The sequence below is a fragment of the Scomber scombrus genome, chromosome 2, assembly GCF_963691925.1.
Source record: "Scomber scombrus chromosome 2, fScoSco1.1, whole genome shotgun sequence".
NCBI lineage: Eukaryota > Metazoa > Chordata > Actinopteri > Scombriformes > Scombridae > Scomber > Scomber scombrus.
Window position 1 is genome coordinate 28,598,769 of NC_084971.1, and position 143,485 is coordinate 28,742,253.

Here is a 143,485-nt window from a genome sequence, read left to right on the forward strand (position 1 = left end):
AATGAGAAGTAAATTAATGGCATATCCTGACTTTTTCTGATATGTATTCATATAGAGTTCCAGACCAATTGATAAAAGGCCCTTCTCCAAAGAGGAATAATACAGTTCCCCTCTTGTAACTCCTCTTGTGATACGATATGACAACATCTGGTTTTTCCAGCTTAGTGGGTTTTATTTCATTAGAAAATCTTTAGTCTATATTTAGACACCCTGAACTTAACTTTTATTGTCCACTGGTCCACTAGTGAGTGTTCAAACCTTACCACCCATTCAATAGATTGCCACTGTGCTTTTGGCTGGTGAGTGAAACAAATCTTCCAGCCACTTGCATATTTTATCACCATTTGGCTGGTGCTAATTTTGTGCTCTGTCTATATAAGAAAAAAAAAACCCTCCAGCACTAGTTTTGTTTTTATATATCTGAATCGGATAGCTTTTATCCTGTTTTCTCCGTTCCCTTGTTGTAAATGTTGTACTGTCGGTTTTTAAAAAACAATAAAAAACCTCATTCCTCTGGTGTCGAGCCAACACCAACACGCAACTACAATCTGTCAATCTGCTCTTTCTACCTAAATGTCCTGTTAGTAAATAACACACGATGTCCCTGAACATGACGTACTCATCACATTATGTTACCTCAGCTCAGCAGCATTCATAAACTGAGATGCAGTTTATTTTGTTTGTAGATGACTACAAAAAATAGGAAATCCAACATTTCTTTGCCTCCATAATTTCGACTATTTATCTAATTGTGTCCTTATTGCTCACTCTTGTCATTCAATCCAAGGTGCGAGATCCACCTCATCACTTCCTGCAATGTGTGGGAATATCACCGAATGACACAGGGAAAGACCACATGCAGAGGCTGAAAGGAATGCTTGAGGGGACAATGGACCTGTACACCTTCATGGTACGCCGTAAGATTTAACCACAGCAAAGGAATCTCCTTCAGTAGACTCACAGCAGAAGGAATGCTGGCACCATTTACACCCTGACAAGTTGTTTTTGTTTTTTTTGTGTGTGTCATGGAGAGACTCCAGAGTGATGTGGATCAGCAATACAATGCCTTCTGCTATTTTTGGGCTGGATGTTGAAAGATGGCTTCACAGTTTTCAAAGCCAATGTCATAAAACAATAACTGTGTGCCCAAACTAACATTGACATGTTTTCCATGTTGTAATCATTCCTCCTGTTCATACTGATCATTAAAAGGACCACTTCACTTACACTTACAATAATGGGGAATAAGATCCAGCTTCATTAGCTTTGTAGTGAAACACTCATCCACATTGCAGTACATTTCCACTGACACCTCTCCTCCTCCTCCTCCTTTTCCTCCTTCTCCTATTCTACCACAGAAATCCAGCATGACAGGGGTGCCACTTCTCAGTTTGCAGGGGGCGCTGGATTTCAAGCCCGGAGCAGACCCCCTCCAGAATGAAGCCCTGGTCCAGATGTGGCTTGAGGTCAAGATGAAACCGCTGCTAAGATCTGTCACCAGACACTTCCTGTCCTGCCTGAGCACCAAAAACTTCAGCTGCTCCACCTACCAGACTGTGTAAGCCTGTCTCTGTCCTCCTGTGTGTCTCTGTCACAATGGCTTTCATGTTAACAGTGTTCTCACCCTCCTCTTCCTCCTTTTGCAGGGTGAGGGAGTTAAGCCACCATTTCTCTGAGATGAATCCAGTCAGACAAAAGTGGATCTATACATTCTTCATGTATCCCTTCCTGTCTGGAGACAGAGTAGCTGGTAAAGGCTTTATGTTAATAATAATTATAACTTCTAATTAACTAGAAATGACTTAGAGAGTTCACAACCCCACTAAGGCTGCTCAATTTGAACTTGTTATTAATAATAGAAAATGTTTAGTATAAACATATAGTCTTTATGTGGTTCCAATTCTGAATCAAACTACAAACATTCAGACAGTAATATGTGAAAACATTTTTAAACTAAATGCAGAACCATTGAATTATGATCATTTAAATTTATAATGTTGCCATACAGTCATTGGTTGATTTGTGCATGTGTCATCAAAATGTAGTTTTAGCTACACAGTGCATTTAAAGGAATGGTTCACAATTTTTCAATAATAATAACTTCCTACTAATCTCAAAGTGCTTTACAGCAAATAAATTGCATGCACCAAGAGCCTCACATAAAAAGGACATAAAAGCAAGTAACAAGCATTAATGTAACATAAGATGCACTTTATAACATTAATAGAATAAAGATCAAATAAAGTGAAAATGCAAGTATAAAACCAGCTGACACAAAATAGAGTAGTAAATAAAATATAGTGACATAAAATAACATAAAACATAGTTAAAACATAGAATACATAGAATGTATAAAATCATGATTTTTCTATACACAGACTGGTGACCTCTGCCTTTTTAAACGACAGTCATGTGCCCGAATGATCATTAAAACAGGTTTTTCTTCCTGTAATCCCTTCATAATCAAGATCCCTTCATGATGCACTTACAATGTAAGTGACGTGGAATGAAATTTACAGTCATCGTTTTGAGAAAGACAATGGATAGTGCTTCCCTAGAAGTATAGAAACAAAAGAGGGACTTTGACACTAAAATGACTGTAATGTTGAAAGATAACTGCTTTATTTGACACATTTGGACAGCTGAGGCTTCAGATAAAATTTTAAATATATTATTGCATGGAAGAAGGACTGAGGATTTTGTCCCCCATCACTACCATTATAGGCATCTTTTAATAGTCAGTATGAACAGGAAGAATTACAACAAGAAAAATATATGTGTGTTCATTTCGGGGCCTGATGGTTGTTTTAAGACAGACTTGAAACATTTTAACATTTAACAATTAGGATGTTCAGCTTTGATAACATACATGTAGGATTGATAATCTGCTTTAATTTGTGAACATGTATAGTGTATATGTGTTGAATCAGTGTGTGTATTTCTGTACAGGTTGTGTGAAGCCGGACGAGAGCAGCGAAGATTGGCTGATCAAGAATTTTGGTGCTTTCAGAGCCATGGCCCGAATGGAGGACTTCTCAAAACTCAACATGGTCTTCAGTGGAGTGAGTTTGACTTTGTTTTAAGGTTTAGATGATGGTTTACAGTTTTGAGACACCAATCAGCCAATCTGACCTCTCCTCCCCCTTCCTCTATCTTGTTCTCTTTCTCCTTTGATATTTTTCTCCACCACAGCTGGAAGTCCTTCAACTGCTCTCCCCAGCACAGAAGGCCGAGCTGCTGTTGAGGCCCGAAGTTGCAAGTTTAGACAATGGCACCTTAACCCTGGTCTTCCACAGTTTGTTGACAGGAGATACTAGACCTCCACCCACCATGAGCCCTGGAGGGGGCCACAACTGGACGACCCCTGGACACCCAACTATCTACTCAACACCGGCCCCACACGACGGCCTCAGAGAGGTACTGTAGCAAGAATCTTTAGATGTTACTTATCAAGTGTAAAAAATATTTTTTTCACCATTTATTTGAAATGATTTGTTTATCTCAATAAAGGTGAATGTGCAACTGACAAGCGAACTATAACACAGACACCCAAGAGATCTATCTTATACCAAGAGATCTGGTATAAAACAAATTCATCCTCATCATCTATCTACCAATGGATCCATGTGTGCAAATTAATGTAGTACTGCTAAGTTTTCTTCACACCTGAAAAGCATTTTTTTTTTTTTTTAAACATCTACAGTAAAACAGTATAGTCAGGTTGCATTTTGGGCCAATGTCTATAAAGTAAATTTGGGACCATCTGGAAATTACTGTTAGTATAAAAAAGTTGCAGCCATGATATTATCATTTTGAGTATTTCAAGCTACTATAGTATAACTTCAGTGAACAGATATAATGATAAAATGTATGTTTTCTTAAAGTAACTATAATAAATATTCTTTAATAATGAACAATTGGTCAAATGACATTTACAGTTATGTGAAAGGGGATGAACTCACATTTTGACACGACTGAGCAGTTTTCCTCAGCTGTATGGACTCTTCTAGCATCTTTTGGCTCATGTTTTGGTTTTCTGAGCTGCAAGTTTACAGTAAGAAAGTTTGCTGTACTCTTCCGGCGTCGCACCAAATACCGCAGATAGAAACATTTTATTATCTCTTTTGTCACACTCTCAGGTTGTAAATGGGTTCATGATGGCTCTCAGACCTGTTGGAAGCTTCGTTCATGACTTTGTGTCTTTCACACATCAGGTACAAGCACTCACACACCAACACACACATAGATTAAAAACTGTTATGCATATTATACATCATATATTTCTATGTATTTGAGCCAAGTAAAATGACTCCTGATCTTCTGTGTTTCCAGACAAACATGTCAGAAATAAGAAGCGCCACTCTGACCCAGTTTCTGCTCAACTGGACTCTGTCTGAGCTGGCAGACTTGTACCAGCCGCAGAACACATCTGTAGTTCCAGAAATGTCAGAGTTTGATGTGACGAATGTGGAGGACTGGTATCAGCACATTGTGATGCCGGTGCTACGCAGGTTCTTGCCAAACGACCAGGCCCTGATGCATAGAAACATCACACTCGCCTTCCACGAAGTTTTGTATGTCAAACTAATTCCTTTTTATTTGCATTCTTGATCCCTACATTTTTTTTCAACATGTTTTGTTTATTAAGTGTTGAAAATTAGATTAAGTCAAATTACAAGTTCAAAGTTATAATGCTGCAGCACTTACTTAATTGAATCTAGCAATTAGCTTATTAGCCAACTCTGTAGCTCGATGTACCTTTTAGACTCTTTTAGGTTACTATTTTGGTTTTACTGTGCTATTGTAGCTCTTTCTAACACATCAAACCCACTGTACACCACTACTGTACCTGTACCTGTACTAGGGAATAGTCATGTGGCTCTTCTAGACTTGCGGGTGTGCCTTCTTTTTTTAGACTTTCACAATGTTATCTCACCGGATGGATCGAAAATTCTGATCAACGTAGTCATTTTGCGGGGGTTGTGGCGATCCAAAAAATGTATCTGCTGATTTAAAGATGTCTCCTTCACAGTCTAAGAGTTTGGCCATTATGTCAAATTGGCTTCACAACCTGTTGCCCATGATTAATAGGCAACAGTTACTATGTCAGCTGTAAGATAAATAAAGCAAAAATATGCAAAAGTGGGTTTGTTATGGAGTGCTTCTGCCCCCTAGTGACAAAAAACTAAAATGCAGCTTTAAGAAATCAGCCACAGGTCGGCTAATATTTTTCTGTGTTATAACATCTGTTGTGTATGTTTGTGTCTCATTTCTCTGCAGCTATTTGAATCATGGTATGAAAAATGAAAATGAAACAGATATCGAGGACGTCTGTAGCATCACCCTTGACAAGTCACCTTGCGGGGTAGGATTTGTTTTAGATTTTTTAATTTTTTAAATATATATATATATATATATATATGAAGTTTGAATGTTTGAAGTATATTTAAACTTACATGAATATCCATCTCCTTTTATCTTCTTGCGCCTCTTTAAACCCCTTCACCCATCTTTATTTTCTTGCTACCAGTTGACTGATACAGTGGAAAATGTGGCCCATATTTTGCACTGTGCTGCTCGTACCAACCTGTCAATGTCCGACACAACGGCCATGATACTAATTGAAGAGCTGATGATGCGTCTGAACTCGCTGATCAAAGAGCTGTCCACAGCGGTGAGTATTGACCATTCAATAAACCCATCTATCTATCTATCTATCTATCTATCTATCTATCTATCTATCTATCTATCTATCTATCTATCTATCTATCTATCTATCTATCTATCTATCTATCTATCTATCTATCTATCTATCTATCTATCTATCTATCTATCTATCTATCTATCTATCTATCTATCTATCTATCTATCTATCTATCTATCTATCTATCTATCTATCTATCTATCTATCTATCTATTTATCTATCTATTTATCTATCGATCTAATAATTTATATTGTTAGGACTAATTTTACTATGCTTCCTACAATGAGTGCATCTCCATTTTTTTCCCCTCCTGCAGAACTTCAAGGAGGTGGCGGCCGAGTTTCAGGAGATCTTTGGAAAGCCAGACTCTCCGTCTCTGACTCAGAGCCACCTGGACGACCCAGACTTCATCAAGCTCTGGTTTAAGGTGAAGCTGATGCCCCTCCTGCCTGATGTTCCCATTGAGCTCCTCTCCTGCCTCAGCACCAAGAACTTCTCCTGCCCCGTCTACCAAACCATGTGAGTTCACTGTTTTCAGGTTTTCTTTTTTATTTTACATACAAACATTATGGTGTAGTTACAATAATTTTCTTTTTCTTTTTTTGTTCTTGTACATGTGCAGTGTTAGAGAACTTAGTGAACACATGAGATTCATGCATGCTGACCCGAAGCACAGTCATAACATCTACAATCACTTCATCTTTTCCTTCCTGCTGCATCACAACACATCTGGTGAGTAAACTGACAGCGGACATAGCAAATGTATGGAGGTAAAAAGATAATCACAAATATGAAATTATTTTACAGGCAGTGGTAAAAGAAGTATTCATATCCTTTACCTGAGAAATTACAAGAAAAAGTCCTGCATGAATAATCCTACTAAAAGTATATGACATCATTAGATTATTGTTACTGAAGCATCAGTGTTAGAGCAGCATGTTACTGTTGTAGCTGCTGGAGGTGGAGCTAGTTTACACTACTTTATATACAGTTAACTACTTTACACTACTTTATATACAGTTAGCTAGTTTACACTACTTTATATACAGTTAACTACTTTACACTACTTTATATACAGTCAATTACTTTACACTACTTTATATACAGTTAGATAGTTTAGTCCAGTGGTACTCAACCTAGGGGTCAGGGCCCCTTCAAAGGATCACCCGATAAATCTGAAGGGTTGTGAGATGATTCATTTGGAGAGGAAAGAAGAAAAAAAATATTTCTGATACGCATATCTTTTGCAGTTTTTTGACTTTTTCAAAATGTTTTAATTTTTTGTACATGTGTTTCAGACCCTCAGTGTCTCTCAACAACCAATCATAGCGCAGAATGGCTGAAGAGGAACTTTGGTTTGTTCTCAACATTCGCCCCCATCACAGACTTCTACAGGCTCAACAGAAACTTCTCTGCAGTAAGTCAGAAAAACCCAAACATGCTTCATATAAAACTAAATTAACCGAAGTCTCGACTTAAAATATTGATATTATTAATAAGAATTAAAATAATTTCTTCTCTTTTCTCTCCTCTCCAGATGGAGGCTCTTCCCGTACTGTCACCGAAGCAGATAGCAGAGCTGCTGCTGTTGCCTCTTCCGACTCCTTCAGATGTTGTTATCAACCAAGTGTTTGACTTCCTGATGGAGTCCCCTGGAGACGGGAAGCTTGTGGAGGTCCTGCACTTCCTGGCAAAGCTTGCTGAAGAGGTAACTGCTTTTACTATGATGACTTAATAATGTAATGTTTATCAATTTTGTATCTGTCCTGGATGACCAATTGTAAAATATTTGACTTCTTAGGTCACTCCACCCTGCCATGTCTACAGACAAATGTGAGTACTTTCAGATGTTTTTATAACTTACTGTTCACCAAATTTTGTGATATTTTGAATCGTCAAACACAATCACAAGTAATGTTAGAAATACAGTCCGATAGGGTTAATTTTCAGGAACATTATTTGAGAAACTTTATGTATAAAATAAATAGACAGGGATATTTTCACATTGATGCAAACCTAAATAAAATTCAATGTTAAATGTCTTTGGGCTTCCAAAGATGTGAATGACAGAAGATGTTCAGAAAGTAGTGCATAAAACAAATATAATCAGATTTAATTAATTACGAAACAACCCTGTCCTTCTCTATTTGTTTGTTAGAAGCAGGACAGTTTCAGTTTTCTTTAGGATATTTGATACAAAATTCAGCAGATTTTGTACATTTTAAGTAGTACAGTATAAATGGTCAGATCTGTAGTTTCATGGGAGTTTTGTTTATTTGTTTTGTCAGTTTTGAGCGACTGTACAGAGCCGTATCATCTGTGCCTGCAGACATGGAACCAGTCATCTGGGCTGGCATAGACAACCTGATCAATGTTGCACCAGAAGGTTCGTCTCTCTCTCTCTTTTTCTCTCATACTCACACATACCCACAAAATTTATGCTATTACCTCTTGTGTACAAAACTCAACATTTGGTGTAGGAGCAAATATAATATAATTTAATAAGATTTTTTTTGTTATCATGTGCACACTGTGGTTGACTGAATGTTTTCTAATTTTTTGCCCCAATTGTTTCCATTCAAACAGAGTGTCTACCAGAAAACGTCACGGTGAGATTTCTTTATCTCAGCTTATTTATATATTCAGATTGAATGTATTCAACTGTATTTTGTAGCTCTGTTTCATTATTTTTCATTAAATTTATTAAACCTTTCATTTCCAGTGCCCAGTAACCATGTTCAATGGTAAGAGCTTTTCATGCTTGTCTCATTTCTTTTACTCATTACATGATTATAAATGCTTTTAGAGGTATTATTATTTAACATTTTTTTATTCTGTGCTATTTGACAGCAACTAACATCTGCAGAGGAATCAACAGGTATCTCATTCATTATGAACTGAAGTCACAATAGTCCATGTTGCTCAAGTTGCAGCACTAACATGTGTTTAACATGTATTCACAGCTCTGATTTACACGCTCACTTGAACACATCGATGCACGTTCCCTGTCACTTTACCTTGGAGGAATATGCTTGTGCACAGGTGACTGCCTAAACTTTGTCAATTTTTACTGTATTTATACATTTTAATTCATGTTTAAACCATTTGTTGCTTAATTGATTAGTTAATCGACAAACCTGCAACTATATTTATAATTGATTATCCAAATGGAATAATTGGAAATAATATCCCCCAGTTCCAGCTTCCTCCTTTGAGGGAATTTGCTGTTTTCTTGGTCTTATGTGATAGGAAAATATGACACTTCTTCAGATGTTTTATAGACCAAACAAGTCAATTTATGGAGAAAATAATCCGAAAATTAATTGATCAGGAAAATAATCATTAGTCGCAGCTCTAAATTATCTTGAGTCAAAGTCAGATTGGAAATAGAAAACAACAAACTGTTTAGTTTTTATTCTGGAAATAGCTTCTATACAACCTGATGTCTGTTTGAGTAACTAACATGTGACCTGTCTCCCATCCAGCTGGACAACTTCAGCGCCCATCAGCTGGTGTCTCTCCTGAAGTGTAATCTGCCCGGAAACAGCAGCCACTCCAAAATGTTGTGGAAGATGCTAATTACTAAGGTCTCGTCTGTCTTGGATCCAGCTCTGGACATCCTGGCTAACATGGTCAGTAGTTTCACGTACAACTACATCATATCCTCATTTATCCTCAGTAAAAAAGTGTGAGTTTTAAAAAGTAAAGTAAATGAAGGAGGAGAGCTCCAATTGATATATTCAATCAAATCTTATTGATTGATTGATTGATGATACTTTATCGTCAGACAGGTCTGAACATTTTCTTTCGTCCATCAGCAGTTCCATTGCGAACAAAAAACATGCAACACTAATACACAAAAACAGTGACAACAGACAAATTAGTGACAAATCAGCAGACAAAAACAGTGACACATCAAACTCTACAAACAATATACATAGCACATTAGTGTCCCTTCACCTGGTCCTTGATCTTGACTTAGATTCAGTGTTTAGCGTAAGGATCGATGGATGTACAAAGGAATCCTTAAGCCTGATCTTATTGAATGAGGGTACTATGAATCTATAGTTTGATGGTAACAGTTGAAATTCTTTGTTTAAAACATGGTTATGATGGTTAGAGATGATATTGTTAGCCAACCTTAGCATGTTGTTGTGATAGGCTGTTTCATAGAGTTTCTGGAAGGGTTGGCACACAATCTTTGAGCAGATGTTTAATTGCTGTAACAGTTTGGCTTTTCTTAAGGTTGTAGACAGACTCTTGAACCATATAATGTTGCAGTATTGTAAGATGCTCATTATGACTGAGGTGAAGAAAAGGAGAAGAATTTTGTCTGCTTGCCCCGAAGGATCTGAGGCAGCGAAGAAAGTATATCCTCTGCTTTGTTCTTTTGCAGACATAATCTATATGATATTTCCAGTTTAACAGGTTATCTATCCATACTCCCAAATATTAATGTCAGTGTGAATTAGACAAGGAGTTCTGTGGGAGTCGGGTGGTGACCCAAACACAATTTCCTCTGTTTTCTGTTTGTTGATCCTCAGTTGTGATGATATTGGGTTGATCTCTCCTACAGTCCATGCCTCCTCCATCAGCGTCACAGATTTTGGATGTGATCGGAGAAATCAGGGTGTTGATGCTGACCGATGAGCAGCTGAGGAACAGCAGCGTCGTCGCAAAGTGGTTCTCCGGCCGCCTGAGAGGGTTCCTGCCGTCTGCGTCGGGACGGTTCCTGCACTGTCTGAGCCGCAGGAACATCAGCTGTCAGTCCTACCAGCAAATGTATGTGATCATCTACAAATATACAGTTCTACTTTTATAACATCATGCATATATATCATGTTTTAATGTCTGTATGTCCATCTGATATTTTAAAAGCTCAGTTTCCTTGACACATGTTCACACTTACTGTTTTCATGGTGGTCTGTTGGACAATCAATCGTTCTTTTGGTCCAACATTTGGGTACATTAATTTGAATATTGAATGGATTGCCATTTGTACTTGGTACAAACATTGATGCCTTCCAGTGGGTTAATCCTAATGACCCGATGAATGATCCTAATTACTTTTAATCCACTGACTTCAATTTAGTGCCACCAGCAGGTCAAAATTTCTCCTAAACAACACTTTTATAGGTTTTCTGTCATTTAAATTTGATGCTAATACAACATGCAAACTTTATCCAAGTTTACAGGCTTACATGATGCTAAATGTTAACACAGGCTAGTGTTAGCATAAATTCTTAAAAGTAAACTGAACACAAATGCAGATAACAGCAAAGGTGGACAGGTTTATCTTAGGCTGGCAGATGTTTAGCAAATCAATCTGAAACTGAGTTTAAATCTTAAATCTTAAGCCAGTTTACGACTTTTGAGCGTTCACATCATCAAACAACTCAAGATGGTTGTTTGATTACAGAGTTGGTCGAGTGATGGTTAAAAACACTGCACAGACAACATAACACCATATCCATTAAATGTGTGTTATTTGTGTGTAATATAACTCCAATATGACCGACATGAACCTCCAGTATGGAGTCAACAACAGGTGTGCTTACAAAAATCCATTTAATGATGTTTTCTGTGTCTAAAAAGCTTTTATTTTTTCAGGAGACTTCTAACAAGATAATCAACTTACATATAAATAAGTATTAAATGACATAATAAAATGATTGTAACCACAGCTCCCAGCTTCTCTGTAGGGATCTAAGAACAGCAAAGTTGTATCTCACATTTTTCATAGACTACAAAGAAGTTCAGCCACAAATGGAGCAACTTACTTTAGACTATTAGATAACCCTGAGAGATATGAAAATATGACTAATTATTGTCGTTAATTGTGGCTTTGACTTAATTTTCAGACTGCAGGTATTCAGCCATCAGTTTGACAACATGACCTTACATCAGCAGCACGTGGTCTTCAAGAGCTTCGTCCTGCGTTTCTTGTCTCATCCACTCTCAGGTACTAATGATGATGACTATTTAAAACTATATTTTTTAGTTTTCACATCTGTATGATTAGAAAGTTAAAAGGGTGTTAGCATTCACTGATTTCTCTCCATCTCCTCAACATGGTCCAGGTCCAGGCTGTGTGTCAGGATCCAACAGCAGTGCAGAGTGGCTGAAGAAGAATTTGGGTCCATTTTCAGTGTTTTTGCCCCTCAAAGAGCTTCTGCTTCTCAACCCACAATTCAACCCTGTAAGATTTAACTTTCCCAAATAACAAGGAATCTAACAAATTGGTCAATGTCTTTTTTACATTGTTATTCCCAAATAACAGCCACATTTGCTTTCCCTTTCTTCCTTATTTTTAGCTGGAGGTCCTCCAGTTGCTGTCTCCAAAGCAGAGTGCAGAGCTGCTGGTGTTGACTCTTAAAACTCTTCCAGAGAAAGAAGACATCATTAATCTGCTGTTTGATTCCCTGACTCAGCCGTCCCAGGAGAAGAAACTTCCTGAGTTCCTGTCGAGCCTCGTCATGTTCCTTCCGAGGGTAAAAAGATGTTCCCTCTTCAATCATGATTTACTTCATCGTTAACTGCTGTTTCAAAGTAATCATTGTTCTTTTCTGCATTTACAGGGAAATCTTTCCTGTTCAGCATACAAAACACTGTGAGTTCATGTCTAAATATATTCAGTTTCTTGGAGGTTACATACATATTTATATATATGACTTCACTGTGATGTTAACACCACATGTTGCTGTGTTACAGGTTTGCCAGACTGGACTTGGCCATGACTACAGTTTCTCCTGATATAGCATCATCCATCACCTACAACAAGATTGACTTATCCAAGCACATACCTCCTGGTGAGAGACACCATCATCAAAATAAATGCAAACATACAGAGAGTATATGAGAATAAGCTTTGATGTAGAAAACCTTTTGCCACAAGGCACTTAAAGTCAAAGTGAAATGAAAGTTTGAGTCTTTAAAAATATTCTATGAAGTAATTTGTATTTATTTGTGCTTTCGTTACAGGTTGCATCATATACAATGGAGAGGTAACTATGTTTTTTTGTCTTTTAGTCTGTTATTATTAGTATTGGTCTTATGACAGCAGACTAATAACTATATTAATTTCTTTCTCCCCAAAGTGCAAAGTCACCATGATTAATGGTAAGTCTTCTTATTATCTACACTAATCCATTTATAAAATAATGTAACATTATAATCTGACTAATCACAATTAATTCATTTATTGCTGTTTTTCACAGAAACCGACATTTGCATTGGAGTCAACAGGTGAGATTTGTAAAGCAAAATTAAAACCACATAATTTTGAGTTAAACAAAAACCTGTTTTGCTATGAGATTAACATTTGTGATCACATTTATAGCACAATGCTGCAGCGCCACCTTGACAGCGGGAAGATGAATGGAAATTTCTGTCACTTTGGTGTTGAGGAATTCGCCTGTGCTGAGGTAAAACACAGAAACATCTTGGATCAACTTGCCATCTTAAAACTACCACTCTATATGTGACCTTCACTATATGTTATGATCTTCCTCCATCACTTACATGATGTCATTCTTCTCTTCATTACAGCTGTCAGCTTTAAAAGCAGAGGATCTGGCAGCGATTTTAAAATGTAATCGCACCTTCGACTCCAGTGGCTCCAGACCCGTCTGGAAGCTTGTCCTCTCTAAAGCCTCTCATGTGCTGGATGAATCTCTCGATCTTCTATCCAACATGGTATGAATCACAAATACTCCTCACTTTCTTTTCTCCTGATCAGAACAAGACACCAGATGTTTTTTATTTATTTTGTAGACACTGGACCCCAGAAATCCTGCACTGTCGATGATTTTGGACTCAATACGAGAAATCCGACTGGACACCTTCAACATGGCTCACTTCAACGATCCTGCCTTCATCCAGCTGTGGTTCATTCACAGACTTCGCCCGTTCCTGCATGCTGTTTCCCCTGACTTTCTGTCATGTCTCACCACGAGAGGTTTGAGCTGCAGAACCTACCAACACATGTAAGCAGCTCATACATCCATCTTCAACCAGACTGCTTTGATTTCAGAGCAGATCTGAATCTCATTTTGTTACGTTGAAATATCATCACACACTGCATTAATCAGATGACCCTTCAACTCATTTTTAACCCAGTGTGCAGATTTTGAGCCATCTTAAGCCGCACATGACGGCCCCCATGCAGATGACTGTCTACACACACTTCATGAAGGTTTTCCTGACCAGGAACAACACAGCTGGTACGTTCTTGCATTGTTATCTTAAAGATGTTGGTGGTTGAAGTTACAATGGTTTTGTTTCATTTGTATTGTGCAAGTATCAAAGAACAAGTCTGTAGTCTCACTAGCACACACCAGAAAATAAAACTGCAGGATGGATGAAAAAAATGTAGAAATAACTATTTTTAGGTTCTTCCCACTACAGAGGTAAAAAAATGTAAATTTGGCCAAACACATGTTCACTACAACTCAGCCTCATCTGTGCTAATGATGCATTCAAGACATATTTGCAGAGTGTGAAAATGTAGAAAATAAACCAAATCAGAAATACTCTTGAATTATATATATATATGATTATCCACATTGCTTATATACAGCATAGACTGTATATAAAATGGACGTAACATCCGTGACGTCACCCATTAGTTTGTGGACTGTTGCTTTGAAGCGAATAGTTTCGGATCTGGGCAGCGCCATCTTGAAAATTTCTGGTGCATGCCGGGTAAAAAAAAACATGGATTCTACTTATATGGGCATCAGGAGGAGCAAGAGACGCCCTCCTGAACCTGTGAACCAATCAACCTTTCAATCACGACGTAGCCACGCCCTTAGGCATACCCAGCTTTATCGTCAAATATAAAATCAGGGAGGCCAACATTTTACAAATGAACATCATACTGCATTGAAGAAGGCTTTAAACTAGCGATTGAGACCATAAACACATTTTGAAACCGTTTACTGAGGTTATAAATCAAGTGAGAAGTTGGTGAATTCTCCATTGACTTGTATAGAGACGGAAGTCCTTTTGACACCAAAACGGTCGCCCCCTGGTGGCCGTTTGATAGAATGCAGTTTTAAGTTATTTCCGCGTTGGCATCATTTCAGAGGACCGGAACTCCCCGCCAGATATACAGTTAGCTAGTGTAGTCCAATGGTTCTCAACCTAGGGGTCATGCCCCTTCAAAGGGTCACCAGATAAATGTGAAGCGCCATGAGTTGATTAATTTGGAGAGGAAAGAAGAAAAAAACTGGTTTTGGATACACATATCTACGGAAGAGGATTAGGGCCACTGTGGTGAAAAAAAGTGAGTTCTCTTTTTTCTCAGAATTCTGAATTTTTCAGAATTCTGACTTTTTTAGAATTCTGACTTATTCAGAATTCTGACTTTAATCTCAGAATTCTGACTTTGTTGTCAGAATTCTGACTTTGTTCTTTTTTCTCAGAATTCTGACTTTTTTTCTCAGAATTCAGATTTTTTTTTTGAATTCTGAGAAAAAAGTCAGAATCCTGAGAAAAAAGTCAGAACTCACTTTTTTTCCCACAGTGTCCCTAATCCTCTTCTGTACATATCTTTTGCAGTTTTGGGACTTTTTCTCTAATCTTTGATGATCATTTGAACATTTATTGAAATGCAACTATGTGAGAAGTTTAGAGGGAAAAATCACTATTTGGTGGAGCTGTTAACAACTCATAGACATCCGAAATGTGAGCCGACTACACACTGCTTTTTGTAAGACGTCAAAAGACAAAAAGGTTGTAAACCACTGGTTTCATCTTTAACAATGTGATGTATTTTGAATGCTTGTTATATTATATATTGTGTCAAATATTCATCCGAAAAGTAACTAAAGCTGTCAAATCAATGTAGTGGAGTAGAAAGTACATAGTGGGAGCTTAATGGAAATAGCATCAAATGGAAATACTCAAGTAAAGTATAAGTACCTCAGAATTGTTCTTAATGAATACATGTGCTTAGTGACTTTCTATCACTTTCAAAACTACATGCTCTCTCTGTATCATAAGGAAACTATAATGTTCATACGTTTTTTGTACATGTGTTTCAGACCCTCAGTGTCTCTCAACAACCAATCATAGCGCAGAATGGCTGAAGAGGAACTTTGGTTTGTTCTCAACATTTGCCCCCATCACAGACTTCTACAGGCTCAACAGAAACTTCTCTGCAGTAAGTCAGAAAAACTAAATTAACCGAAGTCTTGACTTAAAATATTGATATTATTAATAAGAATTAAAATAATTTCTTCTCTTTTCTCTCCTCTCCAGCTGGAAGCTCTTCCCGTACTGTCACCGAAGCAGATAGCAGAGCTGCTGCTGTTGCCTCTTCCGACTCCTTCAGATGTTGTTATCAACCAAGTGTTTGACTTCCTGATGGAGTCCCCTGGAGACGGGAAGCTTGTGGAGGTCCTGCACTTCCTGGCAAAGCTTGCTGAAGAGGTAACTGCTTTTACTATGATAACTTAATAATGTTTACCAATTTTGTATCTGTCCTGGATGACCAATTGTAAAATACTTGATTTCTTAGGTCACTCCACCCTGCCATGTCTACAGACAAATGTGAGTACTTCAGATGTTTTTATAACTTACTGTTCGCCAAATTTTGTGATATTTTGAATCGTCAAACACAATCACAATTAATTACTGCATTGCATTGCAATACTTGCCAAAAAATGTTAGAAATACAGTCCAATAGGGTTAATTTTCAGGAACATTATTTGAGAAACTTTATGTATAAAATAAATAGACAGGGATGTTTTCACATTGATGCAAACCTAAATAAAATTCAATGCTAAATGTCTTTGGGCTTCCAAAGATGTGAATGACAGAAGATGTTTAGAAAGTAGTGCATAAAACAAATATAATCAGATTTAATTAATTAACGTAACAACCCTGTCCTTCTCTATTTGTTTGTTAGAAGCAGGACAGTTTCAGTTTTCATTAGGATATTTGATACCAAATTCAGCAGATTTTGTAAATTTTAAGTAGTACAGTATAAACGGTCAGATCTGTAGTTTCATGGGAGTTTTGTTTATTTGTTTTGTCAGTTTTGAGCGACTGTACAGAGCCGTACCATCTGTGCCTGCGGACATGGAACCAGTCATCTGGGCTGGCATAGACAACCTGATCAATGTTGCACCAGAAGGTTTGTCTCTTTTTCTCTCATACTCACACATACCCACAAAATATATGCTGATACCTCTTGTGTACAAAACTCAAAATTTGGCATAGGAGCTAAGATCATTTAATTTAATAAGATTTTTTTGTTATCATGTGCACACTGTGGTTGACTGAATGTTTTCTCTTTTTTCCCCCTCATTGTTTCCATTCGAACAGAGTGTCTGCCAGAAAACGTCACGGTGAGATTTCTTTATCTCAGCTTATTTATATATTCACATTGAATGTATTCAACTGTATTTTGTAGCTCTGTTTCATTATTTTTCATTAAATTTATTAAACCTTTCATTTCCAGTGCCCAGTAACCATGTTCAATGGTAAGAGCTTTTCATGCTTGTCTCATTTCTTTTACTCATTACATGATTATAAATGCTTTTAGAGGTATTATTACTTAACATTTTTTAATTCTGTGCTATTTGACAGGTACTAACATCTGCAGAGGAATCAACAGGTATCTCATTCATTATGAACTGAAGTCACAATAGTCCATGTTGCTCAAGTTGCAGCACTAACATGTGTTACACATGTATTCACAGCTCTGATTTACACGCTCACTTGAACACATCGATGCACGTTCCCTGTCACTTTACCTTGGAGGAATATGCTTGTGCACAGGTGACTGTCTAAACTTTGTCAATTTTTACTGTATTTATACATTTTAAATCATGTTTAAACCATTTGTTTCTCGCCCTTCTAATTGTCCTCATCATTATCCTACATTGTAAAAAAAAAAAAAAGTTGTTTTGAATTATATTTGGTGAAGCCATTTAAAAAAAACATGGTCAATCACATTTTTAACTAATTAACCTAGAACTCCAATGATTTGTTGCTTAATTGATAAAAATAACCTAGGACTATATTAATAATCAAATTTCAAATCGAATCATTGGAAATAAGAGCAAATATCCCCCAGTTCCAGCTTCCTCATTTGAGGGAATTTGCTGTTTTCTTGGTCTTATGTGATAGGAAAATATGACACTTTTTCAGATGTTTTATAGACCAAACAAGTCAATTTATGGAGAAAATAATCCGATAATTAATCGATAAGGTAAATAATCATTAGTCGCAGCTCTAAACTATTTTGAGTCAAAGTCAGATTGGAAATCCAAAAACAAAAACTGTTTAGGTTTTATTCTGGAAATAGCTTCTATACAACCTGACGTCTGTTTGAGTAACTAACATGTGACCTGTCTCACATCCAGCTGGACAACTTCAGCGCCCATCAGCTGGTGTCTCTCCTGAAGTGTAATCTGCCCGGAAACAGCAGCCACTCTAAAATGTTGTGGAAGATGCTGCTCACTAAGGTCTCGTCTGTCTTGGATCCAGCTCTGGACATCCTGGCTAACATGGTCAGTAGTTTCATGTACAACTACATCATATCCTCATTTATCTTCAAGTAAAAACGGGTGAATCAGTTTTAAAAGTAAAGTAAATGAAGGAGGAGAGCTCCAATTGATATTAATCAATCAATCTTATATTGGGTTGATCTCTCCTGCAGTCCATGCCTCCTCCATCAGCGTCACAGATTTTGGATGTGATCGGAGAGATCAGGGTGTCGATGCTGACCGATGAGCAGCTGAGGAACAGCAGCGTTGTCGCAAAGTGGTTCTCCGGCCGCCTGAGAGGGTTCCTGCCATCTGCGTCGGGAAGTTTCCTGCACTGTCTGAGCCGCAGGAACATCAGCTGTCAGTCATACCAGCAAATGTATGTGATCATCTACAGACTTACAGCTCTACTTTTATAACATCATGCATATATCTCATGTTTGTCCATCTGATATTTTAAAAGCTCTGTTGGACAATCAATTGTTCTTTTGGTCCAACATAGGGGTACATTTAATTGAATATTGGATAGATTGCCATTTAACTTGGTACAAACATTGATGCCTCCCAGTGGGTTAATCCTAATTACCTAATCAATGATCTTAATGACTTTTAATCCACTGACTTCAATTTAGTGCCACCAGCAGGTCAAAATCTCTCCTAAACAACACGTTCACATCATCAAACAACTCAAGACGTTTGTTTGATTACAGAGTTGGTCGAGTGATGGTTAAAAACACTGCACAGACAACATAACACCATATCCATTAAATTTGTGTTTAATCAGCATAAATGAGCCATAATCTCATAATTTATTAAAATACGACCGACATGAGGCATGAACTTTCAGTATGGGGTCGACAGCAGGTGTGTTTTCAAAAGTTAATTTTATGATGTTTCCTGTGTCTTTTCAGGAGACTTCTAACAAGATAATTAACTTACATATATAAATAAGTTAAAAATTACATAAAATAAAATGATTGTAACCACAGCTCCCAGCTTCTCTGTAGGGATCTAAGAACAGCAAAGTTTTATCTCAAATTTTTCATCGTCTCCAAAGAAGTTTAATTAATTAATTGTTGTCGTTAATTGTGGCTTTGACTTCATTTTCAGACTGCAGGTATTCAGCCATCAGTTTGACAACATGACCTTACATCAGCAGCACGTCGTCTTCAAGAGCTTCGTCCTGCGTTTCTTGTCTCATCCACTCTCAGGTACTCATGATAATGACTATTTAAAAATATATTTTTTAGTTTTCACATTTGTATGATTAGAAAGTAAAAAGCGTGTTAGCGTTCATTGATTTCTCTCCATCTCCTCAACATGGTCCAGGTCCAGGCTGTGTGTCGGGATCCAACAGCAGTGCAGAGTGGCTGAAGAAGAATTTGGGTCCATTTTCAGTGTTTTTGCCCCTCAAAGAGCTTCTGCTTCTCAACCCACAATTCAACCCTGTAAGATTTAACTTCTTCAAATAACAAGGGATCTTACAAATTGGTCAATGTCTTTTTATTTTTTTACATTGTTATTCCCAAATAACAGCCACATTCTCTTTCCCTCTCTTCCTTCTTTTTAGCTGGAGGTCCTCCACTTGCTGTCTCCAAAGCAGAGTGCAGAGCTGCTGGTGTTGACTCTTAAAACTCTTCCAGAGAAAGAAGACATCATTAATCTGCTGTTTGATTCCCTGACTCAGCCGTCCCAGGAGAAGAAACTTCCTGAGTTCCTGTCGAGCCTCGTCATGTTCTTTCCGAGGGTAAAAAGATGTTCCCTCTTCAATCATGATTTACTTCATCGTTAACTGCTGTTTCAAAGTAATCATTGTTCTTTTCTGCATTTACAGGGAAATCTTTCCTGTTCAGCATACAAAACACTGTGAGTTCATGTCTAAATATATTCAGTTTCTTGGAGGTTACATAAATCATTATATAAATTACTTCACTGTGATGTTAACACCACATGTTGCTGTGTTACAGGTTTGCCAGACTGGACTTGGCCATGACTACAGTTTCTCCTGATATAGCATCATCCATCACCTACAACAAGATGGACTTATCCAAGCACATACCACCTGGTGAGAGACACCATCCTCAAAATAAATGCAAACATACAAAGAGTATATAAGAATAATCTTTAGTGTAGAAAAACTTTTTGCCACAAGGCACTTAAAGTCAAAGTGAAATGAAAGTTCGAACCTTTTAAAATTCTAAAAGTAATTTGTATTTATTTGTGCTTTCGTTACAGGTTGCATCATATACAATGGAGAGGTAACTATGTTTTTTTGTCTTTTAGTCTGTTATTATTAGTATTGTGTTATGACAACAGACTAATAACTATGTTAATCTCTTTCTCCCCTAAGTGCAAAGTCACCATGATTAATGGTAAGTCTTCTTATTATCTACACTAATCCATTCATAAAATAATGTAACATTATAATCTGACTAATCACAATTAATTCATTTATTGCTGTTTTTCACAGAAACCGACATTTGCATTGGAGTGAACAGGTGAGATTTGTAAAGCAAAATTAAAACCACATGATTTTGAGTTAAACAAAAACCTGTTTTGCTATGAGATTAACATTTGTGATCACATTTACAGCACAATGCTGCAGCGCCACCTTGACAGCGGGAAGATGAATGTACATTTCTGTCACTTTGGTGTTGAGGAATTCGCCTGTGCTGAGGTAAAACACAAAAACATTTTGGATCAACTTACCATCTTAAAACTATCACTCCATATGTGGACCTTCAGTATATTTTCTGATCTTTTTCCATAATTTTCTTGATGTCATTCTTCTCTTCATTACAGCTGTCAGCTTTAAAAGCCGAGGATCTGGCAGAGATTTTAAAGTGTAATCGCACCTTCAACTCCAGCGGCTCCAGACCCGTCTGGAAGCTTCTCCTCTCTAAAGCCTCTCATGTGCTGGATGAATCTCTCGATCTTCTATCCAACATGGTATGAATCACAAATACTCCTCACTTTCTTTTCTCCTGATCAGAACAAGACACCAGATGTTTTTTATTTATTTTGTAGACACTGGACCCCAGAAATCCTGCACTGTCGATGGTTTTGGACTCAATACGAGAAATCAGACTGGACACCTTCAACATGGCCCTCCTCAACGATCCTGCCTTCATCCAGCTGTGGTTCATCCACAGACTTCGCCCGTTCCTTCCTGCTGTTTCCCCCGACTTTCTGTCATGTCTCATCACGAGAGGTTTGAGCTGCAGAACCTACCAACACATGTAAGCAGCTCATACATCCATCTTCAACCAGACTGCTTTGATTTCAGAGCAGATCTGAATCTCACTTTTGTTATGTTGAAATATCATCACACACTGCATTAATCAGATGACCCTTCGACTCATTTTTAACCCCAGTGTGCAGATTTTGAGCCTTTTTAAGCCGCACATGACGGTCCCCATGCAGATGACTGTCTACACACACTTCATGAAGGTTTTCCTGACCAGGAACAACACAGCTGGTACGTTCTTGCATTGTTATCTTAAAGATGTTGGTGGTTGAAGTTACAATGGTTTTGTTTCATTTGTTTTGTGCAAGTATCAAAGTACAAGTTTTCTATTTATTAAATATCAGTTTCTTGCAGGTTTTTTTAAAGCTTACATTGCATATTTTGGTAAAGTTGTGTTTGTTCTGTGTGTCGACGTGTTTCAGACCCGAGCTGCAGCTTACACAGTAACAACAGTGGAATATGGCTGCAGAAGAACTTGGGAGCTTTCTCTGATCTGGTGTCCTTCCACGACATACTGAAGCTCTACTCCGACTTTTCAGCGGTATTCTTTTCGGCGTTGTGTCTCCTGTCGTCATATTTTTTTGTTTATATGATTTTGGTTTACACTCTGTTTTGACTGTTCCTGTTTTTTTGTGTATATTTGTGTGTGTGTGTGTGTGTGTGTGTGTGTGTGTGTGTAGATGGAAGCATTACCACAGCTGACAGTCAGACAGCTGGCTGAGGTGTCCTCCACACCAGGTCAGCTCACCTATGCTGACCAGGTTGACATGGTGACGAAGCACGTCCCCGACAGACTCCTGTCCGCCTTCTTTGATGACTTCTCACCTGCTATCATGGTGAGTGTGCGTCATATTGAACATACAACGACCAAACTTCCTGTTCAAGCCTGGTGTCTCGAGTCCCGATAAATATCTGTAAAACACTAAAATGTGATTTTCAACATTCATGACCAAATTGTCCCCATTTTCACCACAATTGAGATCATGATTATGATAATATACTTGTTTTCAGCACTTGCACTGATGTTTATCATGTTCTGTCCAACTCGTTTTTACCTATAACAATAAAAAAAACAGTAATTGTCCTCCATCCTGATGAAAACAGGTGCGTGCATAAGAGCATACTTGTTTCTGTGTGTGTGTTTGTGTGCATGAACATGTGTTGGGTACTGTTTTGGAGTTCTCAGACAAAATTTGGTATTAGGTTGGTACCAAGAAATTAAATTATAGACAAAGAACATTTATCTACTAATTACTTTTCCTGCAGGTGATTTAACATTTAATGGTGGATGGTGACATGATTGACAGTCACAAAGTCGTTGCATTTATTAATCTCATGTTGTAATCTCTCGTTTTCTGCAGGGTCATGAAAATATGTTCCCCTCTGTGGTGAGGTCAGCCATGTTACAAGTCGTGTTTGATCGTGCCAACCTGTCAGATCACTCTGTGGGTGATTCAGATGTTCTGAGGTGGCTCCACAACCGGCTGCGCCCCCTGCTGGTCGAACTGTCATCAGACCACGTTACGCCGTTCTTCAATATACTGGCAGGAAGAAACTGCAGCATCGAGAAGCAGGGGTATGCTAAAAACTGCTTAAACAGAATCATTGATTACATGTTACTGGAATGAAACCACATCAGTTTTATTTTGATATTCATATCCAATGTTTTTTGGTGTGAGAAGCTTTTTTTGGCTCACATCGAAATCAACCTCCAGGCAATATCACAATAGATGCACTGCTCCATCAAGGTGCAAAAGTTAAAATGATAGAAAATTTAAATAATTAATTAAAAGAAAATTGGGGTTGAGGGAGAGAGAGAGAGAGAGAAGGAGAGAGAGGCACAGTGAAAATCAAGCAACATGTAGCCACTATAATAGAGGATGTTTAACTTGGAGAAACAGTGTGCCTTGACTTTTTTTAGGGGAATATATTCAACCTTTTTTGTACACATTGATTGCTCAACTGTACATCATTGATTGCTTTATTGTGCTTTATCTATTTCAGTGTGGATGACCTGAATGGGACGATCTCAACTCTCAGTTTAAGAACACAGAAAGAAATCCACAATCACATCGTTGAGTCTCTCAAAGGTAAATAAATCACAACAAAAGCAGTAACAAAAACAGTGAACTGCTGTAGTTTTTGTGGAGTGACACTTTACCAAATTATGCATTATTTTAGTCACATCTCTCACGTATCTCTGTAACAAGTACAAGAAGCCATCAGACTATTTAATCCAGTCATATTAATCACATGACAGTTACTGATCTAACAGAGAGGTTTAAAAGTGTCCTATGAAGGTTTTGACCACTAGTAGCCAGATAGTTTTGTTTTTTTTACTCATGAAATAAAAGCTAATTCAGTAAAGTACAGTAAGTTTGGAGCTTACACAGCAGCCTAAAGAGTTTGAATCTTCACTGAGCAATTTATTAGGAACATCTGTGCACTAATGCAATCCTAATGCAATGCTACTCTAATATATCAGCTCTGCCATAAATTTCTACTTTTACAAAGCTTAAATATTTTCATTTCTTTTTGACATTGCCAGAAAGGTGATAATTGTGTAAAAGTGTATTACATACTTACATTTTTAGCATTTTCTTATTTCATTACAAACTCCTCTTTGCCGTTAGAGACTCGGGGGAAGGAGTAACTTAACATAAATACCATGTTTATACCTGTAACACAAATGAAACTAAGGCTTTTTTTTGGTATAATCTTGTACAGACAATTATTTTTTAACATGCATGATAACAGTTAACTGCAAGAAAATGTGCATTGTTTAAATTAACAATAACCCATAACTTCTTATTTACCATCTTTGAAACCAAATCTACCCCTGATGCCAACCTCTTTCATATTCTCCTATCCTAGGACCATCGCCTCTCCGTTGCTATGGTGACAACTTCAACCACAGTTTCTACGGATACCTGAAGAGTTCATTCTTGGGTTTTGAATTCCCAAGACTGACCACCTTCCTGTCCCTCATGCCTCACAACAAAACGCATCAGGTGTGTGTCCAGAAATAAAGCAGACAGCATTGGAAGGTTTCAGTTACTAAGATGTAGGATATGAAGAGTAAATACAAATGCAGCGGAAGAGAATGACTGATCTGATGTTTGCTGTGATTCTAGTTGGTGAACTCCATGCCTCCATCCGATCTTGGGGATTTCCTCCGTCGTCCTGACATTGTCGACAACGATGAACAGCTCTGCGTGATTTACAAAAACTACATGAAGACACAAGTGTTCCTGGAGATGGTATGTCCTGCACAAACTGACACATGCACAGAAATACAAACTTTTTAGTGATGATAATGTATAATCACATGACTGTAAACTACAGGAGGCTCTTCCGGCAGCGGTGCAGCGGCCAACGCTGCCTTGTGTCTGGCCCATCGCGCTCAGTAAATCCAAGAGGTCAGAGGTCAATGCCTGGTTTGACAAAAGCCTCAAAAACTACATGGTCTTCCTCACAAAGAGTCTGCTCAGCTCCAATGCCACACAAGGCGCCTCCTGCGTGGCCTTCCAAAAGCTGTATGTATGCTCTATACACCACTCATGTGAAAAATTGTGTGGTTTTTCTGTAAAGGACGAGTTCCCAATTTTTAATCCGTCTTAAAACAACAGTCAGGTGTCCATATGAGCACTGAAAGAGGTTTTCCTTGCTGTAATCATTCATACTGGCTATTAAAAGATCTCCTTCAAATGTGCTTTCAATGGAAGTGATGGGGGCCAAAATCAACAGTGTGTCAACAGTTATTTTGTGAAAAAATGCATTTAAAAGTTGATGTGAAGTATATGAGGCTTAAGCAGTCTGAGTTAGTCATAACAAGTAGATATCTGACACATTTACAGTCTTTTTTTATCATCAAATTCCCTCTTTGTGTTTCTCTGTTGTGCTGTGGTGGAAGTATAGTAACAAAATGAGGGACTTTGGCACTAAAAAGTCTGTCACGTTGAAATCTGTCTTATTGATTTGGGTCATTTGGTAGATTGAGCTTCATATTAGCTTCACATAAACATTTAAATACATTTTTGCACAGTACGAGGCTTGTGGATTTTGGCTCCCATCACTTATATTAATAATGCCGTATGAAGGAACTCTTGACTTGAACATTTGTGAAAGGGTCTTGTAAGATGTTTGCAAATGTTCTGATTTCACCCTGTTTTGTTTCAGCGTCTTAGTTCTTGGTGTGTACAACTACACTGCTGCAGACTTTGAGAAGCCAGATGTGTTCAACACCAGCATCAGGTCCTACCTCACCTCAGGTCAGACTTCAGACTATAATAACATCTCCAAATTCATGTAATATTTAAAAGATTATGTCTTAATTCAGAAATTCACAGCTGTCAGGAGAACAAAAGGGTGCACCCTGAGAAGAAAACTTTTGAGTCTTAATTGTATTTTTATTTAATCTCAAAGCAAAAAACCTCTACTTTAATAACTTTTGTTTGTCATTGTAGTGACGGTGCCAAAATGCTACAATGAAAGCGTCCCAGAACTAAACTCAACGGCCTGGTTTGTTGAATACATCGGCCCTTTCATGCCTTACCTCACTCTGGAGGATCTTCAGTCATTTGGATCTTCAGAGGTGCGGAATTTAACTACAACTCTGGCATATAAATGAACAAAGAAGCAGTGGAAGATAGTTGAATTCATGATTTACAGACCAACTCGTCAGTGTTAATAACTCCTCTCTTTCCTCTCTTTAGGTTATCCAGGTGTTCACCGTTAACCCCCTGAACATCGCCCTCCTCAACCACAGCGTCTTACCTCTCGACCTCACCAACTACTACACAGAGCTTATATATCGAGAGAACAGCAATTTCAACCCCTTACTGTGAGTCTAAACCTTGAAAGAACTGAGAGTAGGAGCTTATTAAGAAGTTAATATGCATTTTAAAGTTTTTTAAGCCCTTGTTGTTTCTCACCACTTTGTATTAAATTAAATCTGGGACTATTTATTCATATCTTGCATTGCACTGCAGCTGCACTGTAAATTACATCGTCTTTTTCTATTTTACTCTTTTAAATCTTTATATATATTTTTTTCTTTTATCTTCTGTTTCTTTTGTTCCATCTTTATGTTGTTTAAATAAAGCACTTTGAATTGAAATTTGCTATACAAAAGAAACTTGCCTTGCCATATTTGTGTGCTGAACGACTCCCAACTCTCTTGTTCTCTCTTTCTGCAGTCTTCCTCTGTTGTGTCGGTGTGTTGCTCTCGGACCAGCCTTCACTCAGCTGACTCAAGAAGAGAGTATGGTCGTTCTGTACAACCTGACCAATGTCTGCACAGACCTGGACCCACAGGTAATAAACACACTCAAAAACACTTGCCACAGACACATAATTGGCTCCCATTAGCCCAGAAGTGAACATTTTAACAAGTGTCTGATAGTCAAAGGTACACGTTTGCACTAATTCATGAACTAAAGGACCTGCAGCATTTTTTCTTTAATCGTATACTGCAACTGACTTTTTTCTTTTGCGTCTAGATTTCTGCTGCTTTGGCGGGTAACCTTGGTGAAAACATTGATTCCACGGCCATTACTGCCCTCGGCAACGAAAGCACCGGCATTTCCACTGGCCAGCTCAAGGACATCAATCCTCAGGACTTAATTGATTCCCTCGCCACCCTTAGCAATGTGATGGGCTGGAATTACGGTCAGGCCAATGCCATCATCCAGATTCTGATGTCTTCAGGGATGATGCAGGTAGCTTCCGTCTGCCTGTCAGTGTTATTGAATTCATAATTGTCCAAGGTTGTGTCACTGACCACTGACTGGTGGAAGAACTCAGACCCTTTACTTCAGTATAAGTACCAATACAGCAATGCAAAAATACTAAATTACAAGTAAAATTCCTGCATGAAAAATCCCATGTAAGGAAGTACATAAGAATTAACAGCAAAACATACTCAGAGTATTTAATTACTCATTTCTTCCCTCTGACTGATATATTATTATATATGACATCATTAAATTATTAATAGAGCAGCATGTTACTGTTGTAGCTGCTGGAGGTGGAGCTAGTTTACACTACTTTATATACAGGTAGCTAGTTTAGTCCAGTGGTTCCCAACCTAGGGGTGGGGGCCCTCCAAAGGGTCACTAGATAAATCTGAGAGGTTGTGAGAACAAAAGATCACAGTTCTGATACACAAATGTGTTTCCAGTTTTTGGATTTTTTTCATCTAATGTTTCATTTTTGCTGAAATATTGGATCATTTGAACATTTATTGAAATGAAACCATGTGAGAAGTTTAGAGGGAAAAATCACTATTTGGTGGAGCTGTTAACAACTCATAGACATCTGAAATGTGAGTCAGACTACACACTGCTTTTTGTAAGATGTCAAAAGATAAAAAGGTTGGAAACCACTGATTTCAACATTAACAATGTATTTCAAAAGTGTGTTATATTATCACATTGTGTCAAATCTTTATCTGAAAAGTAACTAAAGCTGTCAAATAAACAAAGTGGAGTAGAAAGTATAATATATCCCTCTGAAATGTAGTGTAGCGGAGTAGCATCACATGGAAAGTACAAGTACCTCAACATTGTACTGCGGTACAGCACTTGGGTGAATGTACTTAATTAATACTTTCCACCACAAAAATGAAATTGATCTCATTTGTGTGCTGCTTCCACCATCTTCCTCTCACCAGTTCAACAGCGCGTCATCATTGTTTACGCTGGGCTCTCTTGTTACGGGCGTACCAACGACAACGTTCACCAGCATCAACAGCAGCCAGCTGATTCTCGCAGGCAAAAACCCATCGTTCCTGTTGTACATGGTTACCGCTCCGGTGGTTGTCCAGCAGACCTTTGTTACTCAGGTATGAGTTACATGTATTCTGTTAACAGGATTAGTAGGATAAATGAATGTAAAGTCTTGTTATTTATGAAAGCCCAAAAGTCATAAATGTCTTTCAGAGGGCTTAAAAAAATGTTTTTTTTTAAACATAAAGCAGCCTCTCTGCTTAGAACGGCGATGAATAAAGAAGCTAAATCTTTTAAAGGTTGTACACAGAGAGAAAGTACAGGCAGAGCAACAGTTAACAAAAGTAAAATTAAACCAACATAAGCTCTGTCAAATATAGAAAGCAGATATTCAGATTCTGTAAAGAGAAAATGTGAAAATGAAACAGGTATCTGTCTGCATATGTATGCATTGTATAAAAACCTGTCAAACTGTTTAATGTGAAAGAAACAAACTTGACAGCTGTTTGGTGGATGCTACAGTATCCCATGCCTCAAACACAACAGTCACGTAACACATCAGCTTGTTGGACTGTCCAATTTGTGCAAAACTGGTGAGTTCACATAATTTCCTTTCATCTTCTCTCAGATCGTAGCCACGAACACTAACAGTGAGGTGATCATAGACAACGTTCCTGATGAAATGGCCACTGAGATCCCCCGTTCTCGCCTGCTTGGCTTCTCAAGTAGTACCACCATTATTAAAAAACTCAACAAGAAGAAATGGAAACGGCAGCAGGTAGCGAATCCAGCACTGAAACACACACTTTTGTTCTCAACACACCCGCTGCTTCACTGTATGTCATTACACACTATTTATTTATTCATTTTTATTTTAGGTTTCACTGTTCTTTAATGTGATCGCTGGGCAAAGTGCCACCAAACCAGACGAGTGAGTTTCAAAATTACTTTTCAATGAAGCAACAAAGCAAGAGTTTACACCAAATAACGTGTGTGTGTATGTGTGTGTGTGTGTGTGTTTGCAGATTGTCATCCTCTTTGCTGCAAGGGTTCACCTGTATTGGAGTAAGGACTATAGAAACGGTGCAGATCAAGAAGCTGATCAAAGCTTGTCGGAGGAAACGCACGAGGAAGGTCACACTGGTGGAGACTCAGGTGAGAGTAGGGGAGTGTGTGTGTGTGTGTGTGTGTGTGTGTGTGTGTGTGTGTGTGTGTGTGTGTGTGTGTATACCTGACAGAGAGATGTAGACCAGCAAGCGTTAATTAAGCGTTTTTTTAAGTAAAATCCTGTCAAAGGTTTCCAGGTGTCTAGTTTACATGTAACCATGATTTTTACAGCATTCAAAAGATTATTTTTCAATGTAGTGATGGCCATAACAACACGTTTTCATACAGCTGTTCAAGTGCTGTTAAAACAAGACTTTTAGGTTGTATTTAACATCGCTTTCCAACCAAATAAAGGCGAGTTTTTTTACGTAAACTTTAAGATATCTTTTCACTTACAAATCACCAAATAACCGCTCACTGCAACAGTAAAGGAAACGCTGTATGTTGATTAACGCTTCATGCTTTTTTTACCAACAGCTGACCTGCATGTACAACTACATCAAAAACGATACAAACACCACCAACTTTGAGCTCTACCCTCCAGACATGCTGATGTATTATGAGTGAGTTCAGAATTGATCAGATTCATTTCTGTTGGCTTCAGGTTAAAAACAGGCCGGTATGTAATAGGGTCAGTGAAAAATAAGGGTTGGCAAGATGAGCAATTCAAAAATATCTGAAATAATTGTTTTAAAAGCAGCATCAGATTTGTTAAAATGTAAATTTTGTATTTTTGTTGATTTCGTGTCATTTGAAATTACATTTGCATCATTTTTTTTAAACAAAAGTAAGACTGAATGCTCCTGGAAATGTCAAATGGTGTAACCACAAAATAATTATAAATATTAATTATTTTATCCACCTACAGTGTATTTAAGTGGACTTATACAAAAATATGTACTTTTCCATTTACTTTGATTTACATGATACCCCAGATTAATTTTAATATTTAGAACAATTGTTTCCCATTACCTTTATTTAATATAAAACGTTATAATGTAAGATCATACCAAACTAGTTGATAAGGTGTTTTATTGAGAATTTAGTGTTTTAAAGCAAGTTTACAAATCTTTTATGGTTAAACCACTTAGACATTTTTGCCATAATCCTCCAGATCACTTTTCATTAGTTACTGTCTCTTTCTCTCTACAGTTACTCCTTGGTGCCGCAGGCCAGCTGCAGGTCCTACTTTGAACAGCTGGCAGATGCAGACTTCTGGATCTTCTCTTCTGCTCTCAGATACAAACTGACTGCTCTGTTTGCGAACGCCAGGAGCTGTCTGGTGAGTCTATGAACAATAATCAACAATGTTGAAGTTGAGATTAAATGAAAAATGCTTTTTTTTAACCGTTTAGATCACATCCCTGATTATAGTGTGCACCTCTTCAGCAATATATGCCAAAATAATACATTTCTTTGTATTATTATATAAATAACCAGCGATTTCTTCATGTAAAACAAAATAATAATATCATGAAATCCACCCAATCAATCAATCTTCAGTTTTTAGCAGCACAGAGTTGAGATTCATTATGACATGCCCACTTTTTAACATTCAAATAAAAAACTCTCCCAACATTATGTCCAGCTTGTCTGCCCTGTTTCACTCAGAAATATGTCACAGTATGGAAGTTAGATACTCTCCACATGTTTCATCTGGACTTTAATCCATCCAAGATTAGTCTTGGATCTAGACTACAGTGGGCTAATAAACTAAATTTAAACTGGGTTTCTCAGACATGGTTTGGAATAGTAAGAATATACTGCAATTTGGCCTAGTGTTGACACATGAACTGTTTTTGTAATTGTTAAGTTTCTCCAGGACTGCACATTTGTTACACAACAGTGTAAATCTAATCCAAGTCAGATACTTTGTATTTCTCTTTTAATGTTCTGATGTGTAATTCATCTGTTTTCCATTCTTTATCTTTCTAAGGGTATCACCACCACGAGTTTGACTGAGGATAATATATCGGTTTTGGGAAACATGTGCTGTACTCTGGATGGGTCCTACATCGAGAACTCTGACCCGTCCATCTTGGAAAAACTCAAGAACTGCCCAGACCTCAATAATGATCAGGGTACTGCTGTTCAGTCTCTGCTGCTGAGCGGGAAAACACAGTACGGGTACGTCCACAGCTGCAATACAGTCCTCTACTAAATCAAATAAAACTTTATTTATATATATATATATATATGTACTGTATGTGTACTGTACTGTACTGAAATAAATCCCCCATTTTTCTCTTTTTATTTTATATTTTTCTTTCCAAAAGTCATTCACTGACCAGCAGAAATATAGGTTCTTGTCTAAGATTGATCATTTATTAACATCTTATACTTTGTGTTTTTCCGTCATCAGAGTCTCATCAACATGGACTTTGCAAACTTTGAAGGACCTCGATATGTTACCGATGTATTTGAAAACAGCCTTCTATGATGAATTCGACAAAGTGAGTAACAAAGGAACGTGTGCATGTCTTCATTTAATGGACGAGGTGACGTCATCTGTAGGTGTTTGACTCATTTTTGTTTCTTCTTTAAACGTTACGCAGAGAACGAAGCGGACATTCATGAGGTACTTCATGAAGGTTCTCAGGAGGAACAGAGTGAGCAGATACAAGAAGAGGCGGTTGAGACGTCAAATTAGAGCATCAATTAAAAAGAAGTCAAAGCGATCTATAGGTTAGTCTCTCTCGCTCTCTTTCTCTGTTATTATCTCTGCTCATTTAGTAATTTCCACAGGTGTAAAGTATGTTTTCATCAACCACTAGTCCCTCGCTGTAACTCGTAACTCCTCTCTATGACTCTTCTCTCTGTTTTAGTAAACGAGTGCACCGTAGGAAATATCACCCAGGTGACAGTCAGTGATGAGGCGTTCCCCTTCGACTACGACGAAGTCAACCAGTTTGACTACTGCCTGAGTGCCACGGTCGTTAAAGATAACTTGGCTTCCATCACTGAGAAGGTGGACGAGGAGGAGTATCTAAAGATTGTTCTCACCAAGCTGCAAGAGGTGGGTGAAAGCAGCCTGTGTGTTTGGTTTGTAGGAGCTTTTTTAAACTGTGCTTACTCACTAAGTTTAAAAATAATAATTAAAATCAATAAATAAATGAATAATGGAAATAGAATGAGTACCTTGGATAAAAGCATAAAGACAAAAAATGAAACAATAATCTGGTTGAGTATAGTTTTGAAAAATATCTGCGATTTTGAGTGGCTAATTCGCATTTTTTCTCCTTTTCTATGGAATCTTTAATAAATTAACTGACTCTAGATTTAGATTTTCTGGCCTTTTCTGGTCTTCTCACTGATTCTCACATATTTACAGGCGTACTCAGGCAGCTCAGTCCCAGAGGATCAGGTTCAACTCTTAGGAGCAGCGTCCCGCCAGGCCACCGTCAATGACATCAATCTGTGGACTATCACCAAGATCGACACGCTCTCTGCTTTGATGGACTCGTCCAATGGAGAGTGGGACCCGAGCCTGGTATGGAAAACAAGTGAAGTGTGTTGAGCGTGTTGTAAGTTCTGTATACTCTTGTTTGTTCTCATCAAAGCACGTTTCTCCTCATCCAGGCAAAGGCCGTCATCTCCAAGTATCTGAGTACAGAAGGGAACAAACTAGGCAGCGCAGAGATCAACACCATCGGAGGAGTCAACCTGTGTTCCCTGGACGCCGACGTCCTGAAGAATATTTCCCAAGAAAGCCTGAAGTAAGAAGATTGTGTTTGTGTGTGTGTCCAAACAGTGTTTAATGCCTGCTGACATTTCAACTGACTGTTCATATACTGAAGTTATAAGGGCTTCATGTAGGTTACGCCATTGCATATGTTGATGTGGGTGAAGTCGGGCTTGTTTAACCAAAAAAACCTAACAAATAACAAATTATGATTAAACTGGTTATGCTTTGTTAACAATACTACAAAGCAATTACAATTCTATGAAAACTGCTACATGATTAATGCATTTGTGAACTATTCCTACAGTTATAACCCGACCAATACTGAATTAGTGTTTTTTTCCAACATAAAACTCATATCATAGACAATCAATCTTGATCATTTCTAAATTATTTCAAATCTATTTTGGCATTTCTGATTTCCCTGTTACTAATTTATTTATTGTTGCTTATTTCTTATTTCTTTTTACTTATTAGCCAGCATATTATTAGCTGCTCAGCTCTGTGTTGAAGTTTCAAAAAGTGCACTTGTCTTTTCACTTGTTGGAGTGTTTGGTCTTCCCATCTCATACCTGGATGTGTTTTTGTAACTCCTGCAGAGATGCCGATGCCCTGACAGTGTCCAACTGCACCCTGGAGAAAAAGAAAGAACTGTTCAGCATCGCCCAACTAGCATTTGCCGACGACACCCGCTCAACTGTCTCCCAGTCCTCCTACCAGCTCACAGAACCGTACCTCGGTAGGCAAACAGACACAAACATGAATACATTTACACTGCATGCAGATAAACTTCAGCTTAACTCACTGTTTTTTTTACCGCTTGCAGGGGGCGCAACAAATGACTATGTCAGAAGTTTGGTGGCCTCCGACGTCAACATGGAAATGGATACTTTCACCAGTCTAGATGAGACTGTTGTACAGGTCAGTGGAGCACGTGTGTCAAATTAAAACCTCCAGTTGATGCTGTCTCACTATTTAGATGGGAGGCAGGAGTTGATTTAAGAATTAAATTACTTATAAACTACTATAATACTTATCGATTACAGGTATCATTTGATTTTTCGATATTACTTGACATCGATTTATTTTGGTCGAGACCTTAAAGGTATCGAGTACCGATACCCAGCTCTACTTATAAAGTGCTCTGTTTCTGTAGCTAGTGGCAGACAAAACGCTGCTACCTGTATGCTTAGTTAGGGCTGTGTCTCACTGGTGTTGATCAGTTTTTATGTTGTGTTTGATTTTTTCTTTTAATGTGTTTTTATTCGCACATGAGTGTAATATTTATTTGCTCTGCTCTCTCTAGAGCCTCAGTGTTAGTGAGGTTAAAAATCTTCTTGGCACCAATCTGCCAGAGTTGAAGTCCTATGAAAACGAAACAGTGGTACAGAACTGGATCACCAGCAGGTTACAGACAGACCTTAACGACCTGGGGCTGGGGCTGACAGGGGGCAGGGATGGCACGGCCTCCACCAGCGCTCCTGCCTCTACCAAGGCTCCTGCCTCTCCTGCCTCCACCAAGGCTCCTGCCTCTCCTGCCTCCACCAAGGTTCCTGCCTCTCCTGCCTCCACCAAGGTTCCTGCCTCTCCTGCCTCCACCAAGGCTCCTGCCTCTCCTGCCTCTACCAAGGCTCCTGCCTCTCCTGCCTCTACCAAGGCTCCTGCCTCTCCTGCCTCTACCAAGGCTCCTGCCTCTCCTGCCTCTACCAAGGTTCCTGCCTCTCCTGCCTCCACCAAGGCTCCTGCTTCCACCAAGGCTCCTGCCTCCACCGCCGCTCCTGCCTCCACAGCCGCTCCTAAAACCACTGGCTCCTCAAAATCAACAGCAGCGGGATCTACTACCACCAAGGGTGAGTACTGGAAAAGTTTTGTGACAAAATAACTTAAGAAACAATTGACAGTCTGCTATAACCCTCCCCCGAACAGTCATTGTCCAATCATAGCTCAGCAATTCATAACTCAACACATCAGGCCTGTCAAACTTTGGATTTTGCAGCATATTGAAGTGGTGTGCAGAAACATTATTTTAAAAAGTTGTAAATCTGTCGCCAGTATCATTGTAAATTAAGTGTCTGGTTAACATGGAAAGACAGGTGTTGCAACCATAACTAAGGAGGATGGTTTTCTTAATAGCCACTAGATGGCAGAAATGTTCACACATTGGGAAGCAGCTTTCACGCATTAGCTTCAGAATAACATCTCACTCTTCCAGTAAAGACACTCCAATCCTACTCGGACATTAGATCAATACATTGTAAATTTGATAAGTTATTCTCAATCAAGGGAAAATACAGTGTTCCTCATCTCTAATGTAAATTTTTCTGTTTCAGGTAACAATGGCGCCCGCCTCCGAGCGGACCAGGCAGGCTTGTCCTTCCTCGTTGTCCTCGCATTCCTCGTCACCTCTCAGCACTTTGTAGTCCTGTAGGAACAGGACTCTGCTGCACATGGCTGATAATTTAATTGGTTACAAACTACACTGTATTGCTTACTTCTACATGTACACCATATTTCATGTGCAATAATAACATTAGATGTAAATAATGTATTTTGGATTACTTAGTCCTTAAAGTCAGAAATGTGTACACACAGACGCCTACTCATTTTAAACTGCATTTATTTTGCTTTACTTTTTCTTTTTGTCTTGATGGTTTGATTAACTGATTTGTTAAAAGATTTATTTTATTAGTTTATTGAAAAATGAAGGTTTAATTGAAGAATGAAGGTGAAAGTTCATATCTATTTTTATGATGCTGTAAATTCTTTGTATCCCTATGAAGCACTTATTGTATTTAAGTACCCATAATCATCAGTTGATCCATATTAAATGGTGTGCAGGGGCCACTTCATTTCATCTATGAAGTAACACATTATAAATGGAAATTATTGCTATATGTTGGAGTAAGTCTGATATTTAAACTACATTACGTAACACCTTATGTCTCTAGTCCAGGGTGTCGAACTCATTTTTGTTCAAGGGCCATGTACAGCCCAATTTGATCTCAAGTGGGCCAGAAAAGTAAAACCATTAACCTATAAATAATATATATGTAATGTATTTTTACTATAATAAACCATCTATTTACAAAGCAGATGAACAGCCTGAGATGCCTTAAGAAAAATTAATAATAGGTCTTTTACAGATTATTTTGCACAAAAACTGCTGATTGACAACATTTTGCACAATGTTAAATATATGAATGGTTTAAATATGACCATGATATGTATTCATTGATTTTTTTCAGACATTTGTATTCTGGTCAGGGTGGAAAAACCTCTAGCAGTATTTTACATGAAATATGCTCTGAAATATACAGTTTAACTTGCTCCTGAAAACTGACATCATACTTTGCAAAGTTATCCAATGGGCCAGATTAGACCCCTTTGCAGGCTGGTTCTGGCCTACGGGCCGTATGTTGCTCTAGTCTAACTTTGTGAATAAGACACAGTACAAAAGTGACAACATTTATTAATGTAAAATGTTGGCCCTTGTCACCCCAATAGAAGAAAACCCTGCAATTTAAATATTTCCAGTAAATGCTACTTTATAGCTGTCTACCCCACTTCATTTATTTGACAGCTTTACTTATTTTTCTCAGCTGAAGATTTGACACAATGGATAATATGACAAGCTTTTAAAATACAACACATGAAACCAGCGGCTTCCAAACTTTTTGTCCTTTGATGTCTTACAAAAAGCAGTGTGTAGTCGGGGTCACATTACAGATGTCTATGAGTTGTTAACAGCTCCACCAAATAGTGATTTTTTTCCCTCCTTAACTTTTCACATGGTTTCATTTCAATACGTTTTCAAATTATCCCATTAATTACCCCTCAGATTTATCTGGTGGCCCTTTGGAGGGGCCCCACTCCTTAGTTGGGAACCACTGGACTAAACTAGCTACATCAAGCTGCTGAATACTTTTACTTTAGTAGGAGTTTTCATGCAGGACTTTTACTTGTAATGGAGTACTTTTACATTGCTGTGGTAGTATTTTTTCCACAATTGGTAGCATTTTAGCTTTTAGCTTTGTAATGAATCTGGTTCAAACTCAGGCCGCTGCAGTGAGCCTTGATGCGTTTTATATTCAACCAGTTGAGCCACTGGGTTGCCCCCAGCAGCAGTTATGTGAGTCCAGTCAAAAACTGCCTTTAATGTTCTTCAGACAAATCTGCATAAATTCAAGCTTGTACTGAATAGTGAATGCTGCACAAATACAGTCTTACCTTGAACAAGAACAACATGAGATCAATAGCAAATGCATATTATAAATCATTGCACACTGATCAAAGCTCATCCACTACTTGGTCAGTTTATTCATGTTTTTAAGGGTGTTAAGGGAGAACACTTTAAGGAGGTTACAGTATTTATTCTTTACATTAACATCAACAACTAATTTAAGTCAATATAATCATCAGGAATGTAAAAGTAGGTTTAAGCTTTAACTTTCTCCAGTATAACTTTGTGAAGCTCTTGCAACTGAATAAGAGACACAAGCTGGTATATAACAGTGTCAGTGAATACTTCTATTACTTCTATTACTCTCAGATTCAATATAACTAAGTTTAGCAATTTTTCCAGATTCAACACTGGTTAATTCATTCTCCTGGAGGCGGAAACGCTGTTGTCTGCAGTGTGGTGAACTGATGAACCCTGGGAAGGACACCATATCAATTACAAGCGTTTATACACGCCAAGTACAGTCTTGCAGGTAGGACAGGTGTGCTTTGCATCTTTCAGTCGGTTCACACAGAATGGGATGAGACAGCAACCTAAAACAAAGCTGGAGAGGAGAGCAACGAAAGTCAGGAGCTCATCTATAATGTTAAATATTATATTCTTTCATCAATTATCAAAGCATTTTTTTAAATTAAAAAAATTGTTATGCCTTTCACACGCCAATTTCTTATGGTCACACAAGCATTTATAACCAAACACAATTGAATCAGTTACCTATTGTTAGTTTCAGATATTTTTTTAAAACCACACTAGGATCTATATATCTACTGAGCTGTTCCTACTTATTGGTCCAAAGTGAAATATCTAGACAGTTATTGAATTTACCGCCATAAAATCTGTTAACCGATATTCACATTCAGATATTGTTAATTTGTACTTTAACCAGTACAATGGTTTGTATTTTAACTTGCACTTTATTAGGCCTTATAGAATCTTATAACATATTCTATCTATCTATCTATCTATCTATCTATCTATCTATCTATCTATCTATCTATCTATCTATCTATCTATCTATCTATCTATCTATCCATCTACCTACAAGAGGATGATTAATATCTTTGGGGTGGTCGCCCCCTGAAGCCACTGACAGGTCAAAAATGTCACTTGTCAGATAGTTAAAAACAGATAACCAAAATCCTGTCAACGTCACATAGTGTGCCAACATGCTAATGCTGGAAAACCCCCAGTTAGGCTATTCTGTCCTGTTCACACATTATTTCCATAGATTTCAAGATATCAACAATACTACACTTGTAGTCACACCAGAAAAACAGAAATCAAATCTATATTACCTGTTTTAAATGTGTTACATATGTATTATGTGTTGGTGCACTACAGTGTATGGGAAGTTTCATGGGGGATTATTGTCATTGCAAAAATGCCATTATCAGCCAGCAGGGGGCCCCCTTTCCCAAGTTTTCTTTGGGGGCTCCAAACATTTGTTTGGTTTGTCTGTCCTGTCGGAGGGACCGTGGCTCTGACCTATAGATCCAATCTAACATTTTTGATAAGTTTGAACAACTTTAATAATTTTGTCTCTTTTTCATCCACTCAACAAAGTGTTCAAGAATATTAAAATGGGGTAAATAAGGCTTCATTTCATACCCGCAGAAGAAAAGGCCTCCACAGAAAAGGTAGGTGATTAAACCAGAGGAGTAATCCACCTTGGAGAGGACTGTCTGATGGCATTTAGGACAGGCGATCTGAACCGGATTGTCTCCTAACGGGCCGACTGTCACTAGACCACATGAGGATGGAGAGACGACAGAGAGGTGAATAGCATTAGATTACCAGTAATGTGACAGGAAATTAAAGTGATGTTACTTTAACAGAGAAGTCCACGGGTCTAAATGTTTTCTGATGTGACTGAGCTGCTCCAAATCACAAACACACAGTACAGACTCACCAACAGTTGCTTGTGCAGTTGCCATCGTTCCTGTAAACAATTCATAGCAGGTCAAATATTAGTAAAACATTTCATATTAGTATCAAATCATTCATGATCATTACATGATACACAAAAACTACATTTATACTTATACTTTACTTTTTTATGGTAACTTTTGACATATTTTGGTGATCACAAATCTTATCCAGTGAAATGTTGATTTTTTATTATTTAGCAACCTGACCCCTCTTTACACCTTAATATATGTAAAATACATCATATTTATTGTAGTTAGGTTGTTTTATGTATAAAATAGTTTGAAGTTGTATAAGTAACCCTTATGTATTCAATTTTAATCATCACTCATCACAATCAATCAGGAAACACACAGTTTGTCTCTGGCATTGATATTTACGGATATATAAGGTAATGCACTTAAATTCACAACGTGACAACAAATCTAAAAAAAAAACCCTCTAAATGAACAGTAACTTATCTAAATGATTTAAATGAGTACTCACAGTTGTAGAAGAAAATTAATACTGCAGTTGGTACAGTTTTCACACAGCTTTCTGCAGCGATACACCTTCCCCTGCCAACCTCGTTTTTCTTCCCACAGCAGTCATGAGATTCGTCTCACTGACCCAACCCTCTCACAAAACCCTCTGATTGAGAAAATAGTCTAACACGAACAACCGCCCTACTATTTCCCAGATTTGTGCATGAGAGAAACTCGCAGCTGGATTTTTCCCCAGATGTTAACCCAACCTTTTAATGTCCTTTTTTGTGGGAGATGCAGTGGAAAAAAATGAATGGGGATTTGCATTGTATAGTCTACATTGTTAAAATCTAGGTGCATATTTGTTGATTTTAACTCTGGTGTTTCTACTTTAACACCTCTTTTTGTGTACCATGGCCTACTAGAGTAATGTGATTTCAGTGCACATTTGTAGATTTACATAAATGTGATAACAGATGATGCTCAAATGAAAAAAATAACCTACTTTCTTGAATGGGAATGATTTTATTCTTAAAATCACCATCAGAACCACCACATGTATCATCAAAGGAAATAATTACAGCTGTTGTCTTCTGTCTTCTGTGCTGCCTCAGATTAAGGCAGATAATCCCACACCCCCCCCACAAAAAAATCACATTTTTTTAATTAAAAGAAACGAGTAAAGAAGAGCATAATGTGGACCGTGTGTTTTTTAAGGTGTAAAATGACCTGGTTTACTGCAAAACATCTCTGTTGCTAGGAGACGTGCAGTGTATGAAACTAACTAAAGACAAATAAGCGTCCATTCAGACTGAAATTAATAGCACATGCTCCCGCTGCTGCAAATTAGATTAAATTAAGTTTAACTCTTTGGTACCTCACACAGTGCCAGTCTGTTATCAGCCTGCATTATCCTAAACGTATTTAAAAAAATAAAAATAAAAAAATCTGGGTTTTTTTGGGGGGTGTTATGTTGGGCTAGTGGTCTAAAAAGACATACCACATAATGATAAATCCCCCAGGTCTGAATATGGATGAGGAGTTTCCCTCTTTACTACATTTCCTGTCCCTCTCTTTTTTCTGTGTTGCATCTAAAAGTAAAATATTGGTACAACTTTACAATAGAGCACGACTGATATATATCGGTATCGGCATCAGCCCCAAGAGTCCAGTATCAGTCAGGCCCTACTTTACAATAAGGGTCCCTTTGTAAAATAGTTATTAATGAGATTGTAAACACTTTATAAACCATTAATTAACAGTTGTAAATTAGTTATAACCTAAATACCCCACCTCAATGTGGGGTCATTATCTGCATTTTTATCCATCTGGGTTAAATAAACTGACTGATCTTTGTCAGTCAGCTAGGGATGTGACGAGATCTTGTGTCACGAGCGCTGTCTCGTGAAACGGTATTCAGTGGGCGGTATGGAGCGCGCGCACATGTTGATGATTACAAAGGGGGTTACATCTGAAGTCAAACCTTTATGATTTTACTCAGGAGTAGGGTTTTTTACTCATTTTTTAATATTTAACATGTTACTAAATACATATATTGATATGGTTTGGGTTAAATAGATTCTGTTTTTGACCAGATATCATGACACAAAGTGACCTCTACCAAACGGTTGAGCAGACCTACAGCCCAGACTTGTAACTTATAATTCATGTCAGTATCCATGAAAAACACTTAAACTTAGATTTTGGTGCTTAATGGGTACACTTATCCTAACAGCTGAAAACATTTGTTAGAATTTATTTATTTTTTAAGTAATCAAAAAGTGATCAGATACATTTTAAATAAGGTAACTAATAATCTGTAACCTTTTTACATTTCCAAAGTAACCTTCCCAACCCTGGTTATTATTTATTTATCTATTTATTTATTCACCTCCCTCCCGCTGTCTCCACAGTTCAGTTTATGTTAAACATCCTAAATATCATCACTCTTATCGACACAGCACGGGACCCGGCTAATTCCTGACACCACGCTACACATGCGCATTGCATGGGACCCGGCTAATACCTGACACTGACAGATCCTCTTTAAAGCGCCATTTATTCTAGGAGGGATGATTGTTGTAAGAGTCAAACTGCTTGTTTTTTCTTAATTAAAGTATACATTAAAAAATATAAAGTATACATAATACTGTAATGTTATCTTAGCCTCCACCACAGCTGTCTTAAACCACCCTTCGATCAAAGTAACAGTAATTTATATTTTTTTATGACTTATTTATAAATATAGATTAGTTTAAATGTTTAATAAGTGCAATCATTCACCTTATTTCTGCTCCTGAACCAGATAAAAACCCCCGCGGTTTTACCGCCAAATAGTGAAACAGAGATGAAATGATAGTGAAGGTATTCATCCGCGTGTCTTGTTCACTGTGCTTCAATCTGCTTAATCGATCTCTCTCCTCTTCTGTTAATGGGGAACAGAGATTAAATAGCAGTGTTACAAGGATTTTACATCATTCTTCCCAGTTCCTTTATCAGATCAACACCAAATTTCCAGGACTATTTTCAGCGCGCATTAATATTTCCGCCACACCAGAGGCCAGACATTAGAGGTATGGGATCACTAACTACTAAGCAGCTAGTCACGGTTTCTGTTTTTAGCAAATAAATTATAACAGCATATTAATGATATAGAAAGGGTTCATAACTAAATTAACAAGCCAATAATAAACCATTTATAAAGCCTTTATATGAGGACCCTTATTGTAAAGTGGTAGTGGTCTTACTCGGAGACAATGCAAGAAATCTGGATCAGTTAAGTGATGTGAGCATTTCAACATCTGCACTGATGTAAATCAACCATAAAACACAGGAGAACACTTATGATGAAAGATTTTTTATTTTAATCAGTAAAAACCGGTGCAATATTTCACATGTAAACAATTGCAGCATCTCATTCTTAATACCTGAATAGTTACGTAGAAATTATATTTTAGTGATTCAAGGATTCCTGTAAAAATAGATCAGTTTAACAAAACAACTATATCCCCTTCAAAAAAAAAAAGAAAAGAAAATTCTTGCTGATTATTTCAAGTGATCAAAGGCTTCTCCTACAGATCAGCGCCTCAGCTTCATTAGTAGCCCTCGCAGCCGTCCTGCAGCCAAATTCTACATCACTGACCTGTGTTAATGCGCCTGCTTTCTGCTGTGCATTGATATAAAAGTAGACGGTGGTAGAGAAGACATCATTACTGACTCACAGCTTGTAGGGCAGCAGGTTAGCGCCTACGTCAGGGATGGGAGAGAATTTGGCTGCAGGGTCAGTCGCTGTATAGAAAGTTTCAGGATTCTCCTTCACCATTAACAGAAATTACATTTTTGCAAGCGCAGCATCAGAAGAGAGTAGTTTAAATCAGGCGTTTGGCACTGATTTCTCATCCTAGTGTGTTCCTAAGTGTGGATGAGCCCCACAATCATTACAGTGTTACTTGTCTCTGAGAAACACTGCAGCTTCACTCGCTCCACCTTTTTTTTCTTTTGAGTGCTTCCTACTTCTGTTCTGACTTAGCAGCAGTCTTAAATTTTCATCACAACTGCTATTTCGTCCTCATGACAAAATGTAGCATGTCGTGTCCTCCTCACTTCAGCTTCTTCAAAGTTCCTTCCTGTTTCTCCACATCTCAGGTCTACTCAGCTTTTTCCTCTTCCATTTCAGTCCTCTCTTCATTTCCAGGCCCTGCTGCCTCTGCTTTTTTCCTCACAGGAATCCCCCGCAGACTTAAGTTCAGGAGGCCATGTGGCTTCTTTTCTGTTCTGCCTCTTTTCTCTCCACCTCCGCCTCCGTCCTGTCTTTCAGCGCCCTCAGCAGGATCCTGAGCAGTGTGTTTTCATTCAGCAGGTTTTCGGAGGTGTCCGCCAGCTCTTGCAGCCGTCTCACCGCCTCCCCGAGCTGTCGGCTTTTCTCCCGGTGCTGCTCCTCTAAGCTGTTCCTTTCTCGCTGCAGCTCTGTGTTCTGGGCCCCTAAGCTATTCGTATAAAATGTCAGTCGTCGGTTTTCGCGCCACAGCTGCGCCAGCTGTTGGGAGAGGCGCTCACGGGCGTGATGGAGCGCCTGAACCTCTCGCTGGAGCACCAAAAACTCTGCGCGGAGGATAGAGCTGGCTCCTGACCCGTCTGGCTCGGCTGAGGACGTCACTGGTTTGTCTGCGTAGGTCGGAGAACCACAGTGCTGCAGGATGAAGTGGAGGAGGTTGGGTAACGTGATGGGCAGGTCTTCTGGAAACTTCACGCTGAGGTTTTTTCTTAAAATGAAGCAGAAACAGAAATGAGTGAAAACAATTCTGCTGAAATTAATTGATATTTTAGTTAAATATTTGTATTTTTCCCTGTTTTCTTTTTGTGCCCACACAGAAAATCAATTTCCCTGTGTGGTAAGTATAACTAATCAATCAAGACTGTATTCAGCGCAGTGTTGAGGTTACATTAATTACAGAGTACTATATAATACATCTACTCTTGTCACTGCCAGCTGACGTCTGGGTATAAATATAAAATGCAAACTGAAATCTCCAAATGTGTGTTTAACAATGATTATTCTCACCTGTATTTGGGAAACAGAAGAATGGTGGGGACATGATCCACCATGAACTCCCAAGGAAGATCATTACGGGCAACATTCACCCTACAAAGAGGAAAAATTAAAGCTGTAATTCAACTAAAAACTCATATTAAAACACACATTACTGCCACAATACCTTCATGAAAAGTCAAACATACCGGGCCACAGTGATGGTGCTGTTTCCTTGTAGTAATCTGGCCAACTGGATGATTACGTGGTTGAGAACGGAGCAGAAGCCGCACCACTGAGTGTAGTAGAACAGCAGCACGTCCTACAGGAGAACAAACACACTCATTTATATTTTCATGAAATTGACACAAATTCATCTTTAGACCCAATTGTGAGACTCCTGCAGCTGTGATGGAGGGTCAACGTGAGGAGGGAAATATTGGACATCGTGGATAATTAACAGAGTCATTGACTTCCTGGCTGGTGTGTTGCCTGTAAATGCAAAACATCTGTAAAACAATGAGCATGTGTATGTGTGTTTTGAGAAAAGACTATTTTGAAGATATAACACAGTTACACACTCATACTGTTGGCAAAGTTTCATTAAGGAAACTATTAATCGGCAGAGAAGAGAGCCTTCATCCTTTAAGTCCTCCTCTCGTAAAAATTACATACTTCCATTAAAATAGGACGTAAATCCCACATTTGTGTATCTTACTTTTGTGTATTTTAGTAACTTTTAGTTTTTCCTGTGGATAGTGTGTCTTGGTCTTGACTGAGGATGTATCTATTTATCTATTTATCTATCTATCTATCTTTCTATCTATAGCTCCTCGTTGTCTGTGATAGCAGTAATTATCGGCTGATGTGTGCATGAATTTAGGGACAGTGTGATAATTTCCATTTTTTACATTTTAGCATCCCTACTTATTTATTTACCTACTTATACACATGAATCATTGTAGGGAGACAGAACTTCAATGATGCTTTCCCTCTCCTTGTGCTGTGTGGGTACTAATAATTAACACTTAACTTGCTTTAGACGGCTTCTAAAAAGTCAAAACTACTCATTCACAAACAGACGCAGAGTGTACAGAGTGAGGGAGAAGCAGGCAGAAAGGAGTAATATCTCACCTTCTGAAGGTCCATGACGGAGGGCAGGAAGGAGGAAGTGGTCAGTTCTGTGATGAGGAGGCGCGGCGGCTGGTGTTGTTTGGTTGGATGTCCGGCTTGTTCTTCTCCTCCTTTTTTGTCCTTCTCTCCAACCAAGTGTCTCTGCAAGAGGCTGTGCGGAGCGCTGAAGTTCCTGATGAAGGCCTCTTTAATAAGAAACACACACAGACGTACAGTGAGAACAGAAAAATCCTGCCAGGCTCACTTTAAAATGTTCTCAAGTGAAAAAGTGATCAACAATAATGAAATCCACATCGCTGTTCAGGAGAGTGTCCAAATATTCTGTTTCAAAGTGATGAAGACCAAATCACAGGTGACATCTTTAACAGTGACTGCAGTATGTTGTGTAATTTTGGTGGTAACATACAATACTATCTTATAATGTATATTAACTTTAACTATTAATTACATTAATAGACAAAGAGATATATATTATTAGATATAATATAAAGACAATTTTTAGCATGTTTACAGGTGCTGTATAAAACCAAAAGCTTGTAAAGTGAACAGAAAAGCTTGTCAATAAGTAACGTTGAACTTTTGATGACCGGCTTTTATCAGAGCAGGAAATCACAGCAGTGAATAATAAATCTAATGATGCCTAAATTACTTTTATCTTTGTTTTGAGGGTCCTGGTGCTGCTCATGCTGGCTCACTGTGACATTTAGAAATAACAGAGCCATTGTTAATGTTATTAGAAACATCTGTGTTTTTCATTCTATGATAAGTCAAAATGTCAGATGTGATAAAAAAAAAAAAAAATGTTTTCACCTTTGAAAACAAAACATCAAGAGATTAAAACTGAATGAAGCAACAGCAGAATTTGTCCCTGATGTAAATGTGAGCTGTAAAATTAAAGGTTTCAAGCTCACAGGAATAAAATTCTGATTTTCATTATTTCATTCATTATTTAGAATAACTTTTCTTCCTTTACATACTGGACACTATGTGTATGAAATAAGAGCCTCTTAAATCCTCCTAAATTTAAATTAGAGCTGCAACAATTAGTAAATTTACAGAAAATGAATCAGCAACTACTCTGATAATTGAATAATCTCATTTTAAAGCAAAGATGACAAATATTCAGAGGTTGCAGCTTCTGTACATGATAGTAAACTGCATATTTTTGGATTTTGTACTATTTATCGAACAAAACAGAATATTTGAAGACGTTGCTTTGACAAATTGTAAAAGCCATTTTTCTCTAAATTTCTGACATTTTATAGACAAAACGATTAATCGACTACTTGAGAAAATAATTGAAAGATGAATCACTAATGAAAATTATTGTTAGTTGCAGCCCTGGTATAAATAAAGGCCCCATGGAGGCAATATCATTTCACAATTTTAACCCTTTAAAATCTCTGAGTGACAACTCAAAATTGGCTCCCTGTCAAGCGAACACTGCCTGCTGTTTACAGAGCAGTGGAGTAAGAAACATATTTAGAATAGTTATATGACTGTTTTCATCTTTTCTGTACATTAAAAATATAAAACACATCATTTCCTGTACCACACAGCGTACACAACAACTGTAGTGGATTATCATGACATCATTATACATCCTCCTGGAGCCAACTACATTGTTAAAATGAACATTTCTACTATGTGAAAGTCCCAACAGAGAACTATTAAGGCCAAAACTCCCTTTGTCCGACTCTATTGCAGATTTTTAGTTGTGAGTTTTCCCTGGAAGCATCTGTGTGTATTTATGCAAAACACAGCAAAACACCGTGAAACAAAGATGCATCAGATAATCTGCCGATAAGAATAAATTATGCAAAACTCAGGTCTCTTTCATTGGCCGTGACATTACATCAAACCATGAGTAAACAATCAGTGAATGTAAGCAGACATGATGACTGCAGGAGCCAGACCAACATATCAGCAGATATTATCAGCAGATATTGTCGTATCACAGATATATTGGTATGAGCATACTGTATGTTGTCTGATATGTGCTGATATTTTTATTTTATTTTTAAAAGTTATACAGGCAGCATTTTATGTGTATTTGATCCTTTTCTTGATTCAAGTTTAGTATAAACATACATGGATTTTTTAGTTCAGATTTTTTATTTATAATTATTAAATTCCCAGTTACATTTACTGTTTTAATAACATTTATTGTTAAGATGTAAAATATCCCGCCTCCATAACAAATCTTTGTCACAAGTGTTTGATGACCAAGTATTGATTTTATTTAGGTTTATTCTCTATTCTGAACTTTGAAATTGATTGATGAATAAAAACGTTGTACTCCCTAATATCGGTATTGGCCCAAAAAAATGGTCGGGCCCTATCGGAGACATAACACATAAAACATAATGTAAATGTATCACACCCTCTTTAATGACAAGTGTAAGTTCAGCTGTGTGATAAAAATGCTGAAAGTCATGTTTTAATTTATTCATTATTGATGTTGTCCTGTAAACTGGATGAGAGAGCGATCAATCCCCTATCTTAGGGTGAATGTAGCAGCATTTTCTTTACTTCTGCACATCATACATTGTTTTGAGTGAAGAAATTTGCCAAATATGATCGACTCAAAGAGCAGTAAGAGTTATGAACATTATCAGACCATGTAAACTAACTAAGACACTGTTCTAGTCTTACCCAGAGACTCTGTCAGTGTGGCCGCTGGGCTGCGGTGAAGAACATAATGAATTTCATCCTTCAGGTTCACGATAGTCGCAAACGACCCGTCTCCACTCCCGTCAGCGTGAGCACCGGCCTCCTGGTAACGAGAAGTGCTTCTGTTGATTGAAGCCCCGAGCCTCACCGCCAGAGGCCAGTTCAGAGCAACATCGAGCACGTAGAACCTGAGCGTCCTATTGGTCTGACAGCGGAGACCTGTGATGCCGTCCCCCTCCTGCTGAGGGGCAGACGATGGAGGGATGGACGAAGGAGGAGGCGGAAGGGGAACTCTTTGTGTTTCCGACCCCTCTTTGGCTTGTGAAGAAGATTCATTTTTGAGGTGAGGTTCTACTTTTCTGCAGCAGGCACTGTACTGGATGAACGGGCTGTAACTGTTAAGAAAGTTGATACAACCCGATGAGGTCTCGGTTTTTATGGACGCGGGAGCAGGTAGTTGGTGTAGGCAGCAGTGTCGAAGATAAGACTGTAGCACGTCTCCTCCTGGAACCGTGGAGGGGAACGAGCAGTGCGTTGAGGAGCTGGTCGAGTCCCGCCTTGACAAGCTGAGGCACACCTCACACACGCTCGTATTGGACTCCGGGAGAACGACCGACTGGCAGCACGGCGAGCGGGAGGAGAAGCTTCTGTCTGAGGTGGAGTGGTGTTTATCGCTACAGGAATGATAACGCACAGCGATGTCTGCAACCTGAAAAACACAAAAAACAACAGAAAGAGAAGGAGAGAGTGAGGGAGACTGGATAAATGTTAAATGATAAATACTCATCAGTAATGTGGATATAATGACTAAGTGGATAAAGGCAGATAATAGAACAGTCTGTTAAGCTCAGAAAATTATATTTTTACTGTAACGCAGCCTTTAAAAGCAGGAAAAGAAACGTCTCCCATCAAACGATACCTGCAATCGATCCTTTTTGCACTCTGAGCTAGAAAACATGACTATTTGTGTGGACTTATTTACAGCCAATCAACACAAGTGTTCTTCCATTAATAAATATTCATAATCTGACTTTCAAAATTCATTTGTGTAAAAATCAAATCATTTAGATGTGGAGGCATTTTATGCAATTTATTGCTTCTGTTCACATGATAGGTATTGAATGAAGTACTCAGTTGGTATCGGTATCACTTTAAGGGTCCTTGGTTGGTACTGGTATTGTCATTTTTTAAATGATACCCAGCCCTACTGCTCACCTGCTGCAGGATGGGGTTGGACGTGTGTGCGAGTGGATTGTGTGGCAGGAACAGCAGCAGCGCAGGACCTTTCGTCAGCTCGTGTTCCAGGAGACGGGACTTAGTTTGTGGGGGCTGCAGCCACTGGAGGACGGTCTCACGGTGCTCAAACACCCAGCTACAGATGGCCTCTGATGTGAAGTTACGCTCCCTTCGAGGGAAAATCTGAGAGAAGAAAACAAACAAACAGCATACGGACAACATTTAATCAGCATTTTATCACATTTACCATGCTTTAAATGTATAATCTTTCATGGTCTGATGACACTGCTTACCAAAGAGGAGTTAAATCTTCTGTGGAGGTAAACCGTTTCATCTTCTTTCAGTGAGATGGCGTCTGCCACGTGTCTGTTGGTCACCACCCCGAAACGTATCACGCCACGGAAGTCTGCACCAGCACAACAGAAACTCAGAGCTGAAGACGGAAACTTTCTGTCCTTTTTTATCTTCACTTACGGTTCATTTTGACAAGCAAACAACATACACAACACTGCACATTACACATGTTTAATCATTGGGTGTCACATGGGATTATTATTTGTAATCTAATCTTACATAAATGATATAAAACTGGGACAGAATAATCACCAAGGCATGTTTTATGAAGTTTGATCAAATCTTCTGATGTATATACGTAAAGAAACCTAACAGGAAGTATATACTACTCCTACAATTTCTTTTTTTGAGGAAAATGTGCTTCCCCATTTATTTTATATCAAATATCTTTATTTTAGTCTCCACAGTTGACCATTTTGTTCCACTTTATTTGAAGCTAATTGTATTTGCCCAGATTCATTTTATTGTGTTATAAGTAATACGTGTTACTTATTTTACATTGATTTACTGTAATATATGGTCATGTTTGTCATTTTGTTTTATATATACTGAAAAAGTCAATGAAATATTTAATTACAAGAACTTCTTACCCCTTCTTAGAGCCTGCAGGGCAGAGGCCAGAAACGTGATGTATCCTGGCGGCTGAGGAGAGGAGTTAAACTGGAAGAAACCCACCACTCGAGGCTAGAGACACAGAAGACACAGCCAATCAGAACACATCATGAGGAAATACAGTTTAAATCAAAGTAGACACCAGAGAAAAGACACTCCTCACTCCTTGAGGAAAGCTAATATTAGCCAATTACATAAGTGTAACAGTTTAAAGTGCACGTGTGAGCTCAATGAGGAGCAGCTCACACAGCTTTAGTCAACACAGACGACCTGAAGAACAAAGCGACTGTACTGTACCTCGTGACAGGAGAGGAACTCTTCCAGCGTGGCTCTCGACGAGAGGTATGTCAGCGGTGTGATGACTCTCAAGATGAAACTCTCCACATACCGAGCCACAAATGGACCCTTGTACTCTATTGGCCCGAACCTGAAAAAAACAATATAATGGATTACTAAAGGTGATCAGCTGCTCGGAGCAGTCGTGATTCTGTTAAAACATAAAACATTAATTACACTCAGGAAATAAAACACAAACAGGGAAAAAAGAGACAACAAGATGAGATGCAGTGAGCAAACAGCGCATTTTGGAAAGAAAGTGAATGACTTTCCTTATAATAATTACAGCTAAATGGCCATAAAGTGCAAATATTTTCAGTAACTGTCCTAATCAATGTGGCAAGCATGTAAAACACAGAAATGTTTGGTTTCATTTTTCACACAGCTCATTCTTAATCATCTACTGCCTTTGTTTGCACACACATCACATTTATAGGTTGGGGATTATTCATCATAAACATGACACTCCTCTCTGTCTCACCGTCTGTAGAACAGCTGGATGATCGGGTACTGGTAGAAGCGGTTATGCTTCCTGCATTTCCCCTGACTCCACCAGCAGTTAACAGCCACGAACTGCACCTGTGTTTGAGACGGAGAGAGAGAGAGAGAGAGAGAGAGAGAGAGAGAGAGAGAGAGAGAGAGAGAGAGAGAGAGAGAGAGAGAGAGAGAGAGAGAGAGAGAGAGATAGATAGAGAGATAGAGAGAGAGAGAGAGAGAGAGAGAGAGAGAGAGAGAGAGAGAGAGAGATAGAGAGAGAGAGAGAGAGAGAGAGAGAGAGAGAGAGATAAACAAATAAAAACATTTACAGACCTCAATCAGGTTATGGTGCGTTTTCATTGTGAGTCATGTCTAAAAATCAGGCCTCGTGACAAATTGGCTCCAAAAAATGTGTCTGAAAAACTAGACCCAAGCAGTTAGAGAAGTCCACTATATGTATACTTTCTCTTTCTCTAAATTCTTAACTCTGCATAAATTAAAGTTTGTGAGTTACATTTTTTTTTTTTTTTTTTTTTTTTTAATGGCACTAATACAAAATTACTGCTCTAAACTGAGTATCAAAATACATACATATATAAATCCAAAGTTATAAAATCAGGTAATCAGAATGTAAAATTAGTAGAAGTCTTATGAGCTATATTCAGATGTATGAAGTCGACAAAAATGTTTCTATAACAACATAATACTCAGTATGCCGTCAGTTGAGGCTTTAATCTGATATGTAAACAAACCCCAAGTGCTTCTCGTTGTGTTCTCAGGTGATCCGTACCTGTTTGGCCAGCTTCTTCGCTACCAGCTGCACTTCCTGCCGGGCGGCCATCGAGTGAGCACACCAGGGAGCGTAGAAGAAAATTAGAGACACCTCGGCCACGCTCCTGAGACGCTCCATCTGGAGAGGAAATTAATGTCACGGACATGATGTACTCTTAGTCGCTGTCCTAGATTCAGTGACTGTTTGATGTGTGGTATTCAGGGGCGTTCGTCTCTTTGAGTCTTACCTGATCGAGCTGACCCAAGTAAAGGTCGACTACCGGGGCCTCGGCAGAGAAGAACCGCAGCGGAGGCCGAGCTGCTGCCACCACATCCTTAGCACGGCTACAGAAAGACGAGAAAGTAAATCAGGACTCATAACGACATCAATAATGACACATGGGTGATAAGATGGTATATATCATCTTACTCACTTTTTTCATGTTCATACAGCAGTTACTATGTACATGGTGGTGCACAACCATGTATGTTTAAAAAGCTGTGTATTTGATGTGTTTGGACAAAAAAGAACATTCGATAATATCACCTTGGCCTATTTATATGATCCATTTTTAGTCTTCCAACCACTCAAAGCGTTTTACTTTACTTTTTACTTCATCATTCACCCATTCAACACGCTGATGATGCCAATCTGTTCATCAGGATCTAATCAAATGCACATACACTCACACATCGAGCAATGTGGGGTTCAGTATCTTGCTCAAAAGACACCGAAGACACTTTGACATGCAGACTAGAGGACCAAGGGATTGAACCGATGATTTTCAATTAGAGGATGACCTGCTCTACTTCCCTCCTGAGTCACAGCTGTCCCATAATGACAGTACTTGTTAGTAGTCGCATTACTATTTATGTAATTCATTAGATATTATGGTTATTTTATACATTAACAGGTGCTCAATTGATTTTTCCCAAACGCTGTTCTACATCAGGATACGTATCAACATTACAGATGCACAAATCTAATACGCTGGATCGATACCAGTGCTGAAACACAATGACCTTATTAAGCAGAGCGGGTATTGAGATGTAACCAATATACTATAAATACAGCGTTTCTAATCAATAAAGGCAGGACGCACACTCAGTTTTTATCACCATAATAATCCCTGACTTCACACTGTCTTATATAAAACTTATTTCACACAGTAAAACAAGAGAGTGCACTGATATCTGACTAGTTAATATATCATAATCTGCTTCGGGAGAGAAAGATCAAGGTGACGTCCTCAAACGTCTCAAAACTGAACAGGATGTAAGTCTGCATGTGAGGAGCTTCTGTATTTGTTTAAAGTTTCAGTCTGTGTGTGTGTGTGTCTGTCTGTGTGTCTGTGTGTGTGTGTGTGTGGGTTAGCGTGTCCGTCCACAGCTGGGTTCACTGGAAGGTAAGTGTGGTAGTTACACTGACACTGATAAAAAAACACTCACCGAGCACTTTATTAGGAACACCTGTGCTGTCTAAAGCAACTAAATACAAAAGCTCTGCCATACATTATACTTTTACAAAGCTTATACATTTACATTGTCAGAAAGATTATTATCCTACTTTACTTTTAATATTGAGGTCGTAGTGTGTGGTGGTGTCCTAGAGTGCATTAGACTCTCATCTATGTTAATGGAGTGCACTATAACTAATCAATCACTATAATCATCAATATAATGGTGTTTTCCCACCAAAAAAGTTCAATTAAACTGTTAAAAAATCTTTAATATTACTTATCCTCCTTCTCCCTCGATACAAATAAAATCCATAATCTAAAAATATACAAATTTATTTAATCTCAGAAGTTAAACATCTGGACACAAGATGCATCCTACTACATTTAAAGTCAGTGTATGCTCACTAGAGGTTTCGAGCTTATAGATCACATATATATATATATACACATACCTACAGTGCACAAATGTACAGTATTATTACTATATATTGTATATATACTGTAAATTGTATAAATTATCCGCATTAGGAACAAAAAAACTTTTTTAAAGTGCAGCAGTGACTTTAAAGCTCCTAAATCAAATTGTATGGGGTGCAAACAGTAAACAACAACTTCTCTGTAACAATAACTTACATTATCTGACCAAAACATCCAATATTGAGGCTCAATAATGATCAAAACCTTTGTTAAAACTCCAAAATAATTGAAGCAGTGGCATGAACACTGATAGTGCACTGTCTGTTTAAAAGGTTTACAGCATTAGTTAATCCTCTTGTTCTTTACAGCACACGTCAGATTAGCTCCAACAACACAATGAAGACACTAATTAGTTATAAGTGGATTCTGGGGTGTAATTCCCACTGCCTATACCTTTTCAGTCATTAACATCATACATTAATTACTTTATGCTGTTATTTAGAATCCATATACTTATTGTATACTGTAAGTACTTTTCAGTTTGTTGTGTTGTAATGACTGAATAAACACTACTACTACTACTATTATATATCAAGGAGTAGCTAATTTACTGCTAAAGTATAACCACAGTGTTGAGTTAGTCTCATTAAGGCCTTGTTAAACATGAACATGAGGCTCATACTAAAGGTGATGATAATAATAATAAGTACAGGTGCTGCTGCTGGTTGTTGTTTACCTGCATGTTAACTTGACAGCCAGTATGCATTTTCACAAATAGAATAAAGCTGCTTTCACAACTTCTGAAACTGTGTTTTAGAGACACTTTGGCCTCCAGTCCAGATTTTTACCAGTCTAGGTAGACGCCACTATACTTTCTGGAGGGATATTATGACCAACTTCATTATTCCTTGGATTTTGTATTACCATAGTCTCTAAATGTATGTAGAAAATACTTGTTTTGTATCCCCCCCCTCACTTCTCAAAGCGAAGTTACACTCTTGAGTGGATTATTGCATATATAATGAGTAGCTAATTTGTTGAGTTAGTCTAATTAAGGCCTTGTTAAACATAAACATGAACATGAACATGAAGCTCAGACTAAGGGTGATAATAATAAGTACAGGAGGTGCTGCTGGTGGTGGTAGTTGTTTACCTGCATGTGAATTTGACGGCCAGTATGAGCAGGACGCTGAGCACCACAGCCCCGCAGAGGAGAGCCGGTCTGCGGGCCATCAGATACAGCACCTGCCGGAGAGACTGCCGCACCCGGCGCAGCATTACAGGCTGTCGTCAAGCTCCCCGTCCCATTTATACGCCCAACGCGTCCATTTGCCTAAACTGGGGGGGAAGGAGGAGGGTGTGTTTTTATCTCTGTGTGCGTGTGTGTGTGTGTGAGAGAGAGAGAGTGTGACAGAGCTAACCTGGATTGGACATCGGTGCTGCTGCTGTGTAAGGTTTTCAAACACGGTCAGACCAACCTTTCTTCCCCACGTAGACTTTTCACTTCCGCGACTACGACGCAAGGGAGCGTGTGTGAAAATGTTGCCGGTGGGGTTATCGTTGCTGACGCTGTCACGAAAATGTCAATTTAAAAAAATACACGATTATTACTGAATATATAGATATATTAAATACTTATAGGTTGAAATAAACGTATTCAATACATTTTTTTAATTAATCATTCTTTATAATTAGTGTGTTTAAAGCTAGTTGTGCGTGTTGCGTTGGATGTGCTTGAGACAGTCCCTATGGTGACAAACGTTGCTGCCATGGAGACGGAGCAGCACTAGAGGGCGACCTTTTATTTTCGTGTTTTAATAAAAAAAATTAAATAAATAAATCTTTATAAATATAATCATTTATTTAAAATTATCTTACTGTACTGGAAAGTGGCAATATCTGTTTTTGGTCTCAAATGTTGTTATCTCTTTTATTTCATTTTTCTTTTCTTTTGTCTTTTTAATCTATTTTAACGTAGTGTTTTTTTACTCTCACTTTTATAAACATTTTCTCTTATTCCCTCTTATTTTATTTATTTATTTTTAAAATGTATTTCATTTTAATTATTTTATTTAAATTTTTCTAAACATTTTTATCATCCATATTTTTTTTCTTGCATGTCACTTGTTCTGTCTTATTATCAGCTTGTAAATTGACTGTAAAGCACTTTAAACTACACTAGCCTGTATGAAAGGTGCTATATGAATACAATTTGATTGCTTGAAGTTTGAATATCGCTATGTGAAAATACTCCATTGCAAGAAAAGGTAAAAAGGAGGTATTATCAGCTAAATTTTAAACCAGATTCACAATCAGTAACAAGTGCGTGGCCAAGCAGGTTTACACATTCAAGATGCTGTGGTGCATAACAGTCAAAATATACACAAATTAAAGTCCTCCACTCAAAAATGTGTTTTTCTTCTTGCTCCTACAGTTTAATGTTTGAGCTTCACTGTGCAGATTGATGCATGTGCAGAGTTTAACACTTGAAGGCTGTTTTAACATTCAGCTGCTGAAAGTGGAAAGTTGAAGTCGGCATTATTGTGAAATCACAACTAGTCTGGAGGTCAACACTGATCCCGTGATGCTGCTGCTTGAAGCCTCCAGTGCTCATACACTGAGAATTGGACTTTACAGACCAGTAGGAGACTTCTGAAATGAAATATACACTCACTGGTCACTTCGTTAGGTGCACCTGTGCAATAATTCAATCCAACACAACAACTCTGCTATAAATTCTACTTTTTGGAAGTTTATACATTTTGAGTTTTTGTTGATATTGTTAAAAAAAAAAAGGTGATCATTTTAATTTATGTTTATTACTGAGGTTGTACTAAGTGGTTGTGGCTTACTGGGGTGAATTATATATTGACTGATGTTCCTAATAGTTTTGCTCATTCATGTATGTTAATGGAGTGGACAAAATGTTAGGAACACCAGTCAATATAATGCACCCTAATACACCACCATCACCCACTTTGCCCTCAGTAATAAATATAAAACAGAATTATCACCTTCCTGATAATGTCAACAAATACTGAAAATGTATAAACTTCATAAATGTAGAATTTAAAGTAGATGTTGTATTAAATTGTACATTTTAATCCTACCTCTGGTGTTTCCTCATTGTAGATTCTTGAGTCATGATAGCGTTTCCTGTGTTTCCTGAGTTCCGATTTTTAATGAGTTCCTGTTTTTTTATGATTTCCTGTTGTCTGTTTGTTTGATCTGAATATGTAAAAGCACTTTGTGTTGCATCGCAATGTAAGTGCTATACAAATAGCTTGATTGATTGATGATGGATTGGATTAGATTGCACAGGTGTACCTAATAAAGAGGCCAGTGAGTGTATATACACATCAGCCACTTCAATAATGTGCCATTTGATTATCAAACCACACAAATATGTAAATTAACACAAAAACAAACCCAAACATTATTTAAAAACCTTTATTTTGTATTTTTTTTAAGTCTTTGTCATTAGATAATCAAAAAAGATAATTAACAGAACAAAATCACAGTGTAGAACTTTAGTGCAAATAAACAATGTAAAAATAAAACATCTTTGATTAAGCTCTACAACCCATCAAATGGATATAGTATCCCATGAGGCTACTACATTAATCCAGTATAATATCCAGTATACTGCAAACAAAATGATTTTGAAAAAAAAAAAAAAAAATGTCAGCAGTATAAGCGGGTAAAATCTGCTATGAACAATTTCTTCTTAAAACAACCACAAAAAAAAAGGGTAAGAACATATTTCCTTTAAAAAAAAAAATCTAAGTGCCACATACCTTTCGAAAGGAACTACTGAAACTCCTGCAACAGACTTCAGTGTTAAACAATTGTTCCTGTTTTTCTCCCAACCAACTAAAAACCTCTCGTCAATTTGACACATTTCACAATCATGTTTCCAAATATTTAAAGGAAAAGTGAACTTTTGGACGGCTCTGTAGCACCGAGATCGCAGAGAAGACCCTTAAAAATTCAGACTTTTATGCAGAATATAGATTTATGTACACTAATAATAATAATAATACTGCTTCATTCAAACTGATACTATGTTTAATCTGTTTTTGGATTACGTGCTGTGAAGACATTTGATATGTATATGCATGAAAAAGCTTGCTCGTCTCAGTGCTACAGAGCCATCAGCTTATAAAGAATCCATGATACCAGTCTTCAACACCACCGGCTTTTTGCAACATGACTCGTCGTTTGCATAACTGCCCTCTGGACCATTAGGCAATGTGGTTTGTGAATGCAAGATGCAGGCAGAGAGACAGAGAGACAGAGAGAGAGAGATAGAGAGAGAGAGAGAGAGAGATAGAGAGATAGAGAGATAGAGAGAGAGAGAGAGAGAGAGAGAGAGAGAGAGAGCTGCAGTAATCTGCTCTTTGTCAATAACAACACAGATATTTTACTGTCTCTCATCTCATCAGTTTTTGTTTCTTTCTACAGTAGCTCAATGCCTCTCTTGTTCCACATGGCAACCACCCAGCCGAGAGAGAGAAAGAGAGAGAGAGAGAGAGAGAGAGAGAGAGAGAGACAACCAAGGAAGCGAGAAAACTTCCTTTCTTACAGCAAATAAACCAGTCTCGTGTGAGTTCGCTGCTGAAAATAAAAACACCTCTATTCTCCGGCAGCTGGATTTCTGGTGATTTTTATTTGCTGCTAACTGAATGGCATTGTTCGGGCGCTGCAGTCACTACATGCAGTCTGTCACAGCGCCTGCGTTTCTGGGTGCATTAGCTGCTGCACCACCAGGTCTATGTTAATGATGGGACTGAAGTAGAGAGCCCAGTAGAAGAGGCAGTTGCACACAAACTGAGGGACAAAAGGCCAAAGGAGGGCAAAGGCAAACCCCTGAGATAACATCTTCCACATGTGGCTCCACATCTTGCCCGGCAGTGCCCTGAAGAAAGTGAGTGAAAAAAAAGTGTGATTACAGTACAAGTAGTATAACTAATAATCAAGCTGTTGTATTGATTAGTGTATATTCAACTAACTAACTTAAAGGGCTGGTTCACAATTTTTCCAAATATGTCTTAAAACAACAGACAGGTGCCCAAATGAACACTGAAATCATTTTTTCTTGCTGTAATCATTCCTCCTGTTCATACTGACCATTAGAAGATGCCTTTATAATCTACTTATAATGTAAGTGATGGGGGGGAAAAATCCATAGTCCTTTTATCTGAAGCAAATATGAAGTTTCAGCCGTCCAAATGAGTCATGTAGATATCTTTCAATGTTACAATCTTTTTAGTTTCAAAGTTCCGCTTTTTGTTACTAATACTTCCACTGCAGCTCAACAGGGAAACACAAAGAGAGAATTTGATGCAAAAGACTGTAAATGTGGCAAATATCCACTTGATATGACTAACTCAGACTGCTGAAGCCTCATATAAGCTTGAGATAAACTTTTAAATGAATGTGTGGACACACTGTGGATTTTGGCTCCCATCACTTCCATTAAAAAGCATCTGAAGGGGTTTTTTAATAGTAAGTATGAACACGTGGAATGATTACAGCGAAGAAAATCTCTTTCAGTATTCATATGGACCCATGACTGTTGTTTTAAGACTGTCCCTTGATGTGTAGCCACTGTCACTGTTTCTGCTTCTGTTTCCACTGAACTCTGACAGGTTTCAGTACTAATTTTGGCACAGCCCAGGAGTTGACATTAAGTCCATGTTCCAGGTACTTTGAGGGGGGGATGAAGTGTAACGGGTTGTTGCAATACAACAAAGACAGCAATTAATTAAATATGTTTTTAATAATTGCAAGGAAGTGTGTTTCAATTAATTTAATTTATTTATGCTCTGTGTGTTGCTGTCTCATTATGCATTTGTCCATTTAAACTGCAGATTGTTGGTTGAGGGTGTGCTACTATTTCAACTACATTTGCAAAATCACAAATTGTTTCCAGTAGTGAAATCATTTTTTCCACTAAGTAGCGACCAAACACTACATCGCCTCTATATTTATGTTGCTATATTTAATTTTTCCACTTCCTACTGTGTGTGGGCTTCTATTAATTTAATTATACTGACATTTAAGGGGTTTCACATGCAAAATAAATTCATATATATACACACCACTTATTCCATTGCTTCCACAACTGCACTCCACCAACGAGTGAATAAAAATGACAATGTTTGGTGTCAATGGGATGCCCTACAAAACTTTTTGGTTTGTGAAACTAAGTGGAAACTTCAGGCAGAACCTTGCACCAAATTATGATAAACTCCAGAGTTGTTTAAATCTAATAATGGAGAAGGTCTATAGCTGGTTGTGTGTGTGTTAGTGTCACAAACAAACAAAAAAGTAAGCTCTCCCACTCTGTGTACCTGATATTGGCTCTTGTCCAGATTCTCCACAGGGCGCAGCCTTCCAGCACAGACAGAAGCATGGCGTTGACAATAATGAAGCGAGACGTCCAGTAGTGAACGCCCAGCCAGTCCCAAGCAAACTCTGCGATCAGCTGGTATGGAAGCAGCAGGTACTTGACAAGAAACTCTCCCCACTGTCTCCAGCTGGGCTCCACCTAATGAACAGAGGGAACGTCGGAGAGGACAAAGGTGGATGGTTATGAAAGAAAACATTTTAAAAAGTGCTTTTAAACCATTAAAACAAGTTATAATGTAAGACATGTGAGAAAAAGTTAGTTTTTTATATATTTACAGTGAGCTTCACCATCATTACATCATCTGAGAAGGTAATCTATAACCTCAGTAGGTATATTTATGCACAGATTAACAATTTGCATGTAAATGAAGACCATTCTAGTTGCAGTAATTTAGTGAGAATAAGGTTAACATCACTCATCACAGTTAGCATAATTCCTCTCTAGCACCTTTAGTCATCTAAATATGGCTTTTAGGCAGAACCAAGATTAATGTCTACACCAAAATGTTATAAAGTAAACATTACTGCACAGTGGACACCATTCCAGTACCATTTTTAGTATAATTTATATGAAAATCTGAATAAATCTACTTTATTTTAACCTATTACATGCCGGTTTTGTTTGGTTTTGAGAGGCGTCACCTGCGTGTAGAGGAAGCTGCTCTCCACCGTCTGGTCGATGCGCGTGATTGCTGGACAGCAGGTGTGCAGGAAGGGCAGGAACGTTTCCGAGTAGTCGAATAAATACAGGTAGAAGAGCGTGAGGCGAGGGGAGCGCTTCAGTGCGTACAGCATGAACAGAGACTTCCCAGCATTAGCCGCCTGGCAGAAATGGAGAAAAATAAAAGTTAAAAAACAGTCGATTGATTGTACATACTAAAGCATTTTGTCATATAATCAGAGTATTTACCTTGTACTCCCAGAGGTTCTGCGGAGGTTTGACTCCCAGGACTTTAACTCTGTCCAGTTCAGCCACAACAGCCCGTCTGTGAGCCTGATTTTCAATGCTGTAAGGAGGCTTTGACAACTCTTCGTCTCCTAGCATCAACAGAAGCCTAAAGAAAAGGAATCACCACCAAAGTGAGCTTCACCACCAAAGTGAGTTTTTCTCTTTAAAGTTAAACTGGTCTTTGCATTTCTAAACCTTAAAAGATAATAAAAAAGGGTTAAAAATCAAGATTGTTCTATTTTTTTCTACCTTCCATTGACTTTCTCCTGCAGGAAGGGCTCCCTGTACAGCTGAGCCCAGGGTCCCAAATGTTCCAGCCAGGAAACGACTTCCTCCGGCGTCCAGCGAGACACGGGCTTACTGATCAACAAGTCGTGCTCCTCCACCACGCTGCTGCTCCAGTGATACACCAGCACCATCACCTGAAAACACACAGACATTAAAGAAATCAGGTTTACAAGTGAACTCGACTTTACCGGGAAGCCTTACGTAATTAGCTGCAGTGAGAAGTCGTTGATTAGGGGTTTTAACAGGTTTGTACAGCGGCTGAATTTCCTCACAGTGCAGACAAGTGTTAACATGACACACACTGGTGCTTCACAGCTGCAGAAATCAAACATCACCACTAGATGTCGCTGTGTCTGTTTTAACTTGAACTTAGAGCAGCACATAAAACTGAGAAAATGTTGGCTTGACTTGATACCAAATATTAATGATTTGAATTGTGTCCTTAATACATTTTATAAACAATATATAACTCACTAATTTTCACAGTTCTGAGCATTTATAGTTAAACATGATCACAGCCAGCGTGTGTTAGTTATAAATCAGGCATGTGTGTTTCTACATGTTTTCAATCACCTGATTTCCTCCACAGTTATTATATGTTAGCAGATATGGAATAAGCACACTATGCATCCTCTACATTAACCAAAGTTTCTCCCTTTAATTATGCTCCAAAATTATGTAACACTCTACCAAAAGCTATAAGAGATGTGGGCTCTGTGAACATTTTAAAAAAGATATTTTTTATTATTTATATTTATTAACTTATATGTTAGTTTTATTGTGTTGTATTTTTCAATTTTCTCTGTAAAGCACTTTGGGTTACATCCCTTGTATGAAAGGTTCCTCTATAAATAAAGTATATTATTATAAAAGTTAAGTTAAGCCTCATATTTTTTGTGTTATTCACCACGGTGAAACATAAAGTGCACAGACAACAGATAGACAAGACATTTCCCTTTTTTTTTAGAATAGGGAAATGTCTTGTCTATCTGTTGCCTGTGCACTTTATGTTTCACCGTGGGAGAGTGGGAAACGTACTCTCGATTCCTTGTATGTCTTGACATGTGAAGAATTGACATTAAAGCCACTTTGACTTTGACTTTGACTTTGACAACAATGACAAAATCACTGCTGAGGAGAAACTACAATTCTTAAAATAAATAAGACGTTGTGCATCACCTCAGCACTTTCACCCCTATTTGTGCTGTTTTTAAGCTTTTTATTGACATTCAATGTTTGGAAAGAAAAAAATGAACCTTTAGATCTTTTGAGTTTTGAAAATCAAAAGCTGAGATGTGTAAACTTGAGCCTAGAGAAAAAGGAGCCACGTACTAGACGGGGAATGTCATTTTGAAATGATGTTAGCACATATTTTAATCCTGGGGATTGTTTGGCAACTTTTGACATCATGAAAGAAAAAAATCAAGAAACTATGAGAATCTCTGTTTGCAGGTGATGTTTTTTATAAGTATGATTCATAGGACTGAAAGAAAGTAAAGTCTTAAACAAACAAATAAGTGGGTTAAACACACTCATGACTCAAATAAAACTGGTCCAGACCCCTTTTTTTCAGTTTTCCTAAAATGACCCGATTCAATAATGATGTTCATCCATGAACTGAGGTCAAAAATGAGGACCATGCTGTAATCTATTTGCTTGCTCCCAGAAAAAACACACACACACACACACACACACACACACACACACACACACACACACACACACACACACACACACACACACACACACACACACACACACAAGTATACTGCCGCGTGGCAAGACACACACTGACGTTGCTCCCGAGTGCCACATGAACAAAATAAACATGGTCTGTGTACATGATATGAACGGCCGACCTGTTCATTCACGACTGTAACAGTTTTGAAACGTTACATAACACTGCTGTTTGAATAGTTTGATGCTGAAGGCATATTTGGTGGGTTTTATGGGTAAAAGGGTAGGCACAAAAAAAAAGTAAAATGATCTTTAAAAGGACCTCATGCATCATTCTGTCTGTATTCTACTGTACATTAGAAATGCATCAGAATGAGCTCAAACCCTGGACTGTGCATTGTCTCTAATAAACGATTCATTAAGTGCTCAAAAATGACATAAATCCACAACAATTTACAACGGACTGCAGCAGGAAAATGTGATTTCTATTTTTTGGGGGAAATAAAATCACTTTCATGTCATTTTCTGTAAAACATAATTACTACAAAACATTTACAGTAGTAATTCCTACATAAAGCACCTCTATGAAGACACTAATAACACAAATGTAACTTCAAATTCAAAGTTTAGTTTAGAGGTGCAATGATTAGTCAGTTAATCAGTTGGATGATTGACAGAAGCTATTTCGTATATTAAATGGTCCTTTTTAAGCAAATATGCCAAAATTGCTGCTTTTATCTTCTCAAATGTAATGACTATTAATTATTTTCTTTTTCATGCATCACATTAAAGTGAATATCTTTGGGTTTTGGACTTTTGATTGGACAAAATAAGACATTTAAAAGGGGTAACCTTTGACTATGAGAAATAATAACGGACATTTTCAGGATTTTTTGTCACGATTCTCCAAATCCTCGATTCGATTTTAAGGTCACGATTCGATTCGATGCGATTCTCAATCCTTTTTTGGGTCCTTTTAGCACAGATGCCTATGCCATTTTTAGACTAATCATGAGTGATACACACACTAAGGCCTTAATGTCAAAATTAAATTATTTATTAGCAATATAATGTAACAATAAATAGTTGATTGTCAATTGGAAACTTACTGTAAACAAAAGAATCATGTAGTGACCCTTTAGTAACTGCAGTGTGCACTCTTCATATTAGATTATATTCAAGTTCACAATAAAACAAACTAAATTAAAACAGCCTAATGTCCATAGCCTTCCCTGAACAATTAAGTGTGTTAACTGTCCTAACAGTGTCCTAACTGTATCCTAACAGTAGCATCTCTGGTGCTACAAATACTCCTATAGCGCTAGTTATTGCTTTAGTGCAGACATGTGTGTCCTCTATCAGCGGTTGCCATGGTGTCTTTTTACCGGCTGCAGGTTCAGGTTAGAGGAGGTAATGTTGACTCGCCGCATTTCAACTCGTGTGTGTTTTTTTCCCTCTTGACTTGCCAATGGAGCGTGACATTGGGGGGTGTGGCTATATCCTCGATTCCTGAGTTGATTTCGAAGGTCGAGATTGTGAGGTCATTTCGATCGATATTGGATTTACAATCGAGATCGTGACACCCCTACTGTACCTAAAAGAGCAGCTGGTGAATCTGAATAGGTGGAGAAGTTGGCTAGCTATCAGGTGCTCAGTTTGGAAGCCACCTGCCATTCGAGGTCATTTCAGTAGACAAGATAATGTGGAGAAAGTTTGGTTGAGTTGTTGTTTTGTTTTGTTTTTACTGCTGTTTTCTACTTACAGCCACGCATGAGAGCGCAGTGAGGACTCCAGAGAAGAAGAAACCAGCTCCTTTGTGCTGGTTGGTCCTGGACCTGCCCAGATTGTCACCATACCTAAAACACACACATGGATAGTTCAATAAAAGCACTTCCCTTTGCCTCAGAACAGAAATAAAGGTGAGCACAGAGTAGTAGTTCTATCTCAGATTATAATCACCTCTGGAAGGCCAGTAAACTGCGGGAGACTTTGGGGTTATCCTGGATCTCTGCTCTCCTCCGCTGCACAACCTCACCGAACAGCTTGTCTGTTGCATCTCTGGAAAAAGAAAGAGCTTTAAGTTAACATGTGGAAATAAAAGATGAAAACAACATGTAAAGAAAAAAAAAGTGTGTAATTTAATTTGACCTGCTTGCAGCCAGTCTGAGGATGAAAGCAGTTTAATAAAACCTCCTTTGTGTGATTTATTTGTTCAAATGTAAACACCCTAATCAAGTCTTTCCCTTTCATACAAGACACTGTGCTTATGCACGGTGGAGATAATTTGATCATTTCGAACTTCTCAGCTGTCACACTGATTTATATGTTTTGGCCTTATTTACAGATCTTTCTTAAACCACTACACAGCATCACTTCCTGCTTCCATGCCTCGTGAATCTCAGCACCAAAACGTCAATAGAAAATCGTCATCATCCATCATCCGTCTGCACAGCTGTCGAGTTTGAATAATAAACCAAAACAATAAAGAAGCTCTGGACGTAACGCTGAAAAGCCTGAAATAGGGAGGAGGAGACTGTGAGGTCGGTAACGGCCGAAGAAAAGAGGGAACTACATGAAACGCTGATTTTGCAGCTCCCAGTATAATCCTCCCACTCACACTGAAATAGACTGATGCTATCCTTACTGGGTAAATCTCAGGAACAATGCAGACATGTATGTAATCTCAGGAACTTCTGCATATTGCACATTTATATATATATTGCAGATTTATTTACACAGAGATGTACAGTATATAGATTTTTTTTTTTTATCACTTTCACTACTCCTTTTTTTCCACTGTACTGTTGTGTCAATTTGAATCTCTCCCAATAGGGGATCAATAAAGATACATCTTATCGCATCATTTCATGTCACATTCTGCCACTATACTGAAAGCTTTCAACCTGCTGTTGGTGAACGTGACTGTAAGTGTGATCTAGGACGAGTCGACCATTTTGGACGGACCAGGATCTCATCGCTTTACTTTCACTATTGTAAACCTTCCTCTTCATTAATTCTAGTTGAAAAGGAGCTTAAACAATAACACCGTTTTTTTCTGTTTATGGGTCAGTGACAAGTAAGGCAAGATGAGAATTTCAAAGATATCTTAAAAAATAGTTTTAAAAGCACCATCAGGTTTGTTAAAATGTACATTTTTTGGTTTTATGTCATTTGAAATGACATCTGCACCATTATTTTTACCAAAAGATTGAATGCTCTTGAAAATGTCAAATGGTGTAACCACAAAAGAATGATAAATATTAAATATGTTATCCATCTACAGTGTATTTACAGTGCATAAAAATGTAAATGGTTTCTGATTTACATGATTCCCCAGATTCAATCTAATATTTAGAACAATTGTATTCCATTACCTTTATGTAATATAAAAAAGTTATAATGTAAGATCATGCCAAACTAGTTGATATGGTGTTTTATTGAGAATTTAGTGTTTTAAAGTTTAATTAGTTTTTATGGTTACACCACTTAGACATTTTTGCCATAATCCTCTAATATATTCTCTCAAAATGGATTAAAAGCAGAAATTTTATGCTGATTCCACAAACAAAAGAATGTGTACAAGTTATTTATATGTTTTTTATACACATTTAACCCCTTTAAATTTGACTAAACCACATGGACACAAAAAAACGTCATTGACCCAAATACCGAGTTTATCTGGAGGTGTATTGAACCTCATCTTTCACACACATTTTTCCCCCTGCAGTTCTCTGCGGTACGTGAGAGCAGCCGAGTGAACGCCGTGGTCGCAAATCAAACATTGGAGCGCTGATATGGTCTAGCTGTGAAAAGCATACCTCAGCAGGATGTTGATTTTAGGAAAGCCTTCCCACTTCTCCCGGCACTCGGGGCACTCGTTCTTGTGAGAAGATTCCCACCACAGAGCCAGACAGTGGCGGCAGAAGTTATGGCCGCAGGTCAACGTGGTGGGGTTCACTAGGATGTCGTAGCAGCAGTGGCACGAGAATTCATGTTCGGAGATGTCGGAGGTGGAGGTCGTCGAGGGAGGAGGAGGATCATCCATTAACGCCTCCAATCTGTCATCTGATGAATCTCCCTCCATCTGGTGCAGCATCGCCAAGTCTGCAAAAGACAAGACACAAAGTTATAAGAGGAGAACATCAGACAGGTTTAAAGATTAGAAGTTAAAGATGCAGAAGAAAACTGGGCCTTTAACTCACATACTGTTCATATTCTGACTCATAATTAGTCTCTACACCAATTCACATTCATACATTTCATTCCTTGATTAATCTTATGAAAAAAAATACATTCACACTCACTTTTTTATGGTCCAGGAGAACATTTAAAAGAATAATACTCTTTTCTTTTTTTAAATTTAAATAAACATAGGTCAAACTTGTACATTTGCATATATAAAAATGTGTATAAGCTGCACAAAATTAAATAAAAATGGTGCATTTTATTTCCTTCTTTGTAGACTGTGGGTCACATTAGGAAAAGTCTGGCTAAAAGAAATGTGTACATAAAAAAAAAAGGTCAGATTTGACCCTGAACAGTATGTAAGAGTTAAAAAGGTTCATACCAGTTGCTTTACATGTTGTATCATATTTACATTGCTTCATCTATTTATGCTTGGCCATGTATTTGATTTGGTCGAGTGGTGGTTCTCCCCCCAACGCTAGGGGGAACATGGTAAAGGCCGGCTGGGCACAGATTTATAAGGTCATGCCAATCATAACAGGTGGGGGCTGATGGTGAGAGACAAAAGTTTTTTGACCTTATTGTAGTGACTATGCCCTATACTTTAGCCATTAGCAGCCAGTAGAGGTTAAAGTATAGGACATAGTCACTACATTGTGTTTTTGTGTATGATATTCTGTTAAATGGTGTATATTGTATTATGTGAAGCACCTTATAACCTCTGTTTGTAAAGCTACTATAGAAATAAAGTTCATTATTATTATATTTTTGTTACTACAGTACATATTATAGTCAAGTATAATTCCTGGTGTAACCTTGGCATTTTTTCTTGGAAGAGTGAATCAATTGGGGTTTTTTGCCTCTTTTTGGCTTTCATTCATTTCTTTACAACAAAACAATATTAGCAGACTCTTAAAACTTGCTTAAATTGTTTAAATGCATAAAAATTAACGTCAAGTCTTCATTATTTTGTCAAACTGCATTTAAATGACAGATTTAGTGAAGCCAAGTGAAGCAGTGGCTAATTACACACAATATCACTACTCTTTTTTTGTGGCATGTTGTTTGCTGATTCTGGTGCGTCTCTCTTGACTTTTTGGCATAATCGCTGCTTTTCTCATGACACTTACTTTATATCTGGCATGTTCCACTGGCATGAACCTATGGTGTGATTTCTGCTGTTTGAGTTGGCATACTGCACATGAAAGTGGTGCGTACAGTGGCGGCAAATCGTGGTGCCAGGATGCCGCTTGTGGTTTCTACTCACTGCTAACTACACTACACGTGGAGCTGATGACTGCAGGGTGACAACACTTCAACATGCGGCTTCATCAGTGCTCGTCACTCGATAAGTACCAGCTGTCAACATCAAACTGAGACATGCACTTTCTCTCCAAATGCACTTCAATGCACTCTGCTGCTAATTTTTGGTTCTTTTTTTTTGGTTTTGGGGCTAATAGGAACAACATTTTGTGGTTTTTTTGTGTGATTGCATGTAAGTACACAAGAATATTATAATAATCTTAATCTTAATTACATGCCAATATGTATTTAAAATTAGGAAGTGGTATCTGGCAGTGAAACATTAGTGACATAGCTTTTTTTTAGGTGTCATAAGTCAGTTAGAGTAACATACCACTAAAATTTGGCATATGCCACAGGGAGTTCACCATCATAAGTATATACGTACATACAGTCACTGGCCACTTCATTATCAATCAATCAATCAATCAATCAATCAATCAATCAATCAATCAATCAATCAAACGTTATGTGTATAGCACTTTTCATACATCGCAATGTAACACAAAGTGCTTTACATAGTCAGAACAAACAAAAAGGAAAAATAATCATTACAAATAGGAACTCATTAAAAACACCAGAGGTAGGATAAAAATGTAAAATAAATAAATAAATAAATAATAATAATAATAATAATGAATAGCTAATAAAAGATACGATTCTACTTTTCTGAAGTTAATACATTTTTAGTTGTTGTTAACATTGCAAACATTGCATTATATTGACTGGTGTTCCTAATATTTTGTCCACCCCATTAACATACATGAGAGGGGCAAAATATTAGCAACACCAGTCAATAATAATGCACTTCAGTAATAAACATAAAGTAAAATTATCACTTTTCTGACGATGTTTTGTATACACTTCATAAATGTAGAATTTAAAGCAGATCTGTTGTATTGGATATAATTAAATTGCACAGGTGTATCTAATAAAGAGGCCAGTGACTGTATATACATAAAAATGGTGATATATTAACAGTGGCACATGTCAATAATATAATATAATAAAACAATGAGAAGAGGTATACATGCTCACTTTCAAATAATGTGTCATTTGATTGTCAAACCACACAGAAAATATATAGAAACCAAAAGTAAACAAGCACGCAGGTCATAATAGCATTAAATAAGGAGCTTATTTTAAAAAGCACTAAATAATAAAGGTTAAGACTTATCAGCACAATACAATAACCCAAAGAGAAACTAATAAATATGCTTAATTTATACATTAAGGTGAAATATTTATGATAGCAGGTAATGTTAATTAATCACATCCTGGTTTGAACATTAGCTGTCTCGCTACTATTTGATAGCTATAGCAAGTCATCAGCTATCAGCTAGTTACCAGCACTATAAACAACATTTTAGTAACATTACAGAGGCCTAAATATAGTGTGGTGAGCTTTAAGATTGATGTTTTGTCAGTAGTCATCAAAGGAAAGCTACAAGCTAACACTTCACCCAGTTACCTTTGCTATGTCAGCGTCCCTCTGTAACAATAACCCATGTTTACCTTTTCTCAGGAGCGTCCTCTGACAGGTGACCCGCAGGAGGAGGACATCACTATTAACTTAGATAACTTAAAGTGTGTTCGTAGAGAAATAAAAACCCTTAAATAAAGCAGTCAATGTCTCCGGGAGCGCGCATAGAATGTTTCTGCTCTAGTCGCTGTCGCCATGGCTGCGCGCCGCCGCGGAAAACCCCTCGTGAACACGCCTACGTGCACGTCAACGTGTCATGCGGATGGTTGTTGGTGATGAAGCTCCTCCTAATTGGGTTTTCACACACACAGGCAAACAGACATATACACACGCACACACACGCACACTCTCTCTCTCTCTCTCTCTCTCTCTCTCTCTCTCTCTCTCTCTCTCTCTCTCACACACACACACACACACCCACACACACGTACACACTCACACACACACTCAGACACACACACACACCCACCCACACACGTACACACTCACACACACACTCAGACACACACCCACCCACACACGTACACACTCACACACACACTCAGACACACACCCACACACACGCACACACACACACACACACACACACACACACACGCACACACACGCACACACACACACACATTGGTCTGTAGTGCATGGTCCTCGGTTATGATGCAGCAGAGTTTGCCCTGCAGAGACTTGATCTTTGTCCATGTGGCTTTTAAAAGCGGCTCTGGTGCAAAGTTCAGATCAGCTTCACCTCTGGCTCTGAGGTAACTTACATGTCTCTTATTTCTGACTATGATAATGATCAAAAACAGTCACTTATTAACTTACATGTCGGCTCAGCGAATACAGAGGAGGATCTTACTACAGTGTTTCTACACATAAGATATCCCTAAATCACCAACTTATATGACAAATTCTCTTATCTCGATATGGAAGCCAAATATCTCGATATCGATACAATATACGATATGACTTTGATTACACATTTGTTTTTAAATTTAAAGTGTAGCAATAGTGAAAATGAAGCATTCTTAAACAAAACATGATAACAATACCAAATGGACATTATAGTGCAGTTACCCAAGAAAAATAGCTTATTAATCACCACAGACTGATAAATGTCTTAAGCTTCATTCAAATAAAAAATAAACATTTTTCTGCAACCTCTACTTTGCAACAATGCATTGGGCCGACTCCGACATTTGATATCGTCCATATTGTTGGTTTTTGCGATATCAGTATCTTGCATGTTCATATCTAGATATCGATATGATAACGATGTATCGTTCAGCCCTAGTCTATAATAAATGTATCTGTAAGCCTATCAACCTATCCCATATGCCGCTATCTAATTCAATCCAATACAACAGCTCTGCTTTAAATCCTGCTTATTTGAAGTTAATACATTTTCATTTTGTTTGTTTGTTAATAGTGGGTGGTGGTTGCGTACTGGGGTGCATATATATAATCCCTCTCTCATTCCATGGGGGGTGGTGTGTCTTCCTCAAGCTGGGGTCCTCTACCAGAGGCCTGGGAGTTTGAGGGTTCTGCACAGTATCTTAGCTGTTTGTAGGACTGCAGTCTTCTGGACAGACACCTCAGATATTGTACCTGAAATCTGCTGGAGCCTCCCACAGCTCCCAGTGTTCCCATTACCACTGGCACCACTGTTGACTTTAACCCCCACATCTTTTCTAGCTCCTCTTTCAGCCCTTGATATTTTTCAAGCTTCTCATGTTCCTTCCTCCTGATGTTGTTGTCGCCCGGGATTGCTACGTCTATCACCACCGCCTTCTTCTGTTGTTTGTCACGATGCCCAGTTACTTAGCCATCACCAGTTTGTCAGTCTGGATCTGGAAGTCCCCCAGGATCTTAGCTCGGTCATTCTCAACCACCTTAGGAGGTGTCTTCCATTCTGACCTCAGTACTTCCAGTCCAAAATCAGTTCAGATGTTCCTGTACACTATGCCAGCCAGTTTGTTATGGCGTTCCATGTACGCTGTTCCTGCTGGCATCTTACACCTGAACTGTCTCAGGAGCATCTTTGCACCTGAGGTCCTGTCTGGTGTGGTAGACCCCCCGCCTCTATTGATCTTTTACTAAGCGTCTGTTCTTGTGCCGCCATGATTAGTGCTTCTGTGCTGTCTCTCAGTCCAGCCTTTTCCAGCCAATAGTAGGATTTCTTGATATCAGCCAATTCTTTTATCTGTCGGTGGTGCATGCCATGCAGGGGCTCGTCCTTCCATGATGGTTCATCCTCCTCCTCTGCTTCATCGAGATTCTGCTGCCTGAGGTAATTACTTAGCATTTGTCTTTGGGGGCCATCTTCCTGATGTACTCCTGGATCTTGGTTGTTTTTTATCCTGGACAGTGGCTATGGTGCTTTATTGCTTTTTCACAAATAGAATGAAGCTTTCACAATTGTGAAACTGTGTTTTAAAAAGACTTTGGCCTCTCTGAGATAATCCAGTCCAGATTTTACCAGTCTAGGTAGGTGCTGCTATACTTTATGGCAGAATATATAATTATGACCAACTTAATTATTTCCTGGATTTTGTATCACCATATTCCCTAAATGTATGCATGATGTATGTATAACATTTTTACGAGAGGACAACCCCTGACCCCTTGTTTTGTGTGTGTGTGTGTGTGTGTGTGTGTGTGTGTGTGTGTGTGTGTGTGTGTGTGTGTGTGTGTGTGTGTGTGTGTGTGTGTCTGTCCGTCCCACTTGTCAAACCAAAGTTACCCCCTTATGTACAACATCAATCAGTTCTTTTGTCTTTCTATTAATGTGTCTCCATCTTATGGCCGGTGTACTGTCAGACTCTGGTCGGCAGGGGGCGCTGTAGCTTCATGCCTCGCCGTGAACGGATGCTGCCTAAAGTAGACGAAGAAGACGAAATGGTGGCGCAACTCCTTTAGCTCTCTCTCTGACAGCGGCTGTCATCTAACGCTGCATCTCAGCCTAATTTACTGTCCAGCCTGCTGTTTCTTATGACATCCTTCAAGCCCGGAGACCACTGCACACTATGTTTGAGGTGACATGCATAACTTTGCTACCATTCCTGGTCCAGCATGCCGGATGTTTGGTGTGATATTTAGACGTAGCTTTTTACTGATATAACGCGTTAGTTAGTTTAGCTGAGTTAGGTGTGTGCGTGTGTGTGTTACAGCTGACATTAAACATTATCGTCTACTTGTTTTTTACATTTAGCAGCAGCCCTAACTATTATTAATGTCTCAATAACCCCAAAGGCTAGCTATAGTTAGCTGGTGACGTTTTGTTATTAATGCACAGCAATGCAATTAGTAACAGATGTGAAGTTATAATGATTGATTTACTGCTCAGGATGGGTGTTTTTTGTTTTTTGGGAGAGGGAGGCTTTTGTCTTCCAGGTGTGATGGAAATGCATAATAGTATAGCTCATGGTGAGGTTTGTGTTTAATGCTACAAAGCGTGACAAAAGTGAGAAGTTTGTTTTTAAGTGCTTTTTTAAGATTGCTTTTATGCAAAGTGTGTGAGCAAATCTTAGTAAAAGTGTGCATTAAAAACTGGCAGCCTCCTTTTAAATATGTGAGTTTGGGGTTTATGGTTTACTATGTTGCATTTGCCAAATAAAAGCATCCAAAAGTTGATTTTTTGTCTAGTAAAAACATTAATAAATGGATAGAACAGCCACTTCACATAAATCTTAAAAAACACTTGATTAATGATGGACACTCAGGATATTATGTAAGAAAATACAGAAAAAAGTCTTAAATAATGCATTAATGCATACCAGATATGTTCAATATATTAACTTTATTCTAATTGTTCAGTGATTATGCAACAGTAGATGAGGCACTGTTATTTACGGCAAGAGAATAATATATCTATTAACTATATTATCAATCTACTGTCCAATAAAACTTTACAACAAGGTGCTGGATTGTGTTTGCATAGTTTATTATACTGCTATCCATTAAAGGTGTTCATTAAAGCTGACAGCCTCCCTTAAATATGTGAATTTGACTTTATGTGTTATGTTTCCCAAATAAAAGCATACAATATGTTGACTTGTCTATCAGGTAAAAGAAAGATAGATGCTACTTCACATAAATCACAACAATACTACTACTAATAATAATGATAATAATAATTAAGATAAGATAATATGTATCTTTAATGATCTTTATTGGGAGAAATTCAAATTAACACAGCAGTACAGTGGGGAAAAAGTAGCAGCGTAAGGGTAAAGTGATAAAATGAAATAAACAATAAACAATCATTGTGTAAATAAATCTGCATTATATATAAATGTGCAATATAGATAAATTCCTGAGATTATATACATGTGTGCAATGTTCCTGGGATTAACATAGTAATGATAGCATCAGTGTTTTTAGTGTGAGTGGGAGGTATACTGGGAGCTGTTGGATATTATGTAAGAAAACTAAAATACTGATAAAAAAGACTTAATAAGAAATAATGCATACCTAATAAACTGGGTACATGAGTAGATGTTCATAAAAGTCTTTTAATGACCAGAAACATGGACAACTTCAAAGTGCCTTAAGGTGACTGACAAGCTGATAATATTAAGTGAGAGAAAGTGAGATAATAAAACCACTGAAACAGATAAGATAGGTTCAATATATTAAGTCTGAGAACAGGAATATCAGGGCTATATTGTTACTCTTAATGTGTATTGAACGTATAATGTTCAGTGATTATGCAACAGTAGATGATACACTGTTCATTACTGCATGAGAGTAATATAATTATTAACAATATTCTTAATATACTGTCCAATAAAACAGTGCTGGATTGAGTTTGCATAGTTTATTATACATACAATATATTAGTTGTATACTGGTGTTTTTACTATGTTACATTTGCCAAATAAAAGCATACAAAACGTTGACTTTTAATCCAGGTAAGAGATAAATAGAATGATGCTACTTCACATAAATCACAAAAAAATTAATTAACTCAGGATATAATTTAAGAAAACAAAAGTACAGATAAAAAGCCTTAAATAATGCATACCTAATAGGTATAGTCCTTTAATTCCACAATAAATGATACACTGTTCATTACTGCAAGAGGGTAATATATATGTATTAACTATATTGTTCATTTACTGTCCAATAAAACTTTACACCAAGGTGCTGGATCGAGTTTGCATAGTTTATGATACCATATAGTTGTGTACAGGTATATTTACTGTAGGTGGTGTAAACACAACAATCTATTTCAGTGATTTTATTATCTCACTTTTGTAATTTTAACAGAGTTTTGTGTGCATTACTCTCAGTTGGTTATGCTGTTTACAATTCTGTAAAGCACTTTGAAGTAGTCCATGTGTCGTTAAAGGACTTTAATCACAGTTGTAGTATTTTTAGCACATGTACTCATTCACCAGTTTATTAGGTATGCATAACTAAAGCGAATACATGTAGTAAAAGTCCTGCAATAAATTACCTCTGTGACATGTCATAAAAGTATTGTATTTCAGTTGTGTCATATTGCGAGGTGTTTCTCACATTTGTCTAGCTTTAATTATATAAAATACTCAATAGTATGATTCACAGTAGTTTCAGGAAGGTGTGAACTGTCAGCTGTGTGTGTAATCATCATGAGCTTTAACACTCTGCTGTGATTGCTCTGTATGAAAAGTACACAGCAGTGTTTGGTAATTTAAATTTGGTTGCATTGCTTAAATGTAATCTCAGCTTCATCACATTATTTCTGCCTGTGTCTCAATGCAGTTCATACTTTTAAGTCATCATTATGTGTGGAAATGAATGGACACCAGTGCTTCTCAGTGAACTGACATAAATGTGCCAAATCACACAAAAACTCTGGTATGATCACATCAGGGCATTTTACTATGATGTCTCTTTATTTCTGAACAAACTGATGCAACAATTGTCATATGCAGATCAGTGTGAATACAATCTGATATTAACAATCATATAGTTGACTCAGGCTGTAAAGATGTTACATTATGTTTAAAACTGGTTTAACATGTTAACACATTGCCACAGATAGGACACACAATGAAAATAGCTGCTTTTAGGTAAACATGGCACACTTCCAGATGTTTGAAAACTTAATCTCAGGCATTAATCTCATGACATCTGTTTGTTGCAACAACTGCTTCTGGCTGCAACATCCAGTCAACACACTGTCAGTAATAAATCAAAGACATCCATAAAATGAGACGATACTTGATGGACGTTACAAAGTATGTAAGAAAAGTACAAACAGAGACCGATCTTCTTCCTCCTCTGTCTAGATTTATCACCTTCTGTTGTAACTTGTGAATCTAATATAATATAAGTTGATTAATGCCTGTCAAAGGTCTATGCTTTTCCTATTAACTTAGTGCAATAGACATCCTTTGCATCATTTCATCCTCCTACATACCTGTCTATTTGATGTGCAATCTGACAATATTATATTTGAGATTTAATATAAGACTTCTGTTCTGGCTTAATGAACGTTGCATTAGTCATCTAACCTGACCTGTTATTTATCTGTCAGCTTGATAAACTGTAAGAGCCACACTGATAATTATAGTTTCCATATATAGGGTTTAAAATATATGTTTTTAGAAGTATTTCATGCTTGTATTATTGTACAAAATGTTCCCCTTCATGGCCTCTGACTTAAACTCTGAGCTTTCTGAGGTTTGTTACTTTATCTTGATCGAGCTCACTAAATATGTTTGTCTTTGTCTTTATTTCTTCACAGGATCCTGAACTCCAAGATCCTTTGTCTCTGAGTCTAAATGAAAACTACGGTGACCAGAACTCACCATGCCGCGAGTCAAAAAAAGGACCAGCAAGCCCCGACTACACCTGTGACACACCTGAGATTCAAGTTATCATTAAAGAGGAAGAGGATGGCTGGACTGTGAGTGAAAATCGTGAGTGGAAAATGAAATCCATATTTCAAATACCAGCATCACTTCACTCGATGAGATACGCGCCGTCACTCTGTCTTGATTTTTCATGTTTCTGTTTTGCCTTTTTATATCGTTAAATACAGATGAGAGCTTCGGCTCGGATGCAGAAAACGAGGATACTTCCGCACACTCTTGTCATCCGCACTTCAAAGCGTGTGGGACTGATGACTCCGTTTCGTGTGGAGTAAAGAGACACCAGAGATCCTGTTCTGTGGAGAAATGCTCCGAGGAGTCCGCCGGTCCTGCTTACTGTGAGCAAAGTTCCTCCGCAGCGGAGGAGCCACAGAGACACACGCTCACGGATTCAGAAGAGAAACCTAAGCTGTCATGTATTCGTGGAAAGGGGACGGGACACGTGTCTGTGCATCAGTACAACAACACAGCGGAGAAACCGTTCTCCTGCGCGCTACGCGAGACGACGCCCAGTCTCAAAAGGAACGTGAAAGTCTGCGAGAGGACACGCGCGGCGGAGGAGTGCTGTCCTCAAGACCAGAACCTCGACGGAAAACAAAGCACATCTTTGTCAACAGAAGCAGAAATACATCAGACCAAAAGACCAGCACCTTACCAAACAGTGTGTACAAATAGTTGTATTTATTTATGCTAATTTATGCAAACATTACAATATTTATAAAGAAAAATGTCCTTTCACTTGTTTCTTTCACCATCCAGTAGCAGTTCTCTATGTCCAACATCAATTCAGGGACTTCATTTAAGTACTCTTTTTATACGTTTCTTGCTTATTTTATCATTTTAATATTATTTTGATATAAGATAATCAATTCAGGCAGATTTATCATTAACCTTAACCCTAACTAACCAAACAAGATAGATAAATAGACACTTAGACACTTTATTGATCCATCACAGTAAATTGCTTGGTTTACAGCAGCTTCATCCACATTTACAGCAACATGTAACATAACATAAAAACACATCTTTAACTATCAAATGGAAAAAACTCAAAAGTAATATATAAAAGAAATATATATGTAATAAATATAAATATATGAATACATATATGTGCAAATAGTGTCCTGCAGTATCTAAAAACAATCTAAAAGAAACACCTTAAAAGACTCAAATTTGAGGTTAAAAAAAGTTTAAAGATGTGAAAAATGACAGTGGATGAATGTGTGTTATCTGTGTTTAGGATTCTCCTGAATGTAAGCCCCTAATGTCACACGGACTCACGATGGCGTCTGCAAACCTAGAGGACCAAACTCTCCATCTGACTGTCAGGCTGCAGGCGGGGGAGGAGGAAGAGGAGGAACAAGACGAAGAAATCGGTGGTTTAATCAACTCTGATGGCGAAGTGGTGGAGTGGGATAACAGTAAGTGATTCATTACACGTACAGTTTTGTGACTAATGAAAGCAGCGTATGTTTATTTACTCCAGAGCTTTGGAGAGTTTATTTAGTAAAGATTATTTTAAGCAACAGTTCAAAGAAGAGGACATTTTATTCCAAAACAAGATCAATTATGTGTTTTTAATGAATAGCTGTAGTTCTTTTGTTTGCTGGGTCATCAAATGTCCATTACTCCACTGGGTGGTAATAAATCACAGCGCTTTCATTTACGTTAAGTCTCAACACATGATCTAAAGTTTTTTAAGTTTTGACATCTGTATTTTTAACAGGAGACAGCCCTGACAGACGCTCTGAAAGCACAGAAGGTCCCAATCCAACCAAGGTAAATTGTTTTTAGGCGTTCACTTCTAAAGATATATGTGTGGATTGAGGATTGCTCCCATAATACAAAGTCAAATCTCTAAATTCCCAGAATTGTTAAAAAAACTCAGTCATTATAAATCTTTCAGTTGTATCTTTCTAATCCCTTTCAAAGTAATTTCCTTGAGATATAATTCACTCATCACAGCACTTTTCCCATCACTGGAAACATTTTTTATAGTCATCCTGTGTCATTGAGTCCTCCTGAAATTCTTCCAGCATTTTTTTCACGATGGAAAATATTCCTTTCATTTCCAATTTTAGTTTCAACAAACTGTTCATACATGCTGTATAGCGGTAAATCCAATAACCAAACCCTACTCCTGTTGGCACTTGGCATTTTTTAGCTTCCCCCTCACAATATAAAGCAACATCACATATTGATAGTTTTATAATTCAGGTTTCCACTTTGAAAAATCTTTTCATTTCAATTCATTCATTCATACAGAAGTTATCACATGTATCATAACCAAAATGATGATGATTTGAATGATCTCAGGCATCCACAAAGTCACTTAAATCCCATTTTTCTCATTTCTATTTCCATTTTTGATTTTACAGTCCAAAATGATTGGAATAGCACAGTTTAAATTGTGTTTTATGATCGTCTTTAAGGGTCACTGGAGCACAAACACACATAAGAGCAGCTTTCTGTGTACGGGTTTATTAAACAGTAGGACTGGCATCTTTGGCTGATGTTTCTAATGGTTTTGAATGGTTATGATCACAGGGTGTCGTCCTGTCAGAGTCTCAGCTGCAAGGCCAAAACCAGAGAGACAGCAGTAGTCCGACACTCATCATGGAAGTTGTGTCTGTGGGGGAAGATGAAGAAAGGGATGAAGGGGAGGATAAAGAGAGAGTAGTGAAGATGACAACTGTTTCGCCAGTAAATCGTGGTAAAAAAAAAAGGAAAACTCTACTGGTTTTACACAATATCAGACACAGTTCTGAGTTGATCTTTTCGCACGTGATGTTTGCAGGAAAGAGACACAAAAGGAAGAAAAAGGCTCCTGCAGTCACAGCGGTGTCATCGGACGTCCCCGATGAAGATGAAGAAGGTCCTGCGAAGCGTGGTGAGTGAGTTGATGTTTTAATGTTTAAGAAGTTTATGTTGCAGCTTTGGAAGAGTAAGAGTTGCTTGAAATGTTTGATGTTAAAGGCATCAAAACTAGTTTCACTTAACATTCAGTTTGTGTTTGTTTCTGTCGTAACATTTTCTTTTCTTTTTTTTCATAACTAAGTCAAGCGAAGAAGCAGAAGAAAGATTGTAGCAACTCCACAGGTGTCAATCGAAGATTTGGAGGAAGAGCCTGGAAGTGAGTGTTCCTGTTGAACCCCTTTCACACATATTTCCTGAAAAATTTATGGGATAACCTTTCAGGAACTAGAGATTTTCTCTATTCACACATGCAGGAACATTTCTGTCTTGCACCTTTTCACATATGCTGGAATAGATGTGACAGTGCAGCAGATATCGGTAATGCAACACTTTCAGATGCCACACACTGTAAAACTGAAAAGAAGAAGAAGAAGGCAAAACTTTAATTTCATAAATCAAGATTAGGTTACTGCACTGCTGTTTCTCACCTCAGATGTTTCCAAAAACATATTTGAATGTACCATTTAGGTGAAATATGAGAACGTTTGTGACACAGCAGCCATGTTTAAAACAGACGAGCCAAAACCAAGCACAGTCCGACTCGCAGTACATCACCCACACATCAACTCACACTTCGTTCACAGCCATACCAGCACTGTCGCTGAAATGTTACTAAGTCTTGAGGTGAGAAATTGGCGGTACAGATTTCCCTGGATATCAACCCCTGCTCCCATTCACACATGACCTCATGCAGGAAATGTTCCTGAACATTTTAAGGAAAGACTGCATGAAAGGAGCTTTAATTTTATGGTCAGTGCATCTAAAATGACAATTTTGCATGTTAATGTTTTATACATTAATATTAAGTAATATTTTTCTTTCATAGTATCAAGACGGACCAGAAGAAAGAGGAGGCCCGTCATCACAGTGGAAACAGAAGAATTAAACACAAAAAGTCTCCGTCGTGCTGCTGGTAAGAAAAGGAAAAGATTACACTTTTAAGTCGGGTTGGGTATCGTTTTATTGATTCTGAATCCAGTTCTACTCGTTGATTTGAGTTTGTAACAATTACCGATCCTGCCTGAAATATTATTTGAGCAAGAAAATAAAAATAAATCTATGATATGGATATTTGTAGGCTTTTTAGTTTTCAAGAAGTTGACAAGATAAAATTAAGATAAAACACAGCTGAGCGAGTAGAGTCAAAAAGTGCATTTCATGCCAAGTCATGTTTTATCAGACCTAATTCAGTACTGGCTCTTGATACCCAACCTTCAGAAACCCTCATCAATTTAGTATTGTAGTAAACTTACTTTCTTCTTTTAACAGCAAAGCGACCGTACAGAAAAAAGAAAGATGCCAAACCATCAGCTGAAGGAGGAGAAAGTACAGGTACTACAGCACAGCACCACAGCTCAGGCTAATGTTTGGCAACTTATCCCCCAACACAGTAGTTTCTAAGCTGTGTTGAAATCGTCGTCCTTTTTAAAAGTTGGCTCACACCATGTTACCCCACTCTATCTTAGTTTCAGTGTCTTAACCAGCAATGTAGATGACGGTGGACACACTGTTGACAGGAACTATGATTTTATGACGTACACCTGCCAGGTATTTTCTCTTAATGGACACACGTCAGCCAGTCAGGCCACACTATAAGCATCAATACTGAACTTTCTCTCATTTAATCTCACACACACTCACACAGGGAAGACACATTACAGAACAAGGACACACAGTGACATTGATGCAAAGTATCAGTATCAATTTATTGCAGAGCAGCAGCAGTTTTCAGACCTGCGGTTCCAGTCCGACCTGTGTCACCTGTCACTAAAAAACAGCAGCAGCAGTTTAGATCAGGAGGATTAATATACAGGATCTGCAGACAAGAAAAACAAAAAGAGAAAAAAGGTCAACATAAAAACCTCAGAATGCTGCTATAAAAAGTAATAAACTGCCACTATAACACTCATTGCCTGCAGGGGGCGCAGTGTTAAACTGCAGCAGCTGTAGATGAGACATCAACACGTCCGCAGCTGCAGATCTAAACTGCTGCGTTCATTTATTTTCCTGTAATATGAGTGGCGTTGGTTAGTGTGTGTGGAACTGCTCTGAAAATGGCTTAACTGATCCATCACATATTAAGTAAAGTTAAGGAGTAGATTTGAGTTTGTGAGTAAATTAAAAGCCAATTTTATCATCTTGTTTGGCATCGAGTGGTTTTGTCCACTTCTTGTAAAAAAAACCCAAACATACAGACTTGACTGCAGCTGTTTCGACAAACACATTTTTAAGGGAGTATCTGGTTAATATGTGGTAGCTACAATCTCATATCACACCTGTAACTTCACTTCCGTTTTCCACACGTAGGGAAGAAGCGCCCCGGCAGAAAGATGGTTCAAGTACCGATAGAAATACCTCCTGAGCTCCTGAAGAAGCCCAAAGAGAAGATCGACTACCACTGCTCAGTGTGCAGCAAAGAGTTCCCTCACGCCTACAAACTAGAGAGACACGAGCTGATCCACACGGGAGAGAAACCTTACTGCTGCTCCATCTGCGGGCGGGGTTTCAACCAGAAGGGAAACCTCAAAACACACTACAAAGTCCACTTAGGTGAGAGCTGTTACAGGACAACAGGATAATACTGTACTTAAAGGGATATGTTGGGTAATTTTACAAATCACATGAAAAGGTTCAAAATCAAGAATGAATTCATATTAACAAATATGTCCTGTTGCTTGTTCCTAGTCCTCTGTTCCATAGACGTCCTCTATTGTTGTAATCTATCTATAATTGTTGTAAACTATTTAAAAAAACACATCAAAAAGCTTCACTGTTGTACTGGATGACATGTTCTTTCATTACTATGATCATGGGTACTGTAGTTTATTTTGAGTCATTCAAGGATCACTGTGCTGCTACAGTTAATACCCACAAGAGCACCAAATCTTAAAAATAATGTTCATTTAATGCACAATTTTGTATAGTTTGAGTTACATTTGATTGACATTTGAAGACTTGTGTGCCCAGCTGTTTTTAGGACATTATTTAGCCTTTTTAAAAATGTAAAGTATATTTTTTATAGATTCATGTCTTCTGTTGGGAGGAATCGGCTTTGAGAGCCACCGACCGGCAGAGAATATGTAAAGTATTGAGAGATGGACTATTGTGTTGTTCATTTTTGCCTTTTCATGGGATATGTGGATAATAAGAACAATGCCAGCCTTATAACTTTATACAACTATCTCAGATTTTTGCGTTTCTACTATGGTCTGACTAATACAGGATTTTTGAGGATGATGCCGCTATTGATATTTAAAAGTTAAAAAGAATCGGATAACGATGTATCAGTTGATATTCTTTACACAACGCATTACATACATATTTTTCATTTGTTTTTTTACAATTGCAACATAGAAAATGTGCTGGGTACGATATTTTACCATTGAAAAACAAACTTGTCACTCCCCTCTTGTGGACAGGTTAGAAAATACAGACGTTCCTTCACAAAAATATGAAAGTGAAGTAACGCTGAACTCGACAAACAGTAAAAGCTGATCTGTCTCTTCTTTGTCTCTCTGAAGGTCGAAAAGGGGCTGTTGATTTTGAAGACGAGGTGAATCCAATAGCGTCAGAACTCACTGAATACTTGAAGTCTCTGCCGGGGGAGTCGAGGATCAGGTCATCCCTTCACTGCCTGGAGTGTGGGAAGGACTGTGAGAGTCAATCAGCTCTACAAGCACACCACATCACCACACATTCAGCTGCCGAGTCAGACGCGGTCGAACACAGCACATCACAGCTCCTCTTCTGCCGCCGCTGTGGCATTCAGTTCACTGAAAAAGAAAAGCTGGAAGAACACATGAAAACCCACGTGAAGGACAAGCCCTTCTCGTGCCCCGACTGCGGCAAGAAGTTCATCAATGAAAACTACATACAGATTCACCAGCGCATCCACACCGGGGAGAAACCTTTCCTCTGTTCCCAGTGCGGAAGAGGCTTCCACACCGCTTCCTCTCTGAAGCTGCACGAGATGCAGCACTCCGAGGAGCGGCCGTTCGCCTGCTCCATCTGCGGCAAGAAGTTTCGGATAAACTCGTACCTAACAGCACACTACCAGACCCACATTAAAGACAGACCTTTCATTTGTTGCGTCTGCGGGAAAGGCTACTCCAGAGCCGAGGAACTGAAGGTGCACCACAGGCTGCACACCGGGGAGAGACCCTACGAGTGCGGAGATTGCGGGAAGAGCTTCATTTATCGCCAAGGTCTGCGACAGCATCAGCGCACACATGCTGGAAAACGCATCGGACCGACCAGACAGCTCGGTAGACCAAAGCAACAGGCCAGGCTGGACATCTAACAGTTGCTCTATTGATGCTTTTTTTTATTTGTTGTTAACTGTGTCTGAAAATATTACAGTAAATTGCGCTTCTCTCCTGCTCTCCTTCCTTCGAGTTCCTCCCAACTACAGCAGAGACAGTCACTGTCTGAAAATACAGTATGCGCTACAGTCGGTATGGGTTGCCAAGAATATTTTGGAAGCTTAATGTGTTGTCCGTCTTGTATTCATGTTTTGTACCCATGTTTTTATGTTTACTATTCTCTAGTAGCCCATCTGTACAATTTGAGTGCCTTTGTATCCTGCATGCCAAATACTAGTACTTAATGTTGAAAAAAATATGCACAATATCCTTGTTATTTTAAAATCCATGTTGATGGAATACAGACATTTTTCAGAAACAAGTCTGGGTGTTTTTCTACATTTGAAATAATGGACTCTTTACATTATTAAACTTATATTAAGGCCTACATAGTTTCTCCAACCAGCAGTTCAAGCTCTATTACTCCACCAACTCTTGAACCCTCCAGATACAAAATCTATTAATCACAGTCATTTAACTTATTGTGTGACTTATAAAAACTGTCCACTGCATCAATGATAATTTAGGTGAGTGGTAGGTATTTATTAAAGTTATCAATTTGACTTGTTTTTTAATGTTGATTAACATAAAATAAAAAATCCAATTACACTGATTGTGATTTAGTGATATAAAACTGAACAACATTTAGTATCAAGCCATATTTCAGTGACAGTATGACAGCATAGAGATATAAAGTGGAGAAGTTGATTATACAGCAGCAGCAGCCCTTCAGTTTCTAAAGACCTTCCACCATAACAACTCACTCATTGATACAAATTCAAGCTGAATACAGCTGCTGTCCTCCGAGAGATGAAGCTACAAACTTTTAACAGTCTCCTTGATGCCTTCAGGGTGGTAAGTAAAACTAAAAAAAGATTGTGGGTGCAGTATCACTTTAATGCAGGAGTAATTTGGTAAAACAGGCTGAGTGAGGATGAGTGAACTGTGTAATTAAAGAGAGCACACCTTAGTAAAGTGTTGCATAAATTACAAGACAGATAATCTTGTGGTTTGATCATGAAAGCTGGTAAAATGTAATTAAATCCATGTGACTACATACTTTTTAGAGATACGCTGCAGTCTACAGCTAATGAAATGTTTTTTTTCATTTGGTTTGCATAAAATTCATCTATCTGTTATGAGTGAAATCAAGGACATATTAGATGGAGGTTTGTACTACACATTTCCCATACATACATTTGACATTGAATCCATAGGAATAAACACTTAAATAGGGCAGTAACTAATGATTATATTCAGAGAATTGTGCTAAACAGCAATCACTGTATCCTAAAGCTCAAGGTGATGTCCTCAAATGTCTTGTTTTGTCCCAACCACCCAAATATATTCAGTTTACTATCATAAAAGACTAAATAAACCATAAAATATTCACATTTAGGAAGCTAGAATCACATAATATAGATAAGGCAATTCATTTATAGTAAACAAAATCATCCACAGTGTCTCATTATTTAATGTTGCTTATTGATAATAATAATGACTTAGTATCTCAAAACAATGATGACTTATTAGTATCTCAGTATATTGAGATACTGTCATTTTTAGATACTGTCATTATTTTGAGATATTTTCTCATTATTTTGAGATAGTTTCTTTCTATTTTGAGATACTAAGTTATTATTTTGAGATAAAAAGTCATTATTTTGAAGTTTCTCATTATATTGATTTACAGGATCTTTTTTCCAACACATTGGCGGAAATGGGTTTAGATAAACTAGTAATACTGTAAAAAAAAAAAAAAAAAAAATGTATAAACAGTAAATATTTCTAAGCAGTCATATCAGAACAATATATAAATAAAAAATTATCATTTGTTTTGGTCAAAGATTTAGATATTAATCATTGTTTTCGGGTAATCATATTTTACATAAAGTGACTGACACTTAAAAAGTAGAATAAAGATTACAGTCATGAATGTATTAAAGTCAACATTAAACAGCAGCTTGTTTTACTTCTTTCTGACCACCTGAACTGGCAACCCTGGAGCTAGCTTCCTCTGGCATTGATATCCCTTCTTCCCTATTAGCACTAAGAGCTAAATGCTGCAGTGTTATTCATGCTTTCATTAAACACATACTTCATTTTTTATTACATGCACATTGGCGACGCTGAGACTCGGCTTTCTGTGTTAAAGTTGACGTGGTGTTGTTTTTAATCTGCCATGAATGAGGTGAGTAATAAATGAAGTCGGCTGCAGCACCATGCTATCTAGCTGTTAGCTGATGGTCCAATAACAACATGTGAGTTTGAGTAGCAAGGTTAGCATCTAGTTTGTTGTCTGCAGATTAGTCTGGTTAAAACTTAAAGCCTGTCAGCTGAGAAGATAATCAGGTTTCAGTGGTTTTAAAGCCGATTAAGTCAAGTTAATAGTTAAATAGTGTTACTGATCAGTGGTGGAGGAAGTACTCAGATCATTAAAAGTTACATTACCTAATACAGTAATGTAAAAATACTCCATTAGTAGTACAAGTCCTGCATGAAAACTTCATTAAAAGTATTAAAGTATTATGAGGGATGTAGTATGCAGTATTACAGTAAAAGTAGTGGTTTGGTCCCTCTGACTGATATATTATTATATATGACATCAGTAGACTATTAATACTGAAGCATCAGTGTAAAGTGAGCAGCAGATCAATCTGAGGAGTCATGAGATGATTAATGGGAGAGGAAAGAAGAAACAACTAAGTTCTGATACACAAATCGGTTTTCAGTTTTCTTCAATCTGAATTTTGGTGAAGTAAAGGATTATTTGAAATGTATTGAAATGAAACTATGTGAGAAGTTTAGAGGGAAAAATCATTATTTAGGGAGTTGTTAACAACTCATAGACATCTGAACCTGACTATACACTGCTTTTTGTAAGACGTCCAAGCCAAAAAATGTCAAACGGAAATACTCAAGTAAAGATTGATGTATGAAAGTGCAGCTTTTTCATTTACTTTCCGTGGTTGTCTCACTTTTAGGAACCCTCTTGTAAATGCCCTCACCGTCTAATCATTTACCTAAAGTCAACCATGGACGACAACATGGGAACCAACCCAGTGTAAATGATGAATGCCTTCACAGGGATGGAAGTCACTGTGGAAATAATCCTTTTCTTGGAGATGAGTAGTTTCACTGCAGATAAAAACTGAGAATGAGGAGTGTTGATTCTTAGGTTGTAGCTGAAGCTGCATGGATTCCCGTACAGCCAAGTGAGTAAAAGACCAGAGAATAGGACACTGTATTAATCTGCACTACACCCATTATAACTTCTCTCGAATGTATTCTGATCTTTGTTTCTTTCCTGCAGAAAAAGTTAAATTGTGCTGTGGTGACAAGACTCTCAGACTGCAGCAGACAAACCTCAAAGACACCAGACACACACACAACAAAGACAGGAAACATTTCTGCCAACTTTGTAAGAAAGAAGTCAGCTAAAGTCACCTGCACCTACGCACTAAGAAACATCACAGAGGAATCAAACTGCTTGAATGTATCTATTACCCTTTCTAAACTCTTTGATTGTCCGCCTACGAAGCCTCACTAGCGTGTGAAGTCTGTTATGAAATCACATGCTACAGAGAGACAACTGTCATGACCAACGTACAAGTAGAAGAGGAGGCAGTGGGTGGTTTGATCAACTCAGAGGGAGAAGAGGTAGAATGGGATCCTGCCAGCTCTGGTAAGTGGACATAGTAGTAAACTTTATTTCTGCAGCACCTTTCAAAACCACAGTTACAAAGTGCTTCATAAGAAAATGCCAAATTATTTAAATCTCTTCCAGTGATTGTCAGTGAGCCACACTGCTGCTACATATCACAAACTCTTTGTACTACGTTTTAAATTTCTCATAGAACTTCAGTACAATGTTATTCATCTTTGGAGCCATTTCTAGATAAATTAATGTAACCGTAATCTTTGTAGTGAAGGCTCATCGATGTGTTTTCAAGAAAAGATACAGAAAGTTGCCAGCCATATCCTTTTAACACAGCTCTGATATGCTGTAGGAATTGGTCAGCAGTAGAATAAGGCTGATATCTGAAAGTAAAAAACAGGAGCAGAGGAGAGAAAGCAAACTCCGAACCACAATGATTCAATGAGTAGCTGCACTAGCTTTAACATTTTTGCCACTATGATTGGCTCATTTGTTATTTGATTTAGCTTCAAATTTAGAGATTCATCTAATAATGATTTCCAGCTGGTCCTGTTAAATGATGAGATGTGATGTTTTTCTTGTTGTATTTCAATCTAACAACAAACTGTCTCTGTTTCTTTGTGTAGGAGACATTCATGATGTGCATCAGACTGATGATCAGCAGCTGGACAGATGCATGGATCGGTCTTGCTGTCGGGTGTGTGGGAAGAAGTTCTCGAACAGCGGAGCTCTGCAACGACACCAGAGGTTGCACGCAGGATCCAAACGTCACAAATGTTCCCAATGTGGGAAAGGGTTCAGTTTACTCAACAGACTGAGGAGACACCTTTTAATCCACACCAAAGACAAACCTCTTACGTGTCCACTGTGTAACGAGAGATTCTCCCACGAGGACAGACTGAAGGAACACCTCGGCACACACAGGTGGTCCGCTGAAACCGAGGATGCAGCTGAGGCTTTGGATGGAAGAGGAAAACCTGCTGGAAACCTGATTAACTCAGATGTTAATGTGGATAAGAATCCTGATGGTAGGTTCATTCATTAGTAGTAAAAACAGTGCTGTGTCTATCATATCTGAGAGTCAAATGATATACTGTAAGTAGAAATGTTACTGTAAACAATTTTTAGCAGAGCTTTTAAAATAGTGAAATCCTTCTCATTTAGAGGGTCAGATTTTTAGATCTTTAAAATTGTATCTGCCCTCACAATAAAATGACAGTAAATGAGTAATTTGTGCTGTTTAAACCATTAAAAATCACACAAAAATTCCAGCAGTAATGTGTCTTTGAGAAAATCCACGGCTCTAAATAGTATTCACAGGAAATGTTTCTGTTGTAGAATATTAGTTCCAGTGAGAAACATTCACAGTCCACACTCTGTGGATTATTAATAATAAGAGGAACACTGATTCTGAAAAGAAATTATGCTTTGAGCACCACAAATTAAGTTCAGCACACCTCGATTGTGTTAAAGTAGATGTAGAAATAGAGAAAGAGATCCCAAAACCTCGACACATAAACCAAAACTATGTGTGTGGCTAGCTATCACAAGGGGTATGTAAGAAAATAATTTTTTTTTTCAGTCATTTGGGTGAAAAGAGCCTGAGAGATAAATGAAAAAATAAAAATGAAATATCGTCAGTCAACAAGATTCAGAAGGATGCAGAGAAGAAAGAGTGACATTTCTGGTGTTTTTAACTGTGCATTAACCAGCCTTTTTGTGTCTTACATGTAGGAAAGGCTCCTGCTGCGATGACATTACCTGGTGACACACACACAGCTACATCAACCAAACCTGAACCCAGCTATTCTCTGAAAACAGCAACACACAGGAAACGTCAGAAGAAAACTGAGGCTGAGAAACTCTTCAGCTGCACAGACTGCAGCAAGGACTTCCAGAGCGTGTACGCCAGAGACCGCCATCTGAGAGAGAAACACGGCAAACACCAGCGTCACACGTGCAGCGACTGCGGACGGACTTTTAGAGGGAATCGAATTTTGATAGTTCATCAGCGGATCTACCATCCAGCACCAGCAGCAGATGTGGAGCAGCAAGAAGGGCGCAGGGCTCCGAAGACCTACATGTGTTCAACGTGTGGGAAGCAGTTCCCTACCAGTGCTTCTCTGAGCAGGCATCTCATTATTCACTCAGGGAAGAAACCGTACAAGTGCACTTTGTGTGGAACAGGTTTCACACAGATCGGAAACCTCAAAACACACCAGAAGATTCATAAAGGTGAGAGCGCTGAAGTTCACAATATTTGTTGTGGTGTTTTTTAAAAGTTTTTATGTTGTTACAGATTCTTTATGATCGTGTTTGTCTCTCTGTTGAACAGGCAGTAGATACTTTAAATATTACAGTGGTCTACGATGCAGTTCAGGTAAAGAATTAGGCTGCAAATATGCATCCAGATCTAGCATTATTCCAAGTCTATACTCTGTTAGTTGCTGCAAGCTGTGCTAAAAAATTGGAAATATCTATATATCTTAATCTCTTAAATGTTTTCCCTTTACATAAAGAAAAGATAAAAGATCTAAAAAGCATCTGAACTCGTACAGCAAACATGTTATTTACACATCGGGCAAATCCAGAGCAGCATTATCATTCTTCTGGAATCATGTTTCTGGCTATATGAAGCAAAGAAGTCCAATATTCACTATCCTTCTTCCTCTGGTTTGGTCTCCACCAACTCCTGGGTAAAATATCTTGTCCTTTAGCTGCTAAAAACAGTTCATCAGCTTGTCTCTGACTTTGTCTACCAGGCAGGTGGCGTACTTTATATTTGTTAACCAAAGTGGTAAAGTAGCAAGCTGTAAAACCAAAAAAATAGCTGAAAGACACTTAAACACAACTGAAGGAAACTACCTTGTCAATAAAAGTCACAGGAAGTGATCATTACCATGACGACTGAAGAAACGATACCTGAATAAAACCCAAGGTATAAATTATCACCCAATTATGTGTTAGACCTTTTTTTTTTAACTTCATTCCAACTTATTACCCCAGGTTTTACACATATTTATGGAAATTCTGCTCAATAGGCCTAATTTAAATGAAACTTTACCCCATTTTTGAGATAATGCCTGCTGTCCTCCTGGATCAAAATTGACCCAAAGAATATTTATTAATGTAGCTTTAAGGATGTATGAACTTAATCGTCTTTTTCTTCCAACAGAGAAATTAACCAACCCAGCAGCTTTAGAAGAAAGTTCCACTCAACCCGAAGAAGCACCATCATCAGTGGATATCTACTTTTGTCACCTGTGTTGGACGCAATTTTCTGAAAAACAACAGCTGGAGGAACATTTGAAGCAAGTCCATGAATCAGAGAAACAGTTCCCCTGCACACATTGTGGCAGGAGATTCTCATGTGTTCAGAAACAGAAAGAACATGAGGTGGGGCACGAGGGTCTGAAGCCCTACCAGTGCTCACAGTGCGATAAAGGTTTCCAGACTTTAAAGGGGCTAGAAAACCACAAGCGAGATCACACAGGAGAGAAACCTTTCCAGTGCGTTGTATGCAGTAAAAGATTTAAGCAGGAGTCCACTCTGAGAGCCCACTACACGACGCACTCTGGAGAGCGGCCCCACCTCTGCTCCATCTGTGGGAAATGTTACACGAGACCCGAAGAGCTCAAAGTTCACCTCAGAGTTCATACGGGAGAAAAACCGTACCAGTGTGACCAGTGTGGGAAAAGTTTTTACTACAGGCAAGGCTTCAATAACCACAAGAAGACTCACAACACCAAACCAATAGGCCCCACCCGGCGGCTCGGCAGACCCAGACATCAGGGGAGTCCCAGGAAGAAGAGCAGGACCAAGAAGGTCTCACAGGGAGCTCAGTCTGACTCAGATGGAGAGGACCCAACATGGGAGCCTCCAGATGTTGGTAAGTGTGCCGTGAGATCCATGATCCTCCAAAAAAAGTTTAAAATTAAAGTGTGTTAAGTTCAAGAGAAGTATTTAACAATAGTAGCAAATCTATTTTCACTTCACAGATTTATATGATTTTACCCAAACTAGATAAGCAGTCTATCACTCTATTGGAAACTATAATATAATATGCTAGGACATAATCAAATTTAAAGTTGTTTCTTTCTATGTTATTTACTTTTAGGTATTACACAACACAAAACACAAGATCAACACAAATAAAATGACACTTTTTTTTTTTTTTTTCTATACAATATATGACGTGGAATAGGTGCCATTAGTGTGTTTTTATGAGTAAATAAGAACATTAATCAGTTTTGTGAGCAATAAAGCCATTATTAGGATCTTAAATACTGTGATGAATTAATATTAACTTCCAATAAGTTGTCATTAATGTTAAATATTTTTTTAATTATCATTTAGAACGACTTAATTCAGGGACTTCAGGACTCTTCTGAATGTCTTCCCTCTCTGTCTGCCGAGTCTTTGTAATATAAACTAAAAATAAATAAATGTAAAGCTGTCATTAGAAGATATTTAATTATTTGTGTTAGGTCTTCGGTGTTAATTAAAATGGTTTTGTCTTTAATTTTGTCTCTGGTACAGTTGTGTAAAGTGAGGCAATTAAATGCCTCGCTTGAAGAAATTCTAGTAAAACCTTGTTTTAATTTGGCACATAAAAAATTTATTGCCAGTACAGGAAACTCAAACCCTCGTGCATGTGTGGCAGAAAAAGGTCTAATTCAAGGCACTCAGTTACATTAATGATGGTTCAAAATTTAAAAACCAGTATCGTACTGGTTTAGATGCAGACCACATAACTGATACGTCTGTTGTTAGATTTCCAGCTGCTGACCTTCGTTACGTGTCATACCCCTCTTGCTAACCCTGTTTTGTCTCCTTCACTTCACTCTAGTGAATAAAGGTGAAAATGCCCCAAATTTAAATTAAACTTTTACAAATATGAGCTAATAATAATGTGTGGTATCTACTTTAGTAAGAAGTGATCAAAAGTCACAACCCTTAAGAACGTGAATAAAGTATTAGTTATTTATTATATAACTGGAGGCTATAATTGATTGAATATGACTCATTTGTTGATACAGGAAACAGGCCTCGTCATCACCATGGCAACCGAGAAAATCCCGCTGCAGAGAGCCACGTCCAGGTGAGAGAAATGACATCTCATACATTGTTGTATAAAGTTGCTGCATGTTCATTGTTGCTTCATATTTTACAGACATCTCACGACTCCTCGTCTATCTATCAAAACTGCTATTGTTGTATTTTGTTTTTACATCTATGATAAATGTGATTAAAAGGAGCTCATCATTCTTGGCCTCTCTTAATAATGACATTTTAAAAGTTGGAAGTTAAAACTGTCACCAGGTGCTGCTGTGAAACTTACAAACTTCGATGGTACCAAAAAACAGCATTCTCAGGTTTGAACAATTGTCTAATATTTTTATTCTTATTTATCTTATTATTAGACGATCAGGAAGGTGGCTTAAATACCTGCAAGCTCGTTGCCTTTAGTGTAGATCTGGAGAGTTTTTGAAAATGTACAGGAATCGAATCTCGAGAGAAACACAGTTCCTTACTCCCGTGGTCATTGATTTATTTTTATTTACCATTATCACTGCATTCTGTGTAAATATAAATTTCATATCAGGAACAATAGAAAGAAATGTATGAACAGTTTGTCCAAATTTCAAACACTGCTCCGACCATGAAACAGTTATGACATTTACCATTTAAAGACCTTTTTTGTTGTTTTTGTAGATTAATTAATTTTACCTTACCTTTATTTAACCTGGAAAGTCTCATTGAGATGATACTGAGAATCATTACTATTAAATAATGATAATTATTAAATATTAGGTTCTATTCTCTTCATACACACATTTTCTTATCTTATGATTCAGTACATTTGATCAAATCTTACATAACACATACAGTATGATTGGCTTATGCACATGTTGATGAATATAAAGAGTCTGGCTGGTTGTAGTCCCGTCAGAGCTGCAGTCTGAGTGATGGAGGGAGACGTGCAGGTCTGAGGTGAAGGAGGACGAGCAGAAGAGTGGACAGACGCTGCAGGGACAGAAATCAGAACAATTGAATGTAAAATAATGAACATAAACTGTTAATAAACCAGCAGCAGCAAAGGTTTCATTCCTCACAATGTTGCACTAACTCACACTTCAAATATTGCTAACTAATATTAGTGATTTACCGAGTTAAATTGTGCAAACTTGTGTCTAGTGTTTATCTAAATCAGTTTCTGTCTGTCAAACTTAAAACAAAGACAATAAATACAGGAGACAGAGCAGTACAGACATTTAGTGTAGCTAGTTATTACCAATTAATATTATCTATGTTATCTTGTTAAGAGATGATCAATAACCTTATGAATATGACAAATTCAGAGATTAAACAGTATCTCTTAGAGCTCGTCCACAGCAGAGAAACAGCTGAATAAATGTCAGGAAGGGCAGTGAGTAAATATTCTCATTTGTACTCAATTAAACCCTCGGCTTTACTCGGGTATACTCGGGTTAAATTGAAGGCTCTGGTCTAGACAGGCCTCAGCTGAACCCCTCTCTTTATACCCAGCCGCATTCCGCTAAAAACCCGCCCTACTCTGCCTCTGATTGGCTAATTCTGGTCCATGTTATACAAGAGGAGGGAGCTGATTGGTTAAGGCAACAATAACAGCGTCAGAGCCAATCCGAAGCAGCGTAGGGCGGGCATTCTCAGAATGCGGGTGTGAAAGAACAGAACCCAAACAACGTTATCTGTCTGTGCTGGGAGATTGTCCTTCCCGCCGCTTTCTGCACGTTTCTGTGGGCCAATCGGAGCTTTGATCTCGGCCGCTACGTGACGCTGAGGTGAGGTTGTATTTTCGTAGCGTGAATTGTTACTCTTTGTTCATGTTTTTGGAGGTGACAGTGGTCAGGCTAAAGTGAATAACACCAGAGAGAGAGAGTGATTGTTCATCGCAGAGATGGAGAGAGTTTGCATCAGTCAAGTTTGATGAGCTGCAGCCTGAACAGATACTGAAGGTAGTGACAACCTCTGCAGCTCAATGCAAATAACAACGAGCCTTTAAAGCCACCTTCCTGATATGTAATGTTAGCTAACATAAGCTAACTTTATGGCGTTTGTCAACTCAGTTACTAGAATAGGAAAGTAACTGAGTAACATTGCACAAAAGTACAAACTTGAGGTACTTTTCTGCTCATTTATGAATTAACACATTTTAAATGCAGGTATTGTAGTTTTTACTCCACTACATTTATTTGACAGCTTTATTTACTAGTTTGCAGATTCAGATTGAAAAAACAAAACATAATCAATCATTAAATTATGATACTCTTAAATCAATAGGGTTGCAAAACTTTACGTGGGAATTAACAGCAGTAAACTGGAAATTACTACAGGGGACTTGCATGTAGTTAGAAAAAAACATATCTTGTAGCATTATCTTGGTTAAAACAACCAGATTTCATGCAAATACAGTTTAATATCTACTATATTCCTCAATCACATGCACATATCACATGCCCCTACATGCACTGTGCATTAATCCATCACATGCACACATGATTTCTAGAGGGGCAAATGTTTAATTTATTCAACATTCATGTTTTTGTTGTTTAATGAAAGAAAGTTTGTATAAATTAATCAAAAATTCCAGTTAATCTCCGTTAATTCCCATATTATATTCCCATAATTCCCATGGAAAGTTTACAACTTGGAATATTTCTAAAATTCTCTAGCTTAACTTTTCATGGAAAGTTTCTGGAAATGTATCGGACATTTTCTCCCCATTTGCAACCTTATATATATCAAAAAAGCTTTATTGGTCCCCAGGAGGAAATTCACAAACTACGCAGCAGTATCTCTCCATCTACCTCCAACGCCATGAGATGACACATCTGGACACAAATGCAGCAGCACTTTAATACCTGTCCTTTAACCAACTTACACAAGTAAACATATCATCAGCAGTTTATTTTAAAAGCTGCACATTAATATATCAATAATCCAATAAAACATATATGATTATCAAATAATATCCTGATCTCAAAATGCTCCGAAATGCTTCATTTGCATGATTTTAGTTTTGTATAATGTCACTTTTCTCACAACTCTACAGTTTTCAAGCCTGATAATACAGTTTTTTTATCTTAATATTTAAGACTCTTAAGAGTAGGTGTTTGGTAATGATTTGAAACATCTTATGTTCACAGGATAAGGATCACTTAACGGAGAGCTGTCCAACAGAGCAGCCCTCCTGGCCCTGTGGGACTTCCTCTGTGCCTCCATCCTCACAGGTGGGGCTCAGTCCATCTCGAATGCGTAACACCGCATCAAAGAAGATGCACCTGAGCAAGAGTGCAGCAGAGATAAATCACCATAAAGAACAGAGACCGGCAGCACAGGACCAGGATCACAGCAATGAATCTACAGGTTGGTTATTAGTTAGTTGATGTTAGGTTCAAGCAGCTGTCAATGTCTTTATATTAACAATGGATCACATCACTGCTTGTATGTGATCAAACATGACTCCAAATTAGCGTTAATTTGCTCCAAATCTGCTGGTTTAAACACACAGCTCACTAACAGGCTTCCCATTTCGTTGAAAAGGTAAGAGTGCATTAAGAGCTCTAGACAGAAGTTTTTTTGTTCATTTGAAAGGAAAAAACGGTCTTAGATAAGTGTATAAGAAATATTTTAAAAGCAAGAAACTCCGCACACTGCAGCTCCTAGTGCAGGTAGATCTAATAAGATACCACAAGTGTGAGCTCAATGCTCTTCAGACTAACTAAGCTCTTAGTCTGAATAGCTATTAAATCTACCTGCTTTGGGAGCTGCAGTGTGCTGACTTTTTTTCTTGTTTTTACACTTTTGTTATTCGGTCCAGCACCTGCTTTCTCACTCTGGAAGAAATATCTTAAACAAGAAGAAAGTATTGCAACAATCAATAAAAAGCTAAAAGGGGCTCAGGAGGGACTTGTTTCCCAGAAAACTTTGCTGTATTCACACTAACTTCTGTTTTTTAAAAATGTATTTAAAGAACCTGTTGATGAACTCAGAAGCTCCAATGAACAGCTTCAGGAGAAGTCGTCTGAGGAGCCAAAACGGCACCAGGCGCCACGCAGATCCAAGAAGAACTACGACTGTCCGACCTGTGGAAGAGCGTTCTCTCACAACACCGCTCTGCAACGACACCTTGTGATCCACTCAGGGAAAAGACCTTTCAAATGCTTCATATGCGGAAGAGGATTCACCCAGAGTGGAAACCTCAAAACACACATGAAAGTTCATAAAGGTCAGAAACAGCTCCTGTTGTCCATATTGTTTGTTTTTTAATACAGATGCTCATGTAATCCAGACCTGTTCTACATTTAAATATCTTTGTTTTTCTCACAGGAGAGTTACCAAATTGGACATTAGTCAAAGAGAAGAGTCCCCCTAAAGAGTCTGCTGTCACAGTTCATATGTGTGGAGAGTGTGGGATGGACTTCCCTCAGAAACAGCAGCTGGAGGAACACCGCGATAGTCACAAGAAGCCTTTCGCTTGTTCCGACTGCGGCAAGACATTCAAAAACGAGTATTATTTCAAACTCCATCAACGCAGACACTCAGGAGATTATCTGTTTTTCTGCTCGGAGTGCGGGAAGAGTTTCCTCACGACAAACTCACTCAAAAAACACAAGTTGACTCACACTGGAGAGAAGAACTTCCACTGCGAGCAGTGCGGAAGGGCGTTCTCGCAGGCCTCCCACCTCAAAGGACATTTAAAAACTCACAGCGGAGAGCGGCCTTATCTGTGTTCGATCTGTGGTAAAAGTTACTCCAAAGCCTACGTTCTTAAGGTTCACCTGCGCGTTCACACTGGAGAGAAACCGTATACTTGTGAGAAATGCGGGAAGTGCTTCTATTACTATCAAGGTTATCAAGCGCATCTGAAGATTCACGACAAGAAGCCAAAACCGCCAACGAAGCCGCTGGGTAGACCAAAACAATAACAAGTTAGCCGAAAGTAATGAATGACGTCATCTGGGAAAATCTACAGTAATTTGAGCCGACATACAATACAAGGAAAAAGTGAATAAATCATTCTTTATCCTCCTGTTACAATGTGAAGTATAATAATAATAAGTGACTGAAGTGATAGGCAAACCAATATGATAGTGCTCTTATATGTGTTACTGTGTGTTCAGCCATTGTTACTTACAGTTTATGGGACGATGGTATTTAAGACAATAAACCATAATATTGTGAATCTTTATGAATGTTTATATTCATGATTGACCACAAACCTTTGATCAGTGTTAATTTTACCCAGTCATTTGACTTTAAAAGTTAAGGTAAGTTAGGTTAAGGGTAAACTTTATTGATCCCCCTAGTGGGAAATTCAAAATTGACACAACAGTATTCTTGTAATAAGTGATAAAAATAAAATACTATATACAATAAACAATATCTAAAATAATCTGCAGTGTTCTTGGGATTACACAGTAGTCTTATTAGTCGGAGAAGGAGGAACTGGAAGCTGCAATGAATTGGTGTGTTACAAAGTGAAAAAGGTCTTACTGTAGAACTAAAGAAAGACAAAAGTTTCACTTCAAATGTTATTTTGTTGGTTCATCATGTTAGTTAAAGTCAGTCAAAAGTTTTGGCTTAAACATCTTGGGTTACTACAGAAGTGTATTGCATTCACAACTGCAAAGTTGACTAACAACAGTATCATTTATATGACTTATAGACAGGAGTATCTCCCAGGGTCTCAAACCCAAAACAAAGTCAAACTGGGTTAAACTAAACACCAGGCCATGTTTGCTTCCATTAAATCGAGCTTTCAAGAAGGGAATGAAAGTGTCTGTTTTAAATTATCTCGTTAATTCAGAAAAAACAGCTTTTTTTTCAAGTGAATGCAATACGCTTCTGTATGTTACTGTGATTGTGCCACAGGATCATAGTTTTAATGTTACTTCTGCCATGGTTGGAAATTCAGTTTTAGTTTTTTTGACAACACAAGGCAACCAGACAGCACACTAGGCGATATGTGCAATGATTGATTGAATACATGCATTGATATTTTCTGCAGTCACAAACCACCAAAAACAATTAATAATAATCCCCACAACCATCCCACAGGTCCTCACCAATATACATCATCACTCCCCTCCAAAAAAAAGAGACATTTTATGAACTTTGTCATAATATTAAATGTATTTTGGATCAGAAATGTGCTAAATGATTTGAATTTCTGAGCTGCACTCTGAAGAGTTTGTATGTTTTCCATCTTTGCTCCTCGTGCTCGAGCACTAAAGACTTCTAAAGTTAGTACCTCATAAAATGAAAGCTTCCACTGTGATGTATGCTGAGCTTGTGGGGCGGTTTCCATCTGCGTACCAACAATTTCTTTGCAGCAGTGAAGTCTGCCAACAGAACTCTCTTCAAGCATTAAACTGAGCAATGAATCATCATCATTTTCTTTTAGAAATACGGATGTATCTCATAATTAATATTATGCATCCACTCAGAATCTTGAAATATTATCTTGTGTAAAAAAAAATGTATCCTCATTGTGTCATTGGCAGTGTTGGGAAGTTACTAGTTACATTTAACAGCGTTAAGTAATTTAATTTGAAAATAAATGTAACTAATCTGTAAAAAAAAATTAAATCTGAAAAAAAATTAACTAATGAATACACTTTCAAATGAGAGATAAATCTTGCTTTATTAAAAATGATCCACTTTATAAATCATGTCAGTATCCATGAAAAACACCTGAACTTAGATTTTGGTGCTTAATGGTCACACTTAGCCTAACAGCTGGAAACATTCATTAGAAAATTAGAAAAGTAATCAAATGATATAAGTTACATTACTTTGATTAAGTAATTGAAATAGTTGCATTACTTATTACATTTTAAAAAGGGTAACTAGTAATCTGTAACCTATTACATCTCCAAAGCAACCTTCCTAACTCTGGATATAGGCACATCTGATAACCCACAGTAGGGGGCAGTAGAGGGCAGTAAATGCATCTATAAACTACCATTAAAACTCAACAGAAGAAGAAACAGAAGTTGTGGGTCTTGCAGGGCCGCAGCTGCACCAGAACCGGACTGCAGGACTCTTGTCAGCTTGCAGGGTGTCTTCTTTGTCGTTGTCATTTATCTTCCTAAAAAAAAGAAAAGAAAGCATGGCAGAGAAAGTGCAGCTGAAATATGCAACTGCACCTCTCCGTCCAGCAGCTTGCACCTCTAAGCAGAGCAACAAGAGCCAGACTGAACATGCGATGAGCAAAAAGAGACTGGACCAAGCCAGAGCTCAGACCAGAGTCAACATCGGTGTCGCTTTTCAACGATGGCGACAGCTGAGAGAAGTGAAGGGCCTGAAGAGCGACGCCATGGTGGCTGTGTTTCTGCTGGACAGGTAAGGGTCTGGGGTTTGGGGTTTTTTTGGGGAGGGGGTTATTTTCTGCAAGCATGCAACCAACATGGAGCTGCTTATGTAGCTGCAGAACTGAAATCATCTTTAAATCCAGGTTAAAAACACTTCTCCTCTCCTGTGCTTATATGATTGAGCTCTTATTTTAAATCACTTTAATTTTTTACATCTTGCATTTGCACTGTATGTCCTTTTAATTATTTTATGCTGCAAACTTATATGTAATGCTTTATTCTAGTCTAGTCTCTCTTTCTATTTTTCTGTACTTTGTTTTTATTTTTTATTACTATTATTGGGTTTTATTTTTATTTTTTTGTTTGTTTTTATGTTTCCAATTCTTACTGTTAAATGTTTGTTTTTATGTAAAGCACATTGAGTTGCCTCTAGGTATGAAATGCGCTATATAAATAAAGATGCCTTGCCTTACTTCAGTCAAGCACTGCACACTGTGTTTGTTTACACCGGTGTTACGCTGAATTTGGTGACCCGTCAGATTCAGTGACCTGCAGAGTTGGAAGACAGCAGCATCTACTGATAAGATAAGATTAGATGATCCTTTATTACTCCCACAGTGGCGAAAATGATATTATAGCAGCAGCAAAGTGGATAGTATAAAATAGATTAATGTCAATTTAAAAAAAGAATAAAGAACAATAAACATAAGTAAGTACACAAGCAATAAAAGCAAGAGTAGTAAAATAATATAGTAAAATAATAGTAACAATATGTACAGGAGTACTATTGGTGATGAGTGATAATAAACCTGAGTTTGATATAGTTATTGCACAATTGAATTAGTACAAAAATTAGTAGCTTACCTGGAATACTGATATTGCACAGTAGTGAACATTAAAATTGCAGTTGGTCAAATTGTCCAGGTTTGGGGTGTGCATGTGTGAGGTCTACTGGGATCAGTGCTGGTTGTACAGTCTAACAGCTGCAGGAAGGAAGGACTTACGATATCGCTCCTTCACACACTTTGGGTGAAGGAGTCTGTCGCTGAAGGAGCTCTCCAGTGCCGTCAGAGTTTCCGTCATGGGGTCGGAGTTGTTATTCATCAGAGATGACAGTTTGGCAATCATTGTCCCTTTTCCCACCAGGTCAAGGGGACAGACCAGGACGAAAAGTATCAATACCACCACAAGAAAAAATCTTGCATTTAAAATCATACTTAAAGTGTTTCAGTAAAAGTTTTTATTTTTAGAAAGTCGGGCTCCTACAGAATTAGCACTTAAAGTAAATTCAGATTCAGATATTTATCATAGAGGGGCAATTCAGTTTTTACAGTCAGCCCAGACTTAATACAAAACTAAAACATACACACACAAACTAACAGGTGTAGCTGTGCCAGAGACAACAGATAAGGAATGATATGCACGCTGACCACTCGGAAATTTCCACTGGAACGCCTCCTGAAGTCAGATTTCTGACTCAGCAGGTTGGACGAACCTCACCAGCCCAAACCAAGATGGTAGCTCCTTGCATCAACAGTGTGAAAGTTGTAATAATAACACTTTTTCCATATTTGTGTCTCATTAAATCATTCGCACACTCAGCACTGTCCAACTTCTTTCTGTGGACATGTTGCTACAGCTACGGTGTTTGTGTGCCCAAATACAGCGAAATACTTTTTTATCTACTGGTTTTGCTATCAGTGGCTAGAACCTGGTTAAAACTGGTTTCTGACTTCTTTAAACTGGAACGTTTCAAACTCGGGTGTGACATTATTCCCAGCTCCAACTTCCAGCTTCTGAGGTAAATGGAACGCAGCATTCTTCCAAAACTGCAGGTCACAGAATCTGACGGGTCGCCAAATACAGTGTAACACTGGTGTCTGCATTGCATTGCTGTTGTTTGATTGTATTTATCTACTGTAATTCTATATTGGCTTTAAACGTGATGATTTACAGTGGTGATGTAGCCTTTATGTGTGTGTGTGTTTGTAGTTATGAGAAAGATTCATCGTTCACACCTTCGGAGCATGGATCGACGGAACCCCCCCCTGCTGTTTCCATCATTTTAGCGGAATCTCTCTCCGACCGGTGAGTGTAACTTGATGCAGCATAGACCACTCTTCTCTTTGATGGGTAAAGTTAATACATATGCATCTTTTTTAAAGTCTGGCTCATTTGTTTTACATACATGAAGGATGCTTGAAGGGTTGGCAGAGATGCATTAAAAGAAAAATCTAATTTTCATTAGCTTCTAACAATCATATGTTACCAATTTCTGCCACTAGTAAAACATTTTTTAAATTATTATCGGCATGTCAGTCATGCAGAATATGGAGAACACTGTCGGTGACTTCTGCACACAGTGCCTCTCAAGTCATGACTTCCCACCCATAAAACCATCTTCCCATCAACTTTCAAACCTAGAACTTACATATCTATGCAGCACCAGTACTGTGTTGTCTCCTTGAAACATTGAAGAACAATTTTATGTCCTGTAAACTGTTCTTCTGTAATTATTAATAATTTTTTCCAGAGATGATGACTTCTCAGTAGCTGGAGTCGAGGAGTTGGACAACAGCAGCACTCAGGAGACAGAGATTCAGGAATTAGATGCAAGGTAAGGGAATTGCACTGACACAATTTGTTCATATTATTTCTAAAAGTACAAATCTGAAATAAAGTCTTGGTCCCTGAATGATTTCAGGGATGTGGCGACCTAACATCCCGTCCATTGTCGTTTTTGTTTTTCTCTCTGTTTAGTGAGTCTTCACTGGATCTTAATGTTGATGACATCAGTGCAGATGAATTTAACAACACTCAAAACTCCATCTAAGTTGCTGTGTGGACTGCGGAGATGTTATTTCTTTTTCTTTTTGGGGGAAACGATTAAAATATTTGTGTGAATAACACTCTCTGATTTTATTCTTTCTTCCCTAGTATTAAATGGGAAGATGACACGTGGTATTCTGATCAGGAGTCTGTGTCGTCGTTAGAGGAAGATGAAACGGGGGAAGTAGACACAGACTGCGACGACAGCGATGATGAAGATTATATGCCTCGTATGTGTAGGTAGGTTTAATACCTTATGGCTTTGTTACAGTCGAGTTATTGTGTTTTTGGTTTTTTGATTTTTTCATAATTATTTCTATTACAACAGGACTGGCGCTGCTCTGAAGACCAAGATGTGCTTGGATGCGCTTCCACCTATCAGCATGGAGGACTCTGTGCACGGTGCTGTAGACGATTCTTAACAGTAACTTCAGCTTGTTTCTGCTTTATTGTTTCGTGCTGTTAGCGTTAACTCAGCCGGCTAACTGAGAATTAGCTGTGCAGTTAGAAACCCCAAGCGTGCTCCCTTCCTCCTTTCCTCCTTTCCTCCCTCCCTTCCTCCCTTCCTCAGCCTGTCATATCATTTGACAGTAGAGCATGCTACAGGTGAATGCAAACAGCAAATTATTTAATAGGTGTGTTGTTTCGGTGAAGTGACAAAATAAGTGCAGACAGTTAGGAAATAGTTAATTATTAAAGGACAGATCAGCTCGTCAGTATGGCAGCTTTTAGGTTTTATTATTGTGCCTTAATAAATAAAGTGGTTCAATTTAACAGTTTTTTTCTTTGTTAAAAATAGGTAATTAAACATTAGCAATAATTGTCAATATTGACTGAAATGAAAGGTTTTAATGTCATTAATTTTTCAGTTATATCACCCAGCCCTACATTTACATTTACATTTACAGTAACTAACAGGCGTGTAGTGTAGACACACTTTGGAGCGTTTAGGTGGCATCTTGGCTGCTGAACTGCTAAGAGCGCTAGCTCAAATTCACCATGACTTCACCACCACAGACGGGTTGTAGCTGCTATGGCAGTGGACCAATCATATGTCACATTAAATCAAAGAAGGCTTGTGTTGATTGGCTGTGAGCAAGTCAATGCAAATAGTCGAATTTTCTAGCTCTGGGTGCAAAAAGGATCGATTGCAGGTATTCTTTGACACTACTTTGATACTACTAGGTATCAATTTATTTCGGTCGATACCTTAAAGGTCATTTAGCAGAAGCTTCTATCCAAAGCAGTTTACAAGTGAGGCAAGACAATCAAGTATTAGAGGACAGTGACTCAGAAAGAGCCATGGTACACATTCTCAAGTAATGGAGCAGGTACAGGTGCAATAAGAGCGCTAGACAGAAGTTCTTCTGTTTTTAAAGATAATTATTAAAGTAAGTAACACCTGGAAGTAGATAAGTGTATAAAAAATACCATAAATGACAAGAAAGTAATGCAAAAAAGGTTAAAGGGGCTCAGGGGTGTCTGTTTCTGCCATGTTAATACTAACTTGTATTTATTGTTTTTATTTAAAGAAAGTTTTACAGGATCAGCTGAACTCAGCAGCTCCCACGAGGAGCTTCAGGAGAAGCCGTCTGACGAGCCGAAACACAACCAGGGGCCACGCAGACCCAAGAAGAACTACGACTGTCTGACCTGTGGAAGAGCGTTCTCTCACAACGCCGCTCTGCAACGACACCTTGTGATCCACTCAGGGAAAAGACCTTTCAAGTGCTTCATATGCGGAAGAGGATTCACCCAGAGTGGAAACCTCAAAACACACATGAAAGTTCATAAAGGTCAGAACCAGCCTGAAGCTTTTTCTATGTTGTTTCTTTTTCAGTGAGATGACTGTGTAATATCAGATATGTTACAATAATGCAGACCTGTTGTACATTTAATCATCTTTGTTTTTCTCACAGGAGAGTTACCAAATTGGACATTAGTCAAAGAGAAGAGTCCCCCTAAAGAGTCTCCTGTCACAGTTCATATGTGTGGAGAGTGTGGGATGGACTTCCCTCAGAAACAGCAGCTGGAGGAACACCGTGATAGTCACAAGAAGCCTTTCGCTTGTTCCGACTGCGACAAGACATTCAAAAACGAGTATTATTTTAAGCTACATAAGCGCAGTCACTCAGGAGATTCACCATTTCTCTGCTCAGAGTGCGGAAAGAGTTGCCTCACAGCGGACATACTTAAAAAACACGAGCTGACGCACACCGGAGAGAAGAACTACCACTGTGAACAATGTGGGAAGGCGTTCTCGCAGGCCTCCCACCTCACGGGTCACCTCAAAACACACAGCGGAGAGCGGCCTCACCTGTGTTCAATCTGTGGTAAAAGTTACTCCAAGGCGTGCGCTCTTAAGGCTCATCTGCGAGTTCACACTGGAGAGAAACCGTATACTTGTGAGAAATGTGGAAAGTGTTACTTTTACTCTCAAGGTTATAGAAAGCATCTGAAGATGCATGACAAGAAGCCAAAACCACCAACAAAGCCGCTGGGCAGACCGAAACAACAGCTGTTAGAAAATAATCCCTGATGTCATCTGGGGAAATATACACATCTACATTTGAACAGACATACAAGGAAAAAGTACATAGTTTTTTACTAGTTTGTTACTATATGAAATAAGTGACTGAAGCAATGTGAAAATACTCATATATGTTATTGCGTGTTCAGTCAGCTCCATTGTTACATGTGTGGGATTCTGTTTTTTTTAATAAATCCTCATATTGTGAATGTTTGTTCATATTAATGATTGATCCAGACTTGATATTGGACCAGTGTTGATTTTATTTAATAGTTTTATTTACAAAATAATGAAATTATTATTATTAAGGAAAAACCTCTTACTGCATTCTTGACAGAAGAACTTAAAAAACACTATTTTTAAAGATATGCTACAGATGTTTCAGTCATAACTTTTATAGTTTAGTAGTTTTATGTTACCTCATCATTATTATTATTATTATGAATTAATTTTATCATCCAAATTTCAGTGTGTAATCCAGAAATTTTGTTTTGCCACACCTGCTCTGTAAACCAAAACAATATGGGAAAAATGTGACATACAAGAAAGAAAACTAAAAACAAAAGGACAAAATTATTGCAATATTATTATTACTATGTGAGCTCTATTGTTTCTTTATAGCAGATGACTTGTGGCAGAAAAAGTACAGCTGGAGCTAATTACAGCATTTACTGCCATGCGAAGCAGCAGTTAATGTTAGCTACACACGTGTTTGACATGTTTCCCCCCAACAACGAGGTTAGGAAGCCGTGATTAAGTCTTTAATCTGTTTGAACTCCATCAATCAATCTGTCTTTTAATATTGGGCATTTTCAGAGTCTTGTTCTTGGTAATCCTCTCAATTTTCTTCCCGGATTAACCCATTAATCCAGCAACCCTGGAAAAATTGGAGCCATCTACGATCCTAAAAAAAGTATTTTGTAACCTCTGGCTACTTAATGTTATAACCGAAGTTAAACAGGAATGTGTATTTGTCAGTTTATTTGTTTAACAGCAGTCATAGCAAAAGGTGAGAGTGATTCATTTCTGTATATTTGTGTGTTTTAAAATGTGAGTTCATCCTAGTTTAAATTGATGAGTTTAATATGATGCATATATGTATTTATATGATTACAGAAGCTGCTGAACAATATTTGGGCAAATATTGCCTATATATGGCATCCACAGTTAAACATTTGGTCCCTGAAGAAAGGTTAACTTTTCACAAATCAGTTATCAGTAGAAAGCCATTTGTTGTTAAAATTTGTATTAATAGAAGTTTCTCTGATTCTGTTGGTCCTCTCTGATGGAAAATGACATTCACTGTTGGACAAAGTGGTAAAAGAAACAGTTTTATATATATAAAGTATATTCTTAATATATATACTATACTATCATATCAATAAAAAATAAATATATTTTGGAAAAATACATGCCTCTGGCCCTCACCCAGTTGAACAACAAAGATGAAAGGATTTTTAACAAGGTATGTCTTATAAATTATGATTTAATAGTAGAGTATATATCTGTTTGGAGGGTATCTTTAACATATCACTCAATCAGTGAAGCAATCAATCTTTATTTGTATAGCACTTTACATAGTCAAACAAACCTATAAAAACAGAAACTGAGGAAACTGTCACTCACTGATAAAAAAATTACATTTACTATTGTATAAAGTCCTAAAAGAAACAGTTTTATATGTCAATTATATTCTTAAATTAATTAATATAAATAAAAAAAGTCCTCTGCCCTCCACCTCAAAGTTGCCAAAATAAGGATTTTATTTAAGGTAATTTAACTTTTTTGTGGAAGAAAAAAAGAAATAAGGTATTTTACATACATTTTGAAACATGTCCGGAGGGTATCTTTATCATACAGTATAACATCTTTTTTTAGTGTAGTTTATTTATGTCCCTGGGTGTTTAAAAAGCCAACCGGAAGTCCCGACCCTTACAGTAAGTGGCTACCAGCGGCTAATGCTACAAAGGTTTGTCATCAGCCTCCAAACGCACATTTTAACTTTAACCTCATTATTAGTTAGTCTCACATCTAAATTAAGACTATCTGAGAACACTGAGGGGGGCATTAAACATGACATAGATAAAGTAGACTCATTATCAGATCGTTGCAATAAACTATCGATCGACTACTTTCTTTTTTTTTTTTCCTCCTCTTCTTTCTCTCTTTTTTTTTTTTTTTTTTTTACCTGAGGGAGAATCAATGCTGAGGTTGGTCAACATGTCTATTGTCTGTCAGTAGCTTGCTAAGTTAGCCAGTATTTCCTCTTTAAGCTGAGGGGTTGCATTTTGCATCTTTATTTCTCTTTTGTTTTATTTTATTTTGTGCATGCTCTCACCGGATTTAACTATTAATCTAATGTGACTCTTTGTGTGTTATGGTTGCAGAGCTGCTGCTGCTGCTGCTGCTGTAGCTTAGCTTTAGGTGCTAAAGCGAGTAAATGGCTGCTAGCTGAGGCTAATAGCTGCAGACCTCTTCTCCTCTTCTTCCCTTAAATGCATGCACACAGAGAGAAAGAGAGGTTGTAGTGGTTTGACCAAAAGAAAGAGAGAGCTGCTGTTCGAGGTGTTTGTGGTTCTTAGAGGTTAAATATTGGTGTGTGTGTGTGTGCTGCAGGAAGGGTTAGGTTGCTCCTGATGCTATGTGTGTTTATAATGACAACACACACACCCAACAGGTCATGTTTTATCTGCCTCAATATCTGCTTGAGGGGCGTTTTAATGGATGTGGCATGAATGCTAAATGCTAAAGGGGCTAGCAGAGAGGGTGGCTCAGTGCAGATAGAGATGTTTTAAGTGGGCATGCAAACACAACTGGAGATGATAAGCAGAGTAACACACAGTGCTACGATCATGCAGTGTTGCACCTGGAGGAGATGTAAGTCATGCAGCTACGTTTTTAAAAGGACAGCTCATCCTTCAGGGAGCTTTTAGCTTTAAGGCCCACACAGGTTGTCACAACAAAGCATCCACCCTGCTGAAGTGTCCTTGAGCAGGACAATGGATGTCTTTTTTTATTTTTTATTTTAAAGGATGGACGACAGTGGACAGATGTTACAGGCAATAATACCGGCTGAAGGCGATGAATGGCATTTATATCTGTTGAGAATTTAGTTGGAATTTGTGCATATATATAACCTACATATATATCCACAGCTACATTTACCAGAGCCATTACTTCTGCACATGTTCAGCACAACTTTTCTATTTTCTACAACCCACAACTCAGGTCATGTGTATATAGCTTTGTAGTAATGTGTATAATGTATATATTTTGAATCTATATACATATGAAGTGTCTTTGAGCAGGATAATGTCTTTTTAAAAGGATGCAGGCACAGTTTTTACAGGCAATCATCCCGCCTGAAGGGGATGAATGACTGATGAGACAGGAAGATCTGATGAGAATTAAGGTGGAACTTATACTTAGTATAATTAGAAAGGTTGTGCAGAAGTGATGGTTTGTAGCTGTGGATATATCTATGTATAATTAGAAAGGTTATATACCCTCGCTGGCCTCTTTATTAGATACACTTGTGCAATATAATTCAATGCAATACAACAGCTCTGCTTTAAATTCTACTTTTATGAAGTTTATACATTTTCAGTTTTTGTTGACATTGTCAGTAAGATGATAATTCTGCTTTATGTTTATTATTCAGGTCATAGTGGGTGATGATGCATTATATTGAACAGTGTTCCTAATATTTGGTCCACTCCACTAACAAACATGAGAGGGGCAAAATATTAGGAACACCATTCAATATAATGCACCCCAGTACGCCACCACTCTTAACTCAAGTTATATACTTATATTTACATGACTTAATATATATGTGCAGATGTTCTTTTGGTTGGATTTTTTATTTGTAGTTATTTATCATTTTTAAATCGAAGTTTACTGTTTCAGTTCATTGATGTCATTTTTTTACAGTAAATATCACTCCATTACATATCTTAGTAACTGCATTTGAGGGATCATTACCAAAAAAAAAAAAGTTTATGTTTATAATCTGTATACTTGAGATTATCGTCCAATGTATCAATATCAGAATTTTTTTGTTCCCTAAAATCTGTATCGGCATCGGCTACGAAAATCCAGTGTTGGACGGGCCTTAGGCAATACATAGTGTATAGTATTTTTTTTTGTTTTTGTTTAGTCCATTAAGTCCAGAGATGTTGGTAAAAGAGCTGCGTCTTTAGTCCTTTCTCTGCGGATTGAACAGAGTTTAGTGATTTTATTTCATCACCTGAGGAGTTACAGTAGAGACGAGTGTAGTCTGAATACAGATCGAATCCCGTTTACTTGACTTTTTATTTAGTTGTGTTTATTAATCCTTGTTCTTATCTGTTTTCCTTGTTTCCTTCACTGTTGTAACATGCAAATCTTCCCTCTGGGGATCAATTAAATCTTGTCTTATCTAATCTCATCAAGCGCCACCAAAAGACATATACATAAAAAAGAAATACAGCTACAGTCGTTGAATGAACCCTTGGGATTTTCATACAAAAATGAAACAAAATACACAAAACAATAAAACACAAATGCATTAAAGCAAAGAGCGGCCACTTCATTAGATGATAATTTTACTTTATGTTTACTATTGAGGTCGTAGTGGGCGGGTGATTAGTACTGGAGTGTATTATAATGAAAAGTGTTCCTAATATTTTGCCCTCCTAATATATGCACAACACCCATTATGACCTCAATAATGAACATGAAGTAGAATTATCACCTTTCTGATAATGTCAATGAAAAATGAAAATGTATAAGCTTCATAAAAGTAGAATTTATGGCAGAGCTGTCGTAATGATTCACATTAGATTACACACAGATGTGGCCGATGAGTGTGAAGTGATGCTGATTGTGAGTTGTGTAAATATTATCCTTTATGTTGTTCATATTCACCATCTGTGCGCAACCAGTGGCTTTTATAATGTTTTTGATAAGCTGATATCCAAGTGAGAAGAAACCTGAGATGTTTGGGACGTGTTAAGATATAAAAAAATATAAAACATCCCATCAAACATTATTCATAAGTATAACAAGCTTGGTTTCTGCTCATAAAACATCTACACAGGAATATCTGTGATTTCAGTATGACTGTTTAAAAGTAATATTGTAGCACTCTGATTGTTTTAACATCTTTCAAATAATACTTTTCTCTTGTGATTATTGACCCACTAAGTTGAGTTTTTGACTTGCTGACTTTTGATTGTTCCCCCTCTACAAGGTTCGTTTGAGGGATGGGCTCCGAAAACCCAGACGACTTCGAACCAGCTGTGATCCTGGCCGAGGAAGATCAGCATGAAATCGGAGGCCTGATCAACTCTGATGGAGAAGAAGTGGATTTCTCAGATCTCGGTGAGTAAATGAATTATAACAGCAAAGGACAAAAACAGTACATTATAATGCAGTCAGACACAACAGTCCTGTAATAAATACCATCTTTGTGAAATATAGTATTTTATTGGATTTATCTGTATTGTGTGGAGTGTGTTTGACATGGGCAAAATGTTAAAAACACCTAAAAACATCACAAATTGCAGGGGCAAAACTTACCTACAATTGATTCAACAAACTAAATAAGTCATTTGAGAACTTAACATAAGTCAATATTAATTACAAAACATCATACAGGTATTTTTATTTTTATTTCAACTCCTGTAACATCTGAATTCAGCTCTTTGTAAATAATGATTGTTATACGGGATTCTTTAAAATAATGTTCGATGTAGAATCTAAATCTGACCACCTTAAATAGACTCACAAAGAAATCGGCATGCTAATTTCGCTTCTGAGGAGGCTCAAAACGTCTGCGGAGGTCTAACATAATAAAGTCACAGAGGAAAGTAAAGGTGCTTCTTGGAAGACTTCCAAGCTGTTGAAAACTGCTCTTTTACAAGTTGTTACAAGCTGTAAGCATAACATTAAAATATCCGGAGGCACCTCCATGCATTCCTAGCTAAGCTATTTTATTTTATTGGAGGTAGCTGAGTATACATTGTCTTTGCAGCTAATTAATTATTAAGACTAGAGATGTGCTGAGACCTCCTTAAGTGCTTTTTATTTATTACTTGTTAGACACTTGTGAGACTCTAAATGACAGAAAAGCATTATCACACTGACCTACAGTTAGGTCAGTGTGATAAATATTTGGACAGTGACACAGTTTTCATAATTTTGGCTCTTTAGACCACCACAATGGATTTGAAATTAAACAGTCAAGATGTGATTGAAGTGCAGACTTTCAGTTTTAATTCAAGGAGTTGGACAAAAATATGGTTTAAAAATATTAGGAGTTGCAAGCATTTGTATACACGGTCCACTCATTGCAGGGGCTCAAATGTAATTGGACAAACTAAATAATCCTAAATAAGATTTTCATTTTTTCATTCAAGAATCCTGTGCAGGCAATGACTGCCTGCGGTCTGGAAGCCATGAACATCATCAAACGCTGGGTTTCCTTCTTTGTGATGTTTCACCAGGTCTTTACTGCAGCTGTCCTCAGTTGTTGCTTGTTTGATGGTCTATCTATGCCTTAATTTTTGTCTTCAGCGAGTGAAATGCATGCTGGATGGGGTTGAGATCAGGTGATTGACTCGTCCATTGTAGTATATTCCACTTCTTTGCTTTAAGAAACTCCTTGGTTGCTTCCACAGTAACATTTTGGGTCATTGTCCATCTGTACTGTGAAGCACCGTCCAATCAACTTTGCTGAATTTGGTCCGTACAAATATCAAAACTTGTGTCAGTGTCCAAATATATATGGACCTAACTATATTAAGGACTCTGCCACATGTCTGTCCACCTTTAGTATCTTTCAGTTGTGTTCAAAGATGTATTGTTTTGAAAAGATTTATGCATTTTATGTGTTTTCCAAACTAAAACGCCTCCTCTTATCTTTCTGTTCACACAGGAGAAGGCGCTATCCCTGGCATTGGAGTGGTGGAGACCCCCTCAAAGACATTTGGTCAAAGTCAAAATGAAAAACCACCATCTCTTCATAGCTGCTCAGTGTGCGGAAAAGACTTCCCCTACGCCTCTAAACTCCAGCGTCACCTACGCACTCACTCAGGAGAGAGGCCTTTCCCCTGCTCCATGTGTGAGAAGAGGTTTCCTGAGAAGGGGCTGCTCATGATTCACGAAAGGGTCCATACTGGGGAGAAGCCTTTCCCGTGCACTTTCTGCGAGAAAAGGTTCGCCAGTCAGGGCGAGCTCAGACTACACCGGCGGACTCACACCGGCGAGAGGCCGTATCACTGCTCTATCTGTCTGAAAAGCTTCTCTCGCCACTGGCATCTGAAAACTCACTTGGAGGCGATGCACTCGGAGGTCGTCGCAGGCTTTACGAGGAAGAAGTTTCCGTGTTCTGACTGCGATAAGAGCTGCAACTCAGCGGCCGAGCTCAGAGATCATCAGAGAACTCACACTGGCGAGAGGCCCTATCAGTGCTCGTTCTGCGACAAACGGTTTGCTTTGTCGGGAACGCTTGTGAGACACGAGCGTCTCCATACAGGCATCACTCCCTACCACTGCTCCGACTGCGGGAAGACATTTTCACAGCAGTGGACTCTGACGACGCACATGAGGACTCACACAGGGGAAAAACCGTACAGCTGCACGCAGTGCGACAAGTCTTTCGTGGCTCCCGGAGAGCTTCGGAGGCACACCAGGATCCACACCGGTGAAAAGCCGTACACCTGCGCGGACTGCGGGAGGCACTTCTCATTGGCGGGGACTCTCAGAAACCATAAAAGGTCGTGCACACATAACAAGAGCGGACCAGCTACAGGTGTCATCTCAGACTCAGTTCAGGCTACGGTTGGTGAATCATCCAAGCAAGACCTGGTCGACAATATCACCTCCGAGGTAATGACAACACACAGCGGTTAGTTTAATTTCCCCCTGGTGACATGAGATTGAGATTTTCAGATATTTCTTCAGCATTTTCCGGGTCTTAACAACGTCACAACATCATTTAGCTCTTTGTTTCTGCCTATAATTTGTTTTTAACAGGTGTGTGACAGTCAGAGTATACCTGCTGAAGTTCAGGCTAATTCCTCGGAGGGTCTTAACTGTGACAAAGCCGCCCAGTCTGAAAATAGCTTGAGAGAGCCAGAAGACCGGCTGGAGGACGTCACTTCCAGTCCACACATGAATGTAATAGTGAAAGAGGAGGAAGAAGAGGAACCTTTATGCGGTATGTTAACATGATATGACACATTTCTGCTATATATATAAAAAATAATAGTAAAGCCCTTGAGAATGATTTTTAATCCTCTGGGTTGTTTGATTTGTGTTTCACTCATCAGTAGATGAAACTCCAGATGAATTGTCTGGTAGTGACGATTGTACCGTGCCAGTGGAAACCGGAGAGCAGCAGCAGCAGCAGCAGCAGCAGCAGCAGCAGCAGCAGCAGGAAAGCAGCACGGAAATCCAAATTACTGTCAAGGAGGAAGAAGAGGAACCCGTCAACAGTAAGTAAATAACTGGAGAGCCGATGTTGAGTTAGAATCAAATTGACTTTACTGTAATTACTATTCTATATAGGCTGTCTGTTACCAGATCAGATCAGTCTAGGTCCTTTCTGAACAATCTGTTGAGTGTGAGAGTGCCTGTTCCCACTGATGTGATCTAATCAGGGGCATCATGGTGGTCTAGAGATAAAGATGAATGAATGAATGAATGAATGGAACATGTAATTCTGGCTGTAAAGCTTTCTTGCATGCCATTTCTTCTCTCCCCCCTCATTTAAGTAATTGGGATGTATTTATATATTTGTTGCCTCTCATTCATCATCAACCATCAGGAACAATTTGGGGTTCAGAGTGTTGCTCAAAGACACTTCAACATGTAGTGAGAAGAAGCTGGGGATCAAACTGCAAACTTTTGGATCAGTGGATGATCTGCACAGCTGCCCAAGACAAAAAAGTCCCCCCCAAAATATAAAGGTTTAACTATAGCTGGCAGAACATAAACCTGGATTTACTGCAATCAGTGATTTATTATTATTTTTGGCCACCTGGGGGCAGCGTAATCAAACTGTGGTGATGATCTTTTAGGTTGGTAAAAGTAAACTTAATAGATTTACACCATGACCCATTATATATCTGCACTGTCTTGTCCTTGTATTGTAATTTAATTTAATTACATTTTTTTCTATTATGTTTTATGTTTATTTTATTGATATGGACCTACATATGTCATTTTTCTGATCACCTGATGAATATTTAGTCCAATTTTCTCTTATTTTTAGCTTTGTTTTTCTTTCCTAGCAGCTAAATGCTCAACTGTGTTCACAAGATTGAGACTGACATTGTCTGTCTGCAGTTTGGTGCGGGGCAGGTAGTGCAGAGTGTTTTTATATTCAGGTGCCTCTTTCTGAAACAACACTTACAAGAGCAGTGAGACCAAACTAAAACAATTACATTAAAGGACATAAAAATAAAACGGTATACTGAAAGAAGCAGTAAAGCTTTGGAGAGTTGCAGAGTCGCTGTGAGCAACCCCTATTACAAACTGTGATCATGTGATCCATCGTTAAAATGAAAATATTGATTGTAGCCACTTTAACTCACTTCAAGTTTATATTAGCAGGCTTCTCATTTTGAGCCAGTTTTGACTTAAATTAATTCTGTGAGTTGGCCAAACATCAAAATTAAAATCTTGGCTGCTGTCTGGTTAAATGTGCTTTTTTGTTCTGTCCATACTCAGCCGAACACGGTGTCTGAAAGATCCGTTTCTCCCGAGTATCTCAGTGTTTAAAATGATAGAACGAGGACTGTGTCTTTTTGCAGTTCACTCCGGCTGACTTTTTGGTGTCTCTGGCTGACTGGTTCGAAAATGAGAACCCTGCAGTTTGTGGTTAGTGTGGATTTTTTGTTTTTGCTGAAGTCTCCTGATTTTATAGAGTTTAATAGAATTTCCTCTGATTAATCTGTAACTAATCTGCCAGAGGTTTAGTTATAGGGTCTGAATAATAGACTATGTTGTCTGTTAAAGACCATTGATATACCTGGTTAAATTCAGCACAGTGCTCCTGCTTTCTCCTGAGAAGAAGAGCCAACAGTTCACTTTGTCCTTTTCTTCGAGGGTCTATCTTATGACTCTGAAAGGTCTCTTACTTTTTAAGAAGAGCATATCAGCATCTGAATTGATGTTGCTGTTCTGAACATATGCGGTTATTAAGATGGGAGGCAGGTGCATATTCACAGTGAGATGAGACATTTGGTGCACCTTGCATAGGCCTTTACTTAACTTTTGGGGTGGATGATAATCCTTACTGAGAACACAGATGAGCCAAAAGTTGAGCATCTGCTAATGATTTTTATTTCATTTGGTCTCTTTTCAGTTTTTCAGTGAGCCATCAAAAGATTTTGTGTTTTTTGTTTGCTGTAATAAATGTCATGTTTCAGTTCTTCCCTTTTTTGTTTCGGCAGTGTTTCGAGAGGATCCCGATCATGCTGCTGACGAGGGGAACGACAATCCTCCAGCTTCACCGGCGCAGGAACAGCTTAACAACAATCTGACTAAAAGCTCTTACTGCTGCGGGCTCTGTGGAAGAGACTGTCACAAGATGTCCGCGCTGCAGATCCACATGCGAATTCACTCAGGGGAGAAACCTTATCAGTGTTCTCTGTGCGGGAAGCAGTTCACCCAGAAAGGTCAACTCAAAGGTCACCAGAAGGTCCACACGGGAGAGAAACCGTTCTCCTGCCCTGACTGCGGGAAGAGCTTCGCCCACTCGGGGGCCATGAACAGACACCGGCTCACGCACACAGGAGAGAGGCCCTACCACTGCTCCATGTGCGACCGAAGCTTCAACCAGTCCGGACGCTTAAGGGAACATGAGAAAATCCACTTCGGGGAGAAGTTTGACTGCCCCGAGTGCGACAAGAGTTTCACACGAGCTTCGAGCCTCAAGAACCATTTCAGGCTTCACACGGGCGAGAGGCCGTACGGCTGCGACATCTGCGGGAGAGGCTTCAGCCGCTCTCAAAGCCTCAGGCTCCACAAACGGAAACATGACCTGATTCAGACTGAGGACGAGTCGGCATTCAGCGCGAAGAATGACGATTTATCGAATAGTGACGATAACTCCCCAATAAATATGTGTATAACAGACAAAAATGACTGAAAATGTATTTATATATAGATACGAGTACTAGTATTATAATACTGATGTCGAGATTGTAGGCGGTTAATAATAAAAGTAAGGGACTACCTCTGTGAATAGACTGACAGTAAACCTTTACATGATGGTTGTACACCATCAAAGTATTGAACCTTAAATATTTAACTCCCAGAAAGGTGCAGAAAAAAAATAATAAACAGGTACGCGTGAGATGACGAGCAACACTGTTTCAAAGAAAACGACCAAACATATTTACTACAAACAAAACTTTTGTAAAATCTTAAACTGTTTAGATGGCAAATTTTAGACGTCATATATACTCTTGTTTATCACTCATATGTTAGCTGCATCAAAATATTGCACTCTCATTCTAGAGTATTTATGGTAGTACAGAAGACTCATTTAAGGTCTGTGATTTCACCTCTTCCATGCAGTATTTGTCCTTCAAGCTAATCGTGTATGTGGAAATTGGACTAAAGATTAATGATGTTTTTTGTATCGGATGTTACGGCGGCCAGCGAGCGTTCTCAGAATCAGGTGAAACTGGATTTCATGAGATGGGTGTGAGATAACGGTTTATCAGTGTCAGTAATATTTAACCAGTGATTAAACAATGGAGTCATCAAACATTCATTAAGTGTCTGCCAAAACCATTTTTGCCTTAGTGTTGATTTCATTTTTGTTACCTGTGAACCAAATCATGAGTCAAGTTCACCTGGTTGAGTCTTCTCTTTAAGGCCAAGTAAACATTGTGAATAAAAGATTCATTCTCTAAGGTTGTGACACAAAAGGCAATAATTGGAAGAAAATGTAGATGGTAAATTTTGCCCAGTGCTGCCTCTGTCTAATTGTATGGGACATGTTATGCTGAACAATAAAGAAAAAAGTACTGAAGACTAATTTTGCTTTGGGTGGGTTGCTGCATGCAGGAGTTATTGTAGGAGAAAAATCTCAGTTACTAAATTAAATTTTGAATAATTAGTTTTAAAAGTTTCAAAATATTCTCAGTGAATTTGACCTGATTTTGCTTGAGATTTAGCAAGAAATGCTTAGAAAATGTTTTAGTCTGCTGAATGTAAGATAGTTTCCTCCAGAAAAAAGAAATTTCACACATAATTGCTGAAATCTGCTGAAAGGTACATGCAAAATATAATAGAAACACACGATGGTCTAAAAAGTGTTGCAGATCAATTAAATTAACACTTTGTGTGGTGTTTGCCACACAAAACAGTACATTAAACAGCACTCATTTGAATTTGAAGGTGCTGATCATTAATTATTTAGTGTGGAATAAATATGTTTTATTAGTTTTTTCCTCATTTATTAATATTTAACATGTTTTTAAAAAAATATTTTGTAAATAAATCATGACGTGGGCTTACCAATTAAGCCCATGCCAGACTTTACTTTTTTCATAAAATATCTTTATTTTATATTCCAAAATCTACATGAACAAATGAATACATTTTTAAATGAGAGATAAATCTTGCTTTATAAGAAATGATCTCCTTTATAAATCATGTCAGTATCCATGAAAAGCACCTGAACTTAGATTTTGGTGCGTAATGGGTACACTTACCCTAACAGTTGAAAACATTCATTAGAAAATTAGAAAAGTCATCAAAAAGAAAAAAAGATACGATAGTTTGATTAAGTAATATAAATATTTACATCACTTTCTACATTTTAAATAGGTTAACTAGTAATCTGTAACCTATTACATGTCCAAAGTAACCTTCCTCACCCTGATAAGTTATCTTTATACAGCATAACACTATTGACATTTTGAGTTGAGTTCAGGGACCATGAGCTCGCTGCACGACTCATCATCAACAACAACAACAACGAAAAACGGAAGTAGTCGAAATTACGAGGTACAGTGAACGTGCCATGGAGATAAACACAGGAGCGGCGTGTGCAGCTGAAAGTCTCAACGCTATGAATCATTTAGCTAACTACAGACATAATTAGTGGACAGTGTTTTTCTCCGTATTGCTGCATTTCTTTTTTTTGGTCTCTTTTAATTTTAAACGCCGCTGATATTTACAGGTAAGAGCAGCTGACGTCATTGCCTTACAGTAGCTGCTGTTAGCTAAACTTTACCCCACTAATGCTGCTGCTACTCCACTGCTTGACCTCTCTGCCTCTCTGACCTTTATTTGATTTCTACATTGTTTATGAGCGGGTTGTAGCTTATTTATGAAGGGGGAGTCAACTGTCTCCATGGTGAACTTTGACATTTACATAATTTTGTGTGCATGGATGGCTAAAGTTAGCTTTCACCAGCTGATTATGTAAAGTTAAAGTGTGACTAGATGATTGGGTTCAAAGCAAATGTTGACTATTTTCAAGGACGTCTTTAAAATAAAAGTCTAATGACAGGTTTAAGTATAGTTGTTTTTGATCTGGACCTGGTTTAATGTGGTCTGGATGGGGGAAAAAGCAGTGAAATAGAGTAAAGGTTTCACAAATCAGAAACAGTCTCTGGAGTCTCCATGATAATCTAGTCCAGGTTTGACAGGTCTAAGTATGGTGGTTCATGATCTGGACCTGGTTTAATGTGGTCACCACTAATGTGGATGTTTACTGAAATTGTCCTCAGTAAAGGGTTTGAGATCATTAAGGAAAAAAAATTACAGTAAAAATGAATAAAACTCAGGATTATGATACCCTTTGACATCTCCTGTCATACTGGAGTATTAGTTTCTGAAGACTGTTTAATACTGAGCAGATAAGAACACAGCAAATAGAAGCAGATGTAGCAATAAAACTGAAAAGCAGTTCACCATGAGTAAGGACAATTAGGAAATCTTTCTGTAGCTGTAATCTTTCCTCCTGTTCATACTGAGCAGCAGAAGATTTCTTCATAGTGTATTTACAGTGTACAGTCATCTGTGTTTCGGTTTAATGGGTGACCGTGTTATCTGGTGACTTTAAGGAAAAGGTTCTCATAATTGTAGTTGAATCCTTTTAAAAATACATGTTCATCTATGCTTTAATATCTTAGTTATGCTCACCATGTAAATAAGTTGAACTGTGTTCAGTAGACTCATTCATCTCCATTGTAAATGTGAGAAAGTCACCAGATAACACGGTCACCAGGTAAACCGAAACACCGGCCACTTCATTAGTTATATCTGTGCAATTTAATTCAATACAACAACTCTACTATAAATTCTACATTTATGAAGTTTATACATTTTAAGTTTTTGTTAACATTGTAAAAAAAAAAAGTGATAATTGTACTTAATGTTTATTACTGAGGTATGAAGTGGTGGTGTTGTATTAGGGTGCATCATTTTGACTGGTGTTCCTAATATTTTGCCCTCCTAATGTATGCACAACCAACCATTATGACCTCAATAATAAACATAAACTAAAATGATCACCTTTTTGATGATGTCAGCAAAAAGTGAAAATATATAAGCTTCATAAACGTAGTGTTTAAAGCAGAGCTGTTGTATTGGATTGCATTTCATAGGTTTATCTCAAGCTAAAATGAAGCTTCAGTCGACCAAAAGAGTCAAATCAAGTAGATCACTTTGAATCTTACAGTAGTTTTTAGTGCCAGAGTTCCTGTTTTTTAACCTCAGCTCAACAGGGAAAAACAACACTTTAACTGTGGAAGATATCAACTGAATTTTTAGGATTTATTTTCTTAAAGTTCATCTATTCTTATTTTTGTTCACTTGTTTTCCCATGTTTAATGTAAAATAAAGGTTGAAATGGAAAAAAAAAATGAAATAACTGCACATCCATGGTCACATAATGTATTTAAAATAATGTAACAATCAGATTTTTAACATGCAGTTTTATTGAAAGCATCATTTTCACTTCAGCATTTCTTATACACACTTCTCCCATCAACTGTGCAAATGTCAGGAAATGACACAAATGCCACCGTGTTGGGCTGAACTTTGTCCCTCTCTGTCTCAGTGTTCGTCTCTTACGGGCACACGACCTACACGGTCTCTCACTTAGACCGACGCGCTCGCTGTCAGGATGGTGTCCTACAAGCGCCTGAACCCAGAAGATGTTCAGTTTTCCAGTGAAGTGTTATCAGAGGAGTCCCGTCCTGTCCAAGAGGAAATTTCAGTGAGTTTACATCAAATTATATCAAATATCTTTTAAACATATTGTTCTGTTAGTGAGTTTAAGTCTGTGCTCTTCAGATGTTTCTCAATCTGGATGCATTTGTCTCATTAATTGAATTGAATTTTTTCTTTTTGATTTATTTATTGTAGATTGAAAGTCTATTTTTGGTCTTGGAAACTGTAATTGGCAAAATAATCTCACTAGAAAGTCCGTACAGCTGGGGCAGGACCCTTTGGGAATCTCATGATTTTATTGAGTAGAAAAGGGCACAATATTTTTAGGTTCTTACTCCAGTACACTTTGTGCCAAACAACCACCAAATGTAATATGAGACATAACTGGCAGTGAAGATAAATAGTCTTGATTAAGGTCACTGTCAGCAGAGAGGAGTGGGTGAGAGTTTGCAGCTTTTAGTTTTTTTGCCATTTAAGTTTTTATTGAATTTTCATTAACAATACCTTCCAAGATTGCAGTGTTGGTAATACAGATGTTGGTTCTTGGTTCTGGTGTAGACACGGTGAGACATGGTGAAGAAGGATATTAAAACATCAGAAATAAGAATACAAATAAATCTGATTCACATATATGGAAGTGAGAAATTCAGTTCATAATCGTGAGAAAGCGAGTGTGTAATGTTTTCAGTCTCTGATACTCTGAACCCAGTTTTCATCAGTATTTGTCCAGAAGAGCTCTCAAAGGACTTTCCCATCGTCCATCATGTTCCTTTTCAGACTCAGCCTTTTTATTTTTAAGTTAACTGCATTAACTGGAAGCATCTTACAGTCTTCATGATGGTCTTGCAAAAACATAATTATTTAGTCATTAAATCCATAATATGCACAAACTCTTACTTTTTTTAGAGGATGATACGGTTGCTGCATTTCTCTTACAGCTGATTTCTGCCTTTTTTTTCTTCTTTTGTTCATATAAAAACATTTTTAGCGTTTGTGAACCAATTTAGAATCGTAGAAGATTAGAATTTTAATTTATTGGGAAATTATTCTTTTTTTTAACCCTTCCCCGCTCTTTAGTTGGTGTTCTGAGGGTTTTTCATACATGGGCAGTCCTTGAAGGGTTCAGAAAAATGGAAATTCGAATGTCTGCAATTTCATGATAATTAGATATTACTCCATCAGCTGAGGAAGACCGTGTGACACGACTAAAAGCTCAAGAACACTTACTAAATGGACCTTTTTGGGAGATTTTTTGGCTTCAAGTTCTTATATGGCTTGTGGATTGCTCTTGGATGCGACCTTTTTTTGATTCTTCAGTCAGTTTTGTTTATTGCTTTGATTTAAAGTCTAATGTTTAGATATTTTATGTTGCCTCATTGCTGCAAATATTCAACTAAACTGAAAAGTAGATTTTTAGACTCAATAAAGCTTTATTCATTAAAATACATCTTCCTTCATTGTAGCTTTGACGGATAACCTGATTAGAAAGAAATCAACATTTCACCATATTTTTTACAGTGTTGGGGACTAGTCTATTTCCTGTTGATGGATTTCTTTTCTGAGTCTTGTTTTCTTTCTGTGTCTCAAGGTGCCAGAGCCAGAAGAAGCCTCTCTGCTTCCACGAAGGCTGACATGCTCCGTCACCACGGGCGTCCTGGTGATCGGCTGCCTGCTGCTGATCCTCTGTGGAGGCTGGATCCTGGGCACCATGTTCTGGTTGCACAGTCCCTCCAAACAGCAGCCGCACAGACCCCCAGTGCCGGTCCCGGCTCCAGCACCGACACCGACACCAGTACAAACCGAAGTAAACGACACGGCGGCTGCCCTCCGCCGCGAGGCTTGCAGTTTAATCCCCGAGGCTTGGAGGTTTGACTGCTATCCCGAAAGAGGAGTCGTCGTTACCAAAGAGCTGTGTGAAGCGAGGAACTGTTGCTTCATCCCGGCCTCCGCTTCCTCCTCCTCCTCTGCCAGCCGTCCATCAAGGGGAAACGGTATCCCTTGGTGTTTCTATCCTCCCGATTTCCCTTCCTACTCGCTCAAGTCAATAGAAGACACATCGCTGGGACAGAAAGCTGAGCTTGTGAAGGAGGTGAAGACCTACTACCCAGGAGACATTCTTACTCTAGAGGTGGAGATACGTCATGAGACAGACTCTCGGCTACGTGTCAGAGTGAGTAAAGTACTCACATCAGCATCACATTCAGACAGATATACTATGATCGTCTCTGTTTTTTGGCATGAGAACTCTACATATTTGTGCAGATGACTTGTAACATATTAAAAATCTAACATCTAACATGTCTTTAAGGAACATCATACTGATAAATCATGAGAGTATGAGAGAAGGCGAATGTTTGATAATTTATACATTTTGCTTCCACTGAAAAGCTCTTCATTGTAAATAATAGCATTCCCTGTTAGGTGAAACTATTTTTGGAACTTTTTAAGGTAACCAAACTTCATATACTGTACAAATTGAGGGTAGGGGTGCACCATGAACCTTTTAAAACCATAAATAAGAAACCTTAAATGCAGTAAAGCTAACAGAAGCCAAGGAAATACATCAATCAAGCAAAAATAGCCCAAAACAAGTAGCATACCAATACTGTATAAACACACAGCTGAAGGAACATCATACTGATAAATCATGAGAGTTTTCATCAGAGTAGTTTCAGAGATGAAGAATGTTTGATAATTTATACGTTTTGCTTCCACTTAAAAGCTCTTCATTGTGAATAATAGCATTCCTTGTTAGGTGAAGCTATTTTTGGAGCTTTTTAAGGAAACCGAACTTCATACACTTTACAAATTGAGAGTGGGGGTGCACCATGAACCTTTTAAATCCTTAAATAAGAGACCTGAAATGCACTAAAGCTAACAGGGGAGTCAAGGAGACTTCAATCAAACTAAAATAGCCCAAAACAAGTAGCATACCAATACTGTATAAACACACAGCTGCATCATTACTTACTGAATGTTTGTTGGAGCATTTCATGGGCGTTAACGAGACTAACAAAGGTTGAGAAAAATCGAATCAAGACATTAAGCATGTGAGTAGATAACACAGGTCACATTCAGAGCTGTAATCATTGTGTGCTAAAACACAAACAAGATCTGTGCCAGTCTTTTGATTAAACTGTGTGATAGGTCAGTTGATTACATTTTAACAAACATACCACTGCAAACTTTCTGGTCTGTAACTTCATTACAAACTTTCCCCCCCTTGTGTCATTTCTTAATCTAGATTACTGACCCTTCGACTTCACGCTTTGAAGTTCCAATCTCCGTTCCCAACGTCACCGAGAAGGCTGAAAATCCAGACTACACTGTAGAGATTTCTAAGGAGCCGTTTGGTCTGGTTGTGAAGAGGACGTCTACAGGAGCCGTGCTGTAAGTTTAGACTCTAGTTGGCTACATGTGATTGGATTTAAGGGCAGGGTTATGGTCAGATATCGTACACTAGAAACTACAACTTGTACTATTATATTAAAACTCTGTCTGTCTCCTGTCAGTTTGAACACCACAGTGGCTCCTCTCTTCTACGCGGATCAGTTTCTCCAGTTGTCCACCTCCCTGCCCAGTCAGTTCATCTACGGCCTCGGAGAGCACCGCTCCACCTTTCTGCATGACGTCCACTGGAACACGCTCACCATGTGGGCCAGAGATGTGCCTCCAATGGTACTGAAAAAAATCCTGTCCATATTTACACAATGAGATTTTTGATAAATAATCATCAGTAATGTGGATATAATGACTAAGTGGATAAAGGCAGATAATAGAACAGCAACAAAATTAAATTTTTACTCAAATGTAGCCTTTAACCCTCCTGTTGTCCTCGAGTCAAGGAAGGAAGGAAGGGAGGAAGAGGGAAGGAAAGGAGGGAGGAAGGAAAGGAGGGAGGAAGAAGGAAGGAAAGAAGAAGGGAGGAAGGAAGAAGGAAGGAAAGAGGGAGGAAGGAAGGAAGGAAGGACGGAGGAAAGAAGGAAAGAAATAAGGAAGGTAAGAGGGAGGGAGGAAAGAAGGAAGGAGGGAGGGAGGGAGAAAGGGGGGAGGAAAGAATGAGAGAAGGAGGGAGGAAAGAAGGAAGGAGGGAGGGAGGGAGAAAGGGGGGAGGAAAGAAAGAGAGAAGGAGGGAGGAAGGAAGGAGGGAGGAAGGGAGGTAAAGAAGGAACAGTGAAGACAGACGGGGTAAATTTGACCCGGGAGGACGACACAAAGGTTAAAAGCAGGAAAAGACCACACTTATCTCATTTTACAATATTTAAAATCTAAGACAATATCTATAAAATATCACGATATCGATATAATATCGATTTATTGCCCAGTCCTAGTGTGCACTTCACTTTTTTGCACTTAGTATAAAAGAATGATAATGTCCTTGTGTTGCTCTTTGCCACGTAGGAGCAGACAAACCTGTACGGAGCGCATCCTTTCTACCTGGCAGTCGAGGACGGAGGGAACGCACACGGCTTCTTCCTGCTGAACAGCAATGCAATGGGTCAGTCTGCTGGTCACCCTGTAACTTTAACTTCAGGCTTCTCTACATGCAATGATACACATGATAGGTGGAATTGGGGCAAAGCAGCAACAACTGAGAAGTAGCTCATTCTTACAGTTTCACAACTATTCAGATGACGGTTAAGATATTAAGCGACTGAACAAAAACAGAAGTGGAGGACGGCGGTTCACATGATTCATTACTGTTGTGTCACAGCAGCGTGACTGCAGCGCCGTTAAGTCTGAACTTTCCTGTATTGTATAAAGAGGTAATTCAGAGGTCATGTCGTGTTTTCTAACAAAACTAAAAAGACTAAATTGTAACGCTATAATGCAGATCATTAGTCTTTCATTGTTTCCACCTGCTCCACACAGGAGCAACAATCACATTCTCATTATATTCTCGGGTTGTAGTTTTTCTTTCTTTGTTGCTTCAAGTGTTTCTCATTAGTCTTGATTGTAGTCTAGTAGGATTTTTTCTTCCTGTAATAAATTTTTCATCACTGTTTTTTTTCTGCTTCATCAGATGTGGCCCTTCAGCCCGCCCCGGCCCTCACCTGGCGCACTATTGGTGGAATCCTCGACTTTTACGTTTTCCTTGGTCCCGATCCTGCTTCAGTGATCGGACAGTACGTGGAAGTCATCGGTCAGTAACAGTTTGTTGTTATGTGTCTACTGCAGCTGCATGAGCATAAAACATTTTTACACAACATATATTTGTCTGACAGATTATAAAATCATTGTAGACTGTTTACTTAAAGAGATTTCAGTCACTCTAGATAGTCCTGTTCAACTGTTGCAACATTGCATCCTAAATAAAGCGACCATGAACTAACAAACCAGGGTAGATATAAACAGCAACATTGAAAACCTCACTCTGTAAAGGATAACATTGGTGCTATTCTTTATTTTTCTTATAGTCAACAAATCCCATGAAAAGAACACTGTAGTTTATTTTAGTTCAAGCCAACATACGCAATCCTCCCGCTGCAAAAACACTCTCTAGAGCACCAAATGTGCATTAATCCTCAGCTAAACCATGCACCAATTATTCATTTTTCAGCAACATTTCGTAAAACTACTGTAAAGTGCCCAACTGAGCCTTTAAAAAAATAAAAGATTATATTTGTTTTTAAAGGCATCTGCAGGAGAGACAGACAGACTGGCTTAGATAGGGTGGGAAATCACTAAAATATTGTTGGTTTTGGCCTTTTTATGAGATTTGTTGACATTAAGAAAAAAGTAGAATAATGTCAGCCTTGTCCTTCCCTCCTCCTCTTCTCCTTCTAAGCAGAGTTTATTCAACACCGCATTTGACTTAAATAGCCGTAATACCCACAACACCTTTTTATATAACTAAAGAAAACAGATTCTCTACTATATACAGAGGAGCTAATGTTATATTTAAGACTCTGGTCAGCCTGAATCTGTATGACGTATGGCAGCTTGACACAGAAACTGAGAAAAGTAGTAAAATACACTACAGACTAAAAGCCTGCTGGTTGGTATTTAAACATGTTTTTGATATTAATTTCTGTCCAGATTTGTAAGTTCTGTTACTTTCAGTTTTTTGCACTTTTCTTCTGATGATATCTCTTTCTGTCTTGTCACAGGCTACCCAGCGATGCCCATTTACTGGGCTTTAGGCTACCATCTCTGTCGGTGGGGTTTTAACTCAAGTGAATCCACCTGGGAGGTTGTTAAGAGCATGAGGAATTATGGGATACCCCAGGTAAACTCGAATTAGCAGAGCATTTAAACTCAGTTTTAATTTTTAATTTAAAGTTATGTTCTGTGATAATAATGTGTGTGTATTCTGTATTTGCTTGCAGGACGTCCAGTGGAACGATATCGACTACATGGAGCAATTTTTGGACTTCACTTATGACTCAACGAATTTTGCCACACTACCAGACATGGTCAAAGACTTGCACGCTCATGACCAGCGCTATGTGATGATCTTGGTACGAAGGAGTTTGCACTTGCATTGATGTGGACTGTTTCTGATTTTGCTTGTTTGTGTGTGTGTGTGACCGTTGTTTCTCACCCTGCAGGATCCAGGTATCAGTAGCACTCAGCCTGAGGGCTCGTACTGGCCCTATGATGAAGGACTGAGGAGAAACGTTTTTATTAAAGATGCTGATGGAAAAACACTTATTGGGAAGGTGAGATACAAGTCCCTCTACCACAGCAGCTGGTGACCCTGGACACATTTTTTACCGCTCTCAATCTGAATCTGAATTCTTTCTTCCAGGTGTGGCCGGGTCTCACAGCATATCCTGACTTCTCTGACGACATGGCCCACGAATGGTGGTACGACAACCTTCAGAGGTTCCATGAGAAGGTGCCGTTTGATGGATTGTGGATTGTAAGTATGGAAATAGGAGACGCTATTTAAAGGTGCAGTGTGTAGAATTTAGTGGTATAAATATGTTTTAATTAGTGTATAATCACCCGAAAGTAAGAATTGTTGTGTTTTCATTACTTTTTATAATGAGCCTTTTACTTACATACATCTACACAGGGGGCGCATTTTCTTCCACAGAGGCTGCAATTTTGTACCATCATGTTTCTACAGTGGCCCAGAATGGACAAACTAAACACTGGTTCTAGAGAGGGTCTTTTATGGTTTTCATAAGTTTTGCTTCTCACTTGGAAGAGGAGGGATATTCAGTTGGCTGCAATTGGCAACTTCGCCACTGGATGCCAATAAATCCTACACACTGGACCTTTTACATTTTAATGACATTGTTGTAGTGACTCACAATAATTCATATCTTTTCCCTGAACTTTGTCTCATTCGTTTTAGGACATGAACGAGCCATCAAATTTCTTAGATGGGTCCACAAACGGCTGTCCATCAAACAGTCTTGAAAATCCACCTTACACACCAGGTGGGAGACGTGAAGCTCAAACACACAACCACTACACAAACTCACAACTACAGACTACACATAACCCTCAATGTAACACTATGTCTTTTACCTTTTAGGTGTACTAGGAGGTTTGCTGAGAGCCAAAACTGTGTGTGCATCTGCACAGCAGAAGCAGTCCACACACTATAACATGCACAGCCTCTATGGACTCATGGAAGCGAAGGCCTCGGCAAGGTCAGGACCTTTAATGTGCACATGTGCAAAGAAATAAAATGCTGTAAGAATGTATTTATTAAGATTAAGAGTCTACAGCCATGCTAGCAGCTCTGGGGACGGTGAATGTTAGTAAAAGACAAATACATCTGATTGAGAAGAGCTGTGACACTATTAACACAGGACTTGGTAAAAGCTTCATGTAAAGACATGGTCTGCCCTTCCACCTCGAGGTGTAATTATCAGACTTTACAGCTTGAGCACTGGGTGTGGAAGTTAGTATGCAACCAGTAGTCGCTGAGATATTTCAGTCTGGATTGACCAACTTCTGCTAGCATGGCTTCAAAACTGAGGAATTTGTCTTTCTTCTCTCCTTATTCTTCTACTTTCTGTCCTCTTGTCCAGTGCTCTGAAGCGGATCGTGGCAAAGAGGCCTTTTGTAATCTCTCGCTCCACCTTCCCCAGTCAGGGGAAATACTCTGGTCACTGGCTGGGAGACAACAGGAGCCAGTGGAAAGACCTTTACACCTCTATAGCAGGTTAGCTCACACGCTGTAGATCACATAAAAATACAGCACAAGGGTTATAGTTGAGTCTAATATTAACATTTGAGTCCTTATTTGAATTAAGCCAACTAAATGGCTCCTTCACTTTCAGCGAAAAACGCTCTGATAAACCAACTACCCATCAAATGTCTGATAGACAGCAGAGTTAGTGATTAGCTGTTAAGGAAAATCAAAGCTGTCCTCAAAGCAAAACACCTCCTTTCCATATCCTCCAGACATCACCTACCTTTCTCTTCTCTTCTTCAGGTATCTTGACCTTTAACCTTCTGGGCATCCCGTTGGTGGGAGCAGATATTTGTGGCTTCAGTGAGGAGCCGCAGGAGGAACTCTGTGTCCGCTGGACGCAGGTTGGAGCTTTCTATCCATTCACACGCAACCACAACGCCATCGACATGAAGGTAAGAGTTAAACATTACTGCTGAGAAGCTGCTCAGACGACCAACAAAGCCCTAAAATAACAACTTATACCATGTTTGTATTTCTGTCGTCTCCTTTTCACAGTTTGTTTCTTAAACAGTCTTTTTTTTCTTTCTTCTAATTTTCAGTCTCAGGACCCAACAGCTTTCAGCCCCATGGCTCGTTTAGCCATGAAACAAGCTCTGCTGCTACGCTACTCTCTCTACCCGCTCCTCTACACGCTCTTCCATCATGCACATGCACACGGACACACTGTCGCACGGCCCCTCATGTTTGAGTAAGTGAACCATAAAAACATAGCTTTGTATCCCTCAAACGGAAATGATTTAATTATTTACACTGTATATTCATATGTGTATTATTAACATGATATCAATATTTCTTTCTTTAAATAGCATAAATACGCATATATTGTGACACCCCTAATGTGGTTATAAAATAAATATCTTTAGGTTTTGGACAACTGTAATAGATATTCTTTGCATTTTTTGACATTTAAAATGAATTCTTTTGATTTATCAAGAAAATAATTGAATAGATTAATTGATGATGAAAGTAATCTTTTGTCACAGTTCTAGTCTTTATGTGTCTTGTATGTACTTGACAGGTTTCCAAAAGATGTAAGAACTTATGGGATTGATAAACAATTCCTCTGGGGGAAGAGTTTACTGGTGACGCCGGTGCTGGATCCTGGAGTAGACTATGTGGAGGGTTACTTCCCAGCAGGTCTGTGGTACGACTACTACACGGTAAGACCCACACTCAGCATTCAGTACACATGTTATATATGTAATAAAATGCTGTAAACTGTGTTCTAATAAACCCACGCTGGTCCCTCTTTGATCCAGGGCGACTCTGTGAACAGTAAAGGTGAAGAGCTGCGACTCAACGCACCTCTAGACAAGATCAACCTGCATTTGCGTGAAGGATCTGTGATACCTACACAGGTAAATCAGTTCCATTTACATTGGTTAAGTATTCTGATAGATTTATAATTGTTTTACCAAACTTGACAAGAGACTAAAGTATTTGTGTCAGCTAATAAAACTGAGCATGTTTAGTTTGTCAAACAATCCCAAACACAAAGATGATAGTATTATGTATGACAAAGAAAAGTATTAAATTACCACACATGAGAGCCTGAAACCAGTAAATATTTGGCATTTTTAATTAAAAAATGACTAAAATGATTATTCAACCAGCAAAATTGTTCAAAATTAATTTTCTGTTGATTGACTGCTGCTCTATTCAAGATTATTTCTTTAATAGAAAGTAATTCAACTGAAAACTGTTCACACAAGTCTGCATTGACTTTGGTCGGAGGCAGAAATCTCAGAAGCAGATATCTAAAAATCTGTAAATTAATTTATTTTATTGTCATTGCATGTTCACATACAACACAATTTGCTGTTTCTCATTAAAAAAAAAAAACAGTTTCCATTCACTGAACACACACTCATATACACACACATACAGTAGAATAATTGTTAAATAAGGTGAAAAATGATAATAAAGTGCTGTAAAAAGGATAAAGTGCTTTAAAGGATAAAGCTACAGTGCTTATGCAGTTATTGCACATCAGTCCGTGGTGATGCAATTAAGATAAATGTGGTGGTAGTGGGGGAGGGAGGGAGGAGGATTGGGGGGGGGGTGAGAGTTCAGTTAATGGTACACATAAAACACATAAAAGCTCATTTCTCTGTATGGTTACTAACTCATAGAGATAAGTGGAAAATTGGTACTTTTGTATTTTGGGTGAACTGAGCCTTTTAAGCTGTTGTAAGTGAACTGGCTTGAACTTGTGAACACTTTCTAAATTTGTGATGTTTTGCCGTCCTCGCTCACAGGCGCCCAACCTGACCCTGTGGGTGAGCAGCGGTCAGCCTCTCCACCTCGTCTCTGCGCTGTCCGATGACGGCTCGGCCAGCGGAGATCTGTTCTGGGATGACGGAGAGAGCATCGACACCTACGAGAACGACCACTACACCTACATCATCTTTAACGTCTCTCAGGTGCTCACACTCGTCTGTCGTCTGTTCAGTTTCGTCCAGATTCGTCTTACTACTCACATTTCCAAGAAAACTTTTTGTTAACCCCCACAAACTGGGTCTGAAGTTGTTGGATTTAGTTGCTGATTATGTGTTTTTTATGAAGAGAGAGAAATATCTGGTCAGAAAGTAAAGTTGCCTCTCTTACTTAACCCTCAAACAGGCAGGAGTGTAAAATAAGATGTTAATTATTCTATTATTTACTTCAATGTTACTAGTTATCTCATTTGCACCTAAGTATACATTCCCACAAATAATTTAAACCCATAAAAAATGTATATACTGTATGTATGTATCTCCTGGTGCATGTTGCCTGTTTAAGGGTTAATCATTATATGCTTTGTCACAGCAATGCATTCTGATCTATTGAAGCCAGGTCTTATGTCAAATTTTGTTGGAAAATAGTGTCTTGAGAGAAGTTTCAGGTTTCAGATAATCAAAAGTCTTTCAAATAGAGTTGTTGCTGCAAAACTATTAACATTACATCATGCAGCTTTGGCCTCCAGGAGTCAGAAATGACCTAATGAACCCTGACTTTAATATTTAATGTCGAGCCACTTTTCATTAAAACACGTCTCCCTATCTTACACCCGTCCGTCTGCTTATTATTACAGAACGTAATGACGTCACAGGTGCTCCACAACAATGTGGAGGCCACGTACATCACGGTGGAGTCAGCGTCTTTCTACGGTGTGAAGCAGCAGCCGAGCAGAGTGCTGGTGAACTCCCAGGATGCATCGTTCACCTACAGAATGAACCAGGTGAGGCGAGGGTCAAAGGTCGGGCTTGTTATCAACGCTTAATCGCTCAGGCTCGATAAAAGTCTTGCACCTAGTAAAACGTAAAAGATAAAAAGATAATGTTTTAGCTTAGTTTAATTTTTACATATTAACTTGGAAAGAAGAAAAAGAATCCACCCACTCGTCGCTTTATTGACGACATTTCTGTCCTCAGAACAAAATTCATAGAGACAAACTTCAGGGAAAAAGTTGCTCAGAGGACACCAGCAACATTTCACAGTATGCATATAAATGAAGATTAATGAGCTCTTTACATGTAAACAGACATTATAATGAGCTCTTCCATTGTACAAAAACATAGTACATTCACAAATACAATAGAAACTGTGTTCACATCAAACAATAAGGTCATTTAGGAACTTTTTTCTTTTTTAAAAATATTACACAATGCAGTCTATAGTCTTCAGTCTAACAATGGAAGAAAGCCTAGTAACATCTATACATATATTAAACACACACACACACACACACAGCAAGACAAATATATCTTAGCAAGAAGATGAATTAATATTGGAAGCATAAAACTTTTTTTAGATTCTTGGGACTTCATTGTGTATTTTATTATATTAATTATTAATTACATTCATTGTATTTGTGTCACTCAGGGACAGCAGATATAAATGATCTTGCTAGTAACTGAACAATACATCTCTTTGTATGAGATTCATGTATTTTTTTCTACATGGACCCCAACAAATATATTTAACCCTCACATACTATTCATATTCTGACTCATAATTAGTCTCTACATCAATTCATATTCATAAATTTCCCCATCAGTCATTAATACATGTTTGATTAATCTTATGTTAAAAGAAAAAAGACATTCACAATCACTATTTTATGGTCCTGGAGAACATTTTATAGAATATGAAGATACAACATGTTTAAAAGCTGATTTTTGGATTTAAAAATGTGCATATATAAAAATAAAGATGCATTTTATTTCCATGTTTGTAAACTGTGGGTCATATTAAGAAAAGTCAGGCTTAAAGAAAAGTGTTTCGGGTATTTTTACAGCTCTTAAATGTAAAAATGGGTCAAATTTGACTCTGAACAGTATGTAAGGGTTAATAAACTAAAATATTAATATGTGTGGGCTCCGTTTGTGAGCTCCAGGCTGAAGTTGGTCGACCGGTGCACACAGAGGGACATGGAGTGATGTCTCTATGCAGCTGGGCGAGTTTCAGAGTTCAAATTACAAGCAGACCCAGTTTGACTGATTTACGAGCGTGTTGATAAAGTTGGCTTTTAGTTTAAAGACTAGAGTAAATTCTTGATGCTGAAAATGATCTTTTTATTTTTCTTTCCTGTCTCTGCAGGTGTTGACAGTGGCAGATTTGGGCCTGAACCTCAGTCGGAACTTCACCATCAGCTGGATGTGAAGAAAAAAAAATCAGATTTTATTTGAAATATTAGTTTTATGTGTTGATGGTTATTGAGACTGACACACAGTGGAGTCTGGAAGTATTAGAGCAGTGATGTTTTTCACTATTTTGGCTCTCTACTCTACACTGGGTAATAACAGGAACTATAACTGAGCTTAAAGTGGAAGTTCACGTCCATATCTGGTTAACAGCACTTTAAACTTTATTGTTATTGTTTCATTTCATAAACACTGTGCTGGAGTACAGAGCCAACACAAAACTGCCCATCAGTGAGCAAAGATGAGCAGGTAAAACAAAGTGGAGGCGCTCAGGAGTGAGTGAGGTCATGATTGTGTTCATATTATTTATCGGGCATCTCAGAGAGGCTTTGCACACTTTTATTTTTTTTTAATGGACAAAAGCATTTCTGTGTGCAAAAAGCAACAAAACACAATCACTGACCCACAAAAGCGCCGACACTGCTTTTCATATCCATGTGGATGTGTCATCATTGATAAATTATAACCAAACCATCACATAATTTAAAACAAAACAGCTTGGCTTGGTCTTGGTACTTTTTATGAGTTCTGATCCGTAAATCAAATCTGTATTTTATTTTATTTTGAATTTATCATCAGCAGAAGGATGAAGTGCAATGAATTACAGAGAGGATAATCTACCTTCCTGCAAATGTGATGAGGGTCTTATAATAGTCCATGATGTAATATATTGTTAATGCTTGAATGCAGTCGACGGCCTATTTTTGCACTAATTAGTACTGCAGTATTGCATAGGTAGATACAGGTGCCTTATGATTCCTGTTTCTGTGTTTTTGAGCGTCTCTGGGTTTGTTCCAGATGATTTTTTTTTCTCCAGCTTTATATTTTAAATGTGTTTGCAACGCTAAAAAGACCATAGTACTGATGTGCTACAGGACAGCTTTAACCTTTGTGTCGTCCTCCCGGGTCAAATTGACCCCGTCTGTTTTGACTGTTCCTTCTTTCCTCCCTTCCTTCCTTCCTTCCTCCCTCATTCTCTCTTTCTTTCCTCCCTTCCTTCCTTCCGTCTGTCCTTCCTCCCTCCCTCCTTCTGTCCTTCCTTCCTCCCTTCCTCTTTTCCTTTCTCCCTCCCTCTCTCCTTCCTTCTTTCCTCCCTTTCTTCCTTCCCTCCTTTCCTTCCTTCTTCCTCCCTTCCTTCTTCCCTCCTTTCCTTCCTTCTTACTCCCTCCTTTCCTTCCTTCTTCCTCCCTTGCATCCTTCCTTCCTCCCTCCCCTTTCTTCCTTTCCTTCCTTCTTCCTGCCTTCCTTCCTCCCTCCTTTCCTTCCTTCTTCCTCCCTTTCATCCTTCCTTCCTCCCTCCCTCCCTTCCTTTCTTCTTTCCCTCCTTGAGTCAAGGACAACAGGAGGGTTAAATGGAAAATGGACATCAGAGCAGCCGTGAAGAGTTCTGTAAAAAAAAAAAAAAAAAAACTACTGTGAATTTTCTCAGCACTGATTTTTCTGACGGAGTTTAAAAACTGAAGCCGGGTGAATTTCTTGAGGTAGTTTAGTTTCAAGTTTTCAAGATTGATTCTGCATGAATCTGACCGCGATGCTGTGGACATCTGATAGTTTCTGATAATTTATAAAGGCTTTCTCACAACACACCAGTACGAGTACGAACATGTTGCCAGCCAATCTGTCAACTTTGAAATATGCACGCAGTTGCTATTTTAGCTCTACCCTCTTTCATATTAATAAGGTGGACGTAATATTAGAAATACCTCTAAGTGTAATGCAGTAGAATTCAACAGCACCACAGCAGTTTGCAGTATTTGATCATAAAGCTGAGAGTATTCGTTTTTATGTGATTGTGAAGATTTAATTATATATGAGCAATATGAGAATTGTTATTTTTTCAGCACGCGTTACCAAAAATGATGATTGACAACTTTTGGCGTGACAACAGGTTGAAGAAAATGTTAAAAAAATTAAAGCCAAACACAACTTTAAGCTATGTTTTATTTTTAATTGCAGATGTATAAAAATCATTTTCTACTTATTTGAGCTCTGCTGTGGTCAACAGATCATATTTTTTGAATAAATTATATTTTGATGGATCTTGAACCTGAAATGTTGGCGCTCTCGAGCCACTAGAGGACACAATTCCTCAGCGCTGGGATGATTGTTGGTGTCCTTTCTCCTCACAGATACTCATTTCCCTCATGAGAACCAAGGATTTGATTTCAGATGTGTTTGTCAGCCTTAATTACTGAGAGTAAATTAAAGATGATGTTTTTGGTTTGAACCACAGGAGCAGAATGTTTTTTGGGGATAAAACTGAATGTCATGTTTTTTTCTCCCTTCCTCTACCATTCTGCACGAGACTTAAACTGTTTAACTGTAATATCTAAATATGGCTGTCTTGTCTTTTAACACCAACTAATGTAGAATAAATTACAACCCATGTGGACTGGCAAACTGTGTTAATGTTTACCTCATATGTTTGATATGGTTGCTATTGGAGCCATTATCAAGGTGGAAATCCTGTTTCTGCTCAAATTGACTACCTACCCTTTGTCTCTAAGATAATAATGTTATCACCTTTTATGGTCTCACTTCCTGCTTTAATGCTTGTTTTTCCATTTTTAGAGCACAACACTGTCAAACTCAGCATAAACAGTAAAGAAAAAGGGGAAAAACATCCTCTCAACAACAGACACATCCATCAGACATTTCACATCATTTAGAGGCAGTTATGAAAACACCACATAGTTAGGCTTTATTATCGCACATACTTCATATAAAAGTTCTAGTTAAGAATAGCTCATGCTCATATTTACATATTTTAGAGAAGGTTTTCACATTTTGTTCAGATTAACAGTCTTGGAGTGAAAAGTCAGGAAGTCCAGTGGAATATGCTCAATTTTTATCTTATGCAAGCCAGAGTTTGTTCTAGTCCTGCAGGAAATCTACTGAAGCAATATAATTTTTCTTTGCACAAAATGTCAAAACCTTTTTTTTTTTGTATGGTCATTAGAAATATACACTTCAGGAAGACTGAGGAGTAGAAATAGAGAGTCAAATTTAAGCTCAGTTCTCCAATGCTTCCCTTTAATCAGCTCTCCATCCTCCGCAGACTCTGTGTGTGTTTATGTTGTTAAGCAGGAACCTCAGTCGCCCCCCCTTTTTTCTGTCTTCTTATAAACCCAGCTGCTTCTGTAGATAGAAGAGTTTCAGGATGTCAGTAATTAAGATATCTCGGGACAAAAAGTTTGTCTTATTATATGTATAATAAACTGTTATCGCCATAGAAACATACTAGGAAATAAACTGTGTAGGAAGCAGTGACACCGAGCCAAAGAGTTGACTGGATCTCATGAGTCATGACACTTAACAAGTATTCGACTGTCCTTTAAACACACACACACAGACACACACACACACACACACACACACACACACACACACACACACACACACACACACACACACACACACACACACACACACACACACACACACACAGAGAGAGAGAGAGAGAAATGCACACAGGCACAGGCAGCAGAAAGTGAAAGCAAATAACTTGTCCCATATTCCCCCTCTGAGATAGCGGGGGCTGAGTTATCCTCCACCACTGATAAGCTAGATTCGGGATAGACATGTTTTTATTGGCTCTGTGCAAACGTTCACAGGCTAACTGTTTCCAGATGGCAGTTTGTGGAGGGCATATATATCATTCAACAGAGGGGGGGGAGGTGGAGGAGGAGAGAGCAGAAAGAGGCACAGAGAGAGAAAGAAAGAGAGAGAGAGCAGCGGGGGTCTGTCAAAAGCATTCTGCTCTACTGACGAGGGCATTTCCTGTCTGGATTTGGGAGGATTAAGTATTTGTGCGTGGGGGGGGGGGAGTGGGGGGTATTTGTGGGGTCGGCATGTGGAGTGGAGAGAGAGGGACAAAGTACAGTCCTTTCTTTTTTTTTGGAGGGGTGGATTCTGTGCATGTTGGATTTGCATAACCATCTTTGTTATGCTAGTTTAGGAAAAACTGAACACAGCTGAGAAAAACCAATATTGTGAAATAGTGTTTAAGTCATTGGTTTTTGTCATGTTGAGTCACATTCCTGTGAAAATGTTAAATATTCTTCTCAAAGTTTGCTCAACTTAATTTAACAGTGAGAATAGCTTTGGGTTATTTTTGACAGTATGTAATCTAGCATTTAGGGGGTCATAAAAAAAAGAAGCTAAAAACAGCTTCCTTGTCTTTTTTCTTTTCTTTTCACACTGAAGCGTTGGAGTTAGAGGTCTGGGATTCGACAAAAGGAGCATAGCAACCCGCACTGCAGCTCTTGTTGTGCTGCACTGCTTCCTTTCAGTCTATCAAAAGCACCAGTTTTGTAAAGTGAGGTCATTATTTGGCAAGTTTTGGCAAGATTTAGATTTAGATGAACATTTAAGGAAGAAAAACTGCACATATTAAAAGCATATTGGTGAGTTAACATAAAGGGGGTTAAAAAAAAGCAACATTTCTGTATTAATCCACCAAAAATCCTCCTGTTGTTTCTTGTTATAAACAGGGTCACTGAACCACGGCTAAAAATGCGAGTTCTTGTTAAATGTTGCAACTTCTTGAGTGAAAGCATTTGGCTGCACTTTGAAATAAAGCAGGATCTTGCAACCATTATTTTTTAGAAGTTTCAATAAGTCTGTGCACCTTTAGTCTTCCTTATAGGTGCGGCGAGGTGTGTCGCTCCATGATATGACCACCAAAGTCAAACATTTACTTTATCAGATCTAGATTTCAGCTCTTTACTTTTCCTTTCTGTTTGCTCTCTTCTATTTCATTACCGTTTCAGTCGACATGATGTTTATCCAAACTGTGTATCTGTATGTTTCTGATCTGTAAACAAACAACTCAAATTATTGTCTGTTTATCACAGAAACAAAATTAGGGTTTGGAAAGTCCAGTAAATATTATTCCCCTTGGTCCGCAGCTTTGATTCATCATGGACGGCTGACATTATGTCTATTCGTCTGTTCCAACAATAACTTCAGTATCTAGCAGACAAGCGGCAGCTGGACGTGAATAAACTGATTTCCATAGTTTAAATATAGAAAAAACTTATTTGACCCCCTGACATAAAGAGGAAACTGATGATTCAACTGATGAAAATGTCACTGTTACATCACAAGAATACATGCTAACATCCACGCAGCGGACACCAACTATGAATGATGCTATCATGCTAAACTAAAAGAAAACACCCAGGAAGTAGATACTTTACTCTACTCCACCAGAGCTCTGCAATCCTCCAATAACTGAAAATGTTTAGAAAGTTTTAGTTTGCACTTGAATCCAGATCTGCTTTAGCATTCGATTCATTTGTGAATTTAAAGGTGGAATATTTGATGTTTTTTAACCCTTACAGACTGTTCAGGGGCAAATTTGAGCCGTTTTTACATCTGAGAGAGCTAAAAAATTAGCTTGAAATTAGATGACTTTCCCTAATGTGACCCAGAATATACAAAGAAGGAAATATTTCAACTTTTTAAAATAATTTTTTGTAGCATGTTTGACCCATTTATCAAAAAAATTCAAATATCATCATTCAAAATGTGTTCATTCTTCTCATTTAATATAATTTGTTGAAATTGGACCATAGTATAGTGTTTTTTATGTAGTTTTAAACACTCTCTGCTCTCTGAAAGCTTCATCAAGGATTAATCATGTTTGTTTATGACTGATGAGGTCTTTATGAATGACTTGTGGTTCAAAAGTTTAGTATAAAGATTAATTATGAGGAAATGTGACGGGTCAGAATATGAACAGCACTGTATGTGAGGGTTAATAATAGATACTAGTAATGGGTCTCATGGATGTGTGTCATTAAAGTGATTTGAAGTGACAAAGCCAGAAGTAATTTAATAGTATGTTTATTATTTTTTGGTTTGTTTTTTTAGTGATAAGAATAGTAATACCACAACTCTATTTCCTCTCAGCTATATGAAGCGTTTTACTGTCTTTCATCTCATTGTTTTGATTCTTACAATGAGCTCGTAACATTTTGGCTCACTCTCTCACGGCTCTGAGCTGGCTGGTTTCAGAGAAAAGGCCCAGATAAACTGACTGCCAGGCACTAAACAGACTGACATTTGGAGTCATGACAGAAACTCAACTCCAAATGAAAGCTAATTTTGCTGAGAGTGTGGAAAGGCAGCTGTTTATTAACACTATTGATGTATAAATCTTTACAAGATGACAATATGCTATCTACTGCCCAGAAGTGGTCAAAAAAATAATAAAAAAGCTGTTTTAAATAGTAACTCAACATCACTCACATTCATTCTAAAGCTGCTATAATCATTATTGATATACACTCTTAATCAAATGACAAAGTGTGACATCAGCGATGTTGCTCTTAGTGATGAACCCACAGATAATTATGAGCGACTCTGCAGCTCTGCTCGGCTTTATAGCGAGCTTCAGCTCACTGTATTACTGTCTGGCTGTGACTTTACTGTTTTGGTTCACTCAGGCAGCTGTTTTTGAGAGAAAAACCAACAGTACTCTACATGCTCAGCACCAAACAGCAAACACACACAGTTAGCAACTAGCTGGTGAACATAATGGAGTCTTTAGAAGCTATGGAGCCAAATATTTCCCTCAGGAATTGATAGAAACGCAAAATCGGAGCTAAAAGAGAGAGGATTTTGGACTTAAACAAGACTACAAATAAATCATGATGTTGCTCCCTAATTACTGGATGTGTATATAAGAAACTGTTTGCTAACAAGTTCAACATATTAACTTAAAGGATGACGATATGTATTGTTCACGACTCGTGTTTTCTGCCCCCAAGTGGCCAAAAAAAATCACTTAATGCAGGTTTAAAGTGTGCAGAGATGTGTTCATTTAAATAGATCATGTTGATGTAACGTCACTTAAAGGCAAAATGTCATGAAATTTGCAGGATTTCTTGGAACTGACATGTATACGTGTTGTAATTTGGTTGCAATAGCATAGTTAGCTTAACCCATTTAAGAATGATGTAAAATATGCCACACCTACAAGAATCTGTATATGTATGTATAACATCAACATCAAAAGACAAATGAAAAGCTTTTCAGGAGGTTTTGAAACATGTATCCAATTTGGTGTAAATCAGGTCAAGATCGGAGGATGAATGGTGTTAAAAGTGCGCCTACATGATGGCTCTCTCAGCACCGTAGGGTATAATTTGTTCATTTGTTCCTTTCCATAACTTTCCACCTCATTGCACTGAAATCTGCAGATTATCCTGCAAACAAACTTGACACCACAGTGAAGAAGAAGCAAAGTATTTACTGTACCGGTCTGAATAAGCCGTACAAAGCTCCTCTCCGCTGTCAGACTAATGCTTTATGTAACACTAAATGCGTGCAGGTGTCAGGTAACTTAGTGAAAAGACTTCAACCGCTTCCTTCAACACGCCCAGCTGACAGGACAGGACAGGACCGGCTGGCTCACACAAGCAACAACCACACCTGGTTAACTGGTTTCACTATTTAAGCCTCCATTTACTTAAATAGCCACACAGTACAATCCTTAAATAAGTATTACATGGCGCTATAATAACACAGCAAATAGATATATATAGATGTATAGTATAATGACTTAGCAGAGTCTTTGAGTCAAGTGCTGCAGGTCAGAAAAAACAGGATTTTCCTCTGGTGTCGAGTTGCACTTTAAAGTAAGTAAAACGTGCACTAAGTTACGCAGTTTAAATGCATCATGTTGCTGTTGCTTCACCTACAGACGTGAAATTATGAGGAATTGTTGAGGATTGCTTGAGGATGTGTTGTTTGAATTAAGTTGCAATTGCTCAAGTACATATTTCCACATCCTCAGGTTTGTTTTGGGGTTTTTTAAACATGTGCATTCCTCAATTACACGTAGGAAGTCTTTAAAAAAGCTGATTTATATAGTCAAGATGTCTAAATTCAATGTGTTTTGGGTTTTGGGGTTAAATTAAAATATGAATTAGACATCTGGAAGTGCTACGAATGATCTGAAACAGCATTTAGACGTATATTTTGGACATAAAATGTACAGAAAATATATCTTGTCAGTTAAATTAGTAAATATAGGCCTGATATGATAAAACATTTACTGACTTTTATGGTGACGGCACAAAAAAAAAAAGGTTATAAGGGTGTAGCGTTTGGACTCTTATCTCTAAAACCGATATAACATTTATGGCTCAGTGTGCATGTTGGCTCTTGTGACACACAGGTACAAACACTTTCACTTTTTTTTTTTTGGAGACAGTACTTACATTCATTACCTGGAGACTTAAGTATAAACTTTAACCACTCACCCAAACTTTTGTCCTCAAGTTCAACAAGCTGTCTCCAATTAACCAGTCTTAAGTGAGAATTTTGTCCTGGCTTAGTCACTAACACACACATAAACACAAGTTTGTCTTTGTATCCTTGTGAGGACACTCAATGAATAATGCATTACCCAACCCCCATAACCAAAAACTCTAATCTTAACCTTTAAACTAAGTCTTAAACCTTAAAATTCATCATTGAAGTTGCGAGAACTGGTTAAAATGTTCTCATAATGCTGGTTTGCAGCTGAAATTGGTTCTCTCAGGGATATAAGGACATGCCCACACACACACCAACACACACGCAGAGAGAAAACACACAAAGGAGGTCTGAACTCCACCCATCACGCGTCAGTATCGACCTTTCTCAGCAGGTGTCACATCTAGTTTCTTTCCATGCGCTCAGAGGATTGAAGGTGATTCCTTCGGCCTCTCTCTCTTTCCTTTTCTCTGTGTGTGCTGTCACTTCCCGGATCCAGCGTGTCCTGGCTCCTGTGGAAAGTTTCTAAAGTTTTCTATTGAGGAGGTCGGAGCAGCAGCAGGAGAAAGAGGAGGAGGAGGAGGAGGAGGAGGGGGAGCTCTGTTAGTTTCACAGCGGTGCAGCAGCACCGACGCACGGATCCAACAGTGGTGCGCGAGCGGCTCGGAGCTCCGGGATGTCGGCGGTGAAAGCGCTGCAGCAGTGGTGCCGGCTCCGGTGCGAGGGCTACCGGGATGTGTCCATCACCAACATGACCACGTCCTTCAGGGACGGAATGGCCTTCTGCGCCCTCATCCACAAACACAGACCCGATCTCATGTAAGTAGAGAAGCTGAAACCAGAAGACCGAAAGAGGAGCTCAGTGTTTGCTCAGTTTTTTTTTTTAAACTTCTGATTATTTACAAACAGAACTTTTAAACTTTCCTCCTTCTTTCCTAACTATACCTAAACTATATCTTCAGCTTTCATACCGGGTCACACTGCAGTGGGACTTAGAGAAAAGAGAGAAGTTGAGTTTGGTGGGTCTGAAGGAAAAACAGGAGCAGGATATAGGAGCTCAGCTGTGGACTGATTGAATCAGGCTGTAGCTGCTGACTGTAGAGCTCAGCTGATCAAAAGCAGAAGTTATTATGATTAGATTTTTTAAAAACCCACCTATTTGTGTTTAGGAGGAAACAACATATATAAATAGAGCACAAATATTTTTTAAGGTAAATTTGTTTACCAATAAGCTCCATTATGAGCTACACTAGGCTGACTGTAGAGGGCACACCTCCATCTGAGCTGCAACAATCAGTCCATCAATCAAGTCACTTGACAGAATAGTCTCTGATATTAATAATGGTTTATAGTCATGAGACAAGAAGAAATCTTGTTCCAGCTTCTTAATTGTGAATATTTTTAGATTTTTAAAAATCTTATATGACAGTAAACTGAATAGCTTTGAGTTGTGGACCAAAAAAAAGACATTTAAGGACATTTTTGTGCTTTGTGATCAACATTTTTCAACATTTTCCTGACATTTGATAGACCAACTCACTGACTGATTAATGGAGAAAATACTCGTTGGGTTAATTGATAATGAATCATTAGTTTTAACCTTACGTCAATCCAAACTGAGTCAGCTGTAACACCTGTTTTCCATGGAAACTAGCTGAGAGGTCCAAATATTTATCTAAAGTCGCCCATAAACAGTCTAGCTTCTGCAACTCCAAGTGTTAGTTGT

At 38.2% G+C, this 143,485-nt stretch overlaps 9 protein-coding genes across 13 annotated transcripts in view; 7 read left to right on the forward strand and 2 right to left on the reverse strand.

The window, feature by feature from the left end:
- The first annotated feature begins 8,156 nt into the window (after window positions 1-8,156).
- On the forward strand, window positions 8,157-36,417 carry LOC133996598 (uncharacterized). Of its 2 annotated transcripts, none has more exons than XM_062436216.1 (46): window positions 8,157-8,314; window positions 8,428-8,449; window positions 17,301-17,328; window positions 17,414-17,492; window positions 18,080-18,226; window positions 18,376-18,581; window positions 19,313-19,413; window positions 19,532-19,650; window positions 19,773-19,949; window positions 20,037-20,068; window positions 20,170-20,267; window positions 20,438-20,460; window positions 20,553-20,574; window positions 20,673-20,700; window positions 20,795-20,879; window positions 21,005-21,151; window positions 21,230-21,441; window positions 21,577-21,680; window positions 21,872-21,990; window positions 22,130-22,285; window positions 22,811-23,025; window positions 23,454-23,539; window positions 24,324-24,460; window positions 24,584-24,709; window positions 24,795-24,985; window positions 25,629-25,720; window positions 25,916-26,043; window positions 26,165-26,292; window positions 26,648-26,765; window positions 26,951-27,169; window positions 28,123-28,293; window positions 28,806-28,955; window positions 29,056-29,108; window positions 29,203-29,332; window positions 29,762-29,847; window positions 30,437-30,566; window positions 31,221-31,411; window positions 31,647-31,737; window positions 31,840-31,969; window positions 32,110-32,300; window positions 32,616-32,774; window positions 32,864-33,000; window positions 33,566-33,705; window positions 33,793-33,887; window positions 34,273-34,816; window positions 35,297-36,417. In XM_062436216.1, exons 2-46 carry the CDS (start codon window positions 8,440-8,442, stop codon window positions 35,392-35,394), a joined length of 5,829 nt encoding a protein of 1,942 aa, XP_062292200.1. In that variant the 5' UTR covers window positions 8,157-8,314; window positions 8,428-8,439; the 3' UTR covers window positions 35,395-36,417. The 2 variants fall into 2 exon arrangements, with proteins under 2 accessions (XP_062292200.1, XP_062292192.1); XM_062436208.1 differs by lacking the exon at window positions 8,428-8,449 and adding an exon at window positions 17,173-17,194.
- LOC133995860 (uncharacterized) lies at window positions 8,565-16,948 on the forward strand. The gene is made up of 21 exons (XM_062435371.1): window positions 8,565-8,583; window positions 8,669-8,747; window positions 9,191-9,337; window positions 10,282-10,487; window positions 11,567-11,667; window positions 11,786-11,904; window positions 12,020-12,196; window positions 12,284-12,315; window positions 12,417-12,514; window positions 12,687-12,709; window positions 12,803-12,824; window positions 12,923-12,950; window positions 13,045-13,129; window positions 13,254-13,400; window positions 13,479-13,690; window positions 13,824-13,927; window positions 15,752-15,870; window positions 15,969-16,139; window positions 16,228-16,259; window positions 16,748-16,845; window positions 16,932-16,948. The coding sequence occupies exons 2-21, from the start codon at window positions 8,700-8,702 to the stop codon at window positions 16,946-16,948; spliced, it is 1,986 nt and encodes a 661-aa protein (XP_062291355.1). The 5' UTR covers window positions 8,565-8,583; window positions 8,669-8,699.
- A 6,026-nt stretch (window positions 36,418-42,443) lies between the features above and the next one.
- On the reverse strand, window positions 42,444-54,954 carry txndc11 (thioredoxin domain containing 11). Its single transcript, XM_062439849.1, has 13 exons — window positions 54,748-54,954; window positions 51,966-52,062; window positions 51,737-51,856; window positions 50,951-51,048; window positions 50,431-50,560; window positions 50,112-50,205; window positions 49,461-49,573; window positions 49,147-49,350; window positions 47,914-48,640; window positions 45,259-45,443; window positions 44,334-44,446; window positions 44,158-44,238; window positions 42,444-43,858 (listed from the first exon to the last, which is right to left on the reverse strand). The coding sequence occupies exons 1-13, from the start codon at window positions 54,870-54,872 to the stop codon at window positions 43,342-43,344; spliced, it is 2,604 nt and encodes an 867-aa protein (XP_062295833.1). The 5' UTR covers window positions 54,873-54,954; the 3' UTR covers window positions 42,444-43,341.
- A 3,290-nt stretch (window positions 54,955-58,244) lies between these two features.
- LOC133997430 (bifunctional apoptosis regulator-like) lies at window positions 58,245-70,139 on the reverse strand. The gene is made up of 9 exons (XM_062437009.1): window positions 69,925-70,139; window positions 66,741-67,026; window positions 64,882-64,980; window positions 64,685-64,778; window positions 61,207-61,379; window positions 60,919-61,063; window positions 60,651-60,830; window positions 59,951-60,147; window positions 58,245-58,512 (listed from the first exon to the last, which is right to left on the reverse strand). The coding sequence occupies exons 2-9, from the start codon at window positions 67,016-67,018 to the stop codon at window positions 58,320-58,322; spliced, it is 1,359 nt and encodes a 452-aa protein (XP_062292993.1). The 5' UTR covers window positions 67,019-67,026; window positions 69,925-70,139; the 3' UTR covers window positions 58,245-58,319.
- Window positions 70,140-72,800: 2,661 nt separating this feature from the next.
- Window positions 72,801-84,408, forward strand: LOC133995550 (zinc finger protein 37-like). Of its 2 annotated transcripts, XM_062435012.1 has the most exons (12): window positions 72,801-72,921; window positions 76,623-76,797; window positions 76,920-77,410; window positions 77,990-78,170; window positions 78,476-78,528; window positions 79,297-79,462; window positions 79,547-79,639; window positions 79,808-79,882; window positions 80,552-80,638; window positions 80,995-81,057; window positions 82,033-82,275; window positions 83,247-84,408. In XM_062435012.1, the coding sequence occupies exons 1-12, from the start codon at window positions 72,913-72,915 to the stop codon at window positions 84,023-84,025; spliced, it is 2,415 nt and encodes an 804-aa protein (XP_062290996.1). In that variant the 5' UTR covers window positions 72,801-72,912; the 3' UTR covers window positions 84,026-84,408. The 2 variants fall into 2 exon arrangements, with proteins under 2 accessions (XP_062290996.1, XP_062290989.1); XM_062435005.1 differs by having other exon boundaries at window positions 79,297-79,639.
- A 1,722-nt stretch (window positions 84,409-86,130) lies between these two features.
- Window positions 86,131-97,981, forward strand: LOC133995539 (zinc finger protein 729-like). The gene is made up of 10 exons (XM_062434993.1): window positions 86,131-86,277; window positions 87,071-87,301; window positions 87,400-87,771; window positions 88,371-88,772; window positions 89,479-89,979; window positions 90,920-91,633; window positions 92,784-92,845; window positions 95,934-96,153; window positions 96,761-97,015; window positions 97,117-97,981. The coding sequence occupies exons 3-10, from the start codon at window positions 87,684-87,686 to the stop codon at window positions 97,713-97,715; spliced, it is 2,841 nt and encodes a 946-aa protein (XP_062290977.1). The 5' UTR covers window positions 86,131-86,277; window positions 87,071-87,301; window positions 87,400-87,683; the 3' UTR covers window positions 97,716-97,981.
- A 1,822-nt stretch (window positions 97,982-99,803) lies between these two features.
- Window positions 99,804-117,447, forward strand: LOC133986516 (zinc finger protein 665-like). The gene is made up of 12 exons (XM_062426324.1): window positions 99,804-100,134; window positions 102,096-102,191; window positions 102,637-102,720; window positions 103,041-103,172; window positions 103,261-103,334; window positions 104,465-104,728; window positions 104,852-105,454; window positions 110,707-110,826; window positions 112,382-113,334; window positions 113,482-113,665; window positions 113,778-113,942; window positions 115,905-117,447. The coding sequence occupies exons 1-12, from the start codon at window positions 99,902-99,904 to the stop codon at window positions 116,600-116,602; spliced, it is 3,606 nt and encodes a 1,201-aa protein (XP_062282308.1). The 5' UTR covers window positions 99,804-99,901; the 3' UTR covers window positions 116,603-117,447.
- Window positions 117,448-118,486: 1,039 nt separating this feature from the next.
- On the forward strand, window positions 118,487-135,743 carry gaa2 (alpha glucosidase 2). The gene is made up of 21 exons (XM_062435024.1): window positions 118,487-118,648; window positions 120,536-120,694; window positions 122,237-122,818; window positions 123,893-124,038; window positions 124,161-124,326; window positions 125,050-125,146; window positions 125,672-125,791; window positions 126,759-126,877; window positions 126,978-127,109; window positions 127,200-127,310; window positions 127,400-127,513; window positions 127,955-128,039; window positions 128,138-128,255; window positions 128,640-128,773; window positions 129,047-129,198; window positions 129,346-129,494; window positions 129,825-129,966; window positions 130,066-130,164; window positions 131,065-131,229; window positions 131,880-132,026; window positions 133,388-135,743. The coding sequence occupies exons 2-21, from the start codon at window positions 120,602-120,604 to the stop codon at window positions 133,448-133,450; spliced, it is 2,934 nt and encodes a 977-aa protein (XP_062291008.1). The 5' UTR covers window positions 118,487-118,648; window positions 120,536-120,601; the 3' UTR covers window positions 133,451-135,743.
- A 6,426-nt stretch (window positions 135,744-142,169) lies between these two features.
- The window catches only part of micall2b (mical-like 2b), a 20,066-nt gene continuing 18,750 nt past the window's right edge, over window positions 142,170-143,485 (forward strand). The window contains exon 1 of one of the 3 annotated variants that reach the window (XM_062435050.1): window positions 142,170-142,578. In XM_062435050.1, the coding sequence (XP_062291034.1) occupies window positions 142,436-142,578 (143 nt within the window). In that variant the 5' untranslated portion in view covers window positions 142,170-142,435. The remainder of the gene's footprint in view (window positions 142,579-143,485) is intronic. The other 2 variants (XM_062435042.1, XM_062435036.1) reach the window with 2 other exon arrangements.

What these genes read in the sequence shown, in the direction of transcription:
- LOC133996598 (XM_062436216.1), top strand. An exon ending in ATTTGCATTGGAGTGAACAG is followed by an intron (nt 20,701 to 20,794) that starts GTGAGATTTGTA and finishes TCACATTTACAG; the next exon opens with CACAATGCTGCAGCGCCACC. An exon ending in GAGAGTGGGACCCGAGCCTG is followed by an intron (nt 32,775 to 32,863) that starts GTATGGAAAACA and finishes CTCCTCATCCAG; the next exon opens with GCAAAGGCCGTCATCTCCAA.
- gaa2 (XM_062435024.1), top strand. Translation starts at nt 120,602, where the DNA reads ATGGTGTCCTACAAGCGCCTGAACCCAGAAGATGTTCAGTTTTCCAGT. An exon ending in ACTCTCGGCTACGTGTCAGA is followed by an intron (nt 122,819 to 123,892) that starts GTGAGTAAAGTA and finishes TTCTTAATCTAG; the next exon opens with ATTACTGACCCTTCGACTTC. An exon ending in GATCTGTGATACCTACACAG is followed by an intron (nt 130,165 to 131,064) that starts GTAAATCAGTTC and finishes CCTCGCTCACAG; the next exon opens with GCGCCCAACCTGACCCTGTG.
- LOC133986516 (XM_062426324.1), top strand. Translation starts at nt 99,902, where the DNA reads ATGGCAGAGAAAGTGCAGCTGAAATATGCAACTGCACCTCTCCGTCCA. An exon ending in ATTCAGGAATTAGATGCAAG is followed by an intron (nt 102,721 to 103,040) that starts GTAAGGGAATTG and finishes TTTCTTCCCTAG; the next exon opens with TATTAAATGGGAAGATGACA. An exon ending in ACACATGAAAGTTCATAAAG is followed by an intron (nt 104,729 to 104,851) that starts GTCAGAACCAGC and finishes TTTTTCTCACAG; the next exon opens with GAGAGTTACCAAATTGGACA.
- LOC133995550 (XM_062435005.1), top strand. An exon ending in AAGGTCCCAATCCAACCAAG is followed by an intron (nt 78,529 to 79,296) that starts GTAAATTGTTTT and finishes TTATGATCACAG; the next exon opens with GGTGTCGTCCTGTCAGAGTC. An exon ending in AGAAGGTCCTGCGAAGCGTG is followed by an intron (nt 79,640 to 79,807) that starts GTGAGTGAGTTG and finishes TTCATAACTAAG; the next exon opens with TCAAGCGAAGAAGCAGAAGA.
- LOC133995860 (XM_062435371.1), top strand. Translation starts at nt 8,700, where the DNA reads ATGCACGTTCCCTGTCACTTTACCTTGGAGGAATATGCTTGTGCACAG. An exon ending in AGGAATATGCTTGTGCACAG is followed by an intron (nt 8,748 to 9,190) that starts GTGACTGCCTAA and finishes TCTCCCATCCAG; the next exon opens with CTGGACAACTTCAGCGCCCA. An exon ending in TGCAGAACCTACCAACACAT is followed by an intron (nt 13,691 to 13,823) that starts GTAAGCAGCTCA and finishes TTTTTAACCCAG; the next exon opens with TGTGCAGATTTTGAGCCATC.
- txndc11 (XM_062439849.1), bottom strand. Translation starts at nt 54,872, where the DNA reads ATGCTGCGCCGGGTGCGGCAGTCTCTCCGGCAGGTGCTGTATCTGATG. An exon ending in ACTTGGGTCAGCTCGATCAG is followed by an intron (nt 51,857 to 51,965) that starts GTAAGACTCAAA and finishes TTTCCTCTCCAG; the next exon opens with ATGGAGCGTCTCAGGAGCGT. An exon ending in CCTGCAGGCTCTAAGAAGGG is followed by an intron (nt 49,574 to 50,111) that starts GTAAGAAGTTCT and finishes GTGCTGGTGCAG; the next exon opens with ACTTCCGTGGCGTGATACGT.
- LOC133995539 (XM_062434993.1), top strand. Translation starts at nt 87,684, where the DNA reads ATGACCAACGTACAAGTAGAAGAGGAGGCAGTGGGTGGTTTGATCAAC. An exon ending in ACACCAGAAGATTCATAAAG is followed by an intron (nt 89,980 to 90,919) that starts GTGAGAGCGCTG and finishes TTCTTCCAACAG; the next exon opens with AGAAATTAACCAACCCAGCA. An exon ending in ATGGGAGCCTCCAGATGTTG is followed by an intron (nt 91,634 to 92,783) that starts GTAAGTGTGCCG and finishes TTGTTGATACAG; the next exon opens with GAAACAGGCCTCGTCATCAC.
- LOC133997430 (XM_062437009.1), bottom strand. Translation starts at nt 67,018, where the DNA reads ATGCTGCACCAGATGGAGGGAGATTCATCAGATGACAGATTGGAGGCG. An exon ending in GCAGCTTCCTCTACACGCAG is followed by an intron (nt 60,148 to 60,650) that starts GTGACGCCTCTC and finishes TCTGTTCATTAG; the next exon opens with GTGGAGCCCAGCTGGAGACA. An exon ending in TGGACAAGAGCCAATATCAG is followed by an intron (nt 58,513 to 59,950) that starts GTACACAGAGTG and finishes CACTTTCTTCAG; the next exon opens with GGCACTGCCGGGCAAGATGT.